General features: G+C 35.5%; 7 protein-coding genes and 1 long non-coding RNA gene across 14 annotated transcripts; 4 read left to right on the top strand and 4 right to left on the bottom strand.

Moving 5' to 3' along the window:
• Positions 1 to 533: 533 nt before the first annotated feature.
• LOC129743744 (protein cornichon homolog 4-like) lies at positions 534 to 2,248 on the bottom strand. Its single transcript, XM_055735881.1, has 3 exons — positions 2,010 to 2,248; positions 1,586 to 1,908; positions 534 to 1,531 (listed from the first exon to the last, which is right to left on the bottom strand). The coding sequence occupies exons 1-3, from the start codon at positions 2,082 to 2,084 to the stop codon at positions 1,459 to 1,461; spliced, it is 471 nt and encodes a 156-aa protein (XP_055591856.1). The 5' UTR covers positions 2,085 to 2,248; the 3' UTR covers positions 534 to 1,458.
• Positions 2,249 to 2,352: 104 nt separating this feature from the next.
• LOC129743739 (calcium uptake protein 1 homolog, mitochondrial-like) lies at positions 2,353 to 70,445 on the bottom strand. Of its 3 annotated transcripts, none has more exons than XM_055735869.1 (11): positions 70,288 to 70,445; positions 69,880 to 70,225; positions 69,513 to 69,675; positions 69,091 to 69,250; positions 61,596 to 61,633; positions 59,358 to 59,472; positions 9,560 to 9,720; positions 9,247 to 9,488; positions 8,901 to 9,118; positions 8,665 to 8,815; positions 2,353 to 2,523 (listed from the first exon to the last, which is right to left on the bottom strand). In XM_055735869.1, exons 2-11 carry the CDS (start codon positions 70,206 to 70,208, stop codon positions 2,496 to 2,498), a joined length of 1,605 nt encoding a protein of 534 aa, XP_055591844.1. In that variant the 5' UTR covers positions 70,209 to 70,225; positions 70,288 to 70,445; the 3' UTR covers positions 2,353 to 2,495. The 3 variants fall into 3 exon arrangements, with proteins under 3 accessions (XP_055591844.1, XP_055591843.1, XP_055591845.1); XM_055735868.1 differs by lacking the exon at positions 69,091 to 69,250 and adding an exon at positions 68,144 to 68,303 and having other exon boundaries at positions 2,363 to 2,523; XM_055735870.1 differs by lacking the exons at positions 2,353 to 2,523; positions 69,091 to 69,250 and adding an exon at positions 68,144 to 68,303 and having other exon boundaries at positions 8,374 to 8,815.
• LOC129743741 (carbohydrate sulfotransferase 11-like) lies at positions 36,247 to 48,918 on the top strand. 3 transcript variants are annotated; one of them, XM_055735874.1, is made up of 6 exons: positions 36,247 to 36,373; positions 36,991 to 37,956; positions 43,493 to 43,901; positions 43,970 to 44,235; positions 44,294 to 44,577; positions 44,639 to 48,918. In XM_055735874.1, the coding sequence occupies exons 2-6, from the start codon at positions 37,564 to 37,566 to the stop codon at positions 44,766 to 44,768; spliced, it is 1,482 nt and encodes a 493-aa protein (XP_055591849.1). In that variant the 5' UTR covers positions 36,247 to 36,373; positions 36,991 to 37,563; the 3' UTR covers positions 44,769 to 48,918. The 3 variants fall into 3 exon arrangements, with proteins under 3 accessions (XP_055591849.1, XP_055591848.1, XP_055591850.1); XM_055735873.1 differs by having other exon boundaries at positions 36,296 to 36,479; XM_055735875.1 differs by having other exon boundaries at positions 36,307 to 36,455.
• Positions 70,446 to 72,474: 2,029 nt separating the features above from the next.
• Positions 72,475 to 77,668, top strand: LOC129744646 (inhibitor of Bruton tyrosine kinase-like). Its single transcript, XM_055737274.1, has 8 exons — positions 72,475 to 72,760; positions 72,826 to 73,076; positions 73,141 to 73,486; positions 73,546 to 73,646; positions 73,814 to 74,549; positions 74,612 to 75,045; positions 75,107 to 75,281; positions 76,030 to 77,668. The coding sequence occupies exons 1-8, from the start codon at positions 72,590 to 72,592 to the stop codon at positions 77,536 to 77,538; spliced, it is 3,723 nt and encodes a 1,240-aa protein (XP_055593249.1). The 5' UTR covers positions 72,475 to 72,589; the 3' UTR covers positions 77,539 to 77,668.
• A 4,038-nt stretch (positions 77,669 to 81,706) lies between these two features.
• LOC129741811 (uncharacterized) lies at positions 81,707 to 82,111 on the bottom strand. The gene has a single exon (XM_055733602.1). It carries the CDS (start codon positions 82,109 to 82,111, stop codon positions 81,707 to 81,709), a length of 405 nt encoding a protein of 134 aa, XP_055589577.1.
• A 1,459-nt stretch (positions 82,112 to 83,570) lies between these two features.
• LOC129745670 (neuralized-like protein 2) lies at positions 83,571 to 86,181 on the bottom strand. Of its 3 annotated transcripts, none has more exons than XM_055738934.1 (3): positions 85,793 to 86,181; positions 85,475 to 85,728; positions 83,571 to 84,877 (listed from the first exon to the last, which is right to left on the bottom strand). In XM_055738934.1, the coding sequence occupies exons 2-3, from the start codon at positions 85,692 to 85,694 to the stop codon at positions 84,330 to 84,332; spliced, it is 768 nt and encodes a 255-aa protein (XP_055594909.1). In that variant the 5' UTR covers positions 85,695 to 85,728; positions 85,793 to 86,181; the 3' UTR covers positions 83,571 to 84,329. The 3 variants fall into 3 exon arrangements, with proteins under 3 accessions (XP_055594909.1, XP_055594910.1, XP_055594908.1); XM_055738935.1 differs by having other exon boundaries at positions 85,475 to 85,731; XM_055738933.1 differs by having other exon boundaries at positions 85,475 to 85,738.
• Positions 86,182 to 87,058: 877 nt separating this feature from the next.
• Positions 87,059 to 88,756, top strand: LOC129747241 (uncharacterized). Its single transcript, XM_055741339.1, has 3 exons — positions 87,059 to 87,217; positions 87,288 to 87,630; positions 87,699 to 88,756. The coding sequence occupies exons 2-3, from the start codon at positions 87,294 to 87,296 to the stop codon at positions 88,601 to 88,603; spliced, it is 1,242 nt and encodes a 413-aa protein (XP_055597314.1). The 5' UTR covers positions 87,059 to 87,217; positions 87,288 to 87,293; the 3' UTR covers positions 88,604 to 88,756.
• Positions 88,757 to 91,600: 2,844 nt separating this feature from the next.
• Positions 91,601 to 115,654, top strand: LOC129749273 (uncharacterized). The gene is made up of 3 exons (XR_008737989.1): positions 91,601 to 91,758; positions 114,920 to 115,165; positions 115,225 to 115,654. It is a non-coding gene; the product is annotated as an uncharacterized LOC129749273 (long non-coding RNA).
• Positions 115,655 to 144,179: the final 28,525 nt, after the last annotated feature.

Genomic DNA, 144,179 nt, shown 5'->3' on the forward strand with positions numbered 1-144,179 from the left:
AAATTCTGATTCTGAGTTATAAATTTCATTCGGTGTATTATTCACACTGAATTTCTGAATCTGAATTGTTAATACTAATTGTTGATTCTGAATCTGTATTATTCATCAGGTTTCTGTTTTAGATACTTAGATTTTCTTTATTTGTCGAGGCTTTCACCCTAAGTATTGAGTCAAAAACATTACCAAGAAGTATCCTGATTTTGATTGTTTAAAACATTTCACACTTTTCAAATTTTCTTTATGGTTTTGGAGATACTTTTTTAAATTTACAATCCGAATACTATGTCTAAGTTTTAAAACAGAATTTCAGATCTCAATTCAAAACCACAATTAAGATCCTGAATATATGTTTCTGAATCTGTATTCTGAGTCTAATCATTATAAAGAATTCTTAGTTGGAGTTCTTATTCTGAGTTGTAAAACAAAAATCAGGCTAAGCTCAAATGTAAATCTTAAAGTCCTTGTTATGCATTCTCAAACTAAAATCTGGTGTGTGATATCGACTACATCTAAGAGAAAAGAATAATAGAAACTTGTAAAACTATTAGTACTTTATATTTGACGAACTGGCTACAGTGTTTTTTACAGTTTTAATTAATTCATATAGGAGGATAGCCAACAGACTTTACTTCATCAAAAAAAACTAAGTGAAGTTCATATTAAAATTCAGAAAGATATCCATGAGCAGGAAAACTTATAAATAGAGGCTCAAAAAGATTGTGATGTTTATCCGGTCATAGTTTCTATCAAATATAAAACCCACAAACATGTTAGGAAATCTTTTATTGTTTTATTTTAAGTTTTTAGCATTCAAAAAGTTTCATCAACATTTGAAAATGAACTGCACAAATCTTTCGTTTGCGTAATTTAATTTCACTACCGTTTTTTTAAAGAATTTTTTTGTTTGAATGAGGAACCACCGGTGAGATTTTAATAATTTAAGACAATTTGTAATCAATAGCCGTATAGATAATCTGGGAGAGAATTATGAGGATGATTATAATGATATCTAATGAGTGACATGGATGAAAAAAATATTTGTTTCTATTGATGAAATCGATGCTGATCAAATTTAGTTCTGAGATTGCTTTGGTGACCGTCATTTTTTCCATGCTAAGTTGTATCATATCTATACACAGGTTGCACATTATGAAATGGATAAAACTTCGAGTTATTCATTTCAGTAGCTCATAAACGCATTCTGAATTGACAACCCAGTGAAAACATATAGCAATAACATAAAACCAATCAATACTTTTGATCTCAATTGTCAAATAAATCTTTGGCCTTTAACAAATGCATCCAACGACTTTGAGAAGCAAGTTGATTTGGAGACCAAATTACACAGCTCTCAGTCATGATGTGCTAGAGAATTTTCTCATAGCAAAACTAAAAAAATCTCAAAATTTACAATCGAAAACGCTCCCTAGTCCTGAGACTAAGCTGGTTAACCATGGGCTAGAAATCCGTAACGATTTCTTCCTCTTCGTGACGTCTGATTGGATCTCCCTTCAGCATAGCGAGTATCATACTAAAATAAAGAACGATTATTGACTAGTTTCAAATAAACTACATGGTGTCTTACCAATAAAGATATACGAAGAATATGATCAAGAAGTACCCGAATCGGATCATCGTATCCCGCAGATGTTTCTTCACCATTCCACGGTTGTGAATCTCTGCCGGATCGTACACGCCCAGATTCCCACTGGGCACCTTGATGATGTCGTAAAGAAGCCAGCCTATCATCGGAAGATTGGCTATGAACAGCATCCAATTGCCATTGATGAGCAGCAGGAAGGCGACAAAGCTGTGGGCCGAAATCTTGGGAACGATCCAAAAATTCAGCTTCGAACAGCACTGTTGAGCGTTCAGATAGTCACATTCCAGATCCGATAGAATAATCACCTGAAACAGTCATGCTTTTGCTAAGGAAAAATTAGATTTTCATTCATGATTTTTTGTATTAAAATTATTATTGATTTTCTCAGTTATTTTTCAAAGGATACGAAATAGATCAGAAGAAACAGAATCGCCCCCGTTAGGAGAAGCGTGATTCCAAACACCATCGTTTCGGGAAGCATGGCTGAACGATCACTTTTATCGATAGAACACTTTTAAATTATTACGAGTACAACTACTGGATATAAAAAGAGTTATTTCGTGGATTGAGAATCATACTTTTCACCGAAACCGAAAATAGATTTGTTATTGCTAATCGGATTCTGACAAGCGCAAAACAAAACAACCGAAGCCCGACGAGAAACAAGATAAATCAATAAAAAAGAGAACACGAACACAGCCCTAATTTTGTAACCGAGTCGCCCAGCTTTATTTTCTCTTTTGATGGAATTTGAAATGACCGTTTTTGTATAGTTAAATTTTTTTCACAAATGTTAATTTCAATAAAATAAACTTAGTAACATATTTTCTTAGGGTCTAAACAATAAATTAAAATCATATCGATACAGTTGAGAGATTGACCAAACTTACACTTAGGCGTAATACCGTGGCCGTGAGTTGCTGTAAACAAACGAAAAAGATCGACAAATTTATAAAACGCACCAAATAGGATATACCTTTAACAAATGATATCTAGCAAACCAAATCCTTAGGAATTTAACGGTATTCCACTTAATTACTAGGACGAGACATGATGCCTAGGATTCTAATACGTGAACATGTATATGTTAGAGAACATTTAAAATTAGGGAGAATTTTGTATGATTTTATTTTTCTAAGAATTATATACCCAATTGCGTGAACAACCCAAGGTTTGAGTTCCCAGTAGAAAAATTTGAACCACTGATCCCTCGATGAATTTTTAGAATTTTTTCATCATGCCGATAGAAAAATTCAGAACAAGATGGACATTAGCTTATTTGGAGTCTGTGAGATATAGTTGAATGCTGCTTTTTTTAAACCTTTCATTATTCTACCATATGATAGTGATATGACCCTGAGTTAAACAAACGTCAGCTCAGTCTAAAAATTTTATTTTATGGCACACACAATCCTATATTCAATTTGGGTAAGCACTTTAAGCCGCTTGGTTGAATGTATATAACTACATAATCAAGAAATGGATTCTTTTAAATTCAACCACTGAATTTGGGGAAGTATTAAATACCAGTATTTAGATTAGATATTTAGAAACCTTAAAGGTTTCCCCTTTTAAAACGGAAAATGAACTTGCACACTCAGGATGGATTACACTGTATGCTATATCTAAAACTCATACACACATCCCCTTCTAAAATTTAAAAAAAAAAAACTAAATCAAAATTCCTCGGTTTGAACTTAAAAACATGTAAACAATAATTTTCGTTGAAGGTTTTTCAATGGCTAAATTGTCCAGAGCAGGGTGACCACAAATTTTTCTTTTTGAAATTCTCGATTTTCCCAATCAAAAATTCAAGGTTTCCAAGATTTTGATTGTCCATTTTCGTCGGGATAGTTCAAAATTTTCAACTAAGTTCATTGATTTGTTTGTTTCATAACAATAAAATCATTAAACACAAACTCGATTCTATTTTAAGGTTTTCAAAAATATAAGGTTTATAAAAATGATAAAAAACATCCTACATAGAATCGTCATGGGTTTACAAATCATGTTTACAAAAACATTGAAAATGGTGTATTAAACAGAACTTTTCAATCCATCATTCGTCATTTGACATTCTATTATTTTTTGATAAATTACAGCTGTGTTACTTCAGCTCGCAAATCCACGTCTTGGAGAATTTAAAACTGTTCTGAGGGCGTTCATTTATGTAGCTCCCTCGTCACAGACAATTCAGTAAAAATGTTGTTTTCAGACGTTTTACAATCATCCATAGTAAATCTTCATCTTCAAGTATAATATAAATTTTTTACTAAAAATGTATCTCACTAACTCACATAGAATTGTTTATACTACTACTTGATAAAAAATTTCAGTCATTTCCAATTTTCCAAACATCCTATCCGAACTTTTCTAGGCAAGCCCTGTTGGACCAATTTAAGACTTGTGCTAAAGAAATCACTATTTTGCAACTCGTTGCAATAAATAACTAATAAGAAACCATTCACGAAACATTATTTTTGCATCTTAAACTCTGACTTCAAAAGCTTAGAAAAAATATTTATTTGGGCAACAAGTTTATTTAACAGTTTGGGTATTATTTAACAGCATATCAAAGTTTAAGATATCGAAAAAATTAAAAAAAAAAACATTATTCCAACTCTAGTTCACCTACTGTATTTTTTCATTTTAAACTAAGGAATTTCAATTTCTAAACGAATAACGAATATTTAAAAAAAAATGGCAGAAGGAAATCAAAATTATGATATCTTAGTTTATTATAATAAAATCAGAAGTTTCGTAAATCAAATAAAATAAGAAACTTTTCTTTCTAATTTTCAAAGCGCAGTAAAATTGTAATTTATAATTTTGCAGTTTAAATTGATTGATACTCATAGTATACGACCTATGCTTTTCAAAAATCTTAACTTCAGAACCCATGAATTTCAGATTCAAGTTAATATTTTTTGTATATGTATAAGTAAAATTGCGAATTTTGAAAGAAATTTAAAAAGGAACAATGTAATTTTTTGTAGTAGCCATAACATTTTTAAAGAAAACATTTCCAAATAAAATGCATATAATCTTGTATACGGTCTCAAGATTTTTTAAAAATATTTTTAGCATGATCTAGTACTTTAAAACATTCCGAGCGGACGTTATGGCAAAATTATAGCAGATTTTGCTATCACGCATTGAGAAAATTTGCTCTCATTTTGCTCGACATACGGTGGAACACTGCAAAAATGAGAGCAGAAATTTCCATACTTGGTTAGCAAAGTGATGCCAAATTTTGCTAAAACTGAGACCCCAACTACACCTTGTTTCCGAGAGCATGAAGAGCATAATTATGCCAATATAGGGCAATCAAAACATTTTCTTTGAAAGCTAAATTTGGGATCAATATGCTCTTAAAACTTTCTCTCAGAAAAGGCAAAAGCTGTTTACCACCTTAAATCAATCAAACAAATAGCAAATTCTGCTTTCATGGCGTGATAGCCAAATTTGATTTTAAATTGCTGTAAAAGTTTACTCTAGAAATTGGGCTTGTGATATAGGTCAGTTGGCAAGTCAGTTGCTTCCTGAGCCGATGTCTGCTAGTTCGAGCCCAAGAGTAAACATCGATCACAGTTATACCGGATAAGTTGAAATATTCTTAGTTATGTTCTTTCAATTTTCACCGATAAGGTCGATAAATTAAATTAACAAACAAAATCACGGTGACTAAACTCTTCATAAACTAAAATATAATATGAAGATAAAAAAGATTGGTTTTTAACATTTGAAAAAGATTTTTTTCTAATAAAAACGTCTTACCAAAATAATTCAAGAGATAGCATTTTGGTGTCTATGTTTTAATGATTGATTTAGTAATAGATTTTGGTGCGCTGAACTCGAATCTTCGACTAGATTTTGTTTTTCACCTCTCGTTTTGGTGATATGAAGTTTATAAACGTTTTTAAACGAAATAGTTTTGAGTGAAGTATTTAACAGAATTGGGAACAGTAAACAAACAGTAAACTTCATTTTTTTCACAGAAGTCAAAATTACTTGCGTTTATGGGGAAAAAGAAATGTGGTATGAACCCATATTTCGAATTTTAGTTGTAATGTTTAAAATGTTTGTCAAAAAAGTCAGAAAATAATCTCGGGCACCAACAAAAATCAAAATAATCTCTTAAATTCTTTTCATCTAAAATAATGTTAATTCTGTGGCCTTGTGAATTGATCAATACTCTTTTGAATGTGGAGTTGAACATTTAGATAAAAAATAGAGGCTGAAATTAGGTTCTTGAAAAATATTTTATATCAGCATAATTTTTTTTTTAATCTAAACGATTGATCATCAAAGTAATGGATGAACTTGATAAGATACAGTTCTTTAAAAAAACAATACCTACTACCTGACCATGATGCACACTGCTTCTCCTTTTCCTTTCAAATTTCATTGAACTAAATTAGAGGTTTGTATTTTTAAAAATTGAAATTAAAGAAGTTTAACAAACTTTCCCTTCATACATATTTTGATACCTTTTAAAATATTCACTGCGAACAATTGTGGATAAAAAAAATCATTTCATATATCATTTATATATAGAGCAGATTTAAAATCATCAATTTAAGAACCCTTTAAAGAATCTTCCGATATGAATATAATTTTACAAATGAAAAAAAAACACACATTTTTATAGAAGAAAATGTGAAAAAATTCTCAAGTTATCTACAACATTTTTCTTGAGTATCTATATATCACCGCAAAACTCTCACCAAAATTTTTGTGATTCTTGTTTAGCAACAATACCTTTGGAAATCCAAACATTTATTTGAGAACGTTTTAACAATTGCTATGAATTTCAAACTGAATATTTTATTATTTTTCTGAAGTAAATAGCTGAATCGTGACTCGAAAAAACGAATTAATATAAACTCTTGTTTCGATTCTTCAATATCAAAATATAAATTTAATTCTCAAACAAAATAATTAAAATCAAATTCTTAGGTATGCAACTTTCGGTACTTTATTTTTATTTGTTTTCTCTTAAATTTCAAGCTCTCATAGATTTTTAAATTCATTGGAACTGAATCGAAAGAAATAGTTACAAATTTGAAACGAATGATTTCGTAAAAAAGTGAAACATCGTATTTTTGCTTCGTTCACTCAATATGTATATTATCATGTACTCAATATATTCAAACTTATTGTTCAATTTAAATAAAAAAAATTAATAAATGGTTCATTTCTTGAAGCTTATACTATTTTTCAATGAAAAGTTCTTATAAATTGCAACTTTCAGATTCAAGGTGGATTTGCAACTTAAACTATTATGCTGGATTTCTACTTAAAATTTTTATTATTATTGTGTTGATGAGCTGCAGTATTGGCAATATAATTGGTGTGAATTTGGAACTCCAGCCGTATTGGCCAAAAATTAGAAAAATATCTTGAGCGATAACCTTGTTCCAGAGAAAACAGTCGAGTGCTGACGGGATATTTTTATCACTGGTTTAATATCATCTGGGAAAAATTAATTCATAGGCATGTTTTTGGAGCCTATGTTTTAAAAACTGTTTTTGGAGGTTTATTCTTGAACTAAATTTTTATCAGATTTTGTTTATCACCTCTAATTTTAGAAGTAGAATTTTTGATATTTTTAGAAAATTGAATAGATATTAAAAAATCTAAAAGAAACATATATGGTCAGCAAATTAAATTAAACACTGTAAGTGCCTTAACAAAAGTAATTTGATGAAAAACGGTCTAGGGAATTGCAAGTGCCAGCTGTTTTAGTTTGGCGGGCCCAATTTTTTCCAATATGAAGAATTTAAAAAATTATTAAATTCTTTTGTTTAACAATCACCCTCACGGAGTGAAAAATTTTGAAAATTCGAAAGAACACCCACTAGGAAAAGTTCGAAGTTTGAGTATTAAACTCGAGAACGAGTCATTTGGAACCTAATTTGACATGCGGGAGTATTTGGGAAGGCAAGAGATTTAAAAGATATTTTGAGACTTTTCCCGCCTTGCAGTAGAGACATAGAAAGGGAGGAGGGCCCTTTCATAGATTTTTTTACACAAATCGAGAACTCATCAAGCAAACGGAACAACATTTGGCACGGGGGGTATTTGGATACAGGAAAAGTTTCTATAATTGTTTTAGACCCCTCTCTTTTTTCATCGAGGTGATAAGAAGAAAGAAGGTGGTCTCCCATACAATTTTTATGCATATATCGGATACAGGGAATGTTTTGATGATGATTTAGGAGTTTAGGGTACCTCTCTTCTTCCAGTAGGGAGATGGAAAATGAGGAGGGGGGTCTTTCATACCCTCTTTTTTCAACAAAATAAGGCATATGACGGCATTTGTGTACGAGAAATATTCTATAGATTATTTGAGACACCTCCATTCTTCCTTTGAAGAAATGGGGGGAAGAGAGGGGCCCCCATACCTTTTTTTCATATCTCGGGAACTAATACAACTAGTGGAACAAATAGTAAAGGTGGCATAGGAGTGTATTTTGGTACCGGGTCTACCGGGTCAGCTAGTACAATAGAAAAATAAACTAAAACGAGAGGACGATGAAAGTGGGTTTAAATTTTCCATATACAAGGTACCTCACATTTACCCATGGCAGCCCTTCTGAAAAAGTTCTCAGATTTTCTGAAACCCCAGTTTCAGTGATACTGACTTAACCCATGCAAAAAGTTAGTTCACCAGATGACCAAATGAAAATTGCTAAATGTACCCCACGAATGAAAAAAACACTGGGAAGACATGACCGTTCGGATCGAGTACAAATGGACAGACACCGTTCAAGAAACATCGAAATATTTAATAGATGTCATGTGCGCATTGCTTGGTAACTATGAGGAAAGATGAACGACAATAATACATAAAGGTTGGTTCTCAGTGAAGAGAGGTAAGTAATACGTAGGTTTGGAGACAAGACGATAACATGACATGAACTTATGGCCGCAAGGCAGATAAAGCTATTTTACAAATTTGACTTAAACAGGGCACGTGTTGAAACGTTTACAAAGACGATGAAGCACAGAGAGGGACATCGTTTAACCTCATTTGCCCGTGATGTCAATTTACTTACAAGTCCAGAAGTACGGGTTTGGTGTCCTTGGCACATTTAAGAATCGAATGCATCAGTTTGACGAATCCGGTATCCTTGGGCTTCTCCAGGCCCCGCAGCAAACGATTTTTCATGACAGAAACAAACTCTCTATTGCTCAACTGACCGTCCACTATTGAGTAAAGATGCGTTAATGGATTAGATTTGAAAAAGTTGAGAATGAAAAATATGCAAAGCATGCAGTAAACCACACTTACTGTTTTCGTCGAAGATGGTAAATACAACGTCAATGACGTGATCAGTGAGCTCTACCAATGCTACCGTCTTTGCCACATGTTTCAGCGTGGCCTGATCGATCGACGCTCCGGCAATGTGGTAGAACGTTAGAGCGGTATCGACGTCGTTGATGTTGTTCAGAAAGTGGAAGAAATTGAGATAATCTTCCTTGGAGATACCGACGCCATGGTCACGGAACCTTCAGAATGTCAAAAGCAACGAAATACGATGTAACAAAATTTAAAAAAGAAAATCGCAATATTTTACAGCTTTTCCAAAAAAAGAATATCAACAAAAACGAACGCTCTACAAACGCCTACAACATACCTCTTCTTAACCCGCTTAATCTTCTTGATCTTCTTCTTCTGCGTGTACCCGGCATAAGCGAGAAGCAATTCGGCAAATTCTGCCTCACTAATGTTACCGTTTTCGTCCGGATTCTTACGCAGGAACTCCAGGGTCAAAATTTCCCGCTGCAGCTGATGCTGGAAGTCCAGAAACTTTTCAATTGTCAACTTCTCGTCGTTTTTCGGCCCGAAAAAGTAGGTAGTAAGCGCTGAGTTGACACCCTACAAGTAACGATAAAAATTATAAATTATCCAAAAAAAACTTTCGAACGTTTTATTTTGATTCAACCTACTTTGAAGGTGTTTCCGGTGTTGGCGTGATCCCGATGCCGGTTACCGATGCTCGTTTGCTGCCGAATCAGATTCGCTACCTTTTCGAACTCTTCGCTGTCGACGTCACCATCTCCGTTCAGATCGAACATCCGGAAGGCAATCTCGAAGTGGCGCCGGGAAGCTGGAATGATAAAAAAGTAAGATTTTCGGTTAACATGAATGAAAATGATGATTGCTATTTGAATTTTCACTATTGTTTGTATTGTTTGGCTTTTATTGAAATAAAAAACATATAACACAAATTTTTATACGTTTAAACCCAAAATTAAAAATTTCTTATTTTATTTTGATATTTTGAGTTTTTTGTAATTTTCGGGAAGTAGATTGATTTTTAACCAAGTTTCAGAAAATAGATTCACTACGTATAACAATCAAGATTGAATTTGAGGCATTTTGCGTGAATTTCTTATCCAAAAGGCCCTGAAGATGAAGATAGAAACAAAAATAGGTCTTAGTAATGAGTCATTAGAAATTGACAAAACAGATATTTTAATTCTTCACTTTTTCATCCATCTTTTTCAAATTATCTATTGACTATTAGGACGTGGTCGGCGCCATTATTGATGATTAAAGAGAGTTTCGGGTTTGTGAATGTAGGGGAAGTTCACCCAGCTCCGTCGTCTCCCTTTGATTCGTCTTAATTCATGAATGTATGTTTTAGATGCGAAAAATTACTTTCCACTTCATTTGGCTACTTCACATGATAAACTTCGATTGTGAATTTATTTTTTATCAGAAATGTCACTTTTAAAACTATTTTTTAGATATGTGATTTTGAAATCTCGAAGTGAAAAGAATTATTGGCGCACGCCGCCATATTGATAGACGAACTTAGTGATCCCCCCATCGCGTTTCTTTGTTTTAACTCTTCCTACTATGCATTTTTAAATGTATTTTTAGAATTGATTAATTTTGGATCTAAATATTATCTGATGACATTAAACCTTTCTCAAGTATTTGAAACATGAAATATATCAATTCTATAAAAGTTATATTTTTTGAACTTCTTTCATTCAAACTGCAATATCTTGCATATGACCAAACGCTTTGCTCTGCGGAAAGATCACTGAGAGATCTTTGAAATCTAAAACTAAAACTTCTCTAGTTTTCAGAGGTAGAGAGAATGGAAATCAATAACTACTCGTGGAAAAATTTCAATTCCTGGACAAAAAACCTCGATTTTCATTGAATTTTTACGATGCATGGGAAAACAATGCATTCCCGTTGAAGGTAAAAATGAATAGAAGACTTGGATGAATCATTAAAATTTTGAAATTAGAATTCACGAATCTCTGGTTCGGATTTTAATACAAGTTTGGATAAAAAAAATCGATTTTGGTAAATATGATTTTTTGTAAACATAAATTCATTAAAAATTCTACGGAATCTAACCTGCTTATATTCAGATTCCTCCCATAAAAGATTTTAAACTTTACTCATGTTTGCTTTATTTTTATAAATTCTCAGTGAATTTTCAACTAAATTTGTTGTGTTGTATTTGATTTATTACAGTTTGAATGAAAAAAGTCGAAAGTTCGAATTTTAGTTAAAAACGTCAACTCCCAAAAATTTGAACCCAAAAACTAGCATTTAGCTGATTTCTTTTGAAACTTTTGGCAACAACAAAATGTTTGAATAACAAAGCGTAAATTTCCGAAGGAAAACTTTTTCGAAAAAACTTTTATCGCTCGAAAAACTCGAATTGATGAGCTGAACCAGTCTAATGTGCATCTCGCGCATCAATGTGCTTTTGTTTTGTTTTGATATCCTTCGCCAGGTTTTCCAAAATGCATGTGATTCTGCCACTTCTCAAATCTCTTACTATTCAGTCTTATTACGTAGGAAAACTTATGGTACTTTTAAAAATGTTGATGTTCTTTAAATATGTGTAAATTCGTGAAAAATGTCTGGATGAACGTTAAAAAAAACTTATTTTACAGACAAATCCTGGCTCATGGCAGCACAATCCGTTGGAGACTGTGTTGGCAGGGTTGCCATTGTGCCTGATTTTTCAGGATTCACCTGATTTCTGGAGGCCCATCCTGATAACCTGATAAGCCTCCGCCTTTCCTGATTTTTGGAAAGGAGCCTGATTTTGCCTAATTTAGTCATTTTCATGCTATAAATCTATATAAGCTATATATCTAAACGAACAGAATGATGTAAATTTTTAACCCTAATCCGCCATAGACTGTCTATATCTCGCGTGAGCTTTCATTATGTCGTATGAAACAAAGTGTAAACAAACAGTTTCAAAATGAAAAAATGCAAAAACTGACATAAACTAGTCGTAACTTTTTTCCATTTAGGATATTTGTAGCCTGGACAACATATTCTATTTGTAGGGTAGATATTTTTAAAGTTGTTTTGATAACTTGTGCAGCAATTTTCTGTGAATTCCTAAGATGTTTCATATGACGTAATGAAAGCTCACGCGAGATACTATTGAAAGTGTGGAAGCTTGTAACTTTATCAGGCGCACCCAAATAACAATTTTTTTTAGAATCTCCCATGAATTTATGTAACGCTCTCTGAAAGCCCTGACAAAAAAAACACCCTTTAGGGATCTAGAGTGTCAATTTAACACTCTTCACCTAAAATCGTTGTATCTCGCTTGTTTCCCTATTGTACACATCGTACAGAATTTATCGATTTGGAAACCTTGTAACGTAACTAAAATATGATACTCAGATAATATTCAGCTACAACCACTTGTTTTTATGTTATTCAAGGTCGAAGAAAAGGGCTCTCCCCTAAAAGAAAAAAAAGGTCGAAGAAAAACATCTTGAAAACGAGCTTCGTCTAAAAGGCTCTAGATCACTTATCAAAACCTAAAAAAAATCACTAAGTGTCTAAAAAACCTCATATTAAGAACTGTATGTTGAACATGTGGATGTATTTTTTTAATACTTTCAAGATTATGGTCACGATGTTAAAACCGTTTTTTTTTTCAATCGATCAACCACCAGAATTGTTTCAGTCACTGCAAAAACGAAATTGAACAGATGATTAGAAAGTTGAAGTAATTATGCACAATTTTGTTTCATTAGAGTCTCAAAACACGAAGCACAGTTGTTTGACGAATTTTCAAAAGTTGGTTTTTTTTAACTTTTTGTCACTGTTTTACGCTGCGATGTTTCACAAAAATATGATAGGTGGACCATATTTATCGAATATACAAGTTGCTGTGCACTACTCTATGTGAGACTTCAAACTTAATTTGTAGTCTAAATTTTGTTTTAAAAATGCGAATTCAAATCTGATCGAGCTTTTAAAATGAATTCCTGTTCGGAATTCTGAATGTTTTGTAAAATCTGGATTATAAAATTTGGATTTCTAATCCCATCCCCAACTAATGATTCATAACAAATGAGAAATTTAGTGCGACTAATGTTTTTCATTTTCCAATCCTCTTTAAACACAAAACACACCCAATTTTGCTTTCATTCTAACCATATATAAAGCTCTGAATTCGTGGAAAATTTTCACCAACATACGGGAAAACGAATTGGTCATATTTTATCTAATGTCTGCTGTAAACTTCTTTTATCTCAGAAGCAACACAAAAAAAAATATTTAAAACAATCTGAAATTAGTGGAATTTTAACACTTTGCATGGACGTTCAAAGTCTATGAAAATGTAATTCATAAGAAATAATTAATTCTATATAATTGAATATTTTTCTCAATATTGAAAATTGTTTGGAGAATGAACTTAGAGTTTAGTGCATCATCGAGCTGAACCTATAGAAAGTGGACTCAAACCAATAATCAATGATATCACCATGATCGATACCTAAAGATTTTTGTAACAAAGGCAATAAAAAATCAGCAGTTGGTATTTTCTATTCCAGCCTGAATTTTATATCCAGCCTAATTTTTATATTCAACACGCTCATTTTCACTTAACCATTTATGGTTAATCATTTTTAAGCTTTTGCTTGAAAACTTCCAATATGGTTATTTTTCAATAATTTTTCTAATTTTAAATTCAACCATATTAGTAGTTCTCGAGATAATCAGAAAATGGTTGAAAAACTTGATGTATTAATCGCCATTTTGAAACTAATTGATGGTGCAGCCGAACGCGTTCTTTAATTATTTTTTTTTTAATTAATATATGTTTTCGAGTATATCTGTCCTTGAAAATCGAATAAGCATGATGGAGTTTCTAAAAGGTAATGGAAAAAATCCTTAATTTATTTAAACCTGACTAACAAAAATATAATTAATTTCAGTGCGTCAAGTGAGAGTTCCGCTTCCAGTTCCGATAAATACGGGAAAAAATCTGCCGGTTCATCGTCGCAGTCACAGCTAACAAAAATAAAAGCATCGTAATCGGTCCCCGCACTACCCGAAAGATATAAAATATTATAATGAAGAAGCCTAGAATGACGCTCCCGGTAGTTGTTCCGGCTAAAGAGTATCAAGAATTTTCATCCGGATGTGGCATCTTTTCATTCGTACATAATGAACACCCGAATGATGGTGGAGAAGGCCCGGATGAAGAAACTACACCCAAACATGGTCGAGTAGAAGATCCGGTTTATCATTGGCGAAAACAATCCTAGGAAGTCAGGTCGAAAGGTTGGTAAATAAATGTAAATTCTGAGTTGTAGTTTAAAATCTTTAATTCACTTTTAGCACATTCAAACTTGCCTCCACATTTGATCGGAATCTTGCACATAGTCGATAATATTCAAGACAAATGGTTCATAGTATCGCTGCTATTTTTTCTGACGTTCCGTTCCGGGTTGGGAACAAAAGTGCCCGATTTTTATGGCGAGTTTTTGCTGATCAAAGCAGTCGAAAATCTGCCTCGGGTAGATCCGGAAACCGGTGAGGGGCGAGTTTTCATCGAGGATGCTGTTAGTGGGAACCGGTGAGGAGGCAGATAAGCCAGCAATTGAGTTCAAGTAGACAGTCTCAGATGGTATAAGAAGCTGCAGTCAGATCGGATTAAAGACGTTCCCGAGAAAATTGTGGCGGCAGCTTTAAAGGAAAATCACAGCTTTAATCTAGATTAAAATCACCAAGCTATGTGCAATTTCCCCATCAGCTCCAAAAATTTAATTTAATTAAAATAAGAAGCAATTTCTTCAATACTTCTAAAATCTCTTTTCTTTTCATTTGAAAATCCCAAACATTAAACACTTGTTTTTTTTTTGTTTTTTTGTTTTTCTGGGATTTTATTAAACATTAAACACAAGAAAAAAAACCATATGATGCTCCACATAGCGCTGAGGTTGAAAAATAACCATTTTTCAACTTTTTTCCATAATCCCATTCGGTTGAAAAATAACCATATTCGAACTTCTTCCCAGAATTCATTTTATGGCTTCTCATGAAGAACTCATAAAATGGCATTTCCCGGGAAAAGGTCAAAAATGGTTATTTTTGAACCGTACATGGTTTAATAATTTCTAGCGTGAAGGTTTTCTGAGTTAAGGAAAAAAATATTGGCAACCCTGTGTGTTGGTAAAAAAAATATATTTGCGCGGTGGATTCAATTTGTAAGGTCTAATTTTGTGCTGCCTACGAACTTTGCAGTTATCCTGCGCGGTAATATCATTTGAAAGAGCCACAACCGCAAAAATTAAATGTATCCCTCAAGAGGGTGGAATAGTTTGAAACAATTTCTGTAGAATTTGATAGAAGGTATAACATTTTGCAATTGTAGACCTATTTACAATAAAGCTATCCTAGTTACATGGCTTATTGCGGCCTGGGGGAGGAAGTTCGGCAAAATGGAAATTGATGACCGTTTTTTTTGGTCGTCAGGTTGAATTTTCATTTATCCGCAAAATCCCTTGAATTGGTTCGATAATCCGTAGAAAATCCGTAGGAAATGCTGAAAACCCGTAGATTTCGAGCATCGATCCATAGCTCCGTAGCTCCGTAGAAATGCTCAAAATCCGTAGAACTACGGAGAAATCCGTAGATCTGGCAAGGCTGTCGCTGTATCGTTTTCTGTATCGTTTTTTTTACTGTTGGGCAAAAAACCAGTAATTGTTGAAAAGATTTGTAATAGTTCAAATTTTAACTTTAGATGATCACCCGAATGGAAAAACATTGTGAAAAAACTATGAATTTCATTTTCACATTACCATGGATTTTATGGTTGACACCATTAATACCATGGTACAAAAAACGATGAATGCATTGTAAAATTCATCGTTTTTGACAGTGTAATTCATGGTTTAGACCAAAATTACCATGAAAAAAGGGGGTTGTTAAGCAACTTAACCATGAAAAAATCAACTTTTTTCCATGCATTTCAAAACACAAAACTATCAAGTTCATGGTTATTACAGCTTCCAGTTTTCCTCAAGGAAACTATGAAATTCAAAGTTTTTCAATGAATTTTCATGGTTTTGAGGAAGATTAAATTCAATGTTATTTCGTGATCTTATTATAAAATTATCGTGTACAATTTTCGTTTATATAATCTTTATTGAACTAAACATATTCATATTTTTTGTAATAATTATATACACTTAAACACCTCGAGAATGCAAATTACCACATACCCGACACCATGGCTTCGTGTGAACTGGCATGAAATGAAAATGTTTCGTGTAGGTGTATGTCTTATTTGTAGAACGAGCAAACAGTTTCGCAACCGTATAAAATTCATAACATATTTAGAGTTAAGAATCTACGACAGGTATTCCGCATACGTGTAGATACCTGCCCAGCTGGCAACTGTTTGTACGTTCTTATATAATATATTCTTTAAATGCAATAATTGAACATATAGTGAAATAATCGTACCTTCTTACCAATCTTACCTCAAGACACTTGAAGCTTACCTATATCCATACTGATTTCCACCTGATCTAAAACACTGTTGTGCCATGAAACCAATCCGCATTTCTTCTTCAGCACACGTTCAAACTCTGAATTCTTCTCTTGATACTTAGGGTACGGCCACCATTCAAACAGGCATGCACGCACTCCCGCCAAACGCGATATTATAAAGGACAAATTAGGCTTTCCGCACCACGCGCAACACAAACTCTACGAGCTAGTTATCAACAACCGAATTGCAGTAACGACCGGAGTAACCATGCATTCAAGAAAACCTCGCCCCGCCTGGCTCTTTGGAAGCGATTGAACATTGCTCTTCTAATCGCATTTTGACCTTTACGTCATAGTAGGCCGTAAGCGTGTCACATCATATTTTCACTTCGTATCATTAATTTATTTACAACCAGCTTCAGATACTTTCCAACTACCACCAGTCGCGTATTTTTGTCGCATCACAGCAAGCTGTTCGGAAATTCAAAACTGCTTGTAAATTTCGGGCACCTCTCCGCTTATGATTCTCTCTTGACGTAGTTTCCGTAGCCATGATTCTTCTTAAGCCATACATATTTTGCCGAGGGCAATTTTTCTTTCAAATTTTCTATATAATTTATTAATGTCACCATTTTATAGCATCCTTTTTCACTTGCCAAAATAGGCTGGGAAGTATTCCCTTCACAATTCCCCTGGCCACACCATTACAATTACACCGTGTGTGAAGGCTTGACGAAAAAAAACGCCACCGCCACTTTTTCTTAAATTTCTTTTTGCACATAATTTTTAAGGGCTTTTTCCTCACAAAACATTCTTATGCAAAACAACCATTTCATCAGAATAATAACAAATTTCACTGTTTCCTTTGCAAGCGATTATCACGAAATTCACTACGTATTATACGATAACGCAGCTACCGGGAAATGCGTCTGTTCACAAGCGAAGCACGAGAGCAACTCCCTGTGGCGTTCATTGCAGCTGTGAGTCAAAAAAATCGCAACAAGGTCATCGTCATGATTCAAACCTTCAAAAAGGAAACCTAATTCAATCAGCGTGCCCGATTGCGTGTCCACATGAACAAAAGTTTGTCAAGCCCACAAACTGGAAACCGTACAGCGACCTACTGTGCTATCTTAAACGGATTATCATCTATATATAAGCACCACCCAGCGTGTGATGCTTTCTAGCTCATCTCACCGGTATTCATTCGGGTTTGCTGAAATTTATGTAAAAGACTTCCTGACGCTGGAAAATCACAACCAGTCTTACTGAACTATTATTGGTTTGTATTCTGCACGATTGATCCTGTAAAGTAACCCTAAAATATAAATTAACAGTAGTCTCTTCCATGAGAGTTTACGTTCGTACAATAGAGAAAACGGCTCCCTTCAAATTTTGTCTGAAAGGTTTTTTTTTTCAAATCTGGGTTGACAATCTAGCACTATCAATCAATCTAGTTAGACAAGGAATATAAATTTTCAAAACATAATCTATTACGCTTTCAAGTTGACTTTCAGAACTTTTTAACGTTTTCAAAGCTGCGTCATCGAAGGTGGTTTGGTCAGTGGAAATGCTTAAAGTAGTTGAGTTTGGTGATTCATTGCTATTAGAAATTATTTCATTACTATTCCATGATTCTCCACCACACATTTGAACAACCATGGTTGCAAGATTAAGCTTCCTGATCCCAAGCTGTTTCATCGGCCCAAGCGAAATCGTACTTGGTGTAGCTACCCTTACTGTTGTCTATGCAATGCTAGAAATCCTTGCAATCGTTCGGATCATCCATTAAATCCTCCGAGGTGCATTGGCTACTGCTGCTCGAAAGATAGTCGTTTGATCTAGCTGCGAATCGTTCATTGTAGTTTTTTGACTATCGTTTCTTGCTTCGGTTGTTTGTTGTTTATCTTCGGAACCAGTGAATCTATAGCTTGCTTTACTTATATCATACAATTCTATATGGTTACCTAGCGCTCAAAAAAAACATATTTCGAACTATATGATTCGTAATCGTGTGATCGAACATAAAATTACATGAGCTTCTCTTTCTCAGGTAAGCTTCACTTGCTTCTTTGCTGGTATTTCCACATATTGTTCCTATTTTCAACGAAAAGGAAACGTTTTCGCCTGACTGAGAATTGAAATCTAAAGCGGGACACAGACTGTTTTATCGCAATTATGCCTAGGTTGATGCTGGCATTCTCGACGTTGTCAGTACGGGCGTTTCTACTTGGTTAGTGCTGACGCGTCTGCTTTTCCTAGAGCTAGCTAATCCGCTTTTCCTAGAGCTGGCATTTCTGCCTGATTTAGAACTAGCGCCTAACTGGTTAGAACTTCTGTTTAAATCAAATGTGACATTTTCGCCTCAAATAGTGCTAGCGTGTCCGCCTGTGTTAGATCTAGCGCTCTAACGTTTGTGCTGGAGGTTCGGCCTTATGAAGTGTTGGCGTTTCCGCCTGAATAAATGCTGACGATTCCGCCTACGTGGGTGCTGGCGATTTCGCTTGTGTTAATGTTGGCGTTTCCGCCTAAGCTAATGCTGTTGTTTCCTCATACGTGAATGCTGGCGATTCCGCCTGTCTTAGTGCTGGCGTTTCCGACCGAATCAGAGCTGCCGTTTCCGCCTAAGTTGGTGCTGGCGTTTTCCGCCTACGTTAATGCTGGCGTTTCCGCCTAGGTTAGTGCTGGCGTTTCCGCCTAAGTAAATGCTGGCGTTTCCGCCTAAGTTAGTGCTGGCGTTTCCGCCTGTGTTAGTGCTGGCGTTTTCCGCCTAAGTTAACGCTGGCGTTTCCGCCTAAGTTAATGCTGGCGCTTCCGCCTGTGTTAGTGCTGGCGTTTCCGCCCAATTCAGTGCTGGCGTTTCCGCCTGTGTTAGTGCTGGCGTTTTCCGCCTAAGTTAACGCTGGCGTTTCCGCCTAGTTTTACGCTGGCGTTTCCGCCTAAGTAAATGCTGGCGTGTCCCTCTACGTGAATACTGGCAACTCCACCTGTGTTAGTGCTGGCTTCTCTGCCCAAACCAAAACTGGCGCTTCCGTTCGAACCAAAGCTGGCGTTTCCGCCTTAATCCGACGCTCTCTGCTTGTACTAAATTGAATTCATCTATTGGCCAAGATTACTTCAAATTTACGCCATATTTGAATTCTCGTCTAGAGCTGGTAATAATTCAAATTTTTCGGATAACCGACTTGTGGTACTCACCTTTTTCATAAACAAAAAAAAAACAGATACTACTTTCACCTTATCACTTACGCTTATTCATAAATTTTTTGTTATTTTCGATGCACTTTATTATCACCATCGACGCCATTTTTTTTGTAGTAACCGGAGATTTTCCTCATACCTTTTGTCAATTCATCATTCCTGGGCTCCTGGCAGGATCGCCAATGTAAAAACCTGCATGTGGCCATACGGAAAATCTCCGGTTACTTTCCACATCCTAAAGGCCTTCCGGGTAGAGGTGTGCTACCGGTCGTGCGTGTCGTATATCACTCGAAACCGTCAAAACCGAACTGGCCTGGGCTTGGTCCGAGTACGCAAACTGTCGAAGTTTTGAGTGAGAGCGAGAAGTTGGATGTGAGAGAAAGAGACGAATATCGAATCGAATTGTCGAGGGGTCACCGAATGTAAACGTTTTACCGCAATATGTAATAAAGACAAATCCATTCCTTACAGCAACCATTGGCGATGTTGAATTAATTCTACTGAGCCACGCCAGCGATCACGGAATTCGAAATGTATTTACATATTTACCTTCAATAAAAGTTAAAATAGTCATTGAACTTCGTATCGATAACCATAATATTAGACTTTTTTTTTAATTTTTGTTGGGAAAATCTGTCTGTGGAAGTAACGTTTTAAAGAAAAACTCAATGTTTTCCATATGCGGTTGGCGCAATCAAAACGATTGAGTTCCAGCTTCAATTGAATCACACAACACAACAAAAATTGAATTTTTAGTGCCGATGATTCACAGATTCCCCACCCGTTAGGCAACAAACCAAGCGGCCCTATAGCATTTATCAACAGTATTCCATCACGTGCGAAAGGATTCCCTAAATGAATGTAAATCTAATGTCAACTCAGCTCGCTCCAAAAGGCTTGGGGCCGAGGCAGTCCTATGCGATTCTAAAAATAGCACTACACGGATCCAGTTCTTTTTCAACGAACGTCCTTCCGAGGCCTCCCTTTACCCCTGCCTGGACATCAGCTATCCCAATCCACCTGAACGATGAAACGGTAGGGAGCTGCAATTTTAGTTGATATGATGTGAATGACGACGACAGCCAGAGAAGGACTGTAGAGTTGTTGATGATGACGACGACGACAACGATGATGATGGTGATGATAAGTACACAAAGCCCTATCTGGAGGGAGTCGGCTAAATTGTACCCCCGGGGAGCAAAAATGGAGCCATACCTAAAGGTGTTCCTCCAACAGAGGACTTCTCTAGTCCTACATATGCTCGGAGCAAATGGCTCATTTGAATACTGAAAGACAGCCAGGTACCTATGTATGTATGTAGCTGGCGAGGACGAGCCCACTTATTTCGATGCAATTGCTTTCAACTTTTTGATGAGTTATGAAGCGAGGGGTTCAAAGGATAATGGATACATGACATTATCTTTTCGTAGAATTTTTTAAAACTTTGGAACAATTATGCTGGAGAATCCGAAAAGGAGGCCTTATTCATCAAGTCAGGCAGGAGCCAACAATTATCCGCATAATCCATCAACTTTGAAAGGTTGGAAATGAATGCGAAATCTGTGCTATGTAAATATAGAGGATAGTTTTTAAGTTCTGATTAAAACTATTAATAAGCAGCGAGAGTACGAAAAACAAGGTTACATCGAGGTTGCCGAAAAAAAAATCTAGTTTTTGAGAAAAAAAACTCACTTTCTGTGATTTTATTCAAAAATTCTGTGATGGTTTTCTGTGATGCTTTTTCCATTAATTTCATTGAAAACTCATGTTAAAATGGGTATTTTTAACATTTTTTTTGGAAAAAAATCATTGACATTACCAATCATATCATACTTTTCTTTTTCAAGGCATGAAGTCTAAACTTTATATTGACCAAAAAATTTATAATTTTGAAAATCCATTCAAAATTACAAAATTCTGTGAAATCTGTGAAAATTTAAAAATTCTGTATTCTGTGACACAGATTCAGTGATGAAAATTTTCTCAAAATTCTGTGAAATTACAGATTTTTCTGTGATTTCGGCAACCTTGATACATCGTACATACCTTGAATTAGAATATCAGGAACACGAAATTGAGATGTGGAATTGAAGTATAATGACTCGAAATACTACAATCAGCTCAATAATGTGTTTGTCTAAATTATATTGGTCCAGTAAAAGCGTCAAACATTAGGTAATGTTGTTAAAAAAAACCGTTCGATTTTGATACCAAATTGAGTGGGACCTCTAATTCAGTTATATATTTCATACAGATACCTCTTTTGATTATCTGCTCAATGGCTTGTGATATAGCTCAGTTGGCAAGTCTGTTGTCTCCTGAGCCGATGTCCGCGAGTTCGAGCCCAAGAGTAAACATCGAACACAGTTGTACCGGATAGTTTTTCAATAACGATCCGCCAACTGCAACGTTGATAAAGTCGCGAATGCCATAAAGATGGTAAAACGACTATAATCGAAACAAAAAAAAAAAAAAATTATCTGCTCAAAATTAGTTAAAGTGTGGAACCCAGTAAACATGAAATCGTATAAAAAATGATAACTTAAGTCGTTTGCAATGGTGTTGCAAATAACAATTTCAACTGCATAATGAAAAGATAGTTTAAAACAGAGTTGCAAGATTTCAGATAATCATTTGAAATTGATACTCACCGTGATGAGTATCAATTAAGCAGCACAATGAATTTCGTTGTGATGCTCAAAACTTTCGATGTCAAACGAAATTCACTGAGCATCACATCTAGAAATAAATCAGAAATCCAGAATCCCATTAGAGAAATCTTCAGCTATATTCCCCACTTTTTCCCCTACTATTTTTTGACGACAGTTAAATTTGTAACGAATCTATGGAATATTTGAATGTATCATATAATGTGATTAGCTTTCCACACTATCGACACGCAAAGTTGAAAGACTCCAAACGCTTTGATATAAAAAAAAAGAGCGCTTTAATGATTGGAGTTTATTGAAACTTTTTAATAACGAAAGTGTTAAAGCTCGTGGTACCTATGTTTTAAAAAGTGTCTATGTACACAACACACTACCTTATAAATGTTGAGAACAACACTTTAATTTTATAATATTATTTGCAAATACGGCGCTTTGGTACTAAACAATTTATAACATAATTTAATAGTCAAGAAGACTTAAATAAAAAAAAATATAAAATTCAGTCGTTGACGTTTTGTTGGTTTTCAAAATTAAAAGCAACAACATAATATGGGATTAAAAGCAACATTTCTAATCGGTTTTCTGGCTATTTGAAATCAGTAAAATATGCATAGAGCAAAGCATAGAATACATTAATAGAAAATCGATATTTGTTTTAACTCTCAAGGACAGATTTTTACAAAAAAAAAAGATTAAAACTCAGATTTTTTTTAGGTTTTTTTTGTATTTTTTCGGTTGTTGACATACAAAAAAAAATAACATATGTTGAACTGTAATATGATCACAGTCATAAAATTTCATGCGGTCCCTTCCACAACATGCTCTGAAATGTTGTGTACGAGTGAAGGACATCTAAATTCGGAAATATTAATAAAGATCATGTATTCTAACAAATATGCATCTATTCATTCAGAATTAAAACCTACTTTTTTATATCCACTAAATGAAAAAATAGAAGCCGTGACGTCAGTGATAAGCTGTCCTTTGTTTCAACTTTTATTTAAAGCTCTTTTCAAGCGATCTTTTTTTAAACGTCCTTGGTCCTTGACATCCCTTCTCTGTTCCAAACTACTCATTGGTAGTGCAATTTTTTGCCGAATTTTTGGCAGTAATAGTCACTTAGAGACTGTAAAAGATCCGGAGCAACCGTAGAGAAAACCAATTTTCGAAACCAATCTTAACATTCCCGATTTCACAAAAACCACTTCAAAATTATGTACTAGGCTGTGAATGATCAATTAACAGTATAAACTAGCCATTTTAATAAAATTGAACAGTGTTTTTTCCAAGGGTTTCACGAATTTCTTCTAAAGTTCATTTTTAAACGTACTCAAAAATCGTTAAAAAAAATCCAGCTATGATAATTAAAGAACAATTCATTTCTGATGCATGTGTCTAAAAGCTCATAAGATAATAATCAAAAAATTAGAAGTAAGGCCGCTTAACAAAAGAAGCGACTTTACAATTACTCCAAATGGTAGTACAGTAATATTTGATCAATCTTAATATTCAATGGCACATTATTATTTCTGTCATATTTTTTTTCTATTTAGAATTCTATAAATCTTCTGGAAACGCTCTTAATAGAATAAGTGAATTTATCGGACATTAGATAGGCTGGTATGAATCATATCCTACTTTTTGGTGCAACGATCATGTTTTCTACTTCAGAAATTTCCCACAGGGAATTTCAAACATCACGCGAGTCGAGATAATATTTGAAAAAGATCTGTGAGCCGGGGCAAATAAAACCGGCTTTCCTTCTCTTGAAAAAGAAAATCGTTAAAATGCATAAAAAATCATTAAAATGTCTTTTTTTAAATTGAAATAAAAAAGATTAACCGTTAGGATAGAAGCTACAAACCGCCGCTTTCATTTGAAAGGGAAAATTTTGATATTTCTTTATTACTTTTTATTTGGTTCATAAATGCTTTTCATATGTGGTCGATTCCAGCCGGTTGCATAAGCTGGGATGCCATGCGTTTTAATTGGAATGGTTTTTCGTTGGTAACAATCTTTTTTTAATTTTTATTTTTTTAAATTTAATTTGTTTGGAAGATTAAAAAACTATTTTCTTCATTTATATTAAAACTCTACATAGCTACCTATAAATTTCAGCTTCGTTTTTAAGGTTGCCGCTACAAGTAAAAGCAAAGCATAGCTCGAATGCTTTAATAAAATCATAAAACTTTTTCTGCAAAATTGACGAAAAACTTTCGGTAATTCAAAGATACTAAATTTGTAAAATTAGACCCGGTGGATCCTTATAATTTTAATTCTGAATTTTAGTGTTTCCCAGCTTAGTTGTCTTTGCGGTACTTTTTGTGTTAATATTTATAATAATCAAATATTTGGCTATTCAGATTATGCTATATTTTTTTTATAGTTTCTTGTAATGTCCAGAAGATTTTAGATGTTTTTTTTTCTGGCAAGCACATTAAGCCATTGGGTTTTTTTTTGAAGAATTTTGAGCTTGGGCATTTCAATGTTTGCGGTTCTTTTCCATCATTGCAAAACTTTGCATCAACGTTTTTAAGAGATTTAAAAGTACATTACTGTAGGAAATACAATTTCATAACTTGCATGTCTTAAATCCTCTGAATACGAGCGAGACTCATCAACATATTTGGACATAAAAACTTTGCTCATTCTGTAAAACTTTCATTAAACTAAGACATAAAAAATATTATAATCAGATTCTTACAAGTCATGATAATACATTCTTCAGGAAGATGTTTTAAAATCAAAACTTTCATTCACAACCAACGTTAACGTTTCACACTGAGATTCAAAAAGGAAGAATCTCACTCGATAAAATATTAACTGAACGAGATTTTGCAACTTTGCTTAAGACATAAATAAAACAAAAAAACAAATTCTTATCATCAACCTGATTGTACTGAGCTTTTAATAGTAAGTTCTCTATAAAAATGTTTAAAAAAGTATAACTGGCCTTTAACATTCATCAAGTATAACTGACAGTTTTTAAAAAGTCGTGGTATGTTCAGCTTTTTCTGAACTATAAAACTTGTTTCATTGTTCAAGAGCTTGCACAAATATTATTCCATGGCATCTCTGCCTTCCAAAAAGTAGTTTTTCTGCTCGTGATTCTCAGTCTGAGAAAGCGTTGACATTCAAGACAAGAACCGTTTGTGATACTCACGATGAGATTACCTAGCATCACACTGAGATTCAAAAAGGGAAAATCTCACTCAAAAAAATCTCAATCTCATGAGATTTCGCAACCTTGGTTTAAAATGTCATCTGAAGTCAGTTTAAATCGGATATGATAGGAAGTCTACCATGTTTGTAAATTTTGATATGATTTCGCTACCGCGCGGGCTTCAAGTGAAAAAATTATCGTCATGTTCTCTCTGGAACCAGCAGTACATCCAGATGAATAAAAATCATATGGTAATTGAGTCATATTGACCAGTGAGAGAACTCGAAAATATTGTCGCTGCCAACGACATGAAGGCTATGAGAGCAAAATCTTGCGCTGTCTTGCATTGTTCCGATCGGGACGAATGAGGTGTCGGATAATGGTGTAGTTTTCGTCGGTTTAGAAAGCAATGAAAATTATGTAGTTATGTATATTGCCTCCACTTTAGTAGGCAAATGCTGTTTTTTCAACTTTCATACAATCATTCTATAATGTATACGGAATGTATATCAAAACAGCATAAGAATATACAGCTACAAAAAGGTTTGCTGGGAAGCAGGATAATTTTTAGGACACTTTAAAAATTTATTGCGATCGCATATGCCTTCTAGTAAACTCCAAACAAGCCGTAAAATATCTTTGAAGTACAAGCTAAATCATGTTTGGAAAAGTAAAAGGCATTTAATCTACTTAAATAGATAAAAACAATTCACTTAAATACAGTTTCAGATTGAATTGGATACTTTGTTATTCCAAATGAACTCGTTTTCGGTCACGCTATTTGGGTGATAACAGACACTTTAAAAATTCACCTCAATAGGGAACAAGCTTCACAAGCTACAGACCTTCCTGGCCTAAAGTCCGTTGTAGAAAAAAGGCAACCTGTTTTGGATCGAATTATCCGTCTTGTTTTATTTTTTTCAATTCATTTTAAGTTGAAAAATAAAACAAAAAATCATACCGCAAACGAAATGCAGCTTTATTGCCTCCATGCAATAGGAAAAGCAGTCCACCGGAAAGCAACAGGAGAGTGATAGAGGCGTCCAAAAATAAGGATACGAAATCACGTTTCGTCACGCCGTGTCACTCACAAATTCACAGATGGCTGTATCTAGTCACGATATATACCTGATTACACTCGGTCCGAACTATTGCTGTCGTTGCCGTTTGTTGTTGGTGTGCCAAATTGCACGCGAGTGCGATTTTTTAGATTGGTTTTTGCAATTCTATTGTTGTTGTTGTGAAGTGGGTGGTGAAATATGGTAATCGATTTATGACCTGTCGGCAGTCATTCTAATACGATTGGTTTATAATTGGATTTCAATTTGGTTTCAAAGTGGCTATTGGTTTTATGGTTCCAATCAAATTTGAGACCTATAAATGTTGAATTGCTCTTTTGAAGTGCACTCTTAGGTTTATTCGGATTTTTTTTCAAAAAAACCAAACGTAAATTTCAAAATAAACAGAATCAAAAAGCAACTGACTAACCTGTCCAGGTGAATAAATGATGCAACAAATCGTTGGGGGTTAAGCGCAATTTACTCGATTCTGGATCCTGAAATAGTTCGCTGCCCGAGGGCCTTGAATGTCACTTTCTATTTTTTACACTGCACTTCCCTACAGCACAGGGGTGAAAAATGGTCGACCGGAAAGTAAGTCATTTTATGTCCTTCTGTGATTGAATGTCCTTTTGCTGCACGTTGGTAGGATCTACTGGTGTAGTGCAAGCAAATGAATACAGGAAAAAAAATAGCACCAGAATTTTTAGAGTTCAACTCGTCCTTTGGACGACTGGATAAGTTTTTTTTTCTTATTTTTATGTTACTTACAGCTGTAAGTATTTACATTACATTTGTGTATGGCTCTCCATCAATTATAGGATTTTTGGACAAAGCTGTCACATATTAAGGGCACTCATATATTTGGGCACAACTTAGACGTTGTTTGCGGCATAACACTTCAAGACGTTTCGGAAATGATAGAGCCGAAAAATTGTAAAAAGTTTTTCTAAGCATTCCTATAAATCAAATCCATGGATTCTAATCTTCAGCATGGCGAGCCACGAGAATTAGCGAGGTATCTATTTATTGAGAGACAGATGTACCTCCCAGGCAGAATTGCATTTGGTATATTACACTGTTGCTTCTGCAGTTTCTCAGGGAAGTCGTATGGGTTCTATATATTTACTAATAGACATTTAGACTGTTTATCACAACATTAGGATCTCGAAATGCTTATGCTTTGGTGCCATTCAGATGCGGTTGAAGTAAATCTCAAATACCGTTAATTTTTTACGTTATCCAGAATAAGGTTGGCATATTGTCCGATTTTATTAGGCCAATCAAACAAAAAAAAACGTGTAGTAAAAAAATTTTGAGCAAGCTTTATGAAAGTTTCATGAGAGGTTTTTTGGAAGCCTAAAATACGATTCCGAATCTGTCGACGAATTTTGATAAAAACATTTTTGTTCAATTTTTTTATTGGTTTTTGTTGAGCAATTCCTGGGTTTTCCCAAAATTTACCCGGATATTGCCCAGATTTTTGGTCAATTCTGAAATCAAATTCCCGGATTTTGTAAGGATTTCATATAAAATTGCACGGGTTTGTTCGGCCTGACACTTTGAAGTTTCTTTACAGATTAGAACGACCTTCTGTTCAGCTCACAAGTAATCGTTTAATCAGCAAAAACAAAAAAAAAATCTCTCCTTTCCTCGCTTACTTCGGTCACCACCAGCCAATGTGGTGCTGCCGGTTTCTATTCCATGTTAGTTTCTAAGTTGTTCTGCTTAGTTGAAATTTCCATATAAATTAAACATTTCAACAATTTCCAAACTGTTCGTTCACATTTCACATTCATGAAATGGAGGACATGTTAAAAAAAAGGCTATTCAAGGAACTGTTTTGGAACTTCAAGTCCAAGGAATGCTATTTGAGACCCAATTTGAAACTTTGATACTGAATTGATGCAATTGACATGTCACAAAAAGGCTAATTAAGGATTTTTTTTTGGAATTTCAAGTCTAAAGAAGTCTATTTGAAGCCCTATTGGTAACTTCAGCACTGAGTGATGTGATTGATGTGTCACAAAAAGGCAATTTGAGGAACATTTTGTAACTCTTATGTTCGCATTTGAAAAAAATCGGTACCAATTCCCTTTGGATCCTTTGTTCAGCGAAATTCGAACTTTCTCGCGAAATCTCTCGTTATGAATGTAATTTATGAAAGAAAATAACACACTTTTTGTTGAATAATAGGAAATTCGAAGACATTTTTAAATTATTTATTTTTCTAGATATTCTTCACATCAGCGCAAGGTTACCACAGATATATTTAAGGATTTCATTTTGCGTTTGTAAAAAATAATGTGTGAATATTTTTGTAATTTGCTTTCATTACATTATTTCCAATTCTTCGAAACGTTTAGATAAAAACAACAAAGAAGAACATCATTTTTGTGCCTAAGCTGATTTTGGAAGATTTGGTCTTCATGTATTCAGAACATTTGTCAGATGTTGATTATCAACGCTAATTTTAAAGATATGGCTTGTGGAAATTTATTATTGGTCAGTTTTGGGTGAAATCGTTCTTTGATAACCGGTAAACTTATAAACCTACATGAAAACTGAAAGCTGATTATAAATCAATTTGCTATCCTTCATCCAATCAAGGATTCAAATCGTGTAAAGTTATTTTGTTTCAGAGATACATCGCTTAAGAAAAATCTACAATTCTACAAATTTTGAATAGCTAAAGTTACATCTTTTCCAGAATTCATTTGAAAAAGCCTTTAAGTGTTTTATATTAAATATTTAAACTCATTCAAAATTATTTGGCTTATCGTTTTAAAAATATCAATGATTCAGTTTAGTTTAAATCTTGTTTAAAATTCCTTCAAAATTTCCGTTTTTTGACAGATTTGAAAAAAAACTAGAAAAAAAATTCAATCACTTTTTCTCAGTAAAAAATTTATCGCAGTTTTAGGAATATATCTTGAATTAAAAACTTCATTTTCAAAATATTGGTGGTGTTCTACAGTTTTGCCAAAAAAATTGCATAAATTTGTTCAATAAATTTATACATACCTATTTTTTTAAAATATCAGTACCGAAAAATTGTTCAAATTAGCTCTTTTAATATATTGCCTAGTGCAGGGATCAGCAACCTTTTGAGTCAGAAGAACCAAAAACTTAAAATTTTCAAAATTTTCGATTTTAAAGAACCACATTAAAGATTAATTATTTATGTTTAAAATAAAAACAAAATATATAAATGATCAATGAACATAAGATTTACGAAAAAAAAACTTCAACATCGTTAGAGTTTATTCTTATTCTTGGATATTTTTTTTAAATTTGTTTCTGACTACCATTAAGGATTCTCTTTTAGATCGTCAACTCTTCTAACACGGTAATTTTTTTTTATAAATTTGAATGCGTTTTTCAAATACCGTGTCAAGAAAACTTAATATCCCTATCAAGCTTAAATGAATACTTTGTATAGTGATAAAGTGAAAGATTTTAACATTTAACATAAGCAGAATATTTATAATTCCTTCGGCAAAAAAAAATCTTTTAAAATAACAAAGAAAGAGGAAATAACTTGTCTTAAAATTGTCAAACAAATTTATGACAATTTCCCAGATTTAGCTAATAGAATGGAGTAAAATTTAACTGATATAAATGTAGCCGAAAATGTAAATCGTCAAAAATTATGCTCCTGATAACTGGTTACAGATGTCATCAAAAATTAAGAATTTTCAAAAGTCGAACGTACCGAACTTTATGCATCTGTAAAATTTAAAAAATCTCATTTTATGTCACATGCTGTTCTTCGGTGTTGTAGGTCCAATTGAATGAAGAATGCAATTCAATACATTGTAGATTATTCATCAATGCTTGCTAAAGCTTATATTACTGGAATAAAAATCAGTGGTTGAAACCAGTATGAATCTATAATAGTGTGATTTTGTTATCTCCATTGGAAATTTGTGAAAAATAATAAAGAAACAGTACATTTTAACTGGCAAGTGAATTCAAGGATACTTTTAAAGTAACGAAACAAAAATAAATAAAAATATATCAACGGTTATTACCTAACTCTTAAACAAAACGGTAAACAATATGTCCTTTACTGAAACTTCGAACAAAATTTGTGTGGCCTTGGTAAATCTAGGCTGCAACACTTGAAATTTTTTATGTGTTCAAAGACTCAAAGTTACATTTTTTTAATACATACATACATTTAATTATTCAAAAAAAAAATGCTTCTAGGTGTAAAGGTAGGCTTGCCAGATACTTTCAGAAAAAAGCGGGACATTTCATGAAAAAAAGCGGGACATAGCCGAAAAAATCGGGACATTTTAGAAACTCTTCAAAAAGCTTAATTGTATAGCTAAATTTAAACATATACCAACGTCAGTTTTTCCTACATGACTTTTATTCACAAGGTTTTCGTCATATGCATCGTTTTTTCCATGGTTCTCACTAATTAACACATTTTTTTAGGGAAAATATTTCAAGTCGTACATGTTAACGACGGATTTCATACCACGTAAAAAACTTTTGTTCAATTTGTATAAAATATGTTTGTTTGGTATTTTGTTTAAAAATTTGAAAATACAAGAAAGCTTCAAATTTCATATAATTTGGACAATTGAGTCAAAAAAGATGGTGTTAAATATAAAATAATTTAATTAAGATTTCTGCGAAAAAACTATAATAATCTAAAACTATTTGGAAGCAACCTCAACAATATTTTCTTCATACATCGATTGGACGTGCTCCAAGAAGGCTAACTGGATCAGAATATTACTGTAATAGTAAGGACTTATGATTTATTCAGTATTGCCTTATATAAACTATGAAAAAGGCTGCTTATTTGTAAAAAGACGTATTTGAGATTTTCTGTGTTAAACCAATGAATTCAAATTGAAACTTACATTTGATTTCTTTCAGTTTAAATCAGTGAACTTCATACAAATTGTCCGAGAAAAAAAGCGGGACATTTTGAGGAAAAAGCGGGACAGCGGGACATTCAACAAAAAAGCGGGACATGTCCCGCTTTTGCGGGACGGATGGCAACCCTATGTAAAGGTCAATTTAATTATTAGTTTCAAGTATTTAGCTAAGGTTGTCAAAAAATTTTCAGCATGCATCTGAGTCGGACATATCTGAGCTATTTTATCTAAAAACCTGGCAAAATCCAGGCATTTAATATCAAAATCCGTGCAAATCTGGGCAAATTTGGTTAAAACCCAGTGATTACAAAAATCCCGAAAAAACTTGAAAAAAAAATTTCATCAAATTTTAGAATCAGAAGATTCTAAATCGTATTTAAGTCTTTCATTTCAATGAAATAAATTAAAAAAAAACAACACAATTTGTTTTTTAGTTTGATTTGAGAACGAGACTGAGAACAGACCCGGGTAAAATCTTATCTAACAATTTCAAAAAATGCATGCGAATTTATGTTCGCTAAAACAAGTTGAAACTTTGGAATTTCGAAAAAATTGTGAATTATCTGGGAGAAAATCTGGCAATTTTCCTCCGGCCAACCGGATCGGGCATTTCCCATTTTTTTCTTAGGAAATCCGGTTCTATATCCATATACATTTAATTAACATTCTCACCTTCAAATAAATAGGATTGGATTGAAGCAGTCTATCCAATATTTTTATGTTGTTTCACGTGAAAGTTTTAAATATTCAAAAAAAATTATTGCGAGTGCTTAAATATAAAAATTTCTGTGGGTTACGTTGTTTAATAACAAAACAGAGGCTATGAAAGAACTACTTCATTGTTAATGATAAACTTTGATTACCTATCCTGTTAACTACAGCTCAACTTTTGTGTTCGATTGATTAAAAAAAAATACACGCTTTTTGGAAATAAATATGTTTTATCTTATTTGATTTTAATTTCTGTTGTTTGAAAACAACAGTTATTCTTTGCATTTACGATTAGTGATAATATAAATCTTGATCTCTATGTTGAGGCTTCAAAAACAGTGAAAAGCTAACAATTTAAAATTAGGATTCTTAAAATGCTATTTTGCCATTTGGTCCTTTCCGTTTGTTCCTACAGCAGATTATTATTATTATTATTATTATTTATTTGAGACCTTTTAACCACCCGAGTTACTCGGGTCTACCCTACAGCAGATGCAATTTTAAAATTTTATTTTTGACCCATGATAGTGTCAGGTCACTTGAATCAATTATTGGTTTTGCACGATTTTTTTTAAATATTTCATTCAAAAATATATACTTGCGCATAATATTTGGCAGTGAGATAAAGAGCCGCAGTTGTATTCTAAAAAGCCGCAGCCGACCTATGGCTTAGTGAAATTAAAAATCATCAAATGAAGCATTAATTTCTGATAGTACAAGGCAGATAAATCACATTTTTTCGACATGCATAAAATTTAAGAGCTGATTTTAACTGATTCGGGAATGCTGAATCCAAATATCCATTCAATTTCATTATTTCTGCTCTCGTTTCCAAGATTCAAGGCTAATATTTGAAAATGTTAGAAAATCATTTAATGAATTTGTGTCCTTTTTTCTTTAAGATACCGTAAAATAGAATAAAAAAAATACATTTGTTTTCTTATTGATTTTTTCTTATAAATCTAAGAAAATCCAGGAATTTGCTGGAATTTTGAAGAAATTTCATAGCGAAATGATGTTTGCAGTCTTAAATTAACGTGTTAAATAATTTAAAATTTTTAAATATAAAAAACTTCAAAACGTTTGTTGTAACGTCAGAAATAATTAGATTTATTTTTTTCAATTAAATTTTCAAAAAATTGTAAAATTTTTGAAATCTCAGAAAACTTAGTTTCATCTAATTTTTTGTTCTAAATAAGAATAATAAATATGAATCAAAGATGCTGGATTGATTTTTTGATAAATTTTGAAATAAAACGATATTGGTTAAAAATGATAAAGTAAATAAATTGCCTAAAAATATTTTGTTTGATAAATGAAATAATTTCCATCAATATGTTTTTTTTTAGTAGAACAAAATTTGTTGGTAATCACAAGATAAAACATCTGTGAGTTTTTCAGCGAAAAATGGGTTCTAGAAGGTTAATTTTCCAAAGCATTGTATATTTGAGACTAGAAAATCTAGACAAAATAAAGATACTTCAAAAAATGAAAAGAGGATGAAAAGATTCAAATTCAGTTTTGAGTCCCTATGTACTAAAACCTGACAAAATATCAAAAGCTACATCTAAGAAAAACATGAAAAAATTAGAAAAGGACCAATGAACACTTTGGTACCGTCAGAAATGTTAAGTCCATATTTTTTTTTAGTAAAATAGCTATTGACAGTTAAGTCTACAACAATTTAAATTAAGTAATTTAGCCCATGTGGTACGCAAATTTCCAAAAATCTAATAAAGTTTCCTTTACAATAAAGTTTGTCGTAGAACTAAAGTGGTATGTTATCATAAAACTAGACTTCTGTAAATTTATGAGCGAAAAAAAATGGAGTTTTTAAGGTTTAAAATTAAATAATGATTGTTAAAGATAGATGAGAAAGTTAGACGACCGATATAAGTCATGTAGTATAGATGACTACTAATGTAACGTGTACGTGTACGTGTACAAAATTTGGTGACAAACCTTTCAAGTGATTTAAAAAAGCGTCCTATAGATAAGCTCATTGACAAAATGTTTTGGGCAGTGTCGAGAAAAATCCACGAAAATGCCAGTGGGAGGCTCAAAAACAGCTGGAAATCAGCAATTCGACCAAAGTCCATTTGGTAAATTGTTTGAGGAGTCCTAGAGGATCTAACAGTTAGCTAAAATTTGAATTAAGGAATGTGAGAGGTTTTATCAAGCGAAATTCAAAAATTTCAATAGGGGATCAATTTTTCTGACTAGTTCGTCTAGCTGACTTATAATCAGACCTGGCTTTTACAAAGTATAAAAGCTGCCCAACGGTAAAATAAACAAAATAAGGTGGTCAAATCGTGCGCAAAATATTTGGACCGTTTGTGAGAAGAAATATTGATTTTTTTTTAACAGCAAATCCATCTCTTTTGCGGGCACCTGGCAGGTTTCCAGCCAAATACTTTTCGTTGAAATGTCTCGCCTGAATTTTCCGGCAATAAACAAGGAGAAAAAATTGAAAAATTTGATACTTGAGGAGGCTGATGATCTGTTGAAGCTGCAATTCAGTTGATGTTTCTTAATGATTGACACGATGAATGACTAAATATACAAATGGCCTTCAAATGCGACCGTTTTCCTTGCATAGCACTCCCATAGCTCCTAGAAATTTGATACTCTGCTTTGTTTGAATCTGGAATCGTGCCATTAATACGCGAAAACTGTGTAGCAGTGATGAAAATTCATATACGTTGTTTTTATGCCGAAGGAGGACAATCTGCCAAATTTACCGTAACTTAGACTAAATAAAAAGTTTTGAATAATTTTGAAGGTTAAACATTAGGAAACAGAAAGCATAATTAAAATAGCATTGATTTGGAAAAAAGTGTACATTACAGATGGCGCACGTGACACCTAATAATTAAAGTCGATGAACCATTTGACAGAACGTCACAAAAATTTGCACATTTGTAAAAATAACATTACGAAGCAGCTTCGCTGAAAATTTAATCAATTTCCATCCATGCATACAAAAGTTATTCACAAAATAAAATATTGTATTTTTTAGAATACACTCCTTACCATAAAAAAAACATTCATGCGATTCAGTGTTGAAAAGTGAACATTTCAACACTTTAAACAGTATCGATAAGTGCTACTTTTCAGCACTGAATTCAGTGTCGAAATAGTTATTTATGCAACAAGTTGCAAAAATTGGATTTTTCGGCACGAGCCGTAGTTGGACTTTAAAATAGAGAGCCGAAAAAATCAAGTTTTTTAACGTGACTCAATTTTATGCAAATTCGAAAAAATCCCATGAAAATTCATTAATTAACCAACAAAAGCGTATCTCAACAAATAACAACATATGGAAACCCATGCCAACACCCGACAACTTATGATCAAGTAGGTCATGGAATGTACATTTCGACATTGAAGCACTGACCATACTGACTGGACACTCGATTTCGTTTTCTGGATAATTTTTCCAGAAAAAAAAAACAAAAAAAAATCATTTTTCTAACAGTACGCAATGTCGATTCCAGAGTGCGTATCGATCGATTTGAAGAAATGCTATCCCAGTTAGGAAATGCCACCCAACTTTAAAAATAAAACACGCAATTTCTACGATAAAATCGGGCTAAACAGGACCATTTTTCCTACAGGGCAATTTTTGTCAAATTTTTCAGGTTCGCCACCTGCCGTCGGTATAGCGAACCTGCAAAATCTGACAACAAAAAATTAGACAGAAAATGGTTGATTTTTTGTTCTAAGAGTCAAGTCAGTGTGGTCAGTGATTGAAGTCAGTGCTAAAAAGTAGCACTTTTCGAAGCTGTTTGCAGTGTCAAAATGTTCACTTTTCAACACTGGATTGTCTGAATACTTTTCGATTTCGCATTTCATTGAATTGCTTCTTAAATTTTGGTTCTGTGTTGTAGATTTTCATGGATTTTACCACTGTTCTTAATTCTCCATTTTTCTCTCTGCTCGATTTCTGGCTCTCGGAAAAGTTCTCCCAATTTCCTTTATCACCGAACAAAACGAGAGCTATCGTGCTATCAGTCAGTCAGTGAAGTATGGCGGAAAAGCCAAAACGATATGATACCAAGAGAGAGAGAGTCAGTCAGAGAACGAGAGCCAAAAGGCGGAATCCATAGCTAGCGAGGCTATACGGAGGAAAATGTGAATAGCTAAAGCTTTTCCTCGGAAACACTACTCGCTCTGGATGGAGCGAGGAAACGAAAAATTCGTCATTCCATTTTTGCAGTTGCATTCAACAAGGTGTGCACGGGTCCCGTCGTTTTGTGCAGCCTTTTTTTCGGTGGGTGCCCAAAGTTTTTAAGTTGTTTGCCGTCGTCGTTGGTTTTTCGGGAAAACAGTTTGGTGAATTGCTGCTCCAGCAGGTGGAAAAATAATCGGTGCTAAGTGTAAGCCGCCAGCCACCGTTCGAAGCAGGGGGTGTTTTGCTTTTCGTCCTGGGCTTTTTTTTTGCTGAGCCCTCCCCCATCCTCTTGGTCGAGAGTGTTTGCTACTCTTGTAGTTGGACTGTTATTATTATTATCATCGTCGTCGCTCAGAAGGTGGTTTCGTTAGTTTATCATCGTCATCCTTGCGGAAAAAGGGAGGGCTATTTTTATCACAGGATATCGGATTCCACCCCGCGCTTACTTCCACATTACAGGGCACAGCTAGTTTCCTCTTGCAAATGTTAGGCGGAAGAGGAGGAGTTTTTAGCAGAGGATTAAATCGTGGCTCGCTTGAGCAGTTGAAACAGTGCCGCCCGTTTTGCGCTGCTTTTGGGGGAAAGGGGGGATGAAAGTGAGGAAAATATTTGGAAAATGAAGACATAACTCGGAAAACGCCTAGAGGCAAACAGTGTCCGTGTTAAAAACGAGTATAAATGTCAAAATGTTTTTTTTTTCTTCTCTTGGTTTAAAGCTCCCCATGCCAGTCAACGAATGCGAATCAGTGTGAATCCTTGAAACAAAGAAACATTTCCTTGTCTATCTTGGCTCCTTTAGGAAGTGCTTTGAAGTGGCGATTAATTGCAAACCCGGAATGAAGTATCGTGATACCAAATGTAACTACTGAATTCAGTGCTGGGGCCGTCTAGTGGCATCTTGCAAATTTTCGTGGGATTGCTCCGCTGCTCATAAATGAATCAATTGCAATAATCGCTGCCAGTGGGCAACTGTTTCGTATGATGTTCTCATGAATTGGGAAGTACGCTCAACCATCAGAGTGAGTAACAATCGATTTTCCCTTCATTCAACATCTTTCGCCAGCAACCTGCTGCTCCTGAGGGACGTTGCAGATTTCACAAACATCCCTTCCAAGGCAGCGAAGGATTAACTTGAGAAGTTACACGAAGCGATGTATCCCATCCGGAATGAAGTGAATTGTGCAGGGCAAAATGTGTGATTTTCAAGATATATCGCCATACAACGATAGCAGTTGGGCCATTCAGCGCAATCCTTTCTTTATCACAAGCAAGTGCAACATTCATTCAAGATGTCCAAGGAAAATCTCGCTCACCAGCAACGTTCCCACCATCAATTGCAACAACTTCTACAGCAACAGCACCACCAACAGAAGCAAACGCGATACCAGCAGCATCAGCAACAGCAGCTGCAGAAACTTTTACAGCAGCACAACAGCCATCATCACCATCACAACAACCATCAGGCCGCCGCTAACAATCACCCGCAGCAGCACCGGAAGCGGAAGCCGACCATGTCACTGCTGTCGCTCAAGTTCAACCGGCGGCGATTCTACATCTGTCTGAAGGTGGTGCTACTGTTTGTGGTCTTCGGGCTGTACTTTGTGCTGTTGCTGCGGGAATCGATCACCATGGTTAGTTCGGCCAATCGGAACAAACTTGGCCCCGGCGGGAAAACGGATGCGGTGAGTGAATTTTAGGTTCAAGTGTCATTTTGAAATTTCAGCTCTGAGGAATAAAATAATCGATGATTTGGATAAACAATCATTGTAAGACATAACCTGACACATCTTGATTAACTGGCGCCATGAACTAAGGCATGATGTGACATCGTGACGAAAATTGGACTAAAAAGCGGAAAAAGCGACTTCTGATTATTAGCTTATTTGAGGGATGAATCATCCTAAAAGAATGAAAATTCTTTAAAAAAAAGTTATTAGCTTATCTGAAGTTTTATCTATACTGGATTAGGAATAAAGGTCACGTTGGAGAAAAATATGTTTAAAATAGAATGCTGACGCTTTCTGCCGACTAAACGGAACTTGAAAGTCCTATGCTGGCGAGCGTAGTCTTATCTGGACAAATAGTTTCCAACTAGTGATCAACACCACATTGAACTCAAAGCTCCAAACTAGAGCCTCTAACGATCATCGCCTAAGCATGACTGAGAGTCCCTCACTGGACTTAGAGTTCTCAACTTGTGATCATCGTCTAAACAGGACTAAGAGTCCTCACCTGGACTCAAAGTCCTTAACCGTCAACCGTGGCATAGAGAATAGCGTTTCAGTTTCCTAATCCAGAGTTCATGATATCGAGTCTCGGTCACGCAATATTTGTCTTAGTGCAGGAGAAAATATATAAAGGGATGTTCCAAATTTTTAGCCGTCTTGAGGGATGATCAAATTTAAACTGAGATAATATTGATACATAATAATTTATCCATTCATCTTAGCGCCAATTTCATCGCATTTTGCCTTGTTTGATGGTATATTCAGTGTATTTTCTGCTTGAAATAGTTGTGAAAGCAAAACTAGCCATCATCCTGGGGACTTAGAAGGGGATGAATCATCCTAAAATGATGGAAATCCTGAAAAAAATCTTAGCGACTTGTAGCAAAAAAAAGGAAAAGCATGAGCAACAGTCTGCAGGTTGGCTGTAAATCACGCAATCTTTGTGCAATTATTTATGCAGATTTTAAGATGTGAAAAAAACTTAACGTTATTCATGCTGAAAAGGAGTTACATATATGGGTATCAGGTCTTATTTTTTTAAAACTGATGGTGCTTTTGGTTAATCTAAAAACATTTCAACTATTAAATACCTTGTGATCCGATAAGTCACCCAAAAATTTTAACATTTTTCAATTTCACTTTTTCAGCCACTGTTAGCTTCGTTGAGCTATAGAAAAAGCCATGATCCAAGCCGATGTTTTTTTATTTCTAATATTGGCTAACATAATTTTTGATTTGACAAGAATTTATTCTGACTTAATGCAAAATTTATCATCGTCAAGGGAAGACCGGGTAGAATGAGATCTTTTTTTACAGAAATATGCATTTTCTACACACATTGAAGGATGAATACTTCTCAGGTTAATATTTCCTTTTCAATGAAAGTTTTCTCTTCTTCTTTGACACAATAAGGACAGCAAAAAAGCTGAGCCGTGAAACAACAAATTTCGGCATTGTAAATCACAGAAATCACTAGACCAAATTCTAAAAATTTAGATTCTTTGTGTTACCAAAGGTGTGTTCATATTTGTAGAAACAAGTTCTATTATAAAATTTCTAACATTTGAGTTATACTTCTAAATTTCGTTGATCGTCAGTGCACGACTTTGACTGTGTCTTTCTGTTTTCCTATTGGAGCTGATTTAGTGTCTGGTGAATAAGATGAAAACATAAGCTAACATTTGAAAAGCTTAAACTTAGAATAGATACAGATTCTTAAAGCTTATATAAAAAAAAGATCCTTCTGAACTGGAGAAGCAAATTTTTGAAAGTCTATTCCTGTTATTGCATTTTCGATCCCGGTTAATAAACAAAAGTGGGTAATAAACGCAGATTTCAAAAACTTTTTTTTTAGATTATTGCGGTCCCGGAAAGAAACGCCGATAAGAGAAAATGATTGGAAAAACACACATTTGAAAGACTGTTTTGAAATTGTACCGGTTTGAGTAAACAAGCGAAAAGGGACTATTGATTAGAAACAATTCCAATTTGCGATTCTTCCGGCACCGAAAATGAACAAAAATTGGCAGGTAAAGCTAAGATGAAGGCTGTGGCTAAGGTTGTTTTGGAGATACTTCGTTTCCGGTGAAAAAATATTGAAAAGTACAGACTTAAAAGGCATTTTCTTATATTGTTTCAAGTTTAAAAAGTTTAAAGACGTAGTGGCTTACAAAGCACAGAATGAAAAACTATGGTTTAATTTTTTTTAGATTATTTCTTCTTCGAAGAAAAGTGTGACAAGATTTAAAAACCTGTTGCTAAGATTATTATAAATTGGTGTAGTAATTGAAAAAAAATTAAAGATAAGTGTTAAGACTGTTTTGAAGTTATTCAGCTTCCGGTAAAATAGACAGGAACTAAGTTCAATTATTGAATTTGTCATTCAATAAGATAAAACCATTATTTGGCAACACTGAACTAGACTAATCAGACGGGCTTAATAAAAAGAATTTCTTAATTCAAATCCGGAATGATGGGAATGATCGTCAGTTAAGTTCACGATATTACGGACCAAGGGCAAACCGAGCTCCTCTAGGCAGGAAGAATAATCTCGAATAAGGCTATATTTCTATCAAAAGCTATCCTCACAATACAATTTTAAATTGTTATCTAAATTCACTTTAAATTTCAGAAATCTGTTCAAAGTGTTTTCTCGAAAGGCTCCATAAGTGTTCCTTATCTTAAGCTGTCGTTTCAACACGTTCAGTCTGCCTTCTCAACTTGCCTACGACTTTTCAAGCTGTGCTCTCATATCACTTCAGTTTAAATTCTTAGCTGTCTCCCCAACTCTTATCAATACTTTTTTTAACTTGTTTTAAAATGTCTACAATTCCCTTTAGTTTCCATCCCTTGATAGATGTCCTCTTAATTAATTTCACGATTTTTGTTTTCTTCAAATTGTCCTTACAAATTTTCCTTAAATATTTTTTTTTAATTTCTTCCAAACTGTCCTATCAACCCGCTTATTGGTGTTTTTTTTTTGTTTATTTCTAGCTGTCCTCTCGACCCGCTCGATCACCAAGCTATCCTCTCAACTCGCTTGTTTTTTTTTCTTTTTCAAGCTGTCTTCTCAACCCGCTTGATCACCAAGCTTTCCTCTCAACTCACTTATTGGTGTTATTTTTTAGTTTATTCAAAGCTGTCCTCCCAACCCTATTGATCACCAAACTGTCCTCTCAACTCGCTTGTTTTTTTTTCAAGCAGTCTTCTCAATCTGCTTGATCACCAAACTGTCCTCTCAACTCGCTTGCTTTTTATTTCCAAGCTGTCTTCTCAACCCGCTTGATCACCAAGCTGTCCTCTCAACTCGGGTTTTTTTATTTATCTCAAGCTGTCTTCTCAACCCACCTGATCACCAAGCTGTTCTCTCAACTCGCTTATAGGTGTTTTTTTTATTTATTTCAAACTGTCCTCAACGCGCTTGATCACCAAGCTGTTCTTACAACTCGCTTATTGGTTTTTTTTTTCATTTATTTCACGCTGTCCTCTCAACCCGCTTGATCACCGAGCAGTCATCTCAACTCGCTTATTGGTGTTATTCTTAAATTTATTCATAGCTGTCCTCCCAACACGCTTGATCTTTCATTATCAATACGTTTAAGCTGTCCTCGCAACTCGTCTTTCAATTTCAAGCTGTCACATCAAAATATTTAGAAAAAAAAAACAAAGCAAGAACAAGGAAAACATATGTATTTTCATTTAGAACCAGAATCTCTTGACAATCATTGGCTTAATGAAACAATTGAAGATGAAATCGATAACATTTTGTGGCGATTTTAATATAAATTTCAATGAAATGCCGAGAGTGCCGAGACTTGAAACGTGTTACTAGAATAGACTTGGTTTTTACAAATGTGGACAGAGCTGAAGCGACTATCATTCCAGATTATCGCGTACACAGTAAACGAAAATTACCGAGTTCGGTAATTTTTTTACCGAAATCCTAACATGTGTAAATCGTTAAACTGTTCGGTAATTTTTTCGGTAAAAAATAAACGAACATCGGTAAATGAAAAATCGAATTACCGATGTTCGTTTATTTTTTACCGAAAAAATACCGAACAGTTTAACGATTTACACATGTTAGGATTTCGGTAAAAAAATTACCGAACTCGGTAATTTTCGTTTACTGTGTATCAGACCATGAGTCAATGAATATTTTTGCGTGGTTATGACCTGTCATACCCGAAACACATCAAATAGTTAATGACTGGAGTCGGTATAAAAACAAAAAAGTACGTCAACTTCTTGAGGCAGGTTTGCCAACCCTGAGATGCGCAGACTTTAATGAGTTTGTAAGGCGTTTCGATCTATTATTAAAAAAAAAGTGTTAATGCACTGATAAAGCGAAAAAATTTTCGTCAAACACTGGTACTAGAGCAAGTTTACTGGTGTTGGGAAAAAGTGGTAGAAATTTTGTCACTTTCAACACATTTTGAAAATTTTGCCATGCAAAAACATTTTCAAGATCTGTGGCCTTTAAATTTTTTAACAACACGTGTTGTAGTTTCGCATGCTGTGATGCAAAAATAGCAATATTTCTATCACATACGGATAAAATATAAACAGTGTTGTAAAAAAAATACAACGCCCAAAGATCTTGAAAACATTTTTGCATGGTAAAATTTTAAAATGTCAAAATTTCTATCACTTTTTTCCAACACCAGTGAACTTGCTCTAAATGGTATGGTTCAGTCAGGTACTAATTGTTACTTTAGTAGTGTTAGTGAGATAAAAAAAAACGAAGAGATAAGCAGTGTAAAAAGATTTTAAGAACTGAATGCGAACGAAGTTGGCGTAACTACAAGTTGTAAGAAATGAATACTCGCGTAAAATCGAAGAAGCGAAAAACCAATATATTCAAGAAGAGCTCGAAAGAAACAAAACTGATGGAAAGTTATTATGGAGGTCGATAAAACGAAGAATGAATCAAAGTGGCACGATCTCGTTTGGTGGAGTTGAAATCACAGATGAATCTGAAATTGTACAGAAGTTTAATGACTTCTTTATCATTAGTGTCATTCATGACAGTATTCCAGCAAGCTCTAATGGCTGCTTGAATCAGATAACTTGCAATACAACGGCGGAGATTTTCGCACTTTTGAACCATAATATAGCCAAGAGTTCTTTGGAATAGTGAACAGTATGAAATTCACGGCGGGTATTGAAAATGTTTCCATAGGAGTTTTTTAAGACGTAGCGAGTACGTTACGAGATGCTATAAATACAAGTCTTCAAACAGGGATAGTACCTGATACGAGGAAGTGTTCAACTGTAGTTCCTATTGAAAAAACAGAAAAATGCACGAGAAATCTTTGAAAATTATGTTATATATATACGGCAAGTCCGTGAAAACCAGGCAATACGCTAGCCTTGGACTTTGAGAATTGATTTTTCTATCTGCAAAATCTATGCCTTGTAGCTAGTATACTAAATTTTATAGATAATTTCCACTAAATCAAGCTATTTTTTTTTCTATATTTTGATCCAGCTACACAAAGCACCGGTGGGCATCGGTAATCTTCCAGCTCGGCCTGGGAAGCACAACATTCCGAAGCACTACCACAACAATGCCGCTGGGCTGCATCCGGCAAAAGGCGGCTCCTCGACCCGATCCCAGTCTTCCAGGGCCCAGAATTCCGGAACGCTGACAGCAACGAGTAACAACCATTCAACGCTGAACCCGGTCTACGAATACTCGGAAGAACTGAACGCAGCAGCCGAGGCCGACTTCAACGATCGCCGGACGGTTCTGTGGAACATCTGCGCCGAGCATCGGATCATCGGGAAGTATCCACCGAATGCTTGGGAATTTTTCATTTCGTCTGGGCATGGGCTGGCCTGGTGTAACATTTTCAAGGCCGCTAGCAGTACCTGGATGTACTACTTCAACATATTGGGTAAGTTTTTCCGGGTTTAGGAAGGAGGTTGAGGGGGAGTATTAAAGATATTTTCTTCTTGAAAACAGGTGGATACGACGTTCGATTTCTGCAGCGAACCCGTTCATCGCCGATCGATCTGGCTAGGCAGAGGTTTCCACGACCTAGCACCGCAGAGTTGAACGACTATCTTTCCAATACGATCTCGTTCTTGATAGTGCGGGAGCCATTCGAGCGGCTAGTTTCGGCATACAGGAATAAATTGGAGGGCTGTCGCAACAAGTACTACAAGCTACTTGGGGAGCAGATAATAAAAAAGTTTCGCAAAAAAGCCAAGGACGGAAAGCCGCTGGTGGTAAGATCGGGATTTTCTGAACCTTTTTTCAGCTAAAACCGAAATCTTGTCATTATAGAAATACCCTAAAGGACCGACCTTCCGGGAGTTTCTACAGTTTTTGGTCAGTCACTACAAGAGTGGCGGACGCTTCGACGAGCACTGGAGCCCGGTGTACTCCTTCTGCACCCCGTGCAGCATAAACTTCACGCTCATCGCCAAGGTGGAAACATTCCAGCGGGACACCGAGTACATCATACGGCAGGCCGGCCTAGAAACGCTTTTGCTGAACAAAATGCCCCAGGGAAAGGCACGGGCGATTGCCAATCGATCCACCAGCAATACCAGAAATCTGGTGCCAAGGTTAGTTAAAGAAGGTTAAAAATAAGACTTCATCAACACTGTATTATTTTCTTCTTCGCAGATATTTCTCCCAGATAGACGAGCAGCTGCTGACAGAAGTACTGGAGATCTATCAGCTCGACTTTGAGCTGTTCGGCTACAACAGCACCAAGTACTACAGCTACGTCCAGGAAACGCTGGACGATGGATAACAGGGTGTTACTGGTGAGGCAGTTTGAAATCCCTATTCTTCTGACGTCGCGTCAAGGGCAAATCGAAAGTCAGCTTAGAAAACTGATACGGAAATGTAACGACACCCCGTGTTGAAGTATACAACGGAGTGTCCCTCGGAAAAGACTTAAGGGTTAGGATAGTATAATAACAACCAGATATATATTATATATTCAACAGTTCGATGTTCGTTTTTGTGAAGATGTCGTTAGCGTAACACTTATACATATTTACATATTTTGTCAAACAAAAAAAAAGTCTAAATCTAACAAAGACGAAAAGTTAACGGTTATTTTACTAGGATAGTTTCTTACTATGTTAACCAAGGTACTATTTATGAATAGGTGTCTGTAGAAAACAAAAACAAACCTGCACAAACTGAGAAGCACGGCACGGAAAAAAGTAAAATAGTAACACAAAAGTACACAAAGGACTAGGCCCACCAACTTTCCATGAAACGAAATTATTTTCGAACTGCACAAAAAAAGCATGGCACATGAAGGAAGCAAAAAAAGAGAAGGGAGCATATTGACAAACTGCTATTTACATGTGATCGATGTTCTATGACCCACGTGCATGTCCCAGCCAGTAATTTGCATACAAATTGAAAGTCCAGCCCGGAAAAACTCTTTTCAACCCCACATATTTTCACCTAACAGGTACGCACGTGAATCACTAATATGCGTATTTCTTTACATATAGATATGGATGTGTATGTGTAAGTCAGGTTACGAAATGACGTATCTCATCATTAGTCAACTGAAATTCCCAGCGGAGCGATAACTTTAACTAGAACATGAAAGCCAGCCAGAATTAGCAAACACGCACTCGACCCGGCCTCCGGTTTTGTCCCGAATCGGATCCCATCAAGCTGTGAATAATTAATAAAAAACCAAAAGTCCGAATAGAAGTTCGGGGTTGAGTCAAAAAAGCTTATGTGATAATGTGTCTGTAGATAACTAGTGGATGAAGTGCAAGGCCGGATTAAGGGGGGGGCAAAAGGGGCAATTGCCCCGGGCCCCCCGGCTTAGGGGGGCCCCCCGAGGGAAAAAATATTTCAACATTACTTTAATCATACTACTTCAATTTCTTTAAATCTATGAAAAGAATTCAAGACTAGAAATTTGGAATGAAAACTAGAAATAAAACAACTAAAGAGGCCCCATTGAAATAATATGTTGAATAGTTTTTATCTTACATAAGGGGGCCCCCTAGAGTAAGCAGAGAAGAAGATCTCCCGAATTTTGCGAACTGACCCCAAATAATAAAGATCTCCCGAACCCAAAAGCTGACCAAAAATAATATAAACTGAATTTGAAAATTAATCGACATAAATTAGGAAGAATATGAGGCGAACATCTCCAACTTTCATTTTTTCCATTGAAACATGTCAGTCAGGATATTCTGCACAGAAAAGTTAAAATAATGAAAAATATTTCCAATTTTCATTGCATACAAACGTCTTGCAAAATAAACTTGTTTATTATTACGTTAACTTTCCAAGAAACAGTTACTGCACTAAAATAGCAGCTAATTTCATCAAAACTGGCTCACAGTGCTAAGAGAGAACAGAGAAGCTTTATGATAAACACTGGGAGTTGATACCGTGTATTATTATAACTTTTCATTTTTCAATCAATACTACTGAAATTTACGTTGGTTTTAAAATTCTAAACCCTTTTCCTACCTATTTTTGAAAATAAAATCTAAAAAAAGAACTGTAGTTGCTTAAATTGGACCAATCTACAGTACAATCCCAATTTCTGTCTTAGACTTGAAATTCGTTTCGAAACCTTTTCAATTGATTTGACACAAGTTAATATCCTGAATTCAGCATATCATTTTCGAAATGATCATTCTATAATTATGTATCATAAAAACGATCTCATAGTTGAGTGGCTAATATCATTGAGTGACTCTCTTAACATGAATATTTCTATGTTTTTAATCTTACCTTTTTCCAAACTAAATTCATTGAGATTTTCAAGTCTTATGTTGTTTCTTCACTTACTGAAGTTCAGTTTCATGGTTTTTCTGAATTTTTAGAACTCGGGATCTTTGTTTAAGATACTAAACTCATTCTGTGTGTAATCTCTATTCTGTTTTTTTTTTTCAACCGATTATTTTTGCACTTTTACCCCTTTGGCTTAGAGGGCATCTTATGAAACTTTTGTCACAAAGAATAACAGTTTGATTACAATTTTTTTTTATCTGATGAGAATCATATTCATAAACTGGGATGAAAAGGTTTTTTTCATGGGTTCAAAGAGTTAAAATTGAAATTCATATTTGGTGCAATTCCTGCTTTGGCTCTGATTGTAACTTCGAAACTCTTTTTTATTCAATTCATATTTTGTTCCTCACAACTTGATTACTCAAATAATTCAAATATTCAAAATTATGATTTAGATTAGAGACACTGAATTGCGGTTCTAAATATAACCTGATTTTTAGTTTTAAATTCTTAAACTCTTATTTCTGCATCTCTATGAAATGTGAAATTAATCATTTTGTTAATTTTGTATTCTGCGTTTCAAATCTTCATGACTTCCCAATTGTAATTTAATAAATATCTTTCGATAAAGCACAAACCAGACGATCAATGATGAAATGAAAATCATTCAAAATATCTATCTGATCATTTTTTCTAAATCAGATAATTTTAGTTGGTGATAAGGATATTTGAAAAAAAAATGTGAGTTAAATATTGCATTTTGCAGTTCATATCAAAGCTTTCGTTTTTGAGAAATTTCTAATGTCTTCCGCAATTTTTGCACTTGATTAATTAACAATTTTTATTTGAAGATACCAGAAACTATCATTTACGCAGACAACATGGCTATTCAAAAACAGTATACTGAACTCATCTCCAGTTCTTTTGTACAGTTTAAATGTTACGTATTCTCTGGGATAGCATTTGAGAAAAAAATCGAACCATAGGGGCCCCCCGAGAAAAATTGCCCCGGGCCCCCCGATGGCTTAACCCGGCCCTGATGAAGTGCCAAATCCAAAACTCAAAAGCAACAAAGTTATCGTCTTCGCTGAAACAATTCGAATATTAGGAAAACAAAAAGATAAAACTTAAATCCCCCATTTTCAAAAAAAAAAAGTAAAACGGTGCTAAGGTAGGAGGTAGATACAGATGTCTATTGTGGACTGAACTTACAACCAACATAAATGGCACTATTATTGAGACAAAAATCGACATAATCAGACTTTTCCCAACATCGATGTTGTACCGAAGACCAAAAACTACGATTCCAAGCACCGATCGGATAGTTTAGTTACGAAAATATAGCACTCCTGCTGATAGCAATTCAAAATGACCCGCTCGAGTTGATTATACATAAAAACGTTAGTTAATGCATTATTGTACATCTGCATGTTTAAATCCAAAACCAAAGTGTTTCGAAAAATCTATTTTTATATTGATATTACAAAAAAACATTTTGGAACCTTGAGACAGAACACAAATGTCAAACGAAAAATCGATTCTAAAATCTTAAACAAAAACCCAACGGATCTTTTTCCTTATTTCTTACCTAACAGAATCATTACTTTTCAAAACCATAAAATCTTATCCCATTCCTGATTGGGGACAGCACTCGAAATAGAAATAGAAAATTAATTGTACCATTATGAATGTTGTCGTCAACCGTGTACCTTGTATTTACAAAACAAAACCTGAATATCTGATCATTTTTATTTTCAGTACCGTACAAAATTCCTCACAGTATATACACAAACCTTCATCAAACAAAATAAAAACATAAAAAAAAACAATTATAGTTGAAACAACATAAACTGACACAAAGTAACAAAAAAAAAGGTAAACAACTTATAAACAGATCACAAAAGTAGTTTCAAACACGATGAGCAAACATAAGAAGAAAAACGAAATGTGAGATCTTATATACCTACAACAATATATATTATATCTACAAACAAAACAAAACAAAAAAAAATAACTCTTATATAGTCTCTTTCAAGTTCAAGCGGCGCAGTTGCAACCGAGGTGAAAAATAGTTAAAAGAAAAAAAAAGAAGAAGCAGATAAAAAACAAGTGACACAGACTGAATCATTAAAAGTGAAATGGATATCTTGTAGTGACGTTCAAAGTGAACAAGAACATATTGTGCTATTTACTTTTATCAGATCCGAAATTTGTCCCTAAAGCAGGAACAGTAACACCCATGGAACTAATTTATTAAGAAACAGAATCTAGAATATGAGCTGAGACTTCACTAAGAGAAATATGAAAAATTTTGAATTAAAATAATAAAAATCGGCCCCTTTTATTATTTCGAAACGCGACTCATCAACATTTGAAAAATCTTTTATAGCGAAAAATCGTGAACATTTTCCACAAAAAATGGTTTTCAATAAACGATTTCGGATCATTTCTAAGCATAATGTAAAGCGGTACGTAAAAAACACATTTGAAGTTGATGGTTGAACTTCTAAAAAAAATTCGGCTTTCACAAAGTTCGGGTAAAAAGGAACATAACCGAACAAAACAGCACGTGGATCTGAAAGAAACAAAAACTACACCAGCATTGTGGGAGGTGCCTCACCAAAATCGACACTCGATTACCTTTATACTCGTTGAAAAAAATGTATGACGGTCGCCATTGAAGAAAAAAAAAACGCCAACGAACACCGACTGATCTTATTCAAATAGTACACAGTAGGGTGTGTTTTTGGTGCTATTGCCAGTTTTAAAAAGCCCTGTGATTTAAAATTTTACGTTGTTTATTAAGTAATAAAAAAAAATGTCAATACTTATTACTCCATGTTTGTGGTTATCGCATGTGGACAGTTTTTAATTTAAAAAATGACTTTAAAATCAGCACAGGATAAATATACCATGCAAAAGTAGTTTGATGAGATAGTTTATACACAGAGAGAAAATTGAAGGTCATATATTGCTTCCTAGCGGAACGCCAGCCTCCAAATGTTATAGAAAGCTCTCTGCCTCCCTAAGGCGGTTGCTGTCTACATCGAAGAGTTCTTCGGATTTGAAACTTAGGATGAATCTCACAAACCTTCTCAAAATACTGCATAAGATATGTAGAGGCGTCTATAAAAGAATGAAATCAGGCGCAGCAGAGTGGTCCAAATCCCAAAATACCAGTCAAAAAGTATATTTTCAACATTTTTAGCCTTTGAACCTTCTTTAAAATAAAAGAGGAACACACACATGTAGGAAACAGTGAAATTTCAAGTTTCTCTGTAGAGATCTTTTTAACCCTTCATTTCGTGATTTTTTTATTTTTCCTTAAAAATAATTTTTTACAGTTGGAAAAGATGAGTACATCAAGAAAAAAAATTAAAATAAAATACGATCTTCAAGGATCTCTTAAGTCTGACATATGCTTAAACCACCAATTCACACCAACCCTGTGTGGACAAGCCGTGACCGAGATTCGATCTCATGACTTCTGGCCTAGAAGACTTGAACACTATCCTCTATGCCACAGTCGGCGGCTTCCTTACTAAAATTGTAAGACAAAAAATCAATTTCAACGAAAATAACTTTGTAGGTTTTAACTTTTTATTGAATTCTACCTCAGGAAACTTCTAAAGTTTTAATAGCTCAGTAGCTTCCAGCAAGGCCGTAGGAAGAATCACCTAATGATGGGGGTTTTTGGCGACTAAATTTTTTATGATATTTTTACCCTATCAATACATGAATTTAAAAATAAAAATTTGGTACCTATTTGATAATTCATTTTTTAAATAAAAGTTACATTAAAAGTTTTTCGTATTATATAGAAACTTGTAAAAATACGTTCTAGAGTCTTTAAAATAGTAAGCTAAATTTGTATACTGAATTAATAAGTAACTAAAAAGGGCAGAAACTTACATCGATGGTTATAGGCTTGGATTTGTTTAACAATCTGGTTGATTAAGGCTTATGATTTGAGCAAGAATATGTTTTTTGAAAGCCTTAAATTTCTTTGAAAAAAAAACTAATTCAATGCTCATATAAAATAGCTAAATATATTAAACTAAACAACAACATGTTTGAACAAATTCAAACATTTCAACCTTCTATGAAAATAAATTAATTTTCAAAAAGAAAAAGTGAGAGCTGAAACTTTTGTGATTCAAACTTGATTCTTGCAAACTTGATGCGAGTTTCAGATTTTATTTTCAAATTTTACTTTTGAAAAAAAAATGCAATATTTATAACAGCAATACATCAAGGAAATATGGCATTCCCTGCACATTTTTTTACGTGAAGATTTTATGTTTCTTTATCAGCAATATTTTAAAAATCAATTCCATAAATAAAATCCAGTTGATGTTTGCGGCATTTGAAATAGAAGCTTGACCACCAGTTAATTGGTGCGGAACAAAGAATTTAGTATGTGGTCAAGCTTCTATTTCAAATGCTCTTCGCTCTTTTCACCACCTTAGAATTTTCTTTTGATATTCTATCCGTCTTTCATTTCAACTCTTTAACCCTCCCAGATAAAGCCGCAAATTAATTTCATAAAACAAATTCACGGTGATTTCTCTTCTTAAATAATAAAAATAATTCGGCTATAAAAAAACATCTTGATAATTTTATCTTGCACAACTCATTTACGAGCGAATCTGAATCTAAATTTTGAATATTAATTCTTAATCTGAATTTTGAACCTGAATTCAAGTTTAAATTCTGGATCTGTTTTCAAATTTCAATATTGTTTCCAAATCAAAATTCCAGTTCAGAATAAAAAAATGGTCCAAAAGTGAAATTTGTTTCCAAAAACGACTGAATTATGATCAAGCATTCCCAATTGTTTGAATTTAACAAAGCTTGCCCGGTGTTGCAATGAAATTTTCGAGACAAGTTCGGTCCGCCCCAAATTCCCGGATATTCGAGAAAACTGCTAGAATTTTGCCCAGTTTTATTAACATTACTTGATAAATGAAACAAATATCTCAAATTAAGTTTTGATTTATGCGTCAAAATTTTTTTTTTCTCAAAGTTTGCTTCATCAAAATAAACCAATCTTTTTTCAGATGACTTGAACGAATTGAAGGCTGATAATCTGCCCCTACTTTCAAGAAAATCAACTTTTTCTGATTTGGAATACATTTTTAAATTGTGACCACAGCTTTCAGCATAAACAAAAATCATTTAATGGAATATGTTCTAGGTTGTCATAATAAATCGTAGGACCTGAATTTTTCGAAATTTGACAACTGGTAAGGTCTGGAGCACCATTTTTGTTTGTTATTGGACTGATATGCGGGCATATTCGAGACCTTTTTCAAATCTACTGGCATAATAGTCCCATACAGAATATGGTTTGCTCACCAAGCTACCTTCTAAGACTTAAATTTGATCATTTCTTAAAATGTAAATGTAGTTCGTGAATTCCACATTGTTAGTTGAATCTTATCATGGTTTTTAGGTTTTTCTAATAGTTTTTCTGATAGGAAGACCATCTCTCCTTTATCTTAGCCTGCCTTTCAAAAACTGTAGTTAAATTTACTGTGTAGTGTGCATAATTCGACATCAAGTGAGTTGCATCTTGTTTAAATGACTTAAAGCAATAAATCAAAGATCATTTCACCGAAAGAAACATAGTAAGGTAACTACATCCGTGGTATTTCACATATGGGACTGTTATGCGGGTATATTTCATATGGGACAGTCACTAGTTGATATTTTTTTCGTAATTTCTAGAACAAAGTCTCTTTTTTATTGTTTTATATTGAAGTAAAATGTTCAAAATGACGAACTGTCAGGTTAGATGAAAAATGACGAAAATTCATATGGGACTGTTATGCGAGTAGGGACAGTAATGTGCTTCGACAAATGGATTGAATTTTAAATATTTTTTTCCAAAATTTCCTTAATTTATTATGCATAATGGCCTAAAATTTTCACAAATTTGCCCGAATATTATTCGGGTTTTGGGATGTTAAATTGGAACACGTAGGTAACGGTTTTTAAAACGTTAAAAAAAAAATTGCTCGAAATTTCCCGGGCTGGATATGTGCGAAAATAATTCTGAAAAGCTCAAATTTTGAAAAGTTTTTGGTTTCATCTTAACTTATTATTTCAATTATTTATTTTTGATCCGAATTGTGGAATTAATTGAAAATATCCCTATACATGATGATTCTGAGTTTTTAATTCAAGATCGTTATTTTATAGCATTGTTTTGTTTGATCTCTGCAAAACCAATAAGTTTAAAAACTTTGAATCTGAATGAATTGCAAATCCAAATTAGAATCAGGATTTCAATACAATTTTACATTTCTAATTTCTAATGATGAATCGAACTGAAAATCAAGAATCCGAACTTGGACACGGTATCCGAAATATGAAAACAGAAGTACAATATTGATAGTTTGGAACCAGTACCTCTGAAAGGAGGTAGATTTCATTGAAAATTCAATATCCAGAATCAGAATAAAATTTCTATTAACAAGTGAATTTTTTTCAACTGTAAAAAAATTAAACCGAAACACATTTATATACATTTTAGCTCAGGTGATAAATACATTTTTTTTGTAATTTTATTGAATGTATTCTTTTTGAGGCAATTAATGTTGGATCAGAGTTCTACGTTAATTTTTCCAACATTGTTAAATTATTTAAAATTTAGGTTTATAAGAGGTATTTGCTTTTCAATTAACTTTCATTTAAAAAACGTTAAAAATCACTTCGAACATATTATTTCAATACCACAAGAGAAAATAAAAAGCTTTATGCTGTATCTATACTTTGTTCAATAAATAATTCAATCAAGTTTTTGTCTTATTTAATATTTTAAAAATATTTTCATTGCCATCATTCCATCATTCTTTTGATTGTTAGGATTTTCTTGATCTTTGTCCAACAAATAGATTTTATGATTTTTTCCTTAGTCAGAATATTTACAATTTTAACTAATCAAAGAAAACATGATCCATTTTTTTTAAATTTATTCCTGATCTAAAAAATATATAGTTCACAGAAATATTGCAAAAAGATAGGGATGTTTTCAGTAAGTATCTACATTCGAAAAAAAAGTATAAGATATAATTAAATATCAATCTAGTTCATCCAGTTCTAGATTTTTTCCTTGGAAATTAATTTAAAAAAAGTGTTTTTTTCTCAACGAAACCGTTTTCTCAAAATGGCTTATGAAGGCGTCTTCTAAGCCACAGGTTATGAGATCGAGTTTCGGTCACGGCATACATAGTACTCTTTCTGTGGGCTAGTGGTTTTAGCATTAGTATGATGCTAGCCATTGTATCCTTGAAAGATGTACGCTTTAGTCATAAGAATAACTTAGATCTCTTCAAAGAAACATGAAGATCCTATATGTACATATGTATGTGTTCGTTGTAGCCAAGAAATATGGGAATCTGTCAAACAGTGGAACAGTTGAGTTATGTGGATTTTTTTATAATCTGATTGCAGATTAAAACCTTAAAGTATTTCGACCTAATAAAAACAGATTTCTATTTGGCCGAACAAATTTGGATTTTTTTTGACACTCGGAGTTGAAGCACCACAGGAGAAGAATTTCCGGGAAAGTCCAAGGGTGACAAAAGAAGAATTTGATATTTGTTCCGGCCTGTTCAGATGTAAAATATACTTAATGAAAATATAAAAAAATATTGCGCCACACAATTCATTTGTGAGTTTATTTCTTGCACCTATGTCATTCAATGTAAGCAAGTCTTTATAAAATTTTCAAACGATATTAAAATTTTTCTTGGCATTTCAAAGAGAAATCTCAAACGGGTTAATTTATGACTATCATTATCATGGTTTCGTGGAGCATGAAATTGGCAAGCTGCCCATTTTTACTCAGTTGATAATTTTTCACAAAATTTTCACACAAGCTAGTTCAAATTATCAACTATGATTCAGAAAATATTAACCACGATATATAGACTTAGGAGAGAGATTGGCTCGAGTAGTTTTTCGCTAAGACCGCTTCAATTACCAAGTTACGAAGAATTCCATTTTATCTGATGTTCTAAACTCATTCAATCATCTTCACAAAAACCCAAGCTAAAATAACAACGTGCTAGTATTAATTTTTAACTCAAAACTATGAAAAATCTTAATCGAGGAGAATCTTTGAAGTTAAAAGGTTAGCAGGAGGTTTCTAGCGTAAAAAATAATGTTGCGAAAAAACAGAACAAATATATTTTGATCTAAATATTTTTCATAGACTCATTACAAAAAATAATAAAAATTATAATAATGCAATAAGTTTGAAAAAAAAAAACATGTTTTGTTTGAATGATTTATAACTTACTACAGTGAGCGAAACATGAATAGTACCAATATATGTTTTGCTTGTTCAAATATGAATGATTGAAAATTGTCCAAATTTTCTTCTACCATTTGTTTTAAATTGTTCAACAGAAAATCAAACATAAGTTTACTTTTTTTATGAAGCAATTGGCGTTGAGGACCAAAACTATGAAAAAGAGTGCGAAATAAGAATAGGACCGTTTATGTTTTTTTCTACAAAAAAAAATGATTACCGTAAACTGGGGGAACTTTGATAAGCGAGGTTAACTTTGATCAACATGAAATTTTTGCAGCAATCATCATCAACTGAGTATAAAGTTAAAATATCTGAAAACTATAGACTACGTTTGAAAGCCTATAAATTGAGTTACAAATAAGCTAAATTTGGTTTCTATTATGAGTTTTTTTTATATTACTTAAAATGTAATTTTAAAATCTTATAATATCTGGTTTTTTGAAGGCTCACAAACATCTCTCATGATCAAATTTAAACATTTGAGAGCAAATAGGTTGTTTAATGTGAAAGTTCAACTTTTTTCTTGAATTAGGTTTAGTTTAATTGTTATTTTTATGGTCATTTAATGATTATTTTTTAAAGTTTTTAGGTATTACGAAAAAGCAACCCCTTCCAAAATAGTCAAAAATGAATGAATAAAGTGATTAAAGTTCCCCCAGTTCACGGTAATAATCAATTTACACGGTCAATCAATTTACGGTCACCTTAATAATCAATTTACATATAGTGCGTATAAATATGTATTTGGAATATTGAAACAATTTCGTAGAATGTATTGAAGATTTTAAAATTACCAGAAAAAAATTATGATAGAAAACTGATTTTACTGGTTATTTTCATATTTTACACTGTAACTCAAAAGATGAATGTTTAAATACTCGAAGTTCATGACAAGGTTTTATAAATCATTATTTTCAATAACTTTGTTCAAGGCAGCCAAGAGATTGGACCTACGGTTTAGAAGTTACATTTTTTATCTCACTTATAGGGAGATTAATTAAAAAAATCATAACATTTTCTTGTAGAACTTAATCTACTGTATAACTTATTCGAAGGCACTTAGAGGATAAAATGTAAAACAAAAAAGTTATAAACATCTATTGCGTTTTTCACATTTCGGACACTGTGCATTTGTTTTATGAGTTTTCGAAATATGCTACATAAAATATGAAAAAAAAAACTTGTCTCCTTTCCGATTCCACTCTGAAAAAAAGGAAAATCTTAAGTTATTCGTACCCAAAAACCCGGCAAGGCGGAAGGGTTTATAACAATCTTAGAATCATATCTAGTACCCAAATACCTTCCTATGCGAAAGTTGCTTCCATTCGCTTGATCAAATGCTAACAAAATTTTTAAGAAACCCCATCCATTTTCCTATCTCCCCAACGGAAGGAGGGAGTGGCACCAAATGTCATTCGAACCCTTTTTTTTCTTTATTTAGTGAACATAAACCGTATAAGTTCGAAAACTGTTGTCGGTCTCTAAGTTGTGTATTCAGTAGGAAGTGTGTGTGCAAGAGTGCTTAGGTCCTAGGTATATCTTAAAACTAAGCTTAGTGACTACTACTACTACTCATTTAAAGGATATGAGGGAAAGGATAGGAAATGAGGAAATGGGAATATGGGATAGGGATAGGAGGGGAAGGGATTTCAGATAATTTCCACACCAGGTTGTGCGTAGCAAGGAAACCATTTTCTGTTTCCAAATCTCCCAAGAGTCCATATTATCGCTAGATTTATTTTGTTCTCATATACCCATCTAGGCCAATAAAAGAAGAGAGAGGCCTCAAATAACCATAAAAATATTTCTCGTATTCAATTTGTTTAATAGTTTGCTTAATAGTTTTCGAGTTATGTAAAAAAATTACGGGAGCCCCCTCCCTCTCCCTGAAAGAGTGGAGGGGTACTTAAGATCCAGACACCAAAGATCCCATGCCAAATTTGATTCCATTTGTTCTTAAGTTATACAAAAAGTTCTATGGAAACCCCCCTTTTCCTCTGCTTTTCCCTATTGAAAGGAGAGAGGGGTCTCTAGTAATCATAAAAACATTTTCTCTTCTCCAAATTAGCTCCCATGCCAAATTAGCCAATTAGCTTGATTAGTTTTTGAGTTAAAGTCTGCTTCATTTAATATTGGAACAAATTCTTTTGCTCATTGTGGCGCTCCTAGTGGACGGATTTGGAAACTTTTTTCACCCACGTGTCGGGAAATTCATTACCTTTCACCATGTATTTATGTCATAACACCAAACGATAGCATTTTGTAAACAACCGCCATGGAAGCCGAACGGAGAGATCAAATTGTGCACAGTTTTCTTGAAAATCCATTGTTGTCGGCATCGAAGCTAGCTAAACAGCTTAAAATGCCCAGAAATACCGTATGGCGTGTTATCAAGCAGTACAAGGAAACATTGACGACGGCTCGGAAGCCGCATTCGAAGCGTCGGAGTGGAACTGTCGACCGGAAACTGCGTGGGAAAGTCATCAAGGCCGTCAAGAGGAATCCCAATCTTTCAGACCGCGATTTGGCCAATAAGTTCCAGGCCGCTCACAGTACGGTGCGACGAATTCGTCTCCGGGAAGGAATAAGGTCATTCCGAGCCAGCAAACAGCCAAATCGGACGCTTAAGCAGAACAATGTGGCCAGAATCCATGCTCGAAAGCTGTACGACCAAGTGCTGACCAAGTGCTGACCAAGTTCGACGGATGTATTCTGATGGACGATGAGACCTACGTGAAGGCGGACTTTGGGCAAATCCCAGGTCAAAAATTTTATTTGGCGACGGCTCGGGGGGATGTACCTGCAAAATTTAAGTTCGTGTTTGCGGATAAATTCGCCCGCAAGTACATGATTTGGCAGGGGATATGCAGTTGTGGACAGAAAACCAAAGTCTTTCTCACTGACAAGACAATGACATCAGAAGTCTACAAAAAAGAGTGCCTACAGAAACGGATTCTGCCGTTTATTCGTGCCCACGACCGTCCAGTAATGTTTTGGCCGGACCTCGCAAGCTGCCATTACAGCAAAACGGTTATGGAATGTTACGCAACGAACGGGGTCAGCGTAATACCGAAGGACCTCAACCCCCCAAACTGCCCCCAGTTCCGGCCGATAGAGAAATACTGGGCAATCACGAAGCGGAGGCTTAAGGCAAAGGGAAAACTTGTTAGGAACATGACTCAAATGAAGAACTGGTGGAATCAAATCGCCAAAACGGTGGACGAAAAGGGTGTGCGCCGCCTAATGTGCCGTATTACGGGAAAAGTACGAGAATTTCTTCGAAACAGCAATGAATAATTTTTTTAATTTTTTTTTATGAAAGAGTAAAGAAAATGCTACATTTGTATGAAAAACAAATTATGAATTCGTTAATAAATGACTGAACTACACGCAATTGTTTGTGTTCCAATATTAAATGAAGCAGACTTTATGTAAAAAATTGTAAGAGCTAGCTCCCTACCGGAAAGGCAAAGGTGTCTCAAATAATCCTGAAAATATTTCTCGTAGCCAAATAAAATCCCATGCCGAATTTGGTACCATTTTCTTTTTGTAAGGAAGCCTCCCCCTTTCTGTGAAAGGGAGGGGTCTTAAACCATAATAGAAACCTCGCCGGCCTCCAATACCCTCATCTGACAAGTTTCACGCAAGTCTGTTCAGTAGTTTCCGAGTCTATAGGTAACAGACAGACAGACAGACAGAAATTCATTTTTATATATAGATTCAGCTGCACAGGCGTGTATCTAAGAATGCCTAAAAAATGTTTTGAAGACACAGTCAGAAATTGATTTTAATTAAATGAAATGGAATTAGAAAAGTGTGAACATTTTATGGCTCAAATAACATTGTTTTTCATACTCGTTACGAATCAAATTAAAGTTCTGTAGTTCCTACTTGTTAAATTCAAATTAAAAACACTCTAAGCATTTGAACAGTTCCGCAAAGTCGTAATAGGTATATTCAGTACACTTCAAATCGATTGATTTCGGTTGACCGATAATACATATACATGTTTAGAAATGGCTTATTACAGATATTCAAAATCATTGATTGATTGATTGTTTGATTAGAGAGACTTTAAACTTAAAAGTTCATTCATCTCTGAACTTAGTAAATTAAATTCTGTTGAACATGTCGATTGCTTTAAGATATGTTATCACTAAATTTTCCATTTCGGTATCGTTACATAACATAGTTCAAATAGATGTGGGTAACTCCAGACTAATTAAATCATGATGTTCAAATCGATATCAGAAGTTCAATTGAATTTTCAAGATAAATTGTTGATTTACTTACTTGAAAGGACCGTCAGCAGAAAGATGTAATCGGAGAACGAAATCAGCCCGTACGATCCGAGGCTGTAGAAGATGCTATCGTTCTCCAGTTGCAAATCCAAACGGGTTGAAACACTCTGTTTTGGAGACGATCAGCGTCCACGAAGAAATGAGGAAAAAAATTAAAAATAAATTTTAGTCCATAGAATAATGAAACAGGTCGATACATTTAATGTGTCATTGTAAATGCTTGCTAATTTATTAGGAGGTAAAAGTATTCAGACTAGCTTTACGAAAAATCTATCAGTAGCAATAGAAAACGGAAATACAGAACAGCAATTAGAGATGAAACAGTTGAATAGAAAAAATTTCAATGTTACCATTAAATTTACTTATTTGAAAATTGATAAGAGACATGAAAACATGTTTTTTATTTCTTTGTTGTAAAGAAGAAAAGAAATCTGTCATACCATTGTTATCAAACTTGAGTTTTCATATTGTATACCATTTCTAACAAATACACAGAAAAAATAAGGACAAGAAAATTGTTATGGGAATTTATAATTCAAGAAATAAGTTAGATTTACGGATCAAACAAAACGTCGACTAAAGAAAACTTCGAAGTGAACTTAAAATAAGTTTAAATTTTAAAGTACTTTTAAATTTTGGTTGTAAATTTTAATATGAATTTTATAAAAAAAAATGCATTTTTACTTGAAATCTAAGAACGGTAGTCTGACATGTAATTTTGATGCAGCATGACAACTGATCAAAAAGGTTCCACAGAACATTAAATTGAACAATAACACAGCTTTCTGGATTTTAAATTATTTGAAAAAGTGGAAAAAAATATGTTTGAAAAAAATCTTTTGATAAGAACATTCTCCATGCAATGCAAACATAAGTAATTTAAGTATTATTGTTAAGGAAATAAGTTTGGAAATGAACAGTTTGTGCTCTAAACCAGCATTCTAGTAAGCTTATAGCAAAATGGCCAGATTTCATGCATGCTTTCAGAGTGCTGTAAATTTCGTTTAAATGGAGAATCATATTTTTTTACAATATACAACAGTGCAGAGTTTTTCCCAATAAAACTACTCTGAAATGTAGATGAGATTACATGTTTTTGGTGCAAAATATTTACACAACCAGTACCTAAACTTCCCATGGCACTAACTTTATTTTACAAAACTTCGCAAGCAGCGCAAGTCAATATCAGTTAACGGAAAATTAAACTCGAGTGTGGCCGTCCATAAATTTGAAAGAAGTTCACTCAATTGTTATTTTAAAATCTGGAACTCGTAAAATTTATGGACGGCCCCCGACTTCTAAGTACTAAAAAATAACACACCAATCGAGGTGCAATGGAATGGAGATGCAACTGGTTGATATCGAAACCGGATGTTCTGATTTGAAGAGATGAAAACCATTTTTGGAAGAAAATGTGTTGAAACGGAACTCATGATGAAAACAAGAAGAAAAAAGTACTCTGGATGGAAGTTCTAACAGTATCGATATAGCAGAAAAAGGTAATAAATAGGAAATGGAACATTAGCAAAAAAGTATCAAAGTCATGGTGAGAAATTTTATACCTCTTCAATACTCTGAAAGTACACAAGTCAAGTGGTTTGGTTTGGTTTGGTTTAGTAGTAGAAGCATAGTTTTTTTTTTTTTTGGTTTAGAGATTTCCGTTAAGGATTTTGGTTTTTAAGTGGATTATAAAATTAAAAATTAGAGGGAGAAGGTCGAAAAGAAGAGATTAAAAGTTATGATTATTAGACGAAGTTTAGTAATTGAGTAGGTTATGTTTGAAATAAGATGTGAAAAGATTTAATTGAATTATCTTAAGGGAAAAGAATCAAAAGAAAGGACAAATGTTGTAAAGGGACCAATCGTTAGAAGAAAAAACAAGAGAAGAGAAAACATTTATATCGATGAACGAAAATAAATTCGAAAATTATTAGCTACAATCAGAATAAGAAAGCATATCTGTGTTTATCGTGTGAACTAGTAAACAATAGCATACCATAACCGAAAAAGTGAGTGGAGTGGTGAGTTTTTGGAAGGGAAAATCAGACAAGGAACAACTAAATCGACCAGTTGGAGAACATCTAAGCTCCAGGCGTAAAATCATACAGGAAAAGATGTGATTTCCGGGAAAAAATAGGTGTGGGAATCTTCTGTTCAGTAACTCGGGTAAGGAGTTTGTATGCTGGTGTGTGAGTTTTACTCTGTCATGTTTCCACCTGAATTCACTTACCTTGGCATCGTAGCGCTTATACTGATCAAGTCCGAGTCCTGTTTTGAAATGTAAAAATAATAATGGGTATCAGTCGAAAATTCAAAATAATTTAATAAAGAACCTAACGTTTACATATTCAACCTAAATAAACTAAAATTGAAGGGCTTGTAAACCGTAAAAATGTAGTACTTAGCTTAAACTGCATAAAAAAATGTTGAAATTTGACTAACTATGCAATATATTCACATTCTAGTGCCAAGGATTGAAAAACTGATTTTAAATTTAACTATGCAACTAGAAATAAACATAAAAATTTCTTTCTCTTCTTTTAAATCGGTTTCAACAAGTTACGAGAAAGTTTTTGAGTTTTCAATAATATAAGTAGTAATAATTTAAGCTCGGAAATTTAAAGTTTGAAGTTTTCAGGAATTTTCCATCAAAATTCGAGGAACTTTACACAATAATTTACAGAAAAAAAGTACAAGTTCTAGACCCCAAGATACGTTCCAAAAAAGACACAATGAAAAGAATAAAAATGCTCGTCTGAAACAAATTTCTTAATTTATTTTAGTTCTAGTTGTAGAAAGTTATGATACTGAAAAATCTTTTCATTTGATTGATTGAATCGTAAATATGATAGATAGAACTACAAATGAATGATTTATTCTTGGTATTGAACATACTAAATTAAACTATATTTTTATGATCGATTGTGTGCTACTTGAATACTATAGTGTTCATCCGTGTTCATCAGCAAAACAAAACAAAAATAGTGTGAGACCAGTACGTGTTTCCTGCAGCGATCGCAGTGCTGTTTTAGGGGCTTAGCTGATATTTTCCTCTACCAGTTCCTGGCAGCGGTCGTGTAATAGGCCAGTAGTGCCTGGAATTGGGGAAGGTACACCTACTCTGGTTGCACGCGAAATCGACGTGGGTCTCGACGTTCCTTGATCTTGACAGGATTCCACAGGAAACTTGGTAAGTCAGCGTATGATAGATTGATGTCATGATATTGAGTGAATTTTCCCCCCACAAGGTCAATCTTCGCCGGGTACACAAGCACGGACTTCTGAGGACGACTTCCGGGACCAATTAGTTAAAATACACAATTTGCTGGGCAACCATTCATCAAGATGCAAAAAGAACAACAGCGGAGGAATCAGAACGTGGATATCGGAATTTCTGGTCAGTTTTTTTTGCATCGTGGAGGCTAAAATGAACTAGATGCATAATGCTGAAATAATAGATTAAAGGAAAATAAAACGTACCCATAAAATAATTCTGAAAAAAAACCTTAAGATATGATGACTTCCGATATAAACAGAATTTAAATTTACAATATTTATGTATAGTTGATCTCAATCATAGAAATATAATTAAATCTATCATATTAATATAATTAAATTAATCATATTATTATAGTTGAATCTATCATATTTATAATTACATCAATCATATTATTATAGTTGAATCTGTCATATTTATAATAAAATCAATCATATTATTAAAGTTGATTCTACTATAATTTTTGTTGATTGTATGCCATCAATCGTACATTATAGTTGAATTTATTATATTTACAGTTGAATGCACAAAATCAATCATACAACTATAATTGAATGTATTATATATATTGTTGAATGTACGTAATCAATAGGATTGTCTATTATATGTGTTGTCGAAATTTTGATATTTATAGTTGGTCGAGAAGCAATCAGATATATGATTGAATATAAGTGGACCATACTTTTTTCTACGTGTGTGAAAGATACAAATTTGAAGATAAACAAAAAATGATAAAATTTTCAGCAAAGATAGATTTTGATGTGATATATACTTGTGCAAAATTTGGATCCTTAAAGTCCTGAAACAGTTGGGAGTTAACAATTCGAACGAGTTTTGTTTATAAAAAGCAATCAAGGAGATCTAGATGACTCAGCAGTGTAGCTAGAATATTTTATCCGAAAAATCAACATCATTTTTGTTTGTTCTATGGAACCGAACCTGCTGATGGTTTTTTTGTGCAAATTTATAAATTCTTCACTGAACAACTTTGTCGAAGATCGCAACTGCATATCTTAATAGGCAAAAAAGTTATTAGCTGTTGAATAGGGATATGTCTTTTGGGATTGAAAAAATCAACTCAACTGACATCACTACTGAGTGCTGGTGCCTAGCGAAACATTGCTTGAAATGTTATACCTCGATACTATAGGCATCAGCAGTGATGTCAGGTGGATTGATAGTTTTTTAATGGTTTTGTATTTAAGGTAGCGAATTATCTATATATATATATATATATATATATATATATATATATATATATATATATATATATATATATATATATATATATATATATATATATATATATATATATATATATATATATATATATATATATATATATATATATATATATATATATATATATATATATATATATATATATATATATATATATATATATATATATATATATATATATATATATATATATATATATATATATATATATATATATATATATATATATATATATATATATATATATATATATATATATATATATATATATATATATATATATATATATATATATATATATATATATATATATATATATATATATATATATATATATATATATATATAAAAAGCAATTTCTGTATGTTTGTTTGTTTGTTTGTTTGTTTGTTTGTTTGTTTGTTTGTTTGTCCTCTATAGACTCAGCCATTTTAAAAGCTAGAGGTCTGAAATTTGGCATGGATACTCATTAAGACCAGGTAGGATGAAAAATGTTTTCAGATTTTCGGATGACCCCTTCTGAAGGGGGTCGTCCATACAAGACAAATAATGTTTTCGCGATATTGACGTTACTTTTCGTCGGATCGTGTCGAAAATTTGCACATGAGTGTTTTGAAAAACGAGAAATGGATTCCAGGTGTCAAATTTTGTGTAAGGGATCGGCCAAAGGGGTCGTCCATATTAACTATTCACTGTTAATGCGATATTGTCGATATTTTACATCGGATTCAGATGAAAATTGGTACACGAGAGTTTCGAGGATGAAGCAATGGATTTCAGGTATTAAATTCAATGTAAGGGGCCGGCAAAGGGGGTCGTCCACCTTTCAATATTTTTGCAATATCGTCGTTATTTTACATCGGATTGGGATAAAAATTTTCACACGTTAGTTTTCGGGAACGGGCCATCGATTAGCTGTCAAATGTTTTTGCCAGGGGTCGACGAAAGGGGTCGTTTATGTTAATTAATTTTCCACTGTTTTTTAGCAATATTGACGATATTATGCAATGGCTTCCTTAGAAAATTTGCACCCGGGAATTTTGAGGGAAGGGCAATCAATTACAGATACCAAAGATTGTATAAGAGGCCACCGAAAGAGGTTTAACGTTTTGGCAATAATTGCGTTGTTATGCAACGATCGAGTCGAAATTTATACACGGGTTTTTCTGGCACGGTCAATTGATTCTTTATTTCAAAATTAGTAGCAGACGACAGAAATAGTGATCGTCCAATATTTTTGCAATTATCACTTAACAATGAATTCGGAAGTGCATCTGGAAAATGCTTTGCAATAGACTTTCATACAAACTCTTCACGACATACTCCAAGTTGAAAGCGAAACGGAGTTCGTATGGGATCAGCTAGTTAGAAATAAAGTATTCCCAGTTCTACCAGCAAGTAGTACAGATCTCTCCTTTCCACTGCCCAAAGTGCTTCCAACAACAGGTTATGGGCCCAGCACTAGTAGGAAGAAGAAGTGGAATCAGTAGTGGTAGTTTATCCAGCCAGAAAGCCAATGATGGGAGGACAAGCCAACGCCGGGAATCCATAGGAAGGTCGCCGAGTCGGAACCGTGAAAGGTTGTCGGACCAAGAGTTTGGTAGGTCGTCGGACCGGGAAGCCAGCAGGAGGTCGACAAGCCAAGAGACACGGGACAGGAGCTTTGGAAGGTCGTTTGGCAAGAGCCATTGGAAGCGGACCGGAATCACTTGTGGGTCATCGTGCCGGAAGCCATGGAAGTTTGGCGAGCCGGAACCGTGGAAGGTCGTCAAGTTGGAAGCCAGGTGGTGGTTGTCGGATCGGGAACCTCTGGAGGACTTACGTACGAGCCGGGAAACACGGAAGGTCGTCAAGCCGGTGGAAGTGCGTCGGACCGGAACGCCAAGTGGAGGTCGTCGGGCTGGAGCCACTGGGAGACGCAGGAAAGGCGAAAGCAGGCCTCAGGAAAGGCGAGGCAAAGGAGAAAGCATCGAGCTGCAGCAAGGGAGTGACCAAAAGTCAGATGGAAGGTCGTCGGATCGGAGAAAGATGAACCCCTATGAACGTCCGGGCTCAAGAAAGAGCTCGAGGTGGAAGAGAAGCTTCGGGCTGCAAGAAAACGACGAGACCAGAATCATGGAAGGTCGTCAGGCCAGAGCCATTGGGAGGTCGTCGGGCCGGGACTACTGGAAGGTCGTCGTACCATTGGTGAGGCATCGGGCCAATAGAAGAGCGTCGAGCCGGAACCAAACAAGGTCGTCGGACCGGTGCCATGGAAAGTCGTAGGGCTGGGACCACGAATGCGGTCGTCGAGCCAGAGCCACTGATAGGTCCTCGAACCGGAAGCCATGGAAGGTATGTGAGCCAGTATCATGGAACGTCGTCAAGTAAAGAAACAGGTGGTGGTCGTCGAACCAGGAATCACTGGTGGACTTGCGAGCGGGGTACCACGGAAGGTCGCCAAGCCGGTGCCATGGAAGGTCGTCGGACCGGAAAGCCAAGTGGAGGTCGTCCCAGTGGAACCACTGAGAGGCGCAGGAAAGGCGTCGAAGCGAAGGAAGAAGCTTCTAGCCGCAGTGAGGAGACTGCGACGAGCCAGATGCCAGAAGTAAGGTCGCCGAGCTGCAACAGGGGCAAGAGCGTCGTGCAATGAATGCGGCGAATGAGGTCCAGTGCGTGCATTGAAGAGGAGCAGTCCCATCTTCAGGAGGAGCCGCCGGAGGCAGTTAGAAGGCTGTGGAATGCGTGTGTTGAGGAGGAGAGTTGAGATTCGTCTCATCGAAGCAATCGATCTCTCCTTTCCACTGCCAAAGTGCTTCCAACAACAAGACATACCCATATTCAACAGCTAAAAACGTTGTTGCCTGATAAGATACGAAGTTAAGGTCTTCGACAAAGTTATTCAGTGGAAAATTTCTCTTAAAGAATTTATTAATTGGTACAAAAAATGATCAATTGGCTCGGTTCCACTGAAGAAACAAAAATGATTTTGATTTTTTGAGTACAAAATATCCGATTTTCCCATACAAACCTAAAAGTAAAAATTTACTTATGTAAACGTTACTTTAAAATTCTGCAAAAAAAAATCATGGATGAATTTTTAACCAAAACGCAGCTTTTAAGACCCCAGAGTTTGAGAAATTCAAAAATGACCTCAAATCGACTCAGTCTACTGAGGCATGGAACCTGAGACTTGATATCTTGAATCCGGATACCTGAGATATGAGATTTGTTTCTTGAGAATTGAGACGTTAGTCGTGAGAAGTGAGCCGTGATATATGAAACGTGACAAATAAGACGCAAGACGTTAGACATGAGATGTGAAACGCAAGGCGCAAGACGAGAGAACGGAGACGTAAGGCATGAGGAGTGGGGGATCTCACTCCTCACGTTCCATTACTCACATCTCACCTCAACTTCTCACTTCTAATTCCTCACGTCTCACCACTCTTTTCTCACGTTTCACGTCGTACTTCTCACTTCTCTCTGCGCACGTCTCACAACTTTTGTCTCACTTCATTCCGCTATTCTCATATCACATCCCACATACATAAAACTTCTCACGTCTCACGACTCACCCCCCACCTCTCACGTCTTACTTCCACTTCTTACATCTCATTTCTCTCTGCTTACGTCTTATTTTTCACTTCTCACGCCTTACGCCTCACTTCGCCTCACTCTTCCCGTGTCACTTTCCACGCCTCACATCTCACTGCGTTTCTCTGGTCTCACACATGAAAGTCATGTCTCAGGTCATAATTTCCAGGAATTGCTCAGGTCTCAAGTTTCATGTATCTTGTATAAGTTCTAATATGGAAGCATTTAGGTCTAAGTTGAAAGATTTTATATCTCATGTTTTTCGCCTGTTTTGCTTATTTTCTTACAAGATTTTTTATACATTCTAATCTGTTCCCTTTTTTTTTTTTTTATTAAAAATACCCTATTCCGGCTTTTGGAGGTAAATTATCCAATCAACCATTTTCAGAAAAAAATTAATAATTTACAGAAGAAAAAATGAACGCTCAAAATGATAAACACATATGCTAATGGCGTTTCCTCTAAACTTATAACAGAAATTTACTAGTTTTCAAAAACTAAAAGGGTTCTGAAATATCACAGTTGAAAAATACGACTATTAAAGGTTAAAGTTTTAAAGAAATATTGAACAAAGAAACATATTTTCGTGAAAACAAGAACACAGCTCTAAAATCATGTTCTCAACACCGAAAAGTGGAGGAAGCAAGCAATAAAAAAAAAGAATTTCGAATAGTTTCAAATACCGTCTGGTTGCTTCATGCCCGGTGTCATGCTGGTCAGAAAATCGATCGGCGTCATGAACACCTCAATGGTTTCGCCCTGCGGCGCCTGGATGGTGGCAAAGTAGCGGAACACCTTGTCCGGGGTCGAGTACTGCCGGATCCGATTTTCGTACTCGATAATCTTTGGACGTCGGACATTGACGACCCCATATTGAAAGAAGCGGCAACAAAGGGAGAGATTTATTTTTTCGGTAGAATTATTGACATGCGTTAGTTTTGACTTATGTTGGACAAGAACATGGGACGAAACTATCACGGACACATAGAAACTTGGACACTAAAAACACAAAACACGTTAATAAATCAGAATGATTAACAAATGCAAATTCATTTACAACATTGAAACACTGAAGAGAATAAGGTAACTCTGAAATGATGCCAAAGAGTGGAAATGATTGTGGCTTGGAAAACATTTCTAGAGGAACCCAGGAAAATAATATAAAAAAAGCTTGAACAACATGTTGTTTAGTATTGTCTGTATTTATGTATTTTGATATTTATTTTGTGTCTTAACGGACCAAACATTTTCGGGATGAACAAACTATCGAAACTTAAAACCCTTCGTAGACAAAAAAAAATGGATAAAATTGCGCTGTTCAAAAGGCAAGAAAAAGGTAAATCGAATTTTATCTGAACTGTGTATAAGACGGTGAATTGATATGTTGCCCCAACATCTCTCTGGCAGATATTTAAACAGGTACTTCAAAATTAATTTTCTAATCCTTAATGCTTAGAAAAGTATCCACATTTTTTTCAACATTAAACTCATGATGACTGTAAGAAACTTATCAACATTTTTACTTGGGAACCCGTTATAAGGGTTTTTTCTTCAAGTTAACCATATTAGTGTTCCACCACCGAAATTTAGCAGAGTTAGTCAAAGAAAAGGCTTATCAAACAACATTTACCATCCGGTTGTTTTAGTCCCGGTGTAATGGCTCGAAGGAAGTCGTACGGCGTCATGTAGACCGTAGCCGACTCGCCATGGATCAGCTTGACGGTGGCGAAATAGCGGAATATTTTGTCCGGCGTAGAAAACGACCGCATGCGGTTCTCGTACTCTATTATCTGGGGTAAATGCACGTTTCCGGTCGTTTCCAGAGCATAGGACAGAGCATGTTGTTGGTGTGTCGTGTGTATCGGTTGTTTGAAACAAAACACAAATGATAAATATTTACAATGAAAAATACAAAAAGTAACATACAAATAGAAAGGCAAATAAATAAAATTTTCATAACAGAAAACTATATTCAACTCGTTTGGCAAAACTTAAAACATTGAACTATAAGAAATTATTGCGTCCAAACTAGAATAATTGTGTAGCCTTTACCTTGCGATCCCGGAAACCGACTTTTTCCTTACGAGCCTTTCTCTTCGCCTGGGCATCCTCATCCTCCTCTTCGGATTCGCCCTCCTTGTTCAGCTGTTGGGATGAGGTAACATCTACCCCAGCATCCGCATCAACCTTGGGCATCGTTATCGCTTTCCGGAGTCTGTGAATTAAATCGAGTAAGAAAAAGTTAAATGAATCATCATTTTCGCGATATGAAAATAAAAGCTATTATCCTAGGCAAACATTTGGATTGATTTCCAAATGTTAAAGAAGGTAAGGTCAAGGAAACAGAGCCTTTCTCTTGAAAAGGTCGACCTTTACAAAAAAAAATTCTCATAAAAAAAGGTTAAAGCTGGAAACTTACTTTTCCCAATCGATGCAAGCCCCAAGCATGACGGTCGCCAGAAAGCCATAAAACAATCTCGTAAACAGAGGTTCTCCTTCCGGTTTGTGGCCAAAGTTCTTATATCCTCGGCGCTGACTCTGGCCCTGACCCTGATAGTTCCACTCTTCCCGAATCCTCCTTACCAGCACCGTGGGTGAACTTCCCACGGCAACGGTACGGACCAAATTTGGTCCAGCGCCACCCGACGAATGCAGCAACCTTGCCAAGACAGGGCTTGGCCTGCCCTTTTGCAGCATCTGCCAGGGGAAGGCCCCTGCAGCAGAACCGCAAAGTCTAGTAAGGGACATTTCGATTTACGGGGCCCCTGCATAAAACAGATAAATGAAGGTTTCAATCTAGAATGACAAAATTTGGAGGAAAAATTACCTTGCACCACTTCGATTGTGAAAAATCGATCACCAATCCTGGTGTGTATGCACGAGTCCAATAAGAAAAGTGGTTTATTTTGGTACTTTTTGGATCATCGACGTCGCGTCGCGACGTTCGAGCAAGCCCATGAGCCAGATGTAGAGGTGTGGAGGAACTCGGTTTGCCGTGGTATAGGTGATCGAAAAAACGTAAACATTGTGTGTATAACAGTGATGACGTCATAACATCATCGGGGCTGCAGTGCGTAATACAGTTTAGTAGAAAAGTTGTCAAATTAACCTGATTAAAGTACTATAATACTGAAAATAGTGATCGCTCGTATAAAAGGTGAAACATATATCCTTGTTGAGTGAATTTCCCATCTCAAAATGAGTATTGAATGGCTTTTTTCAGCGTGGTTCGGTTGTTACAAAACCCCTTTTTTTTACCGTGGATTGTTCCTTCGTCGTGGAATAACCATCTTAGAAGATATTGTTATCGAGGGCGATGACTTCAACTGATCCCTAAGTTTGCATTTCTCTGTAGAAATTCTTCGACTACTTGCTTCCGGTTCCTCACTTTAGCTCTGATGGATCGAGCAGACTCAGTTGGAGGGCAACGAACGGATGGCAAAGCTGAGAGAAAAAACGAAACATAAAGAATATTGCGATAACGGCCTAAGTTAGAAATACTTACCAGATTTTATAAGAACCCTCCTTGCGTTTTCCATATAAACATTGACCAACTCCGTCAATACGAAATGCTGGGAGCACACGTATATGCCGGATCCATCCTTACGGCCACAGAACGCGAGCCATTTTTTGCGTACCGCGGGTTCCTTCGGTAGCTGATGAAAACTCACTGCTCTATTTTGCTTCTTAGCATCGACCTGCGAAATTTTGCAGGATTTTATTCAGCACTTGGTCATTTTTTCATTTAAAATTTTTTATCTAAATCAAAAACTCTTCCGTAATTGCAACCCAAACAACTGTTATGACGTCATTGATGCGAATCAGACCGCATTGCATGCACACCAGTCTGAAGATACTGATGTATTTGTGACAGCATCAAAATATCTCCGCACCTTATGTAAAGCTCATGGCGAGCAAGCAGCTGCCAAGCAGTGGTGCCATATACGTAGATTAATAAGAATGTTTTGTTTTTCTCCTGAATTTTGTTCAAACCAAGATGTGTACATATAGGAGGTGTAACGATACGAGAAACTCCCGATTCAGCCATTTTGATTTAGCTACTATGGAGTTCGTGGAGTTTGTTTACTAATAAAGCCCTCAGCCTTGTGATCTAATAACTTTGGTTCAAACCAAAGTGAATTCTTTAATTTTTGTTTTTTTCAAGTTTCTCAATCATTAAATTGTGTGTTTCACATTATAATCTGACCGCTTAAAGTTTTTCTTTTTTCAAAATCTTCCTGTCATCTCTGCTGCATTGTAACTTTTATAAATTTCACACTGTCAATTTTACATTTTGAAATTATGTCGCAAAAATATGAACTGGGTAGATTTCGGTAAATTGTTCAAACAAATTTTTAAATTTAAGAATAGAAGTCAAATACTTACGTCTACCGTTTCTATAATTCCTATTTCGTCATTTAGATTTTCAATGCTTCTAAAGTTTCATTCCAGCAATTCAAGCAGTCGCCATCATTTAATGGCAATGGCAAAAATTAAAAAAAAAATACGAAAATTACAAAGATGATAAAATGACCAAAATGAGGTCAAAGATGGAAAAACTTCAAAATAAAAAAAATTTCCAAAAATTACAAACAAAAAAATTTAAAAAAATTACAAAAACTCAAATTTTCTAAAATTACAAAAATTGCAAAAACTTCTAAAATAAAATCCATAACAATAATTACAAAAATCACAAAAAATATCAAAATGACAAAATTTGAGAGAATGACAAAAAATTTCAGAAATAGAATCATAAAAAAATCCAATTAAAGAAATTAATTGACAAAAAAGGTGATGAAACAGACGAAAATGATGGGGAACTCACAAGAAATAGCCCAAACAGAGCGTAAAATTATGAAATATTGGTTGCACTTTCTTTTGGCAAAATTTTGTAACAACTGAAAGCAGTAAAGTCAAGAGAATTTGCAGCAATACTCCCTTTCGAGTGATTCACATTGAGCGTGAAGACGCGTTGTCGCCTCGCCGACGTCGACGTCTCAAAAATCGTCACCTGTTTTGTTTACGTTTTGTTTTACAAAAATCGTTCGATCAGCGGCTTTGTGGCCTGCGGAAAATTTTTACTTAAAAAAAGTGCTCAAAAAGTGGACGCAAATCCGCCTAAAACTCCGATGCCCTCTACGATTGCCACCTACGAGTATGAGTGTACTCGCAAGTGCCGGCTGCCGGAACACGGAAATGGAATAACCGCGGCGCTAACCAAGCGTTCAATTTCGGACGAGCTGTTGGCTGCATTTGTTGCGAAATTCTGCCGCAACTTTGCCGAAATTTTAGATGATCAGGTATTGAGCAATTGGTTGGCTAAATATAACTTTAAGGGGGTTAATTGTCTGAATTTAAATTTAAGGGAAGGAGTGCTTTGCACCTGGCCGCTTCCGTTGGCCGGTACGCGGTTGCCGAATGGCTCATCAATCATGGCGCCAGTATCGCGCTGAAAGATAGAGAATCCGGTCACACGCCACTGCACCGGGCCATGTACTATGGCTGTGTTGGGGTGGCCGTGATGTTGGTTAAGTATGGAGCCGGGATTGACGTTCCGGACGAGGATTTTGTCAATCCGTTGCAGCTGTGCAGCAATGTTCCCAAGGACAAAACTAAGTAGGAAAAATACTAATTAAAATTATGTACTAAATTTTAAAATTGGGGTCATTCTCCATTTCAGCGGCAAAGGTTACGAAATCATGGTTTGGGGAAAGAACAAAAATTACAACCTCGGCATTGGCAATGTGGAGGGCAAGGAGGCACCGGACTTCATCGATTACTTCCGCAAAAACCGGATAACTATCGAGAAGATGTCCATCAACACGTACCACAGCGTGTTCCTGACGAAAGATGGTGATGTGTACACGACGGGCCATGGGCGGGGCGGCCGATTGGGGAATGGCGCTGAGAATACCGTGGTCTATCCCACTAAAGTTCCGGTACCGACTCGGAATCCCGAGTCGGAAAGGATTGTGGACGTCAGCACCGGGCGATATCATACCTTATTGCTGTCTGATCAGAATTGTGTAAGTTTTAAATAGGTTTGTTTCTTTGAATTGTAATGAATCATTGGATTTCTTTTTAGATATATTCCTGTGGAGAAAACAATCACTGCCAATTAGGAATAAAACCTCCGCCAGAGAAGCAACTAACTTTTACCAGTATCGGAGGGTTGCATAATTTCGCGTAAGTTACCGTAGGGGCAAACAACCAAACCCGGTTGTTTCGCTCGAAATTATAAAGCAATGAAAATTATGTGATGGAAATGTTTCTGAACAGAATTATTGTCTTCGCTCATTTCACCACTTTTTTCTAATCTCCAATCTTAAAACAAATTTCTTTCCACGTTACAGCGATAAGAAAATCAAACGTATCATTGCCAAAGATTACCATTCGATAGCGATTTGCGAGGCGGACGTCTACGTTTGGGGTTCGAATGGAGGTCAGTTTGGTATGAAAAAGGAGCTGAACCAACTTCTTACACCAAAACCTCTTCCACTGGTTCCGGAGCTTGGCAAAGATAAACCGGAAGTGGCAAACCGGGACACAACAATCAAGCTTGTCGAGTCCAGCAACGCAGCGATTGTGGTCTACACACAGTCGAGTTATTTATATATTTTCAAAAATTTCAAAACCCGGACCTACAAAAATCCTCTGATGGAGAAGTTCGAATGCATTTCCGTGTCCGGTGGCGAATTTGTCAGCAAAAAAGAAGACGTCGGAAAGAACAGTAAACCGTTGCGAATCATAGCATTTACGGTGTCCCGGAACATCTACATTTGGTACGATGACTGTCAGCAGTTTTTGCGATGCGTTTTCGCCCAATCACGCAATCTGGAAATCGAAAAGATTGTCTGGTGCAACAACCACGCACTGGTACTGTTGCTGGGAAATCTCTATCATGGAACAATCACGCACAAGCTGAACGCTCAGGCCGTTACGCAGATCAGTGAGTACACCGAAACCTACACCAAGAAAGAGATGAGTACCACCAACAAAACTCGGATCGAATTGAAACGCATTAAAATGTTGAACAACGTCGTGGATTTCGTTTGCGACGATGATGGAGAGAATTTTGCTGTTTTGTTGGTAAGGTTTAGAAAACTTTAACTTGTGACTGTAGTTTATTAACTAACACTTTTTTGCTTCAGGAAAACTCCCGTAGACATTTCAACCTGCCGGAGCTGGTAGAATCAAACTACGATTTTGGATCGTTGCTGGCCGAAGCTCACGAAATGGATGGTGCTCGCGATGTGTTGTTTACTGTTGATTATCAAACTTTTCCGGCCCACCGTTTTGTGCTTTATCATCGGTGTAGACATCTGAGAAAGCTACTGGAGAAGAAGCCCAACCAAAAGGACTTCCAACTGCACGGGTACGAAGGGTTGACTGGTTCAATTTTTGAACTGATACTACGATATATCTACGGAAATGTGGTAATATCTAGGGGCGATGTGGATAAGCTGGTGAGGCAGTTGAATCCTGGAGGAAAAATCGACAAAGAAAACACCGCAGAAATGGTTTCCCGGTTGAAAAAAGTTTTCAAACAGTTTGAAATTGGTGGCATGAATGAGTCGTTGAAAATGTAAGACACTTTCAAGAATATTTTATATCGATTTAAATTTTATTTATCCTGTCTTGCCTAGTCTTTCAGAGGACCCCTTTTTGGAGGATTACCCCAAGTTGCCTCGGGACTCATATCCGGACTTACAGGATGTCATCATAAAACTGCAAGATAACCAAGAGATAAAGGCCCACAAGTGTGTGCTGATGGCCCGGTTAGAGTACTTCAATATGATGTTTAGCCATAGTTGGGCGGAGGTAAGTTATTGAATCAAACCAATAGAAAATTTATTCACAGAAATGAAGATACAGACGGATGCACAAGGATAAAATTTTCTCCCAAGATAAAGTTTATCAATGGGGCATTACTCTCGGGGAAGCTCTTAACCCCGTCAGTACACCGGGCTACATGAACTTCCTAAATGTGTGCTGGGCTTGTTAAAAAAGTAAAGCTCCCTCCTTACTCTCATACCGATTTTCATAAGAAATGACAGTAGATATGAGTGAAAACTTGAGTGAAGCGATTTGTTTCTCACTTGCACACATGGGAAATTGTATACCGAGATTCTTGCTATGCTTATGATCTATCAAATGTTCAGTGTAATATGTTGATACTTGTGGATTTATCAGAATGTATCTACTCAGTAAGCTTTATAGAATAAGTCGATCTCAATTCACCCTGATTTTGTAACATTGTAAATTTTTCGAAATTTAAGTTCAAATCAGACAGCTGCTAGATACCAGAAGTGTCTGTTGAAACTTACACACATAGAAAGTGAATTTACAGAAATGAAAAATCTGACGAATGAAAAAAAACAAATCTTTTTCCCGAGTTTCCATTTGAGTATGTAGTCTTAGCCACTGGTCCTTACAACCCAGGACTGTAGCCCACAGCAGGCAGTCCAGCAGTAGAAGAAGAAGTAGAAGAAGTGTTTCCATGAATGCTAGAATTAATCTTCTTGTATACTTCCACCGGACACAAAAACAACTCCTTACTATCTTACAGAGTAAAACGGTAAACCTGACAACGGTTCCGCTGGAATACATGGACCCGATCATTGAGTTTCTGTACGACAACAACTACCAGCGGGTGCGGAATCAGAAATATTCGGACCATTTTCTGTTCTCGATGATTACCATCTGTGATCAGTTCTTCATTGACGAGCTCAAGAGCCTGTTCGAGGAAATCCTGTGCGACCGCATCAATCTGCGCAACGTGGGGGAGCTGATCGAATACGCCTTCCAGTACAACTGCGATGTGCTGAAGACGATGTGTATGCAATTTATCAGTGTGAACTTGGCCAGAATATTGGAGCTCCGTTCGTTGGACGGACTGGAAGCGAATGTGCTGGCACAGATTGACAAATTCTACAAGGAATTTTATAACCTTGCGGACTACCGGACAATAACACCTTCGGCCAACGCTATCGAAGACGAGGATTTGCTGATATTTGTAAATGATTTTTGTGTAGATTTAAATTATAAGGCAACTGACGTGACTAGTTCTAAAAGTAAAACGCCCAAAGGCAAACTGACCCCAAAAAGTACCAAAACGCAACTGGAAAAGCGAAATTACGAGAAGGAAGCCATGGTGTACATTCGAGACTTGTCTTTCGAAGAAATTCCTTCTGTGAAAACTGAGGAGAAAAAATCGGAAAAAGTGGAAAACGGCCATTCTGCACCAACGGAAAAAGAGATTAAAAATTGGCAAAAAGTTGTAGATAAGAAGGACCCCAAGAAAAAGTCGATACCAGTAGCATTGAAAGCAAATGAAATAATAAAAAATGAATCGAAGGCTCAAGAGAACTTCTCCAATATCAAAACGATTTTAGAGAAAGCTACATCTCCGATTAATGAATCAGGACCATCTGCAACAACAGTCGAAGAAAATGATTCCGGTTACGGCAGCAGTCGTCAGATGTCTTTCAACTTGTCGGATTTCACAATTCTTAAACCTAAACTATCCCAAAAACAGCGCAAACGCATTACATCTACTTCCGAATCCAAACCAACTGAGAACAGTAAACCTGTAACTACGCCGGAAGTTTCACCCATGAATCCGTGGAAAAATATGAACAACTCGGCAGCTGACATGTTTAAATCGGAACCCATCGCTATAACATCACCACGAAATGGGCAACGAAAAATTTCCACCGGAAACAACGGTAGCTTCGAATCGGTTTCACCAATGAATGGTGCTGGGTCCTTTCACGCTCACCCTGCTACAATGGCAACATCGCCACCCTTTAAACATCGATCAACAATCAAATCACCACCGGTCGAAAGGTCCCAGAAAGAGTTTAGCAAAATACAGGAAGACGAACGCCGACAGAAGCAGTACTACGAAAAGATCAAATCCAAGTCCCTGGTTCAAACGCAAATCGAGGAGCGTGCCATCGAGGAACTGCGACAGTTTTATAACGTGGACAGTGTGGACGATGAGACGATTACGGTAGAACGGTACCGGCCGCAGCCGACCAATGCTATCAACTTTGCCGTCTGGCAATATCAGTAGCGGGTTTTATTTTCGGGAAGTCAGAGGTGGTAATTAGGTGGTCCAAAAGTTTGCGTTTTTTCGTTGTTGAACAAGTCTTGACGCAACACCAAAAAGATAGTGGTGTAAATATAAGTCAATTTTTTTTTAAAGAATACATAAGGAGGAAGTTCGATGATCCGAAATCAATTACCCTGGCCGAAATGGCACAAGGTTATAAACTCGGGTGAAGTTTTTCATCAAGGTTCTTAAGAAGGAGCATAATCCATGAGCTTGGTTTCAGGATTATGGTTCATTATAGTTGCTTTGTCTGATTGTTTACTTCATTTGATCATGAGGTTAAGGGTTTTGTTATTTTAGTTTGTCGGGTTCAGGATTTTTCGTTACGTCTCCTCTTCATCTGACCATGAGTTTCAATTCAGCTTCAGCAATGGTGTTTTGAGACCTTTGCCTGATTACACTAGTTTACAGCATTTTTGAACTCAGTAAACTGAAGGTCATTTCCAATGTGAAATCAGGCGCTGAATCCGAAAATGAAATTCAAAAAAATCTCAGTAGAACCGTTTTTGAGTTATGCTCCAAATATGAAATTTCGGAAAAATTAAAAAAGTTCTTGTACTTAGATTAAAATATCTCGGACGGCATAACAGTAATTTGAAATCTTTCTTTTGCATATGGAAGGTGAATAAATTTCCTTTCGATCATCTTAACACTGTTTTTGTGTTTGACCAACAGTATTGTTGATATTAGTGACTTAATGAGAAAAAAAAATATAAAAAACGCATTTTTTTAGAGAAAATTTTGTTTCAACGAAAGTTTTAGACTCGATGGTAGCATTCAAAAAATCTGATTTTCTTTTGCGCTTAAATGTCAATTTAAAACAAAGATTTCAAGTGGTTATTTATCAAAATCGGTTGAAAATTGAAGAAGTTATGGCTTCTTTACCGTAATAGTATTTTGTTGTAGTTTTTCATAATTTAACGATCCGCAGTACACTTATCATAGAATAGGAAGAATGAAATATGATAAATCTCACTCGCTCCAAGTCAAAATTATTTATTAGCTAACCAGAAGGTCTCATGCCAAGTTTCAGGAAGATCTGACCATAGGGAGGGGTTGCTTGAGTCTCAAACGTGAATAAAATTTTGAGGTATTTTGCCTAGAAGGAACGAAAAATACTGGTTTTTCATCAATAACTTTTTTCATCACTAGCTGATTGTTTTTTATGGTTGATTTTCTTAAAGCCTAAGTCAAGACAAATATTTCACCCGAAGACTGTAACTCGATTGGATTTGAAACAGAAAAGTTATTGCGGTTCAAAGATTGTATTTTGGTCGAAAATTGTCGTATAAAACGCAATGCGTAAAAAGTACTCATTGCGTGTTGGACAAAACTTGTGGCCTTTGAACCGCATTAACTTTTCTGTTTCAAATCCAATCGAGTTACAGTCTTCGAGTGAATTATTTGTCTCAAATTAGGCTTTAAGAAAATCTACCATAAAAAACAATCAGCTAATGATGAAAAAAGTTATTGATGAAAAACCAGTATTTTTCGTTCCTTCCGGGCAAAATACCTCAAAATTTTATTCACGTTTGAGACTCAAGCAACCCCTCCCTATGGTCAGATCTTCCTGAAACTTGGCATGAGACCTTCTGGTAAGGTAATAAATAATTTTGACTTGGAGCGAGTGAGATTTATCTTGTTTCATTCTTCCTATACTATGATAAGTGTACTGCGATTCGATAAATTATTCAAAACTGCAAAAATTACAATTATGGTGAAGTAGCCATAACTTCTTCAATTTTCAACCGATTTTGATAAATAACCACTTGAAATCTTTGTTTTAAATTGAAATTTAAGCGCAAAAGAAAATCAGATTTTTTGAATGCTACCATCGAGTCTAAAACTTTCGATGAAACAAAGTTTTCTCTAAAAAAAAGCGTTTTTTCTAATTTTTTTTCTCATAAAGCCACTAATATCAACAATACTGTTGGTCAAACACAAAAACAGTGTTCAGAGGATCGATAGAAAATTTATTCACCTCCAATATGCAAAAGAGAGATTTCAAATTACTGTTATGCCGTCCGAGATATTTTAATCTAAGTAGGGGAGATGGGGGCATAATGGCCACCTTAAGGAAAACGGTTATTTAACCATAGAAAATAGCTATAATATGGAGGTTACATTATTGTTTCGTGTTCAGACACTTGAAAAGCCTATTCCCTAACGGGCTGAAACGTGAAAAACTAGATGAAAACGTTATAAAATGCATTTTAAAAATTTTTGCCAAAAGCTGAAAACCAGCCACTGTGGAGGCATAATGAGAACCCCCCCTGAGGCAGTATGAGCACCATTAATCAGAGCAAGATGTGCGTTTTTGCCGGGGAATCTAGCAGCGAATTCAATTCGATGAAGTCAGGTGAGTCGTAGATTCATCAAACAAAGCAATAACAAAAAATCTAGGTCTGTTTGTAGAATACAAACAATTCACGCACGCTCATACATTAAGTGCTTTGTTCGGAGGATGATGCTACTAGCCGTATAATGTAACAATAAAAAAATCGATCATGAATTGTGAATGGAAAAAAATCACCTCGAACAGAAATCTAACTCTAGTCTTTTGATTACCTCTCCGACACCTTACCAATAGGCTAAATCGTCGGATGAAAACTAGTCAAGGTGTGGCGCTATAAATCAAATTTAATTCGCTGCTAGATTCTACGGCAGAAAATGCTCATTATGCCTCGATAATATGGTGCTCTATATGCCCCTAGTCAACAAATTTAAGTAAAAACGTGTTTTAAAATTGATAAAAGTGAAAAATCAAAAATTTTATGATGGTAAAAATTGAGAAACAATGTGTACATCATGTTGCAGTGCGTACATCATAGATCAAGGTTATTTTAAGATCATAAGAGCTTATTTCGTGGTGCTCAAAAATTATAATATTTTCGTAACTTGAGAACCAAGCTAGTTTTTTTAAATATCTCTGTAAAGATGATAAGGAGATTCCTTTTTTTGTGAAAAATTAATACTATAGGAAGTACGAAACAAATCCTAATGAAAATTTATTTAAGAAAATACGCACTTTCCGTAGAAAAGCGTAGTTCTCATTATGCCTCGGGTGCTCGTTATGCCCTCATCTCCCCTACAAGAACTTTTTTAATTTTTCTGAAATTTCATATTTGGAGCATAACTCAAAAACGGTTCTACTGAGATTTTTTTGAATTTCATTTTCGGATTCATCGCCCGATTTTACATTAGAAATGTTGGTCAGTTAATCAAGTTCACGATTTTTTTAAAATTTTGTAAACTAGTGTTATTAGTCATCCTTTTGTACAGGTTTTTTTTTATTTCATGTTTGATTCTTCGGGTGCAGAATTTTGTCATCTGCAGTATGCAAAAAAAAGTTTATCCACCCTCAGCGAAAAACTAGATTTATTCCAAAAAACCTTACGGAAAATTAAAACACAGTTAATTTTTGTTCAGTTTATTATTGTTTATGTCAATTCATTCAAGTTCCAAATAAAAAACATATTGTTGCATTTGAGATATGATGTTAAAAAGAAGATAAAAAATAACGCAAGAAAATTTATCCACCCCTCTGGCTCACATAGCTTTAGTACTTCGTGTGACCTCCTTTGCAGTTGTTTCCGGGGTGATTTTGTCCCATTCAGTTCAGATTACCAATTGCTGGATTGCTCCTGAACCTTTATTTTAAAAATTGACCAGAGATGCTTGATCGGATTAAGGTCGGGAGACTGTGTTGGCCACTCCAAAACCTTGATACGCTTTTCTTTGAACCATTGCGAAACCAGCTTTGAGGTGTGTTTCGGATTTCCGTCTTGTTGGAACGTATATCTGCGCCCCAACTTGAACTTTTGTGCAGACGCTAGTAGTTTCCGCTTCAAAATATCCAAATAAACCTCCTTGGTCATGATTCCATCGATGAATTCAAGTTCTCCAACGCCGAATGTAGCCATAGATCCCCATACCATGACTCTACCTGCAAATGAAAATCAAAGTTATGCTCAGTTGGCTGAAAATCAGTGTATGTTACGTAACGCACCACCGCCATGCTTGACTGTAGGCCGCAAAAACTCATTTTTCAAACTTTCACCGGTTCGCCGCCATTTTCTTGTGATACCATCAGACCCAAATAGCATTAATTTCGACTCATCTGACCAAATCACCTTATTCCAGTCATCACTGGTCCATGAAATGTGGTCCAGGGCCACTTCAATCTTTTTTTGATATGACCTTTCTTATGAAGACGATTTCGCACGGATTGTGATGTCAGTTGAACGGAAAATTCACTTTCAATCTGTTTCGCAATTTTCGGAGCTGATAGTCCCCGGACCAGCTCTGCCTTCTTTACGATAGCACTGTCTATTCGGCCTGTAGTCTTTGAAGAACGCCCTGATCGCTTAGCTGGTGAGATTGAACCACGCTGTTTGTACACCTGAACAATCCTAGCAACCGTATCTTTATTAAGCTGGACAATATCGACAATATTACGGTAGCTTATGCCGGTTTTGTGATGTTCAACAATCAAATTTCGGATGCTGATCGGAATTTGTGCTTTTTTGGGCATTTTGCAACCAATTACTCCCAGTTTTGAACACGAAACGAAAACTTTAAGAGCGCTAAATGACAGCTAGACGCAATGTTTACATTCAAGAATGCTGCAGGCTACACACTAAAACTTTGTAAAACACACTTAAATCGTAGTATCCATTTGAAGGTGGCTAAACTTTTTTTTGCGTATTTTTTTACCCTTTTTCATAATTTATCACATAAAACCCCTAGAAAAGATATAAACGCCGTATTTTCAATGGCAATATAATAAATAAACATAAAATCAAGCGTGAGTTTTCAAAAGGACGTATGTAACATCAGACAAAATCTGAGAAAAAGGAGGGACAAAATTATGTTAATATAAATAAATGCTATTTAAAGCTGTTTGATCTAGAATCAAGTTTTATCATGGCAGCTGTAGGAAAAACAATAATGTTTTAATTATAGGTTTGAGCATACTGGATTTTTTGCTGTTTCCTAGTGAATTTGTTAAAAAAAATATTTTACACCGTATTGTTGAGTTTTTTTTTCACATACGCCATAATGATTCGTCGTTGTGACAGTTTAATATTTACATACACCCTTTATGATTCGTCGCTTGGACAAATTGTTTTCATTATGCGTCAAATCAGATACGTCGGTTTTTTCACATCATTGCAGATGCGTCAGTTTTAAAATAATAATTATTTTAAAACTGACGCATCTGCAATGATGTGAAAAAACCGACGTATCTGATTTGACGCATACGACGGTTTGCTGCGATCCTATCTGCTGTGTGTGCGATATTATTTGTTTTGACAGATGCGTCGTTTTACCAAAAAGAGGTGTAAAGAAGAATTTCGAAAACACTGAGAAAAGATGACATAGGTCGTTTGTATATTTTTTTTAGCTAACGGCATATTATTTTTTTTTGTACAAACAGTTAATTCATACAGAAGAAAATAAAATTTACTATACCGTGCAAACAGTAACTCAATTTGTTTACTTTTGCGACATACGTCCTTTTGAAAACTCACGCTTGAAATGATAATTTGTGGAGGTGACTGAAATCGAAGCTCTTATGAGCAACAAGTAGTGCTTGTGCTTGGTGGTCCGCATCAAAGATCCGCATCAAAGGTCCGCATCAAGGGTCCGCATCAAAGGTCCGCATCAAGGTTCCGCCTCAAGGGTCCGCATCAAGGGTCCGCATCAAGGGTCCGCATTAAAGGTCTGCATCAAGGGTCCGCATCAATGGCATTGTCGTGATTTGTGGCTTGTTTTGCCACACGTCTCAGATCAGCATTAGTGCTGATCCGTTTCCCCGTCTTCTCCAGTTTGGCACTCATGCGGACTTTTGATGCGGACCCTTGATGCAGACCTTTGATGTCATTTTGGTGACTTCAATTTGATTTCTCGTTTTTTTAGATAACTTCGATTGGCCTCTAGCTTATGTTCGGATTTTTTGTTTTTTCGAACAGACAGACTCAAGTTTCGGATCTCAAAAGCAGAGCGAATATGTTACATACAATATATATTTATTTATGCTTTTTTCAATCTTGTTTATCTTTGTGATCAAACAAAATTTCCCTTAACATATACTTTCTTAAGTGATAACATAATGTGGAAAAGCTTTACTTGGTTCTTTTTCCCTTCAAATCATCGTATCAAACCCAATCTCCCTTCTATCTACTCCGTGGAATACCATTCAAAAGAATGTAAATGTGTAGGTCTGCAATAATAACAAGTTGTTTTGCGTGTCTTCTGTCCAGGGTAACCAAGAGTGTTTTTTGAAATAGGAAACATTTATTTCCAGTCAAATATGTTGGAGAAATTTAATAAACAAAAAAAAAATAGAAAAGTTTTAAAACACAAAATAAATTTTTGTTATCAATTCTAAACTGGAGTCAGACTTTAATTGAAGAATGAATATTAAATTTTATAACGTTTGATTCACATTTGCAGAACGGAGCATTTGTTTGTGCTAAACTTGTCGGAGATTCCCTTTTCTTGACATATCAGTTATCGGTATTTTGAGATGAGAAACACAGATGTTTTACACGGAGAATAGATTTGAGTAAACTATGATGGTTCCACGATGGTGGCATGGAGCCGAACCCAATTCAAATTTTATGTACAGAGTTGAAGAACCTATAAATAATGTTCAAACCCAATCACAACTTTGAGGACAGTCAGGAAGATAACCCAACAGTAATGGTTTACCAGCAAAATAGCAATAGATATCTTAAAATTTCATCTTACAAGCCATACTGTAGAAGGTACTCTTTTAAACTTTCGGGCAACGGTAGCCGCCGGATGTCCGATTTCGGAACCCTGGACAGGATGGCATCCCGACAGGCGCTTTGTAACGTTGAGATACCGTACAGTTGAATGATTTTCACCTGTTTGGTTGTGCCGTAGACGTCGATGACCACGTGAAGTGCCCCCTTTTTGTAGGGAATATCCAGCGTGCACGGACCCTGATCTTCACCGTTGATGATGAAATGCATTTCGGCCTTGTCGGCTTCGTTTGCCGTAGGCACAAAAACGATTCCGATGCGGGAATTGGTGTCGGTCGGTAAAATATCTGCACTAACCCCATCTTGCGAAATCGGCCGCAGCAGACTGCGCGGAAACGCTCCTCGTGAGGTTTTCACATTGATTCCGTCCCCCAGGATGCTACTTTTGGTGGTTACACTTCCGACGGTTCGTGTAATGGGGAATACCCAGCTGGAACCGAGATTAGCGAGATCAGGAAGTGCGTACTGCAACGACGATGCCGGTTTGATGTCCAGCTGTGTCAGACCTGAAGTAGAAGGATTTATAGGGAAGTTCAGACATTTTTTTTATTAACATCTAAAAAATTAGTTATAATTTGATCCACAATTTGGATATAGATAGAAATAGGACAGCTTTACTACAGATTTATAAGCTAAAATGTGATGTCCGTTTTCTCATAGATGACGTTAGTGAGCGAATCACTTTAGACTCATAAAGTTTAATAAAAACAACATATGTTAATCTTCAATCTAAGTATTAGTGCTTAGGACTGCTTTTATCCAAAGCTGCAAAGCTAAGACGACATCTCGCAGAGCAACATTGTATTAGCACTGACTATTATTGACTGACTGACTCCCAACGATTTGTTCGAGAAAAAACAGGTTATTACATATCTTGTTACTTCGAGATCTTTGGTCTATATGACAATCATACACTCACTAGCGCCATCTATGATCGAACACTGGATTTAAGCGTATACGCTTCATCTATTTGTAACTTGTTTTGTTAAGGGAATAACAAATTGATAGTTTGTTAGATTGTTTCCTGATGAATGTTGGAACTACTTTTGAAACACGACATTCAGTCAGTTTTAAAAAGGCGTTCATGAACAAACTAATCTTACCCAGTCGCATGTGCCCACTCCAGCCGCGTTCATTTTTCTCGATCTCCAGCAGGAAAACTTCGCCCGGCTGCAGCGGCTTCTCGCTGAAGGTCAGCGCATTGCCAAAACTGGCCTTCCGATAGGCGACGGTATTCTCCTCGAATAGGATAATGTTTTGACCGTGGTAGGGATGGAAACGAGACAACATTTTCCTCGGATAGACCACGGTCATACCTTCCATGTACTAATTGCACCCTCTTTTTCTATTTTTTTACCTGCTAAGAACTGCTTGCATCAATTAAAAGCTACGATGAAGTTTTAAAATCAAAATGGTCTTACCAGGCCAAACAGCACGGGGTATTGTTACTGGGCCACGGCTGTGGACTTTCAGGACGATGAAAGTTTCGTTATCTTCGTGGCAATCTTCACCTATCTCAGAGATCAGTGAAATGCATCCATAAAAAAATCTTTACTCAGGTGTCAATGTCCCTGACCTCAAAACATAAAGAAATTAAGTTTTCGTCACACCTCCCTTTACCAAACACTTTATTGCTCTTATAAAACACTTGATTAACGAAGCAAATTGTTAAAACTTCTATGAGAAATCACTCGAGTCTTAATGTATACACAATTCGTATCTGAACGGGGAATTTAAACACATTTTCAAAAACTTTTCCGATTTATGCGTCGTTCATCACATTTTCTTCTCCTTCTTCTCGGTTGTTGTTGTTGTTGACGTTATATTTTGCACAAACGTTTGCCCCAAATCAAATTTGTAATAAAGTTAAGCTTACCGGGAAATGGGTAAAATTCTAAAATGTCTTTTTATTTTTCTAATTTCAGTCACATCATTTTAGCAATTTTAGTCTTTTTTGTCATTTCTGCCATTTTTTCGTTCTTTAAATTTTGACATTGTCATTTTTGTCATTATCTAGCCATTTTTGTCATTTTTTGGTATTATACATTTTAATCATTTTTGTGATTTTGGTCATTCCGGTCGTTTTTATTATTTTGGTCGAATAATGCTGTATTTATTATGAGCTTTTCGAATTCTTTGTTTAAATTTAAGACTGGTATAAACTTTGTACGCTTTTTGATTGTTTTCAATTTTAATTCAAAAAATATTCGAAGGCTTGAAAAAGCAGTTTTTAAATAAATATTTTTTCAGGGGGATGGCAAGTTGGCTCTTCTGGCGATCAAGAATCTTTTTCTTTTTTTCTATCCATCGGGAGAAACGTTTATGGTGATTTCCTCTCAAAGCAGTACGGAATTGAAAAAGTCAAAATTACAACCAATGAGGAACCAGAAAGATTGTTGTGTTAGTGTGCAACCATTAATAATTCTCTAGGATTTGACATTTAGTTCGGGTCCTTGACAGCAAAACGTCAGGTTTGTTATGGGCCCAGAAAATCGTGGGCCCGTAATTTCGATGGTTGTCAAATTCAATGACAAAGGATAGGCTTGCCATCCCCATGGTATTTTTACTAGATCTTGCACCACTGCTTCGTGGTTTGCATTAAGTTAAAAAATAGAAAAACATGAGTAATTTTATCTGAGCTTGCTCAAATTCAAATTTTGATCGCTATTTTGTTCAGTGTACCACAATCCAAACAAAAGCGTTGAGCAAATATTCGTTTCAAAGATAAAAGTTTTATAATTACAAAAGTTATATTAAAAACGGTTTAAATAAAAACAATAAGCTGCGCACGATTATATAATGTTCTCATTCTGATACATTTGACTTGCAACAGGGAGCCACCGAAGGTAAAATGACTGATTTACTGAGGCAAGTATCCTTTCTCAATGTTGCACTAACATTTTTTTTTTGTTTTAGCTAAAAATGGTTCTGGCCGAGATTGCCGACTTTATTCTCAACGTAATCTTGTTGGTGAAGTATTTTCTAAAAATTAGCATAATTATTGGAAAATTATTGCTAGAAACCATCATTTTCACAACGGGGCTCGTTTGGAGCGTTCTTCGAACTGTGTGCTATTTTTTCGTAGTCTTCTACGAAGATTATTGGTACTTTCTGGAGGACTTTAAAAATGGTCTCGATTCGATTGGTCAGTTTTTCATCAATTCGTTGTCGTCCGTGGGTGAACTTCTGATAAGCAGTTTAAACACCACAATGAATATCGTTAGCGCAATACATCACGGCGTTGAAAAGCTGAGTTCAGGTATAATCAAATTACCTTTTAGTCAGTTCATTCGGTAATCCTAAATTATTTTTTATTTTTGGTTTAAGATTTTGTGGCAGGACGATTTCTGGAAGGGCCTATTTTCACTATCGAATTTGCTAAACAGGCGCTGATTCAGATTGGAAGCGGAGTCTGGTTTTTGGTAACATTACCCGGACACATTATCTGCAACTTTTGGGAGATTTCCAATGCCGGACTAGAGATAGCTGTCAACGCGTCATGTCACATTGGAAGTATACTGTCAGAAACAAGCTACCGACTGGTCAATTACCTAATTCGAGACGTTCCATTCGAATCTGCGGCCGGTTTGGTCGTTTTATGGCTGGCATATTTATTCCCCAATGTTACCAAAAAAGTCGGTAGATTTTGTTTCCTGATTATCCGTTATCTGTACCGTAAAATGCTTCCTATTGGACGTGGAATACGCTCAAAACTGAACCAATTTACAGATAAGATTGCCCAATTCTTCATACGGATAATCATGAAAGTTCTGGAGTCTTTCGATTTTTTGCAAGCCCGTGCGAATCTCATCTACGACCGCGAAATTCGTGGGGCAGTGAACTTCATCCGCGACTTCTTTAGCTTTTCCGACTTGAGAAGACGTGCTAGTAATCTTCAAGCACGCCAAACTGGCATTGCTCATCATCATAGCCGTGAACAGAACAGAGAACAGGATCTGACGGATTCTTCTCGGTCTTCGTCGACATCATCGGAACGATCGACGGCAACGGAAGGCTCCCACATTCAGGAAAGTCCTACCAAGAGACGCAACGACACAGGACCGGCCATCGGGCTATGTATAATTTGTGAAGACTTGGAAAAATCGGTGGTTCTGGTGCCCTGTGGCCATCTGTGCCTGTGCAAGCGCTGTGCCGATCAGTTAGGAAACTACGATCGATACTGCCCGATTTGCCGTACACTGATCTACCGTAAGGTGGACGTTTTCATATAACTCTCGTACAGCCTGGCTGATCTCTCTGATAAGAACTTATATTTAGCGCAGATGAAGAGACTGATGTGTACTACCGAAAGCGATACTGTGTATTGTCTATAAGTTGTGTACGTACATTGATAAAAGTTACGATTAAAATTTAGCTTAAAGGAATACCTACCATTCGATTTCATTTCGACGTGAGAAACAAACACAGAGGCTCCTTTCGATCTAGGCAACCAGTCCGAACGCTTTGGGGTGTCAAAATCCCAACGATTCTTTTTCGCAATAAATCAAGTCGACTTGAATAAAAAATTCAAACTAATTTTTTCATTATTTCTTCAATACTTATCAAATCTTGTATCGTCTTACTTTATCATGTTGTATTTTTCGTTTTAGTTTCCATACTTTTTTTTCCTTTTTTATAGGAATTAAACCAATTAAGGTCTGGTTTTTGGTTTCATTAATTTTATCTGGTTTCTTTTTGCTTTTGGATTCACTTTTGTTATTTTTGTGGTTTTAATCATTTTTGCAATTATGCTTGTATTGTCATCATTGTAAATTTTGATTTTTTTTTTCAATTGTAATATTTTTTGACATTTTTGTCAATTTTTCTGTTTTGTTCACAACTCGGTATTTTTTGTCATTGAAATTAAGTTGAAAACCTGTTTTTATATTTTCAGACAAATTACATAGTCATGTAAGTTTTGTTTTTGTCTTTGTAGATGCTGAATTTAGTCACTTATTATTGAGAAAACTTACAATTATGATTTTTAAATATACCGTACGATTTGGACACTTATTGCTTGATCAATTACTGTAACAGCTGTCAACCAGTTTTGGTACAAAAATGAAATTTTCAGCCTTCAGCTTAATAACGGAAACTCTAAGACGAAAATTGTGTAAAACTTTAATCAAATGTGATCTCAGTTTTAAATCTCTCTTTAAATTGTTTTTTTTTTTAAATTTAAATTCCCCCCGGTAAGATTGAATTCCTGCTGTGAAGATCGGTGGAACCAAAAACAATTTTTAAAAGTTTTAAATTTGTCACGTTATTGAGTTGAGTTGAAATATGCTGGATTCACGTTCATTTTCAAAATGGATCATTTGATTAAGCTCATACGTATGTTTTGATGTCCTAATTCTTAATTACAATCTGCATTGCTAAATATCCATTTTTTTTTTTTTAAATTTTATATCTTTGGGTTAACATTTGTTAAGTCTATTTCCAATCATTTTACTATTTTTTGAAATAAATTATCAACAATAAATAATAATGCAATTAAATCCGATAAAAAAAATCATGTTCTTACATATAGTTAATTTAGCCACACGAGGTACCTGAACGCATTGAAAGTTATGGCTCAATGTTCATGGCCGCATCCTTACAAGCTACCGGGCCCAACACAGAAGGAAGATTCGAACGTTCCACGTCCGAAAACTAAATCTACAAAATCGATAATTTGATTATGCTAACTGAACCATAACGGAAAGTAAATGATGGGTCGTTAAATTTTAGAGGCTCATCATACTCGTAGGTATAGGTACGCATCTCGGGACGATTTCTTTCTGTTGCCCATTCTCGCCGCATCTTTGCGAAACGCGCATCGCACAGGAAAAGGCTCAATTTACGATGCTTTCTTTGTTTCCTTAGGGGAGAGTGAGGAGACTTGATCCCTCGGATATATCTCGTACTGGAATCTCTTACATAAATCTAATGTTTCAGAAAAAAGTGCCCAACCGAGCAAAGCAACAATGCTGTTACCATATAAAATTGCAAAAACTAGATGAATCGTGATTTTGTCAACAAAAAAAATCGCCAGAAAGTATGCTATAGCTATAGCTATATGACTATAAAGTTGTAGTCAAACTTTTAGATTTCCCTTTACCTAAGGCTTTAAAACTGAGAAACAAAAGGCTTTAAAACTGAGAAACAAAAAGTAATACGGCAAAAAATAGTCAATCTACCTTTTATCTTTCAACTTGCTTGATATCTGACAATAGTGAAGCGTCTCTGAATGAAGGAACAAGTATACCTACACACAAAATTTTCGAGGCCGGAAATTAGCAAAATTTTGCTCAAATTTGACCAGCTAGAAACTTAGCAATCATTTTAGCAAATTTTTCGAGCTGAAATTTTAGCAAACGAGAGAAAAAATTAGCCGCCGCAATTTTTGCTCACTTTTTTTAGCAAAAACCGGTAGAAAAGATCTTATTGGATTTGAAATTCAATATTTTTTATTTTTTCGTTGGAAATTCGGGAGAGATATCTGTTTTTAAAATAGAAAACCAAATGTTATTTTCACTTTTTTATTTGACAAATTATTTTTCAAATTTCACTACACTTTCGGCACTTGAGAAACAAAACAGCACTTGACCGCAGTAACTGGACCATCCGCCGAGCAGAAAACAGATGAGGCCAGATCGGCTTACTTCTTAAGTCGGTCATCCTGATGGCAGCAGCAACCTGTAGAAAAAAAAAAAACCAATGAATTTTTCAAATTCAAATCCGGACTTTCCATTGGCGAAATCGGTTCTTACCTGTCTGCTCCCGGTGTCAATCTTCATCCAATTGTCCATCACATGCAGCGATGTCGACCTGGCTTCCATTCCGTCGTTGTCAGCCCAGTCTTTGCAGGTTCCGCCAGCATCTAATTTGTTCAAAAGCACTGATTCGCGTCGAACTATTTTTTTCTCGAAGCCGGCGGCTGCTGTCTAAACGAAGCGGCTAGGTAGGCTGATTTTTTACTAGAACCAAGCAAAATAATTATTTTGCTATCGCGTTAGTAAAACAACTCTTTTTGCTAATCGAAAGTAACACAGTATTTTTGCTAAGTGGAGCCTCGAAAGTTTTGTGTGTACACACAAAACTTTCGGGGCTCCACTTAGCAAAATTTCGCTGTTACTTTCCGTAAGCAAAAATATTTTTTTACTGTTGAGTTAGCAAAAAGCTAAATTTACTTGATTTTAGTAATGCGAAAGGTCATTTTACTTGATTTTAGTAAAACAAAGGTTTTTCAGCCGCTTTGTTCACAGACACCAGCCGCCGCGCCAATTTGGAGGAAAATAAAAAGCTGTCGCGATTAAGAGCGGTTCCGGTTGTTCGTTACTGGTGGTTCTTGTGGTGGCCAACTCCAAGACTAAATGGTATCTGAATCGACACCGGATGCTTACAGGTAAGTGTAGAGATAGGCGATTAATAATGAAGAAAATAAAACTGAAATTAAACATAGCACAATAAGACTACACACAAAACTTTCGGGGCTCCACTTAGCAAAAATTTGCTGTTACTTTCCGTTAGCAAAAATAATTTTTTACTGTTGAGTTAGCAAAAAGCTAAATTTACTTGATTCTAGCAAAAAGAAAGTTCATTTTGCTTGATTTTAGCAAAATGAAAATTTTCTAGCCGCTTTGTGTACAGACAGCAGCCGCCGCCCGTTGGGGGAAAACAACAAACCAAAGTGATCCAGTGCGGTTCCGGTAATTCGATGCTTGCGGTTCGTTTGGTGGCTGATTCAATGACGAAACGGTGGCCAAATCGGCACTGGATGCTGAAGGTAAGGGCCGAACTTGGAGTGAACATATTTTCCGATTTTTAAATTCAAAATTGTTTGTTTTTCCTACCAGGTTGCAACTGCCGGCAAACACGATGGTTTTTTTTTGCAACAGTTCGAAATAAAGTGGGACCACTACTGGCATCCCGCATACTAAAAAACTATATCTCAAACAGTCTATACGATACATCAACGGCTTGAGAGAAAGTGATTGTCTCTGTAAACGTAGATGTTCTATTAAACATTACTTCGACAAAGATAAGAACGAAAAACGAACGTTCATGTGAAAAGGTGATGGTATCTAGAAAGGTGGTAGAATGGTATTAACGATTTCCTTCAATTTTTTACAATCGTAAAAATGATTTCGAACCGTTACTCATACCGTCCATTCCAGATGAATTTGCTCAGAAATCAGTACATATTTAAAATTTCTATTATATTCTGATATATCGATCATATATCTGATATATCGTATACGACTCTAGAATTTTTTCAACGACAATTATTAAACTTGGAAGCTACATATTTTAATAGTGACATCATGTATTATAAATAAGAGCGTTTCTTTGCGAATCCATCTGTATTCAATCACAATTTTTCAGTATTGTATGAGAAAAATGCGTCTTGAAAAACCTTATGCGGTTCAAATATATACTATTTTTGGATTTTGTTCAACCGTCCAAACGAGCTTTTTATTGAATCAAGCTGGTCATATCAAAAATATCATAACAAAAAATATGTAACATAACATAATCTCTTTTTAAGAACAAGTTAACCATATTTTGCTTCCACTTCATATTCAAATAATTGTTTGTGTGAAGTGATCAAGTAACTTTGAGATGTATGAAAATATTTGGAAAAGTATTCAAAATATTTGCTTGTTTCTATTTATTTTATTAAATTATCATGAAATAATTTGACAATAATCAAACCAATCAATCCAATATCCAAGGTTGAGAAAGTGTGAATATGAGAATATTATAAATATATTTTATTGTTCCAAAACGATGGAAATTTCATTATTTGGAGTTAAAATTTTTTTTAACTATAATAATAAAAAAATTCAAAAAGATTCTATGTATTTCTATCCGAGTGTAGGGAAATCGATCTGCTTGGCACCACTGTCCATAGCCGAAAAGTTTGCTCCGGGATTCTTTTCAGAAGTCTGTTTTCGCGCTTTCCTTGTTAATTTTTTTTCCATTTTTATTATCTTTTAACTTAATTCAACATAGATAAATACCAGGAAACATAATTAACAAAACGCAAGAGGTATGTTTTTGTTGCAATTCGCCTCCCAGCGGGTTATTCACCGTATTTTGTTTTTAGACCCTAACCGACTTCACCTAGGAGAAATGGCGACTAAAACAGATTGGACCCGCCGGAAGAAAACTAATTCCACAGCTGATTCCTCCAAATGCGATCAGCCGGAGCAGCCCAGTTGGCGGATTTTAAAACTCCTGCGATTGGTCCTATTCGTGTTTCATAACTCCAGCGAAGTATTCACCGTCGGTTAAATGAACCATGAAACGGAGCCACTCGATGTGAAGCTGCTGGTTTTTCTCTTACCGGAAGAAAATGGACCTACAGCGCCAATAGCCGTTCTATGGGAATGATGATTTGTGATATTAAAAATTGTGAATCTTATTATGTAGAAATCGATTAAATCATTGTTTTTTAACCTTATATTCCGTGTTTTTATTCTACGGAATATATAGAAAAAATCTATGCATGTGTGCGTGCTATTTTAAAGTACGGTTTATAGAAAAGTATGAATTATGTTGGAAGAACGATGTGTCAGGTCGGTTCAAAACCTTTACTTTAAATGTTTCGTTACCATAGAACTTTAAGAAAAAACTGAAACAGTTATAGTTTGATCAACGGGATACGTTATACATAAGCAGGTTTTGGATCTTAACATGACTGTTTGAAGAAAAGTTTTTTCATACAACCGTTTTAACAGTTTTTAATAGTTACATAACCTAACAACATATTCAAAATACAATCAATTTGGAATTCACGATTTATGTTATGTATTTCACAGTTTCTATAATCGTTTGCTAAACGTTATTTTACACTTCATTGAATTGTCGTTGGACCATTTAAATAATCGTTTGGATACAATCCTCATTTATGCGGGATGTCAACGCGCTGCATCCAGCACAACTCAGGTGCATTCATTGATGAGGGTCGATCTTTGGCAATTTAACGAAAGTGGTAAATGAAGTTCCGAAAAACGTGAAAAATAAATTAAAAGTTAAGTTATTCGTTTATTCTATTTATTGATCAAACATTCCCTCGGAATTTGCAGAGAAAAAACAATAAATTTTGAAATTTCAGATCCGGGGCTTTTTTCCACCGGTTTTTTGCTAAATAGTGAGCAAAAGTTGCGGCGGCTAAATTTTTCTCTCGTTTGCTAAAATTTTAGTTCGAAAAATTTGCTAAATTGATTGCTAAGTTTCTAGCTGGTCAAATTTGAGCAAATTTTTGCTAATTTCCGGCCTCGAAAGTTTTGTGTGTATGAAGTAGAAGTCATTCGAAAACCCACTAAAATCACACAGATTTATGGCTATATCTCTTTCGTTTGCTTGAATAACTATGTAAATGTTAGTAATTTACAACCCTGTTAATATAGGATTTACCTAAACGACCAATTCATCACAAAACAAACATTGATTTAAGTGTGATTTTGAAGAAAAGTTTAATTTTGGGTATAAAATTCTTCAAAAGTTGGTTGGTTTCGCAAGAGCTCTGAGATGGTGTTCACTATCACGGACATCTCTTCGATAGTTCATGTCAGAGCACACCTTGGAAGATATTCTTGTGACGGTTGTTTATAACCAGTGATAAATTGAATAAATATGGAGACGCAGACGATGAAGGAAGCCCCTGGTCCCTCTGCCAAAAAGGATAATCCAACCACCATCACCACAACCAAGAAGAAGGAAGCGCCGGGTCGAAGCAGCGGTTCGAAAATCGAACCAAAACCGACAGCTTTGAAGACGGTGGTCGCCCGCAAGCTGGTCGAGGTCACCTTGTTCGGTCACCAGGACGAAGCAGAACGTTGCGATAATGGTTCAGCAGTTTTCACTGCTGCCATTAAATCAAACAAAGAGATTTATCTTGAATTGGCTAAGCAATTGTTACTTAAACGAAATCACCAGGTTACGACAATGGCACAGCCGGTATTATACCTTGCTCCCAAAGTTAATAAGCTCTATTCAATCTATGTCGATTGATTAGGTAACTGTAGACGAGGCAGTTATTTGAATTTATTTCTGTAGTCGAGGCAGAAATGAGATAAAAGAACTACTTTCTGTAGACGAGGCAGAACTTACATGAAAATGAATTAGAATTTAGTTGAAAATGCAGTAGAAACGCTGTAGAACAGACAAAAAGTTTAAGTGAAATTTTAAAAATTATATATGTATGTTGAAGGAAAACAGCAATTGAAGAATTTTTCACCAGTGCTTGGATGATATTTGAGATGGATAAGTAAACGGAAGAATTTCTATGAAGATAGTAATCAATTCTGTAAGCGAGAAAAAAATTGCACATCTAAATGGGTCGGAAATTAATTTTTTGTAGAAGTTTTACTGTGGGAAGGCAAATTAAGCATTCTGGTATAGTGGAAAAAAGTTTGTGCAGCAGTACTTGAAAATTGGAAGTTGAATCAATTATGTTTCAGAACTCGAACGATAAACTGTATCAAATGTGAATACCATTTTTGGACGATGAGTCCCTGATTTTCGGGAATGTCGTTTTGCTGGACTACGAGTCTTGCCGTTTTCGCAAACAAGACGATTGTTGAGAAAAAAATAAAATACATTTTTTGAATGTTGTCCAAGTATTTTCATTCTGATAATATCAACAAAGAATAGTTTCGATTAGAAAAATCTTTTTAAAATCGGTTTTACCACTGGCACCACTGATCGATACCGAAAACAAAGGAAAATCTCTGCAGCATCGGCAGGAATATCGTGTGTGCGCCAACAGATAAAAAGTTATAAAAGGAGCAGTCTTAGCCGTCGCCAGTTTCATTACGTTTTTGGTCTTTCTCCTGTGTGTTCGACAGAGTAACTGAATCAAAATGTGCGACTGTGACTATTTCTGTGTTCCTGGGAAAACACGAGGCACGGGATGGAGAACCAGGGAGCGATTGGGGTGTCAGGGCCCGATCTCCTGCTATTGGATCACCTAGCGCAGAATCGGTAATTTTCATTACTATGATTTGGTTTGCGAAAGAGGCGAAAATGGGAAAAGGGTGTCAAAATTTTAGGACTACTTTGATGTTTAGTGTGTTTTTTTAATAAGCCGTGTTCGACAGAATAACAGCAGCCTTTTATATGTTGATTGCTTTGTGAATCCGGATTAGCCAACGAAAACCGCTCTGTTGGTAGTCAGATGGCTACGTGAGCATTTACCTTGTTTTTCTTACCAAATCTACAAATTACAATCTACCGAAAGGGATTGTTTTTCAAAATTGCAGAGCAAATTGTACGCCGATGGCCAACGAAGAGCTAAGCCATCAGAAATTAAAGAAGGTGATATAGTAGTTGTTTCAGTTCAGAAGAGAAAGAAAACTGATCCAGAATTTTCATCTGAAAAATATGTGGTAATCGAGAGAGAAGGAGCACGAGTAGATATTGAGAACGAAAGAGGAATCAAATATTCGAGAAAAGTTGATGATTTGAAACTAGTACCAGGCTGCATTTTACAAAAAACTAGCTCAAACTGTGAGAAAGCTACAGACAGGGAAGATAGTCGTGATGAAGAAAATGGAAATGAATTTCTAAATATAATACCAGAAAATGTTTTACTAAATGGAAGACCACAAAGGGTAGCCAAAATTCCAAAGAAATATGACGACATGTTGCTTTATACTATTTACAGTTTAAGAGTAGGGGTAAAAGGTATTGTAGAGATAGGCGATTAATAATGAAGAAAATAAAACTGAAATTAAACATAGCACAATAAGACTATGAAGTAGAAGTCATTCGAAAACCCACTAAAATCACACAGATTTATGGCTATATCTCTTTCGTTTGCTTGAATAACTATGTAAATGTTAGTAATTTACAACCCTGTTAATATAGGATTTACCTAAACGACCAATTCATCACAAAACAAACATTGATTTAAGTGTGATTTTGAAGAAAAGTTTAATTTTGGGTATAAAATTCTTCAAAAGTTGGTTGGTTTCGCAAGAGCTCTGAGATGGTGTTCACTATCACGGACATCTCTTCGATAGTTCATGTCAGAGCACACCTTGGAAGATATTCTTGTGACGGTTGTTTATAACCAGTGATAAATTGAATAAATATGGAGACGCAGACGATGAAGGAAGCCCCTGGTCCCTCTGCCAAATAGGATAATCCAACCACCATCACCACAACCAAGAAGAAGGAAGCGCCGGGTCGAAGCAGCGGTTCGAAAATCGAACCAAAACCGACAGCTTTGAAGACGGTGGTCGCCCGCAAGCTGGTCGAGGTCACCTTGTTCGGTCACCAGGACGAAGCAGAACGTTGCGATAATGGTTCAGCAGTTTTCACTGCTGCCATTAAATCAAACAAAGAGATTTATCTTGAATTGGCTAAGCAATTGTTACTTAAACGAAATCACCAGGTTACGACAGTAAGGTCCGATCTTAAAATGTTCAGATTGTCCAATTTTTAAATTTAAAATTTGTGTGTTTGTTTTTTTTTACCAGGTTAAAACTGCAACACGAAACCCGCAACGGCAATAAAGAAGGACCACAACTGGAAACAAACTGCATCCGGCAAACACCCCGGCGCTGTACCTTTGATGAAGATGGCATGGGATTTCGCTAGCCAGTAGGTGCGTTCTCTGGATCGGAATCTCCGTTTTACAAAAAGTGTGATTTTTTTAAATGTTAAAAATAAATTATAAGTGAATGAAATTTGTGTATTCTACTCAATAATCAAACATTCCCCTGATTCTCCAGAAAAAAAATAACAAAACATTAAATTACGGATCCGGGCAATCTTTTTCTCCGGTTTTTGCTAAAAATTTGAGTAAAAACAGTGGCGGCTAACTTTTTTTCTCGTTTGCTAAAATTTTAGTTAAAAAATATTGCTAAATTGATTGCTAAGTTTCTAGCTGGTCAAATTTGAGCAAAATTTTGCTAAATTCTGGCCTCGAAAATTTTGTGTGTACACAGCAAATTTTTTTTTGCTGGAAACCAGCAAAATTTTGCTGGTTTTTGTCCCGCTGACTTTCCAGCAATTTCAATTGCTGGAAAAAACAGCAAACGTTAATGCTGGTTTCCAGCAATTCAAATTGCTGGAAAATCAGCAATCCAGATTGCTGGAAACCAGCTATTTCTTTCAACACAACCGGCAGTATGTATTTAGTATGAAATTTATATTTCATTCAAAATTAAAGTTTAATATTGGCTGTGCATATAATAAGCAATAAAAACAATTATTTTCTCCCATTTTCAATAAGGGATTAATTTATTTTCCAAAAAAAACTTTTTTTTTTCACAACTTTCTAACACCGGCTCTGGGGTGGCCGCTTTGTGCCAAAATGTTGATCATCCGCCACCTGTAACATAGTTTTGATCAGTATCTTCTATGGAATATCTACCTGTACAATAAAACTTACCCTTGACTTGATGCTTGGTTGCTAGAATATAGAGGAAAATAAAATAATTATATTAATTTAACCTTAATTCGTAAAATAGAATCTCACCTTACTTCAGCGTACGAAACAAAAACAAACTCCAAATTGACAACTCGATTGCTGATTTTCCAGCAAACTGGATCAATTGCTGGAAAGTCCAGCAATTTGAAAACCGATTGCTGATTTTTCAGCAAAAATGACAAGCACATAACCGAATGCTGAAAAATCCAGCAATTCGAAAACCGATTGCTGCACACAAAATTTTCGAGGCCGGAAATTAGCAAAATTTTGCTCAAATTTGACCAGCTAGAAACTTAGCAATCATTTTAGCAAATTTTTCGAGCTGAAATTTTAGCAAACGAGAGAAAAAATTAGCCGCCGCAATTTTTGCTCACTTTTTTTAGCAAAAACCGGTAGAAAAGATCTTTTTGGATTTGAAATTCAATATTTTTTATTCTTTCGTTGGAAATTCGGGAGAAATATCTGTTTAAAAGAAAACCAAATGTTATTTTCACTTTTTTATTTGACAAATTATTTTTCAAATTTCACTACACTTTCTGCACTTGAGAAACAAAACAGCACTTGACCGCAGTAACTGGACCATCCGCCGAGCAGAAAACAGATGAGGCCAGATCGCCCAAGCAACCAAAAGTCGCGTTTTTACTTAACTCCGAACTCCGAAGTTCACATTTGGCTGACAAAATGTATTACGGGAACTTCAGGTGACTCTTGTCGCGTAAAAGTTACTCAGGAACTTCCATAGCCCTTTGAAAGGTTAAACTATCGATAACGGAACTTCTAAGCGCTTTTAATGGAACTTCTTTCAAGAAGGTCGATAACGTTCGCGTAACATTCCGAAACGCACCATTAAGATACTTGAAGGTGTTTTAAAGAACCTATATGGGAAATCTAAGCGACATGTCAAAAATGTTTTTCGAGAAGGTCGATAACGTTCGCGTAACATTCTAAAGCGCACCATTAAGATACTTGAAGGTGTTTTAAAGAACCTATATGGGAATTCTAAGCGACATGTCAAAAATGTCTGTCAATTTCTTGTCATGGTATTTGTTTTGTTTATATCTGTACTGATATTTACAAATGGAGTTCAAGATTTTTTCGAATTTTTCTTATAAATGTTAAATAAGATATTCGAATAAATTTTTGATGATGCAAATTTTTGTTATGATTCATATTGTGTACTGAAAGTCCTTTGAACGAAATAAGGTACCTTCTATTGACCAACCCACTCAATCATCTCAAATGACATTAAGTTTAAATACTAATCTTTACAGTGGCAATTAGCTATTGCTGGATTGGTCGAGAGGCTGGTGAGTTTCATTGCAACCTAGAGAGCAGCGGTTCAATTCTCTAGGCGTGTAAGCAGCTTTTGTAATCAAAACAATATAATTAAAATCAATGAGATAGACCATGATAGACCGGCAACCTAGCAATCTGACATGTGGTTGTCAGAGCAATCTGTCAATTGGATTTTTTTTTTCGGCGCGTAGAAGTTTCTTGACATTCTCTTAGAAGCTGAATAGCGTTCTCTACAGCCACCTAAACGAACTTGAAAGTAGCTTTAAGAACTTAAATTTTGGGCTGATTAGCATTCTCTTCAGACACAAACGAGAGCTGATTAAGCTTCTATGGAACCTTTTTAAGGGAATTCTGGTTGCTTGGGCGGCTTACTTCTTAAGTCGGTCATCCTGATGGCAGCAGCAACCTGTAGAAAAAAAAACCAATGAATTTTTCAAATTCAAATCCGGACTTTACATTGGCGAAATCGGTTCTTACCTGTCTGCTCCCGGTGTCAATCTTCATCCAATTGTCCATCACATGCAGCGATGTCGACCTGGCTTCCATTCCGTCGTTGTCAGCCCAGTCTTTGCAGGTTCCGCCAGCATCTAATTTGTTCAAAAGCACTGATTCGCGTCGAACTATTTTTTTCTCGAAGCCGGCGGCTGCTGTCTAAACGAAGCGGCTAGGTAGGCTGATTTTTTACTAGAACCAAGCAAAATAATTATTTTGCTATCGCGTTAGTAAAACAACTCTTTTTGCTAATCGAAAGTAACACAGTATTTTTGCTAAGTGGAGCCTCGAAAGTTTTGTGTGTGGTTTCCAGAAAAAATTTGTATTGCTGAACGTTTCCAGCAATTTTTTTTGCTGGAAATCGAGGCAAAAATTTACAGTGTAATATCCTCGAATAGAAGATCAAGTCTCGTTTAACTAGAATTATTTTCTCTCTTCGAAAATGCTTTTCATGTACGGAATGAAGTATCGTTCTAATTTTTGGAACAAAGAAATTGGAAAATTCGTACACACAAAACTTTCGGGGCTCCACTTAGCAAAATTTCACTGTTACTTTCCGTTAGCAAAAATATTTTTTTACCGTCGATTTAGCAAAAAGCTAAATTTACTTGATTTTAGTAGTTTTAAAGTTTATCTTGCTTGATTTTAGTAAAACGAAGGATGTTTAGCCGCTTTGTGTACAGACAGCAGCCGCCGCGTGCTGGGAGGAAAAAAACAAACTGACACGATTGAGCGCGGTTCCGAAAGTTCGATTCTGGTGGTTTTAAAGGTGGCTAAGTCAACTACGATATACTAGCCTAATCGACGCCGGAAGCGTATAGGTAGGGTCAATTATAAATTATACAGATTTTCCAACTTTTTAATTTCAAAACTGTTTATTATTTTTCTACCAGGTTACAACTTCAAAAAGAAATCCTCAACGGTCTGGAAATGGAAAGGGCCGAGATTGAAAATTCAACGAGCTCCATCCGACACACAACTTAGTGCATTCGTTGGTAAGAATGGCATTGCATTTTGCTCGCCGGAAAGTGCGTCCCCAGGGTCGGAACTTCTGTTCTACAAAGTGTTAAATTTTTTTGGGAAAATGTGAACAATAAATTAAAAGTGAATGAAATTTGAGTATTGTATTTAAAAATCAAACATTCCCCCTAAATCTCCAGAGAAAAAGCCCATAAATTTTGAAATTTCAGGTCCGGCGATCTTTTTCTCCAGTTTTTGCTAGAAAAGGGAGCAAAAATTGCGGCGGCTAAATTTTTCTCTCGTTTGCTAAAATTTTAGTTCGGAAAAATTGCTAAATTGATTGCTAAGATTTTAGCTGGTCAAATTTGAGCAAAATTTTGCTAATTTTCGGCCTCGAAAGTTTTGTGTGTATGCTTTCAAAATCTATAAAAGGCGACGAATTGATTTTTTTTTCTAAGAATTTAAAAAAAAGGTACTAGCGGATCTCGTTTCGATTTTAACTTGAAAGCTGAGAAGTTTATTTTTAAAAGGTAGGGAAATTTTTTCAAAAAAGTTTAAAGTCAATATGAACGACACTTTTTCCGGTCGTCTGTGTAGGGTTATTCCCTACACAGTAGGGTAGGGTGGATAAATAACTGTAATTGAAAAGAAAAGCGAAAAATGTATAACATGATATAAATTAGATAATAAAATTGATACATCCCTATTCCCTTCGGGTAACACTGAGAGAGAGTATGCGAAACAAACGGATCTACTAGAATTGTACGCGTATCTCTTCAAGAGTACAGGGTATTCACGAGAGAGTGAACGAAATGAATCTGAATCTGTTTCCACGAGTGAGAGAAATAAACGAACGCATGGAGAGAACGAGCAACTGGTCTGACTGGAAGCTGGAATTAGAAGTCAGTTTACAGACTAATTTTATGAGCGTCGGATCGCGTCAACCTCGCGCAAAGATAATAGTTCAAGAAATCGAAAGAAAATGGCGAAAGCTATCGGTCGGTCTCGACAGTCTGATACAAAATTTTGAATCTGTGTTTTTTGAATCAGGAATCGATCCTTCTTCCTGCAAAACTCTCGTGTATGATTTTTAGTTTCGATCTAATGCATATCAACATAATTATTGCTCTCTATAATCTCTCATCAACAGGAAATCCAAATTGCGCCTGGGAAACAAGATGCTTTTATTCAAACAGGTGTTCCGACCAGCGATAATGTATGCAGTTCCGATTTGGTCTAGCTGCTACGCGACGAGGAAGGCACAGCACCGAAGATCTTCATCGGATTGCGGGCATTGAATCTATCGAAGAGATGGCCATCAAAACCATCTCTAACTTCAGAGGCAAATCGATGCAGTCTTCCATCGAAGCGAATCGTTCTCTTTATAATTAGTTTAATTTTAGGATAGTTTTTAGTTTAAAGTTAAAAAAAACATAATTAGGTATTGCAAAAACATTAAAAAGTTGATATTGGCGCCACCCTTTTCTGTCGTCTAATAGAAAGTTTGGAATGAGGACTCGATTCCTCGTCCTGTAAAACTCTTGTGTTTCAATTTTTGCCTCGATGTGATGCCTAAATAATAACGAAGTTATTGCAAAAACATTGCAAAATGATTATGGACAAACCCTATTGCCGTACCTTTGTCAAAATTTGACACCTGAAATCAATTACCTGTGCTGTAAAACTCTCATGTGCAAATTTTCATTTCAAGCCGATGCATTATCAAGAAAATATCGCAAAAAACAGTGAACAAATAGGGTTTTTAAACCCCCATGAGGGTCTCAGAAAAGCAAGCGAGGTATTCTATTCTACACTCATAATTAAAAATTCTTTATCAAATTACGGCTGCAGTTTTTTTTCCAAATTTTTTAAATTTCATCTTACGGATTGGATACACATTTAGGATTCTTCAGTTTAGGATTCTTGATTCAGAAAAGCTTCTTTGAAATTTGTTTTTTTGCAGTTTGATTTGCAGATGATTCACGAAAATCGTATGCATTTTCAATAAATATTTTGATAATAATTATGTTTTAGTAGGTTGATTTTCGGCTTTCAGTCTCAAGTTTTTAAACTTAGTTCTCATGAAAAATTATAATATAAAGGGCTAGAAGCAAGGTTGCCGAAATCACAGAAAAATCTGTAATTTCACAGAATTTTGATCAAATTTTCATCACAGAATCTGTGTCACAGAACACAGAATTTTGAAATTTTCACAGATTTCACAGAATTTTTAAATTTGGAAAGGATTTCCAAAATTATAATTTTTTGCACAGCATCAAATTTAGATTTTTTACTTTAAATTAGAAAAGTATGATAAGATCGATAATGGTGATAGATTTTGCCCAACTAAAATGTGAAAAAGACCCAATTTATCATGAATTTTCACAGAAATCCATCACAGAGTTTTTGGGTAAAATCACAGAAAGTCAGAATTATTTTTTTCAAAAACACTGATTTTTTTTTCGGCAACCTTGGCTAGAAGTTGATTACTTTTTAGTAACTTTGTGACTTTTTTTAGCTGGTCACTTACCAGCTACTTTTTATTAATTTGATCAGTAAAGTCACTATTTTGAACAATTTATGTACAAATGACTATATATTACATTTGAAAACCTTTTTTTTGCAAATTTGCGGTATTTGATTGTATAGATCGAACTTGATTATCCGTTGTCGCGAGTATCCATGACTCGATTATTTGTTTTTAAAACCTTAAAAAACGTGTTTTCGTCAAAATTTTGGTTTCGTTTTTTCTATGAATTATTATTTAAAATTTCTCAATTCTTTTTCAATTTAATTTCTAAGTGAAGAAGCATTTTTTTTAATTTTTTTGTCCAAATAGGTAATTTTTTTAAACTGAATTTCAAATGAACGTTTATGAATAATAAACGTTATAAAATGTCAAAATTAGATCAACTCATAAAAATGAAACTTTACATAACTTAGGACATGTTAAATTAAGAATTGTACAATACTAACTCAGTCTAATGCCATGTGATAAACTGTATTTTCATCTTTACCATAAGCTTATGAATTTTTATTAAAAGCGTCTTTACCCTGTAATGCATGGACTAAGAATCCGTTCAGAAAATAAAATCGTCCACAGAAATAACTTTATTGACCTCTTTCTAAGCAATTTATGCCAATAAAAAGAACAAAATTCTTTTTTCAATAGTTTGTTTTTATTTGAATAGTGTAAACAATGAGATAGTTTTTTTTAAAGGTGTTTATAATTGCTAATTGAATTTTGGTTGCATTACAATTGTTGGAATTCTTTTACAGTACTGAATTATGCCAGAAATGTGAAAAACTTCGGAGACACTTATGGGCTTATATGCAGTAGAGGGTTGAAATTAATAGAATTTGCCAATTGATCATTTGATCTGTTGGTTGGTTGGTTTGATGTAATTTTTTACTGTATGTTGCCACTAATTTTGCCCCAATTTCATATTAAATTAGTATTTTGCCCTACTCACCCCCTTTTGCCTCATGGTCGCTTCTAGCCCCGTTCAAATCATTCTTTATATACACACAGGAGTATTTCGTTCAAAAACCTAGCCAAAAGTCAAAATTCGAAAATGAACTCCTACTACTATTATTTTTATGTTTATTTGCTTTTTTCATACATTTGACACCATGTACCAGTTTGTTATTTTTTAGCAACAGTGGCTGTCGGAACTTCAATGTTTTTATCAACTGGAACTTTACAACAAATCGTTTCAAAATTTACAGAAACAAATTTAACATCATGTAAAAATTCATAACCTCATGAACCATGTACAGAAAAAAAACTTCCGCATACTTGCACACTCGTGATATTTTCAATGTTGAAGTTGAAAAATTTGTCTTCTGTTATGTAAAATCCTTACAATGCGCCATGTTTATTTTAATCAGTTGCCCAAAAAGAAAGTAATTCGAAAAACAGTTTAAAATGGTTTTTTCGTTCTTATTGCAAATAATTTATTTACCTAATGATACATTTTCATTAATGGTAATCTCGTGGAACATGTATAAAAGTCGCGGTGTAGTTTTTGAATTTTTAAGAGTTATACACTATCGCTATCCTTTTTTTAAATGTTAACAAAGAAAACTCTTGGATTTTAAGTTACAGGTTTCAAGTCGAGTATTATTTAAATATTCGAATTAATTTTGTTTTGCTGAATGAACGTTCATTTTTTAGAGCTCATCTGTTTAAAACAATCAAGCAGTTTAGAGTATAGAGGTCGATTTATAGAATAAATCTTATAATGTTAGAGAAACGGCTCACTGAAATTTCACGATGTGCTCCAAATAGACGAAAAAATAAGCGAAAAACACAGAAGCTCCATAAAATTAAATCGTGCCTATGGATGTTTTAGGCTATGCAGCACAAATGAACTAAAGGCTGCAATATATGCATGCTTCATAAATAATTTAAAAAGTTTCAAAAACATCTGGCAAAGCGGCCGAATCGCAGAAACTTGTTGGAGTCCATCACATAAAAAAAACTACAAACATTTGTTGGTGCAAATTTGAATAGAAATAAGTACAATCAAGTGGTAAGAGAATAAAAAGATTTTCGTTAGAGTAATTTAATTATATTTTTCTTATTCAAGGTGGAAGATAATATTTGAAGTATTAAGCGGATTCGATACCTACGGATTCCTCAAATAGTTACTTTTTTTCGAGATGAATTGTACCGTTTTGTTTAGCTCAATCCAGGTCAATTTCACCTCGCTACGAGGTAAGTTTTATCTTATTTGGATTTACCTTTTTTTCTAGGTGAATTATACTTTTTTATTGAGCTCAATTCAGGTGAACTTCACCTCGCTACGAGGTAAGATTTACCTTTTTTTGGATTCACCTTTTTTCCAACCTCGATTCAGGTAAATTTTACCTCGCTGTGAGGTGAGTTTCACCTCGAGGAGGTAAAAGTTAACTTTTTGGCTTTCACGAGCGTTCACCTTTGCTAACTCGGTAAATTTTACCTTTTTATTATTTTCCGTGGAGTACAAAAATTTAAAAAAAACACGACGACTTTTTGTTCTATATACTCCTGTGTGAGATGTTCAGATTGTTCGATCTTCTGGAAAAGATCGATTCCCAAGATCGATTTTACTGAATGGTTGCAGGATCGATCCACCCAAAATATCGAAGCAAAAAGATCGATCTTTGCCAGAACGATCTTTTAAATTTGTGTGAGGGGTGCTGCCGAAGAGTTTCTTTATGCTGAAGTAGAAAGTGAAAAACGACAGGAAAGCTGAATATCAAATGTTTGAGCATTACAAAAACATCAGTCAGAACTCAGAATACTCAACTTTTCATGACTTTGATTGAGTGTTTATGAAATATCAGTTGAGTGTTTATAAAAATTCAAATTATAAGAGCGTTAGATAAGAAATAGACTAAATATTGTAACTTGACTGATTAAAACAATTCAACCATTTTATGTTAGTTCACTTAGAAAAATGCTAATTTCGAAAAAGCTACAGTTGGGATTTTTATTTTTTTAATACGATCAATTCAGTCACATGTCATGGTTCAAACGTGTGTAGCTATTATAAAGTTGCCAGCATTTTTCAGGCACGTAACCTGGCCGGACGAGTCCGGGCTTTTTTATATTAAAATCTGGTAAATTCCTTTGATTTCAAAATTTTCAACTCAAAATCTGGTCAATATCCGGGCAAATTAAGTTAAAACAAAGAAATTATTCATAAAAAATCATGAAGTTATCAACTTGCCATACTTTTTTTCTTCATGGAAACACATCAGGAAATTCAAACCGTTTGTTAGACTTCCAAAATATCGTTCGAAATCATGTTGATAAAAATTGCTCGAAAAATTTCTTTTTGGGCGAAAAATCCATTGTCCTAAAAACTCTCTTTGATTTTTCAATGGAATCTGGGCAACCGGACCGGATCAGACACTTCCCAAATATGGCATGAAATTTCCGGGATAACTTGAAAGTTCAAACTAGCATGTAGAAGATCCATTTTTCAAGCATTCAAATTTTTCAAGTATTATTTTCATTAAGAGTAGAAGCAATTTTAAAATATTAATTTGCGGAATGTAATAATTCAAATGAATACTTTATTTTACTAGAAATACTTTTTATTGTGATCGCATTTAAAAGCTGAACAGCCTTTCTTCTGAGCTTCAACTATGAAACTTAAAAGTTTCGATAAAAACTTAAATCTTGAGCTGCTTGAGCTTAAAATGTTATGGATGCTTAATTCAAGACTTAATAAGCTGTCGATAGTTCAAGAGTATAGAGGTAAAAAATATTTTTTATAAAGTCGGTTTCGATCATATAAGATGCATGGTAGTACCAATATTGAAGAGCAGTCTTTTGTAGCTTGGTTCTGAACGAAACAGAATCTGAAAATCTCCGCAATAAATAGAAAGATCGGATCGAAAATAAACCGATTTGATCGATTTTTTCAAGACTAAAGAATCGATTCAAAAAATCATAAATTTGAGTTGAAAAAATCGATCTCGCAAAGATCGATCAATCCTAGTGCAGATAATAGTCCTTTTTGATTTTAGATCAACTTCAATTATAAAGTATGTGTTCTCTGATTTCTTGAATTCGTTTATTTGAAGGTTGCCAGCCGAAATCCCGATTAGGCACCCTTTTAGAGAAAAGAAGAACCGGTTAATTCTAATATAAAAAGTCATATTGAAATTTTCAATATTTTTCAAATTGATTTCAATCACAAAATTGAACCATTCGATTTTTCAAATTTTCCATCTATAATCTCACTTTATATTTGATAATCATTTATAAACAGCTCGTCAATTCAACTTCAAAATTGTGGCTGAGCCTTTCGTTTTTTTTAGTTTTTAGTTCTATAGAAATCGTCAAAAAAATCGATTTTAAAATTGTATTTATTGTTTTGAAATTAAAACAGGTTCTGGATTGAGCTTTTGATATTTCTTCTACACAGAATTAAACAAAAAAAAAAATGAATTCCAAGTTTTAACTACTGGACTTGGGAGGTTCAAAATACGAGTCGATTGTTTCTATTAGGGGAGAGTGGGGATACTTGATCCCCTTTTCTTATTTTCACCATATCTTTTTGGGAAAATTTAGCAACTCGCCGTCTTTGACATTTTCTGACAGCTTGTAACTTTAAGTTTCTATGCTCCAAAAACTAGAACGATACTTGAACCTGTTGACGAACTAGAAGCATTTTCGTGGGAGTAAAAAAATTGCGATTTTTCTGAAGTTAGGGGAGACTTGATCCCATATTGAAGGAGACTTGATCTTTTATTCAGGAAGCCCTAATCCTTGTATAAAAATCAAACAAAACCCCAAGATAGAATGTGAATTGTCTATTTTGGTCATGTTTGTTCTCATTTCACAATTTATAGCAGACATAAGAAGAAAATTCTATAACTTTGTCTCAACGCAAATAACATTGCATACTTAAAGGCGCTATTTTTTATAATTAAGAGAAAATTTATTATTTTTGCTCTTTTCTTCAGACAATTGTTTGATAAATATTAGTTTTTGGATAAATATTAGTAATTTCGTAATCAGCAATCATAACGATCAATTCAGAAGAAGAATATGCCGTTTGGAAGGGGGATCAATTGTACCCAACTCTAGGGGATCAATTGTACCCATAATCAACATTTTAGAAAACTTTTTGAGGGTTTTCCATTGCTTTGAAAATATGGCATTATGAAGTTCATTTTACGCTCGAACGATTGATACATTGGACCAAATATTTTTTTTCATAATTTTCCCATGAAAGGAACATTTTAAATTGATGAAAAAAGATCTTCAAGTTACATTTTGTGAAATTTTCAAACAAAGTTCAATTACTCAAACAATTATTTTGTTAAAAATTTTCAAACTTCAAGCATTGTTATTTTGCTCACTTTGGCACATTTTTCTAGAACATTTGATCTTTGTAAGACATTCCAGTTTCGAGATATAGCTAAGGAATCAAGTATCCCCAGGGATCAAGTATCCTCATTCTCCCTTCCTTGAAATTTTTTTTTTAACTAACCTGATTTTTTTCCCAATTTAATTGACGATTACTTTTACTTTTGTTATATGAATGACATTGTGCTTTTTTTATATTTGTTCTTATTCTGGAATATTGTTTTCTAAATTCCTAGTGTGAAATATTTTAATTATGATCCAAAAAAAAAAGACTTTTTCACTTGATTTGAAATTAAGAACGTTAGAAAGCAATTGAGGTCTTCTGCAACAGGGATTGGAAAGGTGTGCTTTCATCTCTGCTGTTTAAAGAATGATTTACGGAAAAAATGCCTGTAAAGTCTGCAGCTGGAAACACATTCTTTGGTCAGTTAAAAGTTCAAACTAAGCTGTAGGGCGCTTTTCTGCATCGGTCGCGCTTATTTTCATTCGTTCCACTAACCCTGAAGCAGGGCCGTAGGAAGAACCGACTAATGGGGGGGGGGGGGGGGGGCTTTAGGCCACCCGATTTTTTCAATAATTTTTTTACTCAAACAATGCATGAATAATTCAAATTAAAAAGAACTGTTTTTATACTATTTGGTTATTTATTTTTTAGTTCTTTCACCTTGACAGCTTTTTGTATTAAATAGAACATATTTTTTAATAGAACTTTTCGAAAATATATCACTAAATCTTTAAAATTGTAAACTATATTTATATGAGAAATTCACAAAATAAGGTTAGTAAAGCTTATTTGTTTTGACATTTTTCTAAAGCAAGTCTTGAGTATGAATCGAGCTTTCAAAAGTAGAAGAAATAGATTATTATTTTACGGTCAAAACTGATTCTTGCTAAATCATTCCAAATTTTTAATTTTAGTTAGAAATTTAGCTTTTAAAAAATTGGAACATAAATAATGTTGAACAATACATCCAAAAGATGTTAGAAAATATTTGCCATTGAAAATCAAACTATAAAAATTATAATAGCTTGATTTTCAATGGCAATTATTAAAATCCTGTGAATGATTTTAAAATATACAGCGTGCGCCAACAGGATGTATCCGATTTTAACGTCGAATAACTCTGCCATTTTTCAGCCGATTTTGACAGATGAACACAGTTTCGAATCGAAAATCAGTACCATTTTTGGTTTGAGTCGATACACAGCTAAATAACACGCTAAAATTGTAGCGCTTTTCATCAAAAAAATATTGTTCAACTATGAAAACTATACGTGCTTTCGTTGATAATATGGCAGGAACTTAGCGCGTGCAAACAAGACGATCCGTAGTTTGGTGACGAATTTCATTTAAAAAGGGGCTGTAGCAAATTGCCAGGTTTCTATTCGTCAGCGTTTGTGGGGATAAATTTGCAAAGTAAAGTTTACGCCAGCAAATCCAAGAACACTGATAAACTTTAGGCAAAAAGCCCGAAATGCTGGTCAATATTAAGCAGATTTTCTGCAAAAGAGCTGCTTTTGTGTATCAAATGGAGATGGACATTTTATCGATGTCGTATTCTAAATCTGATTTGGAATAAATGACGTGAAATTTTCTAAAAGAATGTTTTTTGTTTTTTAAAATCAACTGAAGTTATTGGCTTATGCGAAATTAATATCAGATACATCCTGATGGCGCAACCTGTAGATATTTTTTTTTTAATTTAAAAAAATTTACTTCAATTTAAAAAATTTTACTTTGAATTTGTAATTTTCTGAAGAATCATGTACTCAAAATGAATTGGTGAAAAATTTAGGATTTTGAAACGTAACTAACAACCCTAAATTATAATAATGCGACCTTTTGCAGTTTGAATTTCCCAACGAAAAAGTCATCTTGTTAGTTTTATCATGGTTGTGAAACTCATTTACGTGCTGAAATTATATCTGAATTTTGAATATTAATTCTAAATCTGAATTCTGCTCCTGAACTCAGAATTTAATTTTTAAATTTTTCACCGATTTTCAATACGATTTCTGAAATATATGATTTCAGAATTAGAATTGCCATTTTGAGGCTTAATAATTTTAGAATGTTGCATAAGATCCTTTATTTAAATGGGATTTCAAAGAAAAGAGTTTGCAACTTCTAATGAATATCAAAGATAAACTCAGGACGGTTTCTACTTTAATTTATTTTTTCCATGTTTGGAAAATTATTATTTAAATATTAAAAATACAAATGAGTTTAAAAAGAAAAAGAATTAAATTTTGAATGAATTGCAAATTCAAATTTAATCGATTGAAAAACAGCTTTTCACATCTATTTTCAAATGCTGATTCGAACCGATAATCAAGAGTATATAAATGAATACAAAATTCGTAATATGAAAACAGAAAGCAATTAATAATTTTATAATATGGAATCAGAACCTCTCGACTGAGATTAATTTCATGTAAAATCTAATATTCAGAACGAGTTTCTATCAACAAGGAAGAAAATTTTGAAAAACTGTAGCAGAATTCTGAGCCTGAGATGAGTTTTTGGCATTATCTCTAAGACATGATTGTTAATCTTGAATAACCTTACTCAAGGATCAAAATTTGATTAAAAATTTCAAAATTTTTGTGTAGAGTTGAATACTTCGCTTGCTTTTCTGGACCCTCATGGGGGGGGTTTAACCCCCCAAACCCCCCCCCCCCCCCGTTCCTACGGCCATGCCCTGAAGTAATATGTAGCCAAAAACTTTTGTATCCAAGAACATTAATTCTCCAAACGCACCGGAATTAAAACCCATTGAGAAATACTGTGTTTTTTTATGCAGGCACTCAGTGAGTTCTCAAAGCGGTCAATTTTAATGAAGAAATGTCAAAAAAGGCCGTTGAACAAGCTGCTTTCTGATGTTGCATAAAATATTTTGGGTGCAGTTGGGCCCAATGTAAATATACAAAATATACCAAAAAAAATCAAAAACGGTTTAAAGTTGATTGTCCGAATGTTTGGAAAGAATCGGTCTACTAAGTTATTTTTACAGCGTTATTTCTGTGATTCAATTTTATGTGGACACCCTTTTTGTATTCCTTTGTTGAACTTAATCAGTTAGAAAAAAAAAAACATTTACGGGGTTTTTTCAATCTTATAAGCGTTTTATAAGTTTTTTTACACGGTTATAAAAGTTTAAACTGGACCTAAGCACTTGCAGAATCCGATCAAACTTTAGTTATTACTTTGATGATTCGATGGAAATATTTTTAAAAGTTCGCTTAAAATATCTTAAAATCTAGATAGTCAGTCTCGGCAAAGGATAAATTCTCACAGACTTGCATTGATCTAATTTACACATCAATTGTTGGTTTAGTAATCAATGCCAGGCATGCGCGTGGCCATCGTGAGCATGTGCTTAACTTAGCAATTTCTAGAATATATAAAACCAATCCTCTTTCATGCCGAACAAAGATGTTACCCTTCTGAGTGTTTCGCGCGCAAGTGATGATAAACAACTGCAACAAATTCTGCCGACAGAGGAATGTCCAGAACTCAAAAGAATCGGAGGTAGAGAAAGGTAGTTGAATATACGCTGAGATAATATTCCGAAAGAAATTAATCTTGCCCCAGTTGAAAGAAATAGGAAGAAGCTCCATTCGCACCGCAACGTTTCTTAATCAAAGCGTCAAGACACGAGCTGATCCCTATAGGTAGAGACGCTTCAGTTTTAGCCTGGGATGTTTGAAATGGAAATAAATATCCGGATTAACGATTTTCTCCTGGGTACGTAGTGCTATGGCCTGCCGTTTCGATGGGAAAATTGAACGCTTTATTCCTTTCTAGGAAATAAAACGTCATTTAACGAATTGCTTCTCACACAAATTAGATCGCACCACATCTTACTACAATTTAGCGGGCGAAATTGACTTGTGGAAGGGAAGCAGGTGAAAAGTCCGACTCGACCGGTGATCTTGTTGCATCGTGAATTGGAGGCGGGAAGCGGTAGAAAAAAAAACTAGATTCCACAGAATATCGGACTGGCTGAAAAGTCGTTTATCGTCGTGATTCCACGGGCTTTGCACACAGGCAATTGCTCAATTTCGCGCCCAGCCCATGACCAACGATCGACAGAACATGAAGAAAATACCTTCCTAGGCTTCTAGCCAAAAGGCGGCATTCGTCTCTTGACTAACTGAGCGCAAGCACATTTCTCCAGTCAAATTTACTATGGTTCATTGTAAATAGGGAGGTGTTTGAAAACAGACCTAATTTATGTGTTATAAATAATTTGTTAAACCGAACTGACATCACAATCGTTCCGGGTAGACATTTGTGCGCCGTTTATTCGAAATTATTTAATTTTTTTTCCACTCGATTTGTATTGGTTGACTTAGATTTTTTTAAGAAGCCAAACATAAATTTTGATTGTTACAAATGAAATATTTTAGCTGATTTCTGACAGAACGAGAAAAGATTCCGTCGAATTTAACTACGGAATCAATATGTGTAGAATTTTATTATGATTTTAATATGTGTAGAATTAAATCTTGAGTAAAGGATTTGAACAAAGATGGAGATTAATCCTCATCTGTCTCTAAAACTTTTACCCGTTATAGTCTATGGAGTGTCAATTGAACACTCCTGACTAAAACCAAGATATCTCTCTTGTTCCCCAACCGATTTTTACAAAATTTACATTTTTTGAAACCTCGTAAGCTGGCTCAAACATGTTTTTCAGCATTATTTATTCACCTACAACATTTCAGTTTTCTGTCATTCAAAGTCTAAAAAAATCCTTAAAAACATCCTTCGGAAAAAAAGACAGTATATCAGCTACGGAATGCCAAATAAATTTCACTTAGTGTCCAAGAAAGCTTTTCATCAATAAACCGTCAAAATTGTTTAAATAACTCCAGACAAATTTTGAAAAAAGGATTTAAAAGTTTTCGTCATTTGAGACAATTTCGCATCTTTAGATTGTCAAAATACAAAACACAGAATTTTTGACGAATTTTCAAAGGAAGCCGTTTTTCGAACTTTTCGTAAATTTGCAATTTCCCAAATTTTCTAAGACTTAAATTTAAGTTTTCCACTGGATATTAAATATATTAACGCGAGCTACGATACTATACAAAAATTGAGCGGATTAGGGTTAAAAGTAATACAAGTCAGAAATAAATGAGAAACTTTGAAAAAAATTATTATCTCTACATTCTTCTGCGTACACAGAAATTTTTCGTTTAGTTTTAAAGTTTAGTTCATATACATTGTTAATTGTAACCAGGTACGTGTTTTTTCCGCTCCGTTGTGTCAATAACGTCCTATTTAGTAGATAGGTAGAAAAGGATCAAAAATCAACTTCTCGTTTTAGGACCGAGGTGTTTAACGGTATATATCAGGTCCTATCGGCTTCTCAGAAATTTCAGGGACAAAACACTAGCGCCAAAATATAAATGACGAAAAAGTATTCATCCTCAAAATCGAAAATGCAAATAGCATGCGCTGATGTTTTTTGTTATTTTTTCGTTATTCGTCAGTGTCAGCCGAGCGTCTCGGAAAAAAGGTTCTGTTCCGATGGAAGGATTTTGGAGGAAACCGGCTTCAGAGTTGACGAAATAGGAACTAACTTTGGATATGGCGATGACTTTCGAGGAGGTGAGGTGAAAAGGAGAAGCGGTTCGATTTTTGAGCTCACAAACCGAAGGAAAATCGCTCCAAACTGTAGATAAATCCAAAGCCTAGAATCATCTACTGAGCATAACGATGGAATGACTGATGATAGTGTGAGAAAAAAAATTGGTTTAAAAAGCATTTTATAATTATTCTCTATGTTACTTTTCAGGATAAATTCTCAGCGGAAAAAATCGTAAAAATCATTGCAAAAAATAGTACCGACCTGTATGTTGTGATTTTACGAATCTCAATTCAGAGATTCACTTAAACATGTCTGTCACTCACAAGAATAGATCAATGACTGACTTTGTTTTGTTTGTTTACCTAGTGTCGTCTTATTCCACCAGAAGGCCAAACCAAAACAATCAGCAGCAGCAGCCTTAAATATCTTCGCTTCTTAAAGCCAATCCGTCTTATTCCACCGGAAGGCCAAACCAAAACAATCAGCAGCAGCAGCCTTAAATATCTGCGCTTCTTAAAGCCAATCCGTCTTATTCCACCGGAAGGCCAAATCAAAACAATCAGCAGCAGCAGCTTTGAATATCTGCGTTTCTTAAAGCCAATTCCGTCTTATTCCACCGGAAGGCCAAACCAAAACAATCAGCAGCAGCAGCCTTCAATATCTGCGCTTCTTAAAGCCAGTCCTTCTTATTCCACCGGAAGGCCAAATCAAAACAATCAGCAGCAGCAGCCTTAAATATCTGCGCTATTTGTTCTTATTCTGACAACCACGCCAATGTCGTGATTTTACGAATCTCAATTCAGAGAGTTTTCGATCAAACATTCAAACCGCCTTCAAACATAAATTATTGAAAACACTTCGGAATTTGCGAAAACCACCATTACCTAAATCTGAATTGAACCCTAGAAATTTAAATCTGAATAGTAACAGTGATGACGAATTTTGATTTGGAAGAATGTAAGGAAAAATTAGAGTTTACGAATACAAAAATCTTGTTGATCAAGAGACGTTTATTTTTTAATGTTTACGCGGTACGAAGATCAAGTGAAAAAGTTATGCGTTTGCAAGCTTGAATGTAAGTTTAAAGCTTGAAGACTTTTTCGCTGAGTGGCAGCACCGTAAACAAACGTGTCGATGTCCCAGACTACTTGTTCGAAGAACTATTCAGCCGGATATCTTGATAGAATATAATATCTTTGCCTATATGCTCTAAATGTTTTTGCTATTGAATTTTCTAGCTTTTAGATTTTAAGGTTTAGAGAAAGCAGTTTCCAAAATGTTACAATTTTATAAAAATATAAAAAAAAAACTCTATCGAACCATCCCGAGTTTTTAATATAAAATCGGGCGCCTGAAAATAAAATTCAAAAAAAATCTCAGTAGAATAGTTTTAGAGTTATGTTTAAAATACAAATACATTTGTGGAAAATAAAAAAAAGTACTTGTATTTAGATTCAAGTATCATGGAATGCACAACATCAATTTTAGATTTTGTTATTGTATATTGAAGGTGAATGAATTTGCTATCGATAATTTGAACTACTGCGAGAACTGCGGAACTTTACAAACAACAAGTCATATAATAAAATCCTGTACAAATTCTATCTTAATTTGGAAGTGGTTAAAAATTACGTTAAATCAAAATCTCAAGATAAATGTATTTGAGCCGGATGAGTTGTTATCATTGAATATTTCAGTTAAAAATTATAGATATAAAGCAGGACTTTGGTTATCAGCTGAAGTTATAACGTTCAATATAGAAACTAAAGGAACTGGAGATTTGGGAAAGCTTAAACAAAATATAAGAAACGCGCGATTTAATTCCAAGCACCTGTTTGAAAACCATTTCAGAAATCATTTCAATTTTTTCTAAGCTGTTTGTAATTTAACTATAACTAATCATAAGCAAAAACAACAAAAGTGAACATATTATTGTAATTTGAAAAATAAAGGTAATTTGGAAAAAAAACTTCAATTTTGCGTGTGACCATCAGTACTGTTGATTTTGATGAATCTGGGATGAGAAATGAGGTTTATTCGACAGTCCATGGTAACATTTAAAAAATCTGATTTTTTATGGACCTCTAATGTCAACTCAAAACAAAGATTTCATGGTTATTTATAAAACTCTGTTTAAAGTTGAAGAAGTTATTGTTATTTTACAAAAACAGTAATGTTTGCATTTTTGACTAATTTGACGAACCGCAATTTACTAATCTTAGTACCTATAGGTAAAAGAAAACATGATAAATCTCGCTCGCTCCAAGCTTAAATTGATCATTTGCTTACCAGAAAGTCGCATGCCAAATTTCATTAAGATCATGGGGATGGTTTGTTTGAGTCTCGAGCGTCAACGGAATTTCTAGGTATTTTGCTCGAGATTACAGATGATTGAACACAAAAATGAAGCTCAGATTAATTATAGCAAATTTATTCTCCTTTTATACTAAAAAAAAAAAGGTTTCAAAATAATGCTATCCAGTCTTAGATACTAGAATCAAAGAACAAGTATTTTCAAAAATTTTGTATTTAGAGCATTACTCTTTTAAGTTTAAGCTCTCGATGCCACATTAAAAGTGATAATCCGCTTACTTTGTTCAAAAATGCAGCAAGCTAGTTTAATTTATAACACGTGTAAACTCTTGTTTGTGCATTTAACACTAAGAATGTAGCCTGATGAATATTTATGTCAAACGTTTTAAATGCCTATTTGTTTTTAATTTTTGACATTTCCAGTCCTCGATTAATAAATTTTATTTTTCTGTTGTCGTCAAGTTTTAGTTAGAATACAAAAATATCTTTTACTATATAATCCAATTATGACTATTGCTATAAAAAATTTCAGCTTTTCCATATTAGACATATCTAATTTTTTAAAAATTTTTTCACACAAAACTCTAAACTATAAATCTATTTCTTCCAATTTGAAGGAATCCTTCACATGAAAATTACCAAATTAGTTCCAACATCTAAAATGCAGAAGAGATAAGAAAAAAAAAAATCGTTCAAAAAATAGGAACAATAACAAAAGCATTTTACAAAATTGAGAATTTTTCAAGCCTACATGTTAAAAAACTATCCTGAACTCTGTTTTAAGGATTGAAATTACGATCAATTTGAGTGCCAGGATAAGGATCAGAACAAACTCGACATCAGAACTAGCACGAACTAGGTTTCATATCATGAACAGAATTTAATTCAAGATTAGGTTCTGAAACAGAATCAAGTTTCAGATCAGGATCAGAATCAAAGTTCAGCTTGTGGATCAGGATCAGGTTAATGAGCATGATTCTGAAACTAATTTAGGGTTTTTCATAATTAAAAAGTCATCGGAAGTGAATAACGTTGAAGCAGTAGTTTAAAAAAATCTGCGAGGTCAACGTAGAAACAATATGTGAATTTAAGGCAATAGATCATTTTGCTACTATTTTATTACGAGAAATACATTAGGCTTTACTCTATGAGTCACGTGATGTGACTTGCCAAATTTCATATCTCAATGTCAGTTCATTTGATTTTTTTATTGGTTCTCGGACCTCATTCTTTCTCAAATTTCTTGGCTCATGCACTTATTTTGGTCATTTTTTGTGTATTTTAAACTTTTTCAAGCCACTATCTTTTAAAACGCATGATCTTAGTTGTAATTTCTTGGTCTTCCCAAGCATGGGTCAATGACTGTGTTTTTTCAACTTTTCAACAAAACATATTTTTCCGTTTAAGAGTAACAACACAAAAAAGTTTACTTAGGTCTAGTACATTCATCTACATTAACTGGTATGTAAACTGATTGATTCAGACATGACCGTTAATTAGAAGAACATCTTTTTGATTTCTTCGCAAAATTATCGGGATTACCCAACGATACTTTCCTGATCGTAGATCACATTCAAAAAAAATTATTATTTCCGCTTCTAGATCTTTTCTGAAAATAAATAATGCCATTTTTACTTTTTCACAATTTTTATGTGAGACTAAAACTGATCGTTGTATCAACTTCGCTTATTCGTAGATGTCTTACGATTTCCTTTTTTTTTTTGTTAAAATACGACCCTAAAATCAGCATAAAACCGACCCGAAAGCAACCAGCACCGGTAGCCGTTACAACGAGAAAATAAAAACATATACCATCTGAACCATGTATTGAAAATCTTAACAAATGCCCTGCCGGAGGTTGTAAATTTGCCCGAAAAAGAAGAACCAACAATTGCCCTCCGAATAAAAATGCTGCATACCTATACTGGATTCTTCAACGACGACGACGACGACCAGGGATTACAATAAATATGACACGCAATTGAAACGATTGAATCTCGATTTGCTTTTTGGAGGTCTCATTCGCAGACGATTTTGGGTCCGAACGGAACCAGCGATGGAAGGTCAGCCCTTATGACTGCAGGAAAAACCCTTGAAGGGTTCACGAGGGATATTGTTTTCGAGGAAAGCATTTGGCCGCAAATTTATAGCACATTGTTGGGGTCGGTTTAGTGCGTGTTATGAAATTTTACTCAACTTTATTGCCGTATTCAATTTCGACAAATTCAGATGAAATTTTCAGCCGATGTATTAACGGCTTGGCATAAAAATCGATACCCAAGTCGGTTACATCTGCTGGGAGTATTTTAACTGGGTAATGCTGCATTTTGGTGTAAATGGTATCAAGGTTTTCAGATCTTATTTCACATTCATTGTTAAAATCGTTCTGAGATTCCCATTTTGAAAAAATTAACAGTGAATAAAAAAAGGCATTTGAAAGCCATCCTAAAGGCAAATCGCATAATTTAAGCAAAAGTTAAAAAAATATATTGAAAAATCTCAGCAACCTCAAGATGATGTGTTAATCGCGTTGAGATGTTTCGAAGCTGTGAGAGAAATATCATCAATTTTCGTATGCTTCCATAACCTCAAGCTTAATTTTATTTTCGTTCCAACTTCACCTCGATTTTCCACATATTTGTTTTCGGCGCTCCATTTTACGCTCGCCCTCGGTCAAGGGGCAGAAATTCATAATGTCTCTATAAAAATTCACCGGGATCGATTCGTTGCCGAAATTGCCTACACACCACTGCACTGGTAGATATTGGACTGGACTTGAAACATCAATTACTGCGGAACCAAAGTAAAATTGCATCCTTACACGATACTTGAGTCTACAGCGTAGCATCATCCTGGAACGGAAACAATGTTGAGCAGATCAAGGCAGACAGATCTTCTCTGTTTTTTTGCATACATTGTAAACTGGCTGAAAGCATCCAGATCATGTGTAAGCGTAATGAAAAGTGATGATTTTATTTTAAACTACAGTATCATTTATCACGGTAGGTTTCATTTCAAGTATCCATTAAAATATCTAGAAAAGAAATTTTTATGCAACCCAACCTTATGTCATTAATGAAAATTTTATGAATTTACCGATACAATTTCAGGAACCTTTTTTCGACGCGTTGAGTATGTCAGGTTTAAGCGATTCACATACATTTTCATCTAATGTGGTTCGCCGCATTCAATTGCATACGCCGGTTCGCATCGCAACGCACTCACTTTGCCATCGGCCTAAGGTTGCCAGATTGCCCTGTTTTAACCGGGTTTGCCCGGATATTTAATTCAAAATTTGTCAATATTTGGTCCAGCCCGGTTTCCCGGATTTTATGGAAATATGCTCAGATATTGCTGGATTTTTGGTTGTCAATTTCGAATTCAAACGTTCGTATTTTGCATGGTTTTTAAATTAAATTGTCCGGAATTGTCCGGAGCGGATACATGCTGAAAAAAATATGGCAACCTTATGTTTGAACTAATAAAGCATGGGTCACCTTTAATCTGGATGCACTGTTTATTATACCATAGCGCTTCTAGTTATCGGATCTGGAATGTTTTGATAGTATTTTGGCCGATGACATAGTGAGAGCGATGCGATGCGAATTTACGAACGTAGCCAATGCGAACTCAAGCGGCGGAACAAATTGACATCTGCTTCGCCGCGTTGAGTATGTCAGGTTTAAGCGATTCACATACATTTTCATCAAATGTGGTTCGCCGCATTCAATCGCATTCGCCGGTTCGCATCGAATCGCACTTACTATGTCATCGGCCTAAGGTTGCCAGATTGCTAGGTTTTATCCGGGTTTGTCCGGATATTTAATACAAAATTTGGTAACAGTCCGGTCCAACCCGGTCCCAGATTTTATGGAAAGATGCTCAGATATTGCCCGGATTTTTGGTCGTCAATTCCGAATTCAAACGTTCGGATTTTGCCTGGTTTTCAAATAAATTGTCCGGAATTGTCCGGACCGGTTACATGCTCATCGCACTCACTATGCCATCGGCCTAACTCCTTTGCAAAACAGACATAAGTTGGGCGAAACCATCGCTGACAGCGTGCTTAGTGTTGCCGTTCTTGATCATCATCTACAAAGCATTATCAGCTGTCTATTCAACAGTTATAGACACCATCATGATTTCATATGTTCGTTTCATATGCACTCAAAAAAATAGTGTTAAATATTATATGCCATAAGATTCTCTCATGAAGAGGTGCCATCAGAAAAATCATTGAAACTCATTAGATTGTCTTAGGACGTGAATGAATTCTGCAGTTGACCTACACCTTCTTCAATGAGAGATTTTGGCTTTTTATAAGAGGGTCTTATAACAACAGGATATGTCACGTTTGATGAGAATAATTCGAAACAATTGATGTTGAAACCCTTTTATGTTATTGTTTGGCTAATTTGTTAGGAATAACATACATTTTGGTCGCCATCAGCTGCACATCAATACCCGGTTCCTGTGCGGGATACTATCGGATGTATGGGTTAGTCGCGTTGTCCGTCCAGCGCACGAGTACCGCGCGGTGGGTTATCTTTGTGAGTAGCCATGTTGCCCATTTGGCGACCGTCAGGAATTTGATTTTAAAGGTAACGTGATCATAGAGAGGAATTTTGTTTGGTGTTTTGACGTAGAATTACGTCTTACGGCAACACTATAGGGGGGCAAATTGAAAGTTGCGATCGGATCTCGCGTCACGAAAACTTTCCAATTCAAGGACATCTTTCCTAAAAGACATTTCAAGCCTGCTTATCGTTGATTGGCTGATCGAAAATGACAAAAAAACGCGGACGCCCCGCCCCTTGGTATGTTTTATTTATACCTTCTTTCGAAAGGTATAAAAGTAAGGGGTCTCCGGCCGACCGGTTTCATTCTCAGTTTGCCCGTTGAGCAGTGCATTTCGATCTGCGTACGGACCCCACCAGCGGTAATCCTATGCAGATATCGTTTTGCTGTTCAAACAGTGGCAACCTACCACCCACCATCCACATGTCACACACTACACCCACCATCCACGCCACATGTCACACACTACACCCACGCCATTCACCACCTGCCACCCACCATCCTCGCCACACACCACCTCTACCTTCCACCCACGCCACTCACCACCCCCGCCACCTACCACCCACGCCACACACCACCCACGCCACACATCACCCTTGTCACCTACCACCCACGCCACCTACCACCCACGCCACCTACCACCCACGCCACCTACCCAAACCACACACCACCTACTACCCACGCCACACACCACCGACGCCACACGCCACCTACTACCCACGCCACCTACCACCAGCCAACCACCATCTTCGCCACACACCACCTCTACCTTCCACCCACGCCACTCAACACCCCCGCCAAGTACCACCCACGCCCACCTACCCACACCACACACCACCTACGCCACACACCACCTACCAGTACCACCCACGCCACACATCACCCACACCACCTACCACCCACGACACCTACCACCCATGAGACCTGCCACCCACGCTACACACCACTTACTACCAACGCCTCACCACCCACCCAAGCGACCAATTTTCATTGAAAAGACAAGACTCTTTCAAAGATATTTTGGCCCTGAAAAAGACCGTTTAATGAGTTGATAATCGTATAATATCTAGAATTATCAATAATCCCACCTTAAAACGTCGTTTTACGCTAGTGATTGCTGGACGGAAAAAGAATTGACTTGGAGGGAATGATAAATTTTGGTATCAATTTTTCAAAAGAGCTTATGAGTAAATAAATCGAGTAATCAGCTGAGTTCATAAGTAATATTTTCCTTGGAAACTTATGGACCTGTCAAATTTTAAAAATACTTTTCTCGAACAGCGTTATTAGCACTATAGCCCTTTACAAAAATGAAGAGACGCATGAGGCAGAACTTTCAGAGAGATTTTTCTCTTTTGCACTGAGTCAAGCGTTTCTATCAAAGGCAGCGGTGAGAAAGCTCAAAATTTCGGCACTGATAGGTACTAGTTAGCTTGCAAGCGTTTGATTTTAATGTTGAAGAAATCGTTGCCTATTCATAGGCGTTTAATACTATGCGTTTCTTTGCTACGGATAGTTTGCAAGCAAGAGAGCATTTTGCGTTCTTCTGTGCCTATCAAAACATATTGATCAAAGTTATTATGTGTAAAATAAAAATACACTTTGCTGTCACAAGTTTGACTTATGGTATCAATGTTTAAAAAACGTCGTTTTTAGCACGACCATTGTACTGACTCTAAATAATTGACCAAACGAAAATTGTATATTATACAACAAATTGAACAAATGTAAATACTTGATATATATTTACGCACATTTTATGTGCGTCATCTTTTGCTTTAGAGTTAAGCGTATGGATGAAAGGGATCAGTTGTTGATTTGGCAGATTTTTTATCGAAATTTGATGGAAAACTGTGTTGTATAAAAAAATATTACTTCAATTTTTGTCTTTTTTGTGCAGCGTTTTTTTTTAATCCAAACGTTGAATAAAAGAAAAAAAAAACAGATTCAAAATTCCTTATTTAAGAACACTTGATTTATTAAATGCCAGCACTATCATTAGAAGCTTTCTCGCAGGCGTTTGATACTGAGCTTGCATATAATTTGCTTAGTAACAAAACTTCAATTTCTAAGCCATGGGTCTTGACACCACTTTTATGTACATAATTGTACATGCTTATATTTATATCGCCTTTAGTTATGCAGCTGAATAGTGATGAATAATGTTTTTAACGGCCAACCACTTGCTTGAGATTGATCAACTTTACTCAAAAAAATTTAAATTTATTACGAAAAATACATTGGCACAAGATAGGCTGTCGTAATTCTACGTTAACATTACGGTCGTGTCTCATATACAACCTCTTAAACTTTTTTGCTACGTGAAAGCAGCCGGTTTATTGAAAAAAAACGAACCTAAACAGAGATCTCCCACTAGACGGGAAAGAATCGTTGAGTTTCGCAGAGGTGCAAAAAAAAGGCCAGTGTTGCTAGAATTACAAGTATTTATCATATTTCAAATGGAAAAAAAGTTTAAGTGAGTTCGAGTTACCAAAAAAAGGCGAGTTGAGAGGACAGCCTTAGCCATGCGTGTTGGGAGGGTCCTCCCGCGCTTGAAAAAAACAGCGAGTTGAGAGGACAGTTGGTAAGGGCGAATTGAGAGGACAGCCCCATGAATGTGTGTTGGGAGGACCGCATTAGAAAAAAGACAGCGAGTTGAGAGGACAGCTGTTTAATGAGAAGGCGAGTTGAAAGGGCAGCCTTATCCATGCGTATTGGGAGGACCGCATGTGAAAAAAAACAGCGAGTTGAGAGGACAGCTGTTTAATTAGAAGGCAAGTTGAGAGGACAGCTTTGTGAATGCGTGTTGGGAGGACCGCATCGAAAAAAATACAGCAAGTCGAGAAGACAGCTGTTAAATAAAAAGGCGAGTTGGAAGAACAGCCTCAGGAATGCGTGTTGGAAGAACCGCATGAAAAATACAGCACATTAAGATGGCAGTTGTTAAAGAAAAAGGCAAGTTGAGAAGAAAGTCTTATGAATGTCAGTCGGAAGAACCGCATGAGAAAAAAAATAACGCGTTGAGAAGACACATAAAAATGGCGAGTTCAGAGGGCAGCTTTATGAAAGTGTGTTGAAAGTGCCACATGAGCGAAAAACACGGCGCTTTGATAGGCGAGATGTCTGGATAATAGGTTTTGGAAAGCCACATGAAAAAGGCGGACGTTGGATGGACAACAGCTACAGATAAATAAGGTAATTTAAAACTGAATGAGTGTTGAGAAATTATCATGGATGAATTGACAGTCCGTTGAAGTTGAAAAGGCTTCTGAAAAATGCTTGTTGAGAAGAACACTTAAAAAATGCATATTTAGAGTATGGATAGAGAAAAAAAACTTGATAAAACAGATGTTATAGAGAAAAAGGTAAATTAAGAATTAGAAATAAAACACGAAAATGCGAGCTTGGAGAACTTAAAACAAAGAGAAAAGATTGTTTCAAAGAAGTCTGTTGAAGTTATGAAAAAAATTGCGATTACTCAGAAATAAATAATCTAATAATCAGCCCAATGATTACCTGCAACTTAAGAGGATCGTCTCCACAAGAAAAAGTATTTCATAAAGACAGTTGCATTGAAACAGATAACAAAGAGACTGGATACCCAGTGTAAAGTGTAAAAGATAATTTAAAAATAATGAAAACCAGTGTATAATAATAAGTGTTTCATTTGTTGAATAATATGTTCGATTTGTGGCAGCCTTACTAAGAGGGATTTTTATTCTTGATGAATATGTTTCCAAATTTTCGTATATCCGCAGAATTCCTTTAATTTTTCTGAAAATCCATAGATTTCGAGCATCGATCCGTAGATCCGTAGAAGTGCTTTAAATCTGTAGATCTACAGAGAAATCCGTAGATCTGGCCACGCTGCGTGGTGGTTCAAAAAAAAGCCACGGCTATGCTCGAAAAAGGAATCACGGTTCGAAACAAAAACCTTTGAGAGAGCAAAAAAGGGCTGCTTATTTGAACCGACTCTTTTGTAAAGAACGAACGAACCCTGGCTCACTCGAACCACGGTTCTTTTGATTCGAAAAAATCGACGGCTCTCCACACTTTGTTCTTGCATTTGGCAGCGGTTAAGTTTTTCAACCAATAATGTTGTGTTGTGTGGCGTGTCACGGCTCATTTTAGAACCTCGGTTTTTTTTAGAGCTACATTACTGCGTTCATCATCATCATCATCAATTCTTCTGCCTGGCTCGTCCAACAGACTAGAAAAAGGCCATCATCATGTCTTGTTTGCTCTGGGCGCTTTGTAGCCTTCATTAGCTCCATGTTATGTCGATTAACGCCCAATTGACCCAATTGTACAATTGTACAGTTTAGTTCTTTAACTGACATTGAAGCCGTTCCTAACCAGACTTGTAAACCATCGACATTCTCGCTGACAGTCGCACAGCCTGCTTCCATCAATTTCACTGTTCTCACCATCAAACGAATGCGACCTAATACTAACGCAACAGCCGACTACTATCAGTCAAAATGTCACGCATTCCCCTATGCGTGATTGTCGAATGAAATTTCGTGTCATGGTACACGAGAACGATGATTTGATGGTCAAACGACCAAAATTCCCGACAGTTTATGACGTCGCCTGTCCCTTTCACGCAGCAGAAAGTATAGGCTCGATAAACGAAGGTAATCCTTTCTGTTCACTCCCTCCTGTGTAAAAAATATCCGCTGCTGAACAGGGCCAGGAGTGTTTGGATGTGTTGGTCGAACAATGTGGAATGATTGATTTGCAACGCATGGAATGATAGTCAAACGACTAACAACTACAAATATCCGAAATATCATTTGACATTTTTTGCTCTCCGATCAAACGATAGCGCATTCCATGATAATCAAGAGAATGTGTGGTGACCTTCTCCGAAAAATTTCAACCGATGGTGACCGCTTACAAGACTGTTCCTAACACGCGTAGAGTGACAATTGTTTGCAATCGCGCAAAAGTGAGCTACTGTACTTTTGGTCAGCCTGTCATTGTCCACTGTCTCCATGAAAGAGCGAATGGTATCCGCTGAGCTCCAGCCTTCTCGAAATCCGAATTTTTTAAGCACCCAGCAACCCTAGTCCTATATATGTTTTTGTCATGACAATCCTATAGGCGTCACCCCACAGGGTCAATTTAGTTGCTCTTGAGAGCAGATTTCGTACTTGTGAAGATCGGACAGCGCCCATCACTCTCTTATTAGATCTTTGAATTCTGCATACATCTGGTAACCCTCCGTCAGTTATCTGATGGTGATGTTTTTGCGCTTTGTCCTCCTCAACATCGCCGCGTCTCAAACTCGTGCGAGTACCCTCGTAAGATATTTAGTGGACATATTGTCCCAGTTCCTCTCCCACTTTTATTGTTCGACAAAGACGTTTCTACCGTGGGAAGGAAAGGGTTAACTGACCTTATTTTTGCTAACCTGTCCGTGTACTTGAACCCACACGGTAGCGACCGCCAAGAGGTTGCTATTTGTGAAGGACTCAATCACCCTCCATCAGTCGTCGAACGCGGTCTACCGGAAGTGATATCTATGATGGATTCACATCGCTCTCTACAGTACTAGGAAAGAATTATCCTGGTTGTTAAAATAACTTGAAAAAAAATCTCTAAGGTACATTATAGTCTATACTATTCAGCCCTTCCGAAACTTTCAGTAGAATTTGATCTCTGGAGTTGGGTATGACGACTGCCCCATTACCAAACGAAGATCAGGTTGCAGTTTTTGGCTTTTGATGTGTTCTGTAGTTGTACTAATTGCAATTTTTAATATAAGTAAATATACCTTCAATGTGTACAACGCAAAACTTCAAATCTTTCTCTTATTTATGAAATTTTACGAGCGTCATTCCCTAGCAAACACAACATGCGGTGGAGAAATTTTGTTATTGATTGACGTTTATTTTTCGATCTTTCAACAAACTTTTCTCATAGCTTTGGGGGAATCTTTTTTTATCAATTATTCGAAGCCATAATTTTTCTGCGGTGACAAATTTTGAAACAACTCAATTCGTTTTTCTCTTGTTCTGCCTTCTTCCCCTGCACACACCGTGACGTACTGTACGATGAAAAAGTGTACAAAACGCCTGAATCGATAACTCCCAGATAATGATAGGGAAGAGCAAAAAATTAAGGTTCCACTAAAAAAAAATTACAACAAAATTAGCCCATCCACTGATGGCGCTCATCGTGGTCCGACGACGACAACCGTCATTACGTAATGATGTGAAAAGTCAATCATTTTAATTCACAATTTTTGCCAGAGTGAAATTCGTTCAATCATCCACGGCACCGAATTTCACGGCTGGCGTTTGGGTCCGGGGAGATCTCATCTTTACCTTAAAAAAAAATGACAATACCAATGGATCTCGCAAGTCAAGTTCCGATACGAATCGCACAATCTTGATTTGGTCCGTTTGGCCTCTGGCAGGGTGATTGCAATTGGTTCTGGTAGATGTTGGTTGTTTTTGTTTTTCATTCCTTCAGCTATCTTTGTCGTGCGCGGAAATTTTGTTGTCTTATGACCGACTGACTCTTGAGATTGGGTACCTCTTTTCGAGGAGTCGAACGATTCCAAACTGGGATCACCCATGCGAGATTGTACCGAAGAGAAAAAAAAATGGGGCAACATGATTTTCCGGTGCACATAACATGGATTTCAGTGCTTTCCCATATCGCGCATTTTTTATCGAACGCATTCACAACACTTGGTCAAATAACTGCTGTCAGAAGGTAGAAAAACGACACCGAAATCTCGAAAATGTGATCAAATTTGTACCTTATAAAGATTAATGCACCGAAAGGAAGGCCGAAATCGCGCGGGATCCATGTTCCATATACAGGATCCGGTACCACCGCGGTATGAAATATTGAATGAGATGTCAATAAATTTATGATAGTTTATCGGGTCGATTATTCTTCGGCAGGTTGCTGCTAGAGAGTCCCGGACCAGCATTTCGCCTAAAGAGAGCAACATGTCCCGATAAGACAAAACGGCACGGCACCAAGAAGTGTGTTTTTTTCACTACACTGTGCGACGCGTTCAACAAAAAATTAAAAAGAAGATCCTGAGAGTTTTAGAAAAAAAAAAATCGAAAATAACTAATTTTTCCAATAAACTTGACGTCTGTTTTTTTCATTCATAATAAGTTAAATTAGAACTATCGAAAACAAAAGCTACTAATAATATTCAAAATTTAAAAATAGATTTTTTTTGTAAGGTTTTACCGAACTGTGTCATCAAGAAAAGGCAGCAGCACCAAACCGGGAGGACACTTGCAACATTTTACGATACGGTACCTACTACCTTCAGCATTACACACCGCCAAATAATGTGGAGTTCAGTTTTTAAAAATTATCACGCCCCAAAGGTAAATTCGAAATTTGTTTCGGTTTATTTTTGCCCTTCGCCGCCGGCCGGGAACCGTGTGGAGGCTTCGTTCGCTGATAAGACCCATCCATGATGAGGTAGGTCTTGAAGTCTGAGAGCATTCCTTTTTTTGCTACTGCTGCTTTGGGCCAGATCTGTTCCCACCAGGGGAAATAAATGGACCTTGATATGTCAGTAAGGTGAGAAGCTATATTTTTTGTCCCTACACGCACTGCGAGGGGAATAATAAATTTGATTAAATCATGTCAAAAAGTTTTCATTACTTTAAGGTTATGAATTTTTAATACAGTAGGTACATGAACGAGTAAAGCTGATACAGCTTTATTGTTGCCTCTGGATATGACAAACTTGCTTGTGAAAGTTAAGCATAGACCAAGTTTTTTGCTTGGAATATACTTAAGAAGTCAAGTTTTTGATATATTTCATTGTGTCAAGAACAATCCAGTTATCGAAAGTGAGCAAATGCAACTTGGTTTTTTTGACTTCATATTTGACGCGATGAGTCTAAAAATTCAAAATAGAATCTTATGGTTTTCTTTTTTAGATCATCATAAACAGCTTTCAAGTTTGAATATGCAATTCATTGCACTCCAACAGGTTGAAACTCTCCTTAGTCCACCACTTTTTCGAGCGATGGGGCTCAGGGGTTTCAAACTGGGTGAACCGCATCAGCAAATCTACCGGTTTACCGGTTCTTGTGGGGTGGCATCGGAAAAAAGAGAGTAAACCACCAGCGATGATAATGTTTGGCGGCTATTTTCATCGAAGGCGGGTCTATTTGTTTTTCCATTCCAATGCTGCAAAAAGCTCAGGTTGTTTGGCGCTGCCTACAATTATTGAATTCGTTTTTTCTTCGAAGAAAACCAATCCAATCGTCCAGACACAGTTTGTTGTGTTGTTCGCCCGCTTCACTTATCGTGGCTCTCGATCTTACTGAGCGTACCCCCTGCAAGCCCTTCCTTCGATGATTATAATCATTTGGATGAATTTCTTAAATAGAGTTATAAAAATCAATGAACTGGGTAATGGATTGCGAGGACCTATCTTGATCTGAAAATTGTAACAACGCTCCCTTTCTACGCTTTGATTGATGTGAAGCTTGAAAGCAGAAATAGGAGAAAACATTGTGTTCTATCCTAAGGCTTTGGCAAAATATACCATACTTATTTAATCCTTCATTTCATGATTTTTTATTTTTCCTTAAAAATCAATTTTTACAGTTGGAAATGATGAGTCCATCGAGAAAAAAAATTAAAATTTTTCACTTTTTCCATACATTAATTGTTGCAAATTTGTTACTTTATGAAACGAAGGGTTAATGGTCTCGCATCGATTCTCCGGCACATAGGGCCGTGGTAAAAGACTGGAGGTTCTGTTGACGATCCGGAGCCAGCGTCTTTACTCGGTCTGGGTCTGCCTTTTCTTCGATGTCCTTCTGGATTCCAATCCAGCGCCTCTCTGCAAATCTCGTTCTCATATCTTCGCAGCGTGTGTTCAATCCATCTCCAATTACGTCCCCGAATCTCGATTTTCAGCGCCCTTTGATGACACCGGCGATGTAGTTCCTCATTTGAGATCCAGTTGCCTGGCCACCAAGCGCGGTTGTTATTCCGCAGACAGCGGTTTACAAATACCTGCAGTTTTCGCGTCGTCACCGCATATGTGAACCAAGTTTCGCACCCGTACAACCATACGGATTTGACATTTGAGTTAAAGATTAGAAATTTCATTCGTAGAGAGATCTGACGTGAGCGCCAGATATTGCAGAGACTCGCAAATGCAAATCAGGCTTTTCTGAACCCGGTTTCGTTGTCTTTCTTGGTACCACTATCGCCAATCTGGCTACCAAGAAACTGGAAGCACTCCACTTTCTCAACCTGTTGCCCAGCTACCATGAAACTGGAGGGATTTCCTATGTTGATCTCCATCGACTTGGTCTTTCCGATATTGACTTTGAGACCTGCTGCCTTGGAGCATTCGATGAGGTCGTCGAGTTTGCTCTGCATATCCGGTTATGTTTGGGCGAGCAAAACAATATCGATCCAGTCAGAATCTCAGCCATTACGATGAGGAAAAGTTGCGGTCCTTGTCTCACTCCAGCAGTTACCGGGATTGGATCGGACAAGACACCGTCGTGCAAGACCTTGCGCGAAAATGCCTCGTACTGTGCTTCGATGAGTCTCCAAAATGTAGAAAAAGGAGTGCCTGAGAAAACGTGTTATTCCGTGTGGTTAACGGAAATTATGGATAATGATTCTGATTGGCTATTCTATTGAAGATGTGTACAAGTTATGCTGATTCTGTATGAAATCTAGTTGACAATAACTAACTGTTTTAAAACTTATAAATTTAGCGTGTAAATTCGGAATGGATCATATCAACTGATGAGTTGGCATCGTGGATCGATGAAGAGTTAACGAAAAGTATCAAGAATTAAGTGTCTAAATGAAAAAAAAATCTTAAATGAGATTAAAGAGTAGAAAATCAAAAGTCATGAAGGTAGAATCAAAGGTGAAGAGGCAAAAGAAAAGTATCAAGAATCAAGTGTCTAAAAGAAAATCTGTTCGAGAGTGTAGAGTAGAAAATAAGGAGTGTTAATGGAAATCTATTCGAGACTTAAGAGTAGAAAATCAAGTATCAAAAAGGTAGAATGAAAGGTAAAAATGCAAAACAAAAGTATCAAGAATCTAGAGTTCTAATGAAGATTTCATAGAGAGTTCAGAGTAGAAAATCAAGAGTCTCAATGGAAATCTATTGGTCGGCCGTCAAAATATTAGATTTGATGTCAGCTCAGCTAGCTCTTTCTTATCTCAATGGCTATAAACTTTTTTCTACAAGTTTCTCAGTATTGCTCATTTTCTGAATCGATTGATCAAAAAACTTAACGTAAAGATAGCTTTTTAATTATATTAATAAATTTATTTCAAAACTTTGCAGAATTATAAGACATACTCATTAAAAATCGGACAGTTTCAACCAATTCTAATTTAAAATTCAAACCCCAAAGAAAATTGAAAAAAAAATCGAAATAAATAAAGTAGAGTATCATATTTTACCAAGGTGTAAGAACATTATTATAAAATTGTCAAAGAAATAACTTTTTTTTTTTTTTCAAAAATCGAACCAGTGCAACCTTTGACATCACTTTTCGAGATTCCAATTTAAGAGACAATTATTCAAAGAAGCTCACACACAATACAATATGTATACTCATACGATCTGTCATGCGATTCGACGCGTGGGGATACGCAGCTTGAAAAAAAATTTAACAACCAACAAGGAGTGTCGTCGTGTACTGGATGGCTTAATTATGTTTTCTTTCGATACTTCAGCGCAGCCAATGACGCGGATTGTTTTCGTTGTTTGCTGCTGATAGACGACGTGTGTTGTTGTTTGTTTTATCAGAGAATCAACTCAACAAGTGCCGATAACAAACCAGACTTATTATAAGTTAACAGGAAGAAATGTATAATTTCTTTAAAAAAAACAAAACTTAATGGATCGCGGAAAATTTTTCACAGTATAATCTGTAGAAGATGAACTCACAAAAAATAATTTTGAAATGCTAAGTTTTCATTTCGTTCCGAGAGCAAAAGAAAAGATGATAAGGCAGTTGCGACTTGTCTTGTATGAAGTTTTTTTTACACGGTGATGCATCAGCTGGTTTTTATTTTCCAGCAACGTCGCACTGCCCCGATTCGATTGCAAAGGCATCGTTTTCAAAGTCATGTATTTTTAAAACCTTATCGTTTTCCTTCTGTACGGGGGATGGTCTGCTGAGGAAATATAGACAGGGTACTATTTATGATTTAAAAGAAAAAAAAACAAAAGAAAAATGATTACTCAAAATAAAAATTAAAACCAAGTTGAAAAAAAAAAACTTATTCTTTATTAAGAACTAAAGAATGAATGATTTTGAATAATGTATGATGACTGCATGGCTTTTTGAGCCTCTTCAGCTGATCTGGCTACCAGTCGCTTGAATCTGTTAGTTTAATCAGTGGTAAGAAATTCGAATAAAAAAAAACAAATTACTATACCGGTCCATCCAGATCCTTGATCAGGAAATATAGTCTGGTGAGATTGTTGTTGCGTTGTTTCTAGTTGGCTGCTGTATTAGTTTTATCAGAAGGAATACCATTGCCTGAGGTTCTACGGTGTCTTATGACAAATCATAAAATATTTCACTCACTGAATTTGGGTAATATTAATAACGAATTATAACATTCGAAACATTAATTCAAAATGAGACCTCTGAGACATGCGACATGAGTTTTGAAACCTGAGACATAAGACCTGATACATGAGGAGGCATGGAATTCCTATTTGAGATCTGAGAGATGGGGCATGAAAAATGAAAATTTAAACCTCAGATATGAAACCTGAATGCAACATGAAACCTGCGACCTAAGGCCTAAACCTTGAGGCGTGAGACATGAGACATGACGTATGATACCTGAAACCTTGAGCCTCGGGACAGGAGGCATGAGACATGATAAATGGGACTTGAGATATGACACCAGACACGAGACTTGAGTCAGGAGACATGAGACCTAATACATGAGCCGTAGAAAATTGCACCTTAGTTTTAAGACCTCAAACCTGAGATCTGAGACCTGAGACATAGGATATGAGACCGGAGACAACCTTAGGCATGAAACTTGAGCCATGATATTTTACACTTGAGACGTGAGTTCTAAGATATTAAACCTAAGATCTAAAATCTGTCACATTAGAACTTAAGCATGAGACATGACACCTGAGACCTGATACATGAAATTTTAAAACCTGAGACCTGAGACTAAAACATAAGGCCAGATAATTGAAACGTGAAAAGTGTGACATGTGAGAAATGGGACGCATGAAGTTACGTGAAGTAGGATTCGTAAAAAATGAAATGTGCGGAAAAGGATCCAAACTGAACCTTCAATTGCAACTCACAAGACATGTCAGACATGTTGTCTTCAGTACTACAGCATTTAAGAGATGATCATAGTACAACTTCGATGTATCGTTGGTTTGATATCGTTTCCACGCTTCTGAAAAATCACGATGAACATTCTCTAAGGCTTGTTCTCCGAATACATCCAACGATTTTCCCTTGTATTCGCAAAAGTCTTTTACATGGAATCGTAGAATGTGGAATTTGGAAGAGTTTGGCAGTTTAAGATTCTCCCACACTGTTGAAAACTCATCAATGAGTGATGTGTACTCGGAATCTAAGTTTTCCTTAAAACATGCTTTGTAAATCGCCTGGAACAGCTTCAGTGCCTGCAATATCGGTATTTTTACAGTTTTAAGTGTTTTTTTTTACTTCTATTTTATTTACCTTTACATGTTCTTGCACATCAAAATGACCTTCAAGCACATCTGAGGAATCCATTAGATTATGGCAAGAATTCAGAATAAATTTTAAGTTATGTGTAATTGAGTGTCAAGGGTCTTCCTTATAGATTCAAAAAAAGTTCAAATAATGATAAATATTGTCAAGCAATAAATGTTAAAAGTAAGCTAGTGTCATTCGTAAGGGCAGAACAGTATTTAAATCGCAATGGCATAGTGCTTATAGTCAGGAATCAATTCATTGATGAAATACAGAGACAACCATAATAGCAAATTGATGTCAATAAATTAAGCGTAGAATTCATGCTTAACTTAGCATATTTGTATACTCACATGGTTTATGGAAAAGATTAGGGGTTAAGTAGGTTTAAATCTCGAAGATTTGAAGAAGTTTTTTAAACATGCAATTCGTTAATGAATTCCTCGAGAGTAGAGAGAAGGGCGAATGTGGTGAGTATAGTTGGGGTTAACGGAAATTATGGATAATGATTCTGATTGGCTATTCTATTGAAGATGTGTACAAGTTATGCTGATTCTGTATGAAATCTAGTTGACAATAACTAACTGTTTTAAAACTTATAAATTTAGCGTGTAGATAAAAAAATGTAATCGGGCATGAACATAGACCGACTGAAATGGCAATAAGACAATACATTTACATCGATTGATAATTATTACGATAATTATGAGGTTCAAAAGTATGAGTGACTTAGTGAGACAATTTGAACTGCGTTCGAGTATTAAGAAATTGACTCGAAGCCTCATTCTCGTAACGAACTTTACGGACGAAGGTTGTTTCGCGGTTGTTCGACGGTGAAAAGGTGACGATCACCACATTCCGTACATTAGATCTCACAAGTTTTGGCCAGATTTGGCAAGCTGCCTATAGAGTAAAGAGGTACTACAGTGGTATCGAGCTAACGGGGTGGATTTTGTTGAAAAGGACATCAACCCACACAACTGCCCTCAATTCCGCACTATCAAAAAATATTGGGCAATGTCAAGCAGAAGATGAAGAAGAATGGTAGGACGACTCGGGATGCAATAGAGATGAAGAGATGGTGAAGCAAAATTGCCGCAGAGGTCAGCGAACAGCAAACGCCATATTCATGCTCTCTCTTCTCTCCCCTCACTATTTCACCAACACTAATAAACAAGGACGCTTGCTCAATCATCGTCACAACAAGCCCGCTTGGGAACCCATGCATGCACTTCTTCGCAACACATAGATACATACATTAAGTCTGTTCAATGGAACCTAGTCAAAACGGGTCGAAACAAATAGAAACGGATTGACAGTTGATCACTTGTCTATTTCCAATTGACTTCGACCGATTTCTACCAGGTCGAAACGAAACCTGCTGCCGAGCTGGATTGGTTTCGACTAGTTTCTATTTGCTCCATTGAACAACGACCTGACTAGTTTTGACCAAAACATTGGCTTGTTGAACATCTACCAGTTGACAGAAACCAGTTAAAACCGATTTTTACCAACCATTGAACGAAGCTATTATCACATACATTAACACATGCATTTCCATGGCTACTTATAACTCACTTCCCGGCAATGTTATTCAAACCGTGTGGAGCACATCTCTCAGATTTCCCCTTTTTTCCCCCTCGTTCTGACAGATTTAAGCTTTTTTCCTCAGATTTAAACTTTCGTCTCCTATGCTCTCAAGGCAAAAAAAGCTTAAATCTGAGGAAAAAAAGCTTAAAAACGAGATTCACGAGCACATGTTTAAAAAATGTTGGTCACACGATACATAGACAAATCGTGTAACGTTGCAGGGACCTGTTATAACTAAGATTTTAACGTAGAAAACACATATGCAGAATTTGTATGTGCATCTTGATGATGGTCCCTGTGTATTCGCCCATCTGTGGATGAAAATGATGTTTTTCTGCATAGACATCCAAAACTCTATTGTATAAGTAATATTTCCTTCCAATATTCCTTAATTTTTCCTTCAACTTTTATTATTTTAAAATTACGATTTAGGCATTTACTTAACCTAATAATTGTTCGAACTATGATTTTTGAATTTCGATGCACTATCATTCGAATAACACAAGTAGGTGATATGACTGAAACAAAGATTGAAGCACTACATTAGTTATGATAAATATTTATTAGCAAACCATTGACGTTCCTGGAATAAAACTTTCATTACGTAGGTATAGGCATGAGCAAAATCAATCAGAATTCAATCTAACAAGTCACGCGGCACGGCGATTCCTCCTGTTTGCTGTTGGGAGGAAGGTTTGATGAGCGACAGGAGAGCTAAAGGAGCGGAGGGGTGCTAAATAAGTAGGCCAACCGTCTGAAAATGTGTGCTGGACTGGTTGAAATCTGGCAGCTTTCAGTATATTTAAAAAAACCTTGTGACAAATTTTTGAAAAACTTCACAAAAAGTATACCATTCGTAAGAGCAGATTCTAATGAATCTCTGGGTAAATAAAAAGTGGACAGTTTTAGTGAAAATTTCCGAGAAATCACGATGACAAAAACCCGAAAACCCATCAACCCAAGGGAGAGTTCGAAAAATGACAAAAAAGTTGTTAGTTTCGTTCAGATATACTGAAAAACTGATTTTTTTTAGAAACAAAGTTTAATTTATGAAAATAATAATCCGGGTAACCAAAAAAAACTAAAATTTTATGTTGAAAAATCGGTTCATTCAAAAGTGAGATACAGCGATACAATGCCAAAAATGAATGTATTTTGTTAAATAGGGGAAAGATTTCCTAAATGGCCCTTTCGGGTTAAATGTATGGCTATTTGATGAAATGGCTGACTAGACAGCTTATCTGACCAGTGCATTTTGAGGGTGATACGCTTAGAACATAAGGCAAGAAAGAATTTTATGAATTTACAAACTCAAAAAAATTTAAAAAATCATACAAGGATTTGATATATTTTGATGTAATATTCCGACTTTTAAAAATTATACCTAAAGAAGCTTAAAACAAGAACTATGAATGGTTTTTGTTTCTTAGTCAAATGAACTTAAGAAATAAAACATATTTCAGCTTCTGTGGTAGTTTAATAATGATTATATAGTGGAATAATAGAGTGTTTTTGTATGCCCCCATCATGTTTGTAAAATGCCTCCATCCTAAAATAACAGGTTAAATAGAATAAATAAATTATTTTTATCATTGAAAGTTCAAATCTAAGCTCTGAATAACATCTTAAGAGAGAATTGAAGATCTCAAAACAGATGCCATAGTATGGCAACCCTAACTTTTGTTTTATTCCATAAAATTATAACTTACATAGATTTTTATAAAACTCCAGCTTTGTCGTACGGAAATTATTACTTTCTAGCAGTTTCAATGAAATTATACGGAAATATTGCCCAAAAAACAAAAATTTTGTTCAAAACATAAATAGGCGCATTTAGCCCGCACGGTTTTAGGTTCGGCATTTTAGACAACACTTATAATAAAATCGTTTTCTTGGAAACAGAAGAAAATTTTAACACGAAAATTACTCCAATGTATAGAAAACAGATGCCTGTACACGTGTATATAGTTGTTGCATACATATTCGATGTGATATTTGATTAAATCAGTGTTCTGCTTAATAGGCGCACATAGCCCGCTCCTCCCCTCAGGGTTTTTTTTCTACCGAAAGTTCTGGAATAGCGGCCAAACCTTCCACTGGACATATTTTCCCTGCATATTTGATCATCTGTAGAAGGGTTAATTCTTAACGATTTCGAAAATCGTTAAGTTAGATCAAAACAATTGACAAACAAGACAATAGATCTTTCAGAAATTATTAGCATTTCAAAAAGAGTTTTTTTTGGACTTTTTTCATTCGAAACCGACTACCGCCAATTTCCTAAAAAAAAATCATTGACTTATTTTTATAATGTGTAGAAACTAAATTAAATTACTGAAACAACGAATATAATATCATCAAAAACTGTTATTGTTTGTGGCTGGGGAATCGATAATTATTTGAATTTTCGATATTATTTGTGGCCAGAGAACCGATAACAAACTGCAGGTCGAATAGCCCGAAAAAAAATTCAACAGATATTTTGCGAACGGCATGGGGAGATTAAAACCGTGCCATAGAAGAAAACTGAGCTTCCACTGAGTGTGGGTAGAACACCAATCTGTCTCAATGGTGCAGAATGAGAAAAAATGCCCCGGTCCCTCAATGGTCAAACTAAAAACATAAACTGAGTCAAGATATAGAAAGAATCTACTTAGCTTTTCAGTCATTTCCTCATACTTACAGCAAATTTCAGGAAAATTAATCGAAGCAATCCGAGCGAACCATCAGCCAGCAGGGTTTTTGGCCAGCTTGACAACAGCAATCAGCACAGCCAAAACAGCAAAAGAGCTCTTTTCTCTAACACTCTCTCTCTCTCTCAGTTACCGTACTTTTAAACCTTATCTAAACGAAATTTTCTTCCTTTTTCTATTTCTTTGCATTCCTCTAGCACTCAATCAATGTTAGGTATTTATCCCACTAGATCTGGCCAAGTAATAACGAATCTGTTACTTTTTACTCCCGACTCATTTTCCTCTCACTTCCACACCATTGTAGTGTGCCTAGTGCTGGTTTTTTTAAATGCCGTATTCGTTTTCATCTGGTGGCCAATCGGTTGTGCACCAACTCCTGTCATCTTCATATAAAAAAACGCTTTGACAGCACTTGGTGCACAACCGGAGGACCACCACAGTGAAAACGAATATGGCATAACACGTTCGTCGCCACGCTCATTTTGGTAGTTTTACTAGCCGGGCCCAAAGAAATTCTCGGAGCGACAAAATAAAGAAGGAGACTCTCAGCTTTGCAAAGTGTGGCTTAACTGAGCGACTAACATGAGTAAGAGAGCGTCACATGTTTTTGATGTAACAGGGCCTTCCAGGAAATACACCCGTCACCCGAATATGAGTCCCGTGGCAACGAACGTATCGCGCTTTCACGCCAATAAAAATTTATTAATTTCCCCAATGCATTGCCAGCCCTCAATAGCTTTGTTCTTTCAATCCTCAAATTCTCCCATGTCACAATAATCATTTTTCAACCCCGTTACTTTCACAGCACCCTTCCAACAATAATTACACATTAACAAAAGACTCTTACTGCTTTAGAGCAAGTTCACTGGTGTTGGGAAAAAGTGGTAGAAATTTTGACATTTTGAAAATTTTACCATGCAAAAATGTTTTCAAGATCTTGGGGCGTTGTATTTTTTTACAACACTGAATCTATTTCAGCCGTATGTGATAGAAATATTGCTATTTTTGCATCACAGCATGCGAAAATACAACACGTGTTGTAAAAAATCTTGAAAATGTTTTTACATGGTAAAATTTTCAAAATGTCAAAATTTCTACTACTTTTTCCCAACACCAGTGAACTGGCTCTTACGAGATGGAAATTAACCACCAGATTCAAACGAAGTCACTTCAGCACCAACACGTGCTTTAAAAAAACAATTTTTTTTGGGGTTTTCCTCAATTTTTTCCCTTTTTAGAACGCGAAACTCCTAACTTTTTTCTGAAAACTGGTGGCCATATTATCACTGGATCCCAGTTGTTTGGTAGGGTAAATGTACCTAAGACAACGGCTTAAGGAAGCTGTTTTCATTTATTCAATAGAAATGCCTTCCATGTTGATTTGAAACTGATATTTATTCATTGAACTATATTTCGAATACTGTTTTATGAAACTATGTAGGAAATAGATCAATCAATTACGTACTTTCGAGTCAATTTATGATTTATTTTTCTCATTCAAGTTCCTCCATTGTCGTACCAGGTCCCTAATTCCGTCGTACAAGGAGACCGGAATAGTCTCAATTTATTCCACCCTCTTCAGAAATACATTTAAAATTTTGCGGTTGCAGTTCATGCAATTAGCATCAGCTTACATCGAACGGATCAACCGCACAGGATAACAGCAGAAGTTCTCTCGAGTAACCAGTCGCAATAAGCTATGAAACTAGGATAGCTTTATTCTAAACAGGTCTACCATTGCTTGGCTAATGCATCTGCAGGCAGCAAAGTATTCAATTCAATTCTACCGAAATTGTCTCAAACTATTCCTCCCTCATGAGGGATAGATTTGAAATTTTGCGGTTGCGGTTCATACAAATGCGATTATTTACTTCGCACGGATCAACCGCGCAGGATAACTGCAAAGTTCAAATGAGATCTAAGTCGCAATAAAATGGACTTGCCAAGAAATCCCAAGGTAGCGTTTTTGTAGCTAGGTACCTACTATTACTTGGCTAAGGCAATTGCAGGCAGCACAATATTAGACCTTACACAGTCCACCTTACAGAATCCACCCTGCAAATGTATTTTGTACCAACACACTCTCCTACGGACAAGGCTGCCATGATCCAGGATTTGTCTGTAAAATAAGATTTTATAACATTCATACAGACACTTAACACAAATTACAATGCACAAATTTACACAGAAACTGCACATATTTAAAGAACATCAATATTTTTAATAGAAATATATGTTTTTCTTCGTAATGAGACTGAATAGTAAGACATTTGAGGAGAGGCAGAATCACATTTGCGTTTTGTCAATAAACGTGTGGGAACCCTGGCGAAGGATATCGAAACAAAGCAACACCGAGTTGATGCGTGTACCTAATGCGCATTATACTGGTTCAGCTCATCTATTCGAGTTTTTCTTACGAGCCATAAAAGTTTTTGCAAAAATGTTTTTTTTTTCGGAAATTGACGCTTCGTTATTCTAACATTTTGTTGTTTGGGTTCAAATTTTTGGGAAATGACGTAGAGTAATCCAACTGAAATTAAACTTTTAGACTTTTTTCATTCGAATTGTAATATGTCAAAAACGACAAAACATCTTTTGATGAAAATTCACTGAGAATTTAGAAAAATGCAGCAAACATGAGTCAAGTATTAAAACTTATATGGTAGAAATCAGAATATAAGCGGGTTTGATTTCGTTGAATTTTGAACGACTATATGTACAAAAAATCATATCTGCCGATTTTTCATCCAAACTTGTATTGAGATCCAAACCAGAGACTCATGAACTCTTATTTCAAAGTTAAAATGATCCATTCATCCAAATTCTCTTGACATTTTGACCTTCAACGGGAATTTTTTGCATCGTTTTTCCATGCATCGTAAAGATTCAATAAAAATCGAGGTTTTCGGTACAGGAAATGAAATTTTTTTCCTCGAGTTGATCCCCATTTAGAGAATTTCTGAAAACTGGAGAAGTTTTAGTTTTAGTTTTCAAGGATCTCTCAGTGACCATTCTGTAGAGCAAAGCGTTTGGTCGTATGTGAGATATTGCAGTTTGAATGCAAGAAGTTTAAAAAGTCTAATTTTCAAATAATTGATGTATCTCATGTTTCAAACACTTGAGAAAGGTTTAGTGTCATCAGATACCACGTGGACAGAAAAATGAGATTTTTGACCCCCTACCTCCCTCCCCTCTCCGTGGACAAGCGTGGACATTTGGCAAACCCCTACCCCCTCTCCCTGGATATCCACGTGGACAGAATTGATTTTTTTTTAAATCTAATTTGACAGTTAGAAAATACCACTTTTTGCCTTTTTGATATTGAAATGGATGATTTAAAAAAAAAAAAAGAGTTCATCATTTCCTGATACTTATAAAATAATTTTATAAATTTTAAATTTCTAAATCTAAATCATATGTATTTATAACTCGCTTTCAAGTAGCTACTTATTGTTCAAACTTATACTGGAAAGCTTTGAAATATTAAGATATTGATTTAAAAATCTTAATAAATATTCACATTTAGAAAATATTTGAAAATTAAGTTTGTCCACGTGGACATGACCCAAACCCCTACCTCCTCTTCGTGGACAAGCGTGGACATTTCCATACCTCCCTACCCCTCCCTAAGTTGTCCACGTGGTATGTGAATGGCCCTTACTTGGAAATCCATTATGTTCATTCTCTATGAGTGCGACTGTGTTTAGCAAAAAATAGTAAAAATGAACCGGTCTAATTCCAATTCTTGAAAAACGGTTTCCTATTCCCGTCGCAAAATTACGACGAATTATGGGGCCTGAGCGATTCGATTTCAATCGAATATTGACAAATTTATATTGTTCAGATTAGTTTGAAATCATTTTTCTAATTTTATTTCAACACTTTTCTGTCGAATTTTATGATTTTGATCGTTATATGCATTGACAGGAAGCGATAAAACAAAGAAACACGTTGGGGGGATCACTAAGTTCGTTTTACAATATGGCGGAGTGCGTCGATAATTGAATTCACTTCGCGATTTCAATATCAAATAAATTAAGAAAAAGTTTTAAAAGTGACAAATTTGTGATAAAAAATAAATTCACAAGCTTGAGTTTCCCAAGTAACAATTTAAATTCAAATAGGCTTTGTAAGCAAATGAGGGTGTTTTATAAAAGATTCAAAAAGTCTTTGTTATCCTTTAAGGTATTTCAATAAGAACTCTATAAAAAACGTTCTTCAAGATAGCTACAAAACCTTTATAAAACTTTTTACAAAAGTGTCAATTATGTTTCTTTTGATGTTTTTGTAAGAGATTTCAAGAGTTCTATAAAACCATTTCCACACTTCCTTATGAAACCTGAAATATCTTCTGAATAAAATCATAATTACTTTTATATAGTACAAATTGACTGTGACCCTTATAAAGAAAGAAAACTTTGATTAAAACCTAATAGTTTAATAGTATTACAAATTGACAGTCAAAATACCCTTAAATAACCCTTATGAATAAAGAAAGTCCCAATTAAAACCTTTTAGTTTAATAGTATTACAAATTGACTTTTAAAATACCATTAAATAACCCTTTTAAAGAAAGAAAGCTTTGAATAAAACTTAATAGTTTTATAGGTAGCAAATAACTCCGTATGAGGTCTTCGTCAAGAAAAAAATGTACAACGCCAAACAGAATGTAAACAAACTTTTTGCATTTTGATATATTGTGAAATTTATTGTCAACATTTCCTTTTTTATCTTCACACCAGTTACAAAATGTATAATCTAACTTTTAGGGAGTTCGTTCGTTTTCAATTATGGCTAACATTGATTCCATCAAGCATGTTTTGAATCGAAAATGCCCACCGGAAGGCTGTGACGTTCTTGACCTTACATAACACATCGACTCCACAGCACCCACATTCACTGGTCCATTCCTGTGCTCCATTTCTTCCTTCTTAGAGGTACTTGTTGTTCCGATGATGCTTCAGTTTACCGTAGTACCGTAAAACCATTCTTTAAACGATGGCCTTCAAAAACAGAGCGGATCCCATCCCCGGTGGCCACTATTTGTGCTATCATCGCCACAAGGCGCGAGTGACCACAGTCCCGGCTTCGGCTTTGGGACTCTTTTCGCGGCGCACAATCCAAGATCCGAGTTCGTTCAGCTTCACTTGTCCGAAATGAGTAACCGGTTTGCCGTAGTAACGGGCTGGACTTTGGTATATTATTTTCCCGGATAAATCACCAAAACCCATCTGGGTTCTTCTGTACGCTCTAGTTAAACGTCAAATAACCTTAAAAAAGG

Source organism: Uranotaenia lowii, chromosome 2 (assembly GCF_029784155.1).
Source record: "Uranotaenia lowii strain MFRU-FL chromosome 2, ASM2978415v1, whole genome shotgun sequence".
Lineage (NCBI taxonomy): Eukaryota > Metazoa > Arthropoda > Insecta > Diptera > Culicidae > Uranotaenia > Uranotaenia lowii.

What these genes read in the sequence shown, in the direction of transcription:
- LOC129743744 (XM_055735881.1), bottom strand. Translation starts at nt 2,084, where the DNA reads ATGCTTCCCGAAACGATGGTGTTTGGAATCACGCTTCTCCTAACGGGG. An exon ending in TGTTTCTTCTGATCTATTTC is followed by an intron (nt 1,909 to 2,009) that starts GTATCCTTTGAA and finishes TGACTGTTTCAG; the next exon opens with GTGATTATTCTATCGGATCT. An exon ending in TTCTTCGTATATCTTTATTG is followed by an intron (nt 1,532 to 1,585) that starts GTAAGACACCAT and finishes TCTTTATTTTAG; the next exon opens with TATGATACTCGCTATGCTGA.
- LOC129743741 (XM_055735874.1), top strand. Translation starts at nt 37,564, where the DNA reads ATGTCCAAGGAAAATCTCGCTCACCAGCAACGTTCCCACCATCAATTG. An exon ending in GTACTACTTCAACATATTGG is followed by an intron (nt 43,902 to 43,969) that starts GTAAGTTTTTCC and finishes TCTTGAAAACAG; the next exon opens with GTGGATACGACGTTCGATTT. An exon ending in ACCAGAAATCTGGTGCCAAG is followed by an intron (nt 44,578 to 44,638) that starts GTTAGTTAAAGA and finishes TCTTCTTCGCAG; the next exon opens with ATATTTCTCCCAGATAGACG.
- LOC129743739 (XM_055735869.1), bottom strand. Translation starts at nt 70,208, where the DNA reads ATGTCCCTTACTAGACTTTGCGGTTCTGCTGCAGGGGCCTTCCCCTGG. An exon ending in GCTTGCATCGATTGGGAAAA is followed by an intron (nt 69,676 to 69,879) that starts GTAAGTTTCCAG and finishes TTTAATTCACAG; the next exon opens with ACTCCGGAAAGCGATAACGA. An exon ending in ATAAGCGCTACGATGCCAAG is followed by an intron (nt 59,473 to 61,595) that starts GTAAGTGAATTC and finishes TCTCCAAAACAG; the next exon opens with AGTGTTTCAACCCGTTTGGA.
- LOC129744646 (XM_055737274.1), top strand. Translation starts at nt 72,590, where the DNA reads ATGCCCTCTACGATTGCCACCTACGAGTATGAGTGTACTCGCAAGTGC. An exon ending in CCGAAATTTTAGATGATCAG is followed by an intron (nt 72,761 to 72,825) that starts GTATTGAGCAAT and finishes TTTAAATTTAAG; the next exon opens with GGAAGGAGTGCTTTGCACCT. An exon ending in GGAGGGTTGCATAATTTCGC is followed by an intron (nt 73,647 to 73,813) that starts GTAAGTTACCGT and finishes TCCACGTTACAG; the next exon opens with CGATAAGAAAATCAAACGTA.
- LOC129741811 (XM_055733602.1), bottom strand. Translation starts at nt 82,111, where the DNA reads ATGCCCAAAAAAGCACAAATTCCGATCAGCATCCGAAATTTGATTGTT.
- LOC129745670 (XM_055738934.1), bottom strand. Translation starts at nt 85,694, where the DNA reads ATGGAAGGTATGACCGTGGTCTATCCGAGGAAAATGTTGTCTCGTTTC. An exon ending in GAGTGGGCACATGCGACTGG is followed by an intron (nt 84,878 to 85,474) that starts GTAAGATTAGTT and finishes CTTCTACTTCAG; the next exon opens with GTCTGACACAGCTGGACATC.
- LOC129747241 (XM_055741339.1), top strand. Translation starts at nt 87,294, where the DNA reads ATGGTTCTGGCCGAGATTGCCGACTTTATTCTCAACGTAATCTTGTTG. An exon ending in CGTTGAAAAGCTGAGTTCAG is followed by an intron (nt 87,631 to 87,698) that starts GTATAATCAAAT and finishes TTTTGGTTTAAG; the next exon opens with ATTTTGTGGCAGGACGATTT.